At 45.3% G+C, this 121,915-nt stretch overlaps 1 protein-coding gene across 1 annotated transcript; it reads right to left on the bottom strand.

Annotated features, from left to right (window-relative positions):
- Positions 1–16,809: 16,809 nt before the first annotated feature.
- Positions 16,810–109,152, bottom strand: cntn5 (contactin 5). The gene is made up of 25 exons (XM_052078377.1): positions 108,831–109,152; positions 87,811–87,929; positions 79,525–79,737; positions 76,051–76,174; positions 75,737–75,912; positions 69,283–69,378; positions 63,776–63,979; positions 58,668–58,770; positions 53,700–53,881; positions 48,984–49,120; positions 48,727–48,856; positions 45,418–45,562; positions 38,602–38,729; positions 37,788–37,978; positions 36,249–36,369; positions 33,471–33,629; positions 32,049–32,198; positions 31,888–31,958; positions 22,309–22,543; positions 22,117–22,226; positions 21,064–21,250; positions 20,871–20,983; positions 19,051–19,219; positions 17,478–17,562; positions 16,810–17,233 (listed from the first exon to the last, which is right to left on the bottom strand). The coding sequence occupies exons 2-25, from the start codon at positions 87,863–87,865 to the stop codon at positions 17,218–17,220; spliced, it is 3,300 nt and encodes a 1,099-aa protein (XP_051934337.1). The 5' UTR covers positions 87,866–87,929; positions 108,831–109,152; the 3' UTR covers positions 16,810–17,217.
- Between the last annotated feature and the right edge of the window lie 12,763 nt (positions 109,153–121,915).

The following is a 121,915-nucleotide window of genomic DNA, read 5'->3' as shown; positions in this document are numbered from 1 at the left end:
AGATTAAGTTCATGGTCGTTGTTGCTCCATGCTAAGGTCACATCCACCAAACAGCCAGGAGCGAGGGGAAGAAAAAAAAATCTTCCTGAGGAGTTACGACGTCTTTTATTTGTTGTGTCATGCTAATATGACCGCTGTGAAGCTTCTCCCGCAGTGACCTCCTCTGATAAAACTCTTGACAGTCGTGACCGGGCGCTGGCGGAAAAATGATTCACACCAAGGTTATGTCTCCATAAATCGGTCAACATCAAATATCAAGAGAATAGTGAAGTCATCATTTTCAAACTTGGTTATTCATATATATAGATATATATATCCATCCATCCATTTTCCGAACCGCTTGATCCTCACTAGGGTCGCGGGGGGTGCTGGAGCCTTTCCCAGCCGTCTACGGGCAGTAGGCGGGGGACACCCTGAATCGGTTGCCAGCCAATCACAGGGCACACAGAGACGAACAACCATTCACGCTCACACTCACACCTAGGCACAATTTGGAGTGTTCAATCAGCCTGCCACGCATGTTTTTGGAATGTGGGAGGAAACCGGAGCACCCGAAGAAAACCCACGCAGGCCCGGGGAGAACATGCAAGCTCCACACAGGGAGGCCGGAGCTGGAATCAAACCCGGTACCTCTGCACTGTGAAGCCGACGCGCTAACCACTGGACTACCGGGCCGCCCATATATATATATATATTTAAATATATATATCTATACATATATATATAGATATATATATAGATATATATATAGATATATACGATATATAGATATATATATAAACACATATATATATATGTATGTGTTTTTATATATATAAAAACACATACATATACACAGTCCACACACATGTATACAGTATATATTGGTATCATGAACTTATTGTCTTTACAGTCCTTGAAGTCCTCTTATACTTACCATCTCATGCAAAGTGCTGCGGTTGCGCCATATCAAGAAAGTTGTACAAGGATTTGTTTCAGCAACAGGTGGATTTTTTATTTTTCAGAAACATCATCGCGATAAATTTCTAGGTACTGCGCAAGCCTTCATCGGTCAAAATTATTTTTTTTTAAATGAGTGTCAAAATCTCCATTTATGGACATCTCTGATTAAAATTTGCTGTCGGCCAGCGTCAAAGCTCCGAAAGGCTTCTTGAGGAGGACGTTCTGCTCTTGTGTACTTGAGGCAAACCGAGGCATTTGAGAGGGACAAATCGGAATCTGGTGCAATGTTTTGTTCACTTAAGTAGTCTTCAGTCAAATTAGCTCTACGCCTCCTTCCGAGAGGAGAACACGAGCTGCCACTGTGTTTCCAGCTGATGATTAACGACCCTAATTTGCACTTCCTTTTTTTTTTTTTTTTTGGTTATAAATCCAATCACGTTGTGACATTTCCTATCAAATGAGTCCTTCCTCATTTTTGCGTTGTTTACCTCTTGACAGAGCAATCTCACTTTATGACAAGCCGACGAGCTGTTCTGCATCATTACCTCCACCTCCACACACGCATATGCATCTGCCAGGCCGGACCAAACCGGACCAGACCACGGCAGCGGTTCTCAAAATGGGGTACTTGGACCCCCCCCACCAGGGGTCAGTGAGCTGTGGCTTGGGGAATCCACAATATTAATTGCGATAAATGATTATGCTGTCATATTTGGCATACAGTGCTGACTCTACTTGCACGTTGAACGTGGTCACACTCACTCCTTTGAAATAAATTCATTCATTCATTCATCTTCCTAACCGCTTGATCCTCACTAGGGTCGCGGGGGGTGCTGGAGCCTATCCCAGCCGTCTTCGGGCAGTAGGCGGGGGACACCCTGAATCGGTTGCCAGCCAATCACAGGGCACACAGAGACGAACAACCATCCACGCTCACACTCACACCTAGGGACAATTTAGAGTGTTCAATCAGCCTGCCATGCATATTTTTGGAATGTGGGAGGAAACCGGAGCACCCGGAGAAAACCCACGCAGGCCCGGGGAGAACATGCAAACTCCACACAGGGAGGCCGGAGCTGGAATCGAACCCGGTACCTCTGCACTGTGAAGCCCACGTGCTAACCACTGGACTACCAGGCCGCCTTTGAAATAAATTGAGATGTTGAATATAATATGTCAATCCAAACGTTTACATAAAGAAGACGGGTACAATTGCACAGTAAACCGCATCGTCATTTTTGTCAGAGGATAAAGAAGGTGTGCCTACGAGCATTGTATTGTGCTTAGAAAACAGTACCATTGATGCTAGTTTTGATAGCATTTTAGCACTGTGTGTTAGCTATAAGCTAACACGCCTGCCCAATAAAGCTACTATATGTGGTACTTGTTGAAGTATATATATTTTTTAAAGAGATAATTCTCTTTAGGGAAGAGATAAATAATCCAGTGAACTTCAGAGCAGCATCGAACATTTTGAAGTGAACACTTTTTTGTTGTTGTTGTTGAATCGTTGACGACATACCAAACCGCTGTTTGCTATGAAGTTGGAGTTAGACATTTTGTAAAGCTTTATTTTTATCTTTTTCCCCTACTTTGACGTTGAGGAGGCGCTCCCTCCAGGTGTTTCAGCCTGAGTGATGAATGATGGGCGGCTTTGTCAACACTTTGCCTTTAAAAATGTGAGTTTACAGCCCCGCCATACAGGGTGGGGTGGGGGGGGGGGCTCTCTGCCCCTCGAGCACGCTCGCGTCACAGTTACTGCCCCGAGGAAATCGCCCTCTTGAGGAATTCATCTTTTGGATGTGTCATTTTGACCCATTCAAGCTAAAACTTGGAAAATAATTGGAGAATAAGTAAAACATTCAGGGTATTTTGTTTTTTGTTTTTTTTCGCTTCATACGAAGTGCTGCACGTGGAATAAATAACAGACCTACTCCCCAACAATTAAAATGAGTACAGTTAAAACAACAACTTACCCACACAAAAACAGTAAACACCATCAAACAGAGAAACAATGCAGATACTCACGCCGAGTCGAAATCCATCGAAGAATATATATATTTTTTTTCAAGACGAGATTTTAAAGTGGACAGTGGCTTGCATAACGTTTAGCCGGAGTTATGTTATGTATTTGTGCTTTAATGGTTTCTTCTTCTTTTCCTTTCGGTTTTTCCCTTCAGGGGTCGCCACAGCGAATCAGTTGCCTCTATCTAACCCTGTTTTGTGCATCCTCTTCTCTCACACCAGCTACCTTCATATTCCTCTTTCACGACATCCATCAACCTCCTCTTTGGTCTTTTCTCTCGGCCTCCTGGCCTGTGCTTTAATAGGTGAACACATTAAATCGCATTTTCGAGCGGATTAAGTATGTGTCTGTTTTAATCGTACTTTTGAGTCATCAAGGAAATCAGGAAGAAATATTTAAAAACCTGTCTTATTAAAACTCTTTCAATGCCAAGGACGTCGATTCATGTCCCCCCCCCCCTAATTCATTCAATTCCAGGTAAATGTATTTTTTTTTTCATATTGTGGTGGAAAGAAATGTTTGAAAAAGATTGACACTGAATGAGTCCAATAACACGTGATTTCAGTAGCATTATGTACGGAAAGCATTATAAAGGCATTAATTTTTGGTCAATAATGTGAAAATCGATGAAGACATGACTTACAAATGTGGAAAGAAAATATTCCCGCAGAAATCCTTTCCCATAACGGAGAAAAAGTACAAATTCATAGAATTTGTTGTTTGTTTTTTCCCCACAGGCAAACAACAGCCTAGCTAGCATGTTGAGCGCAACCTTGCTAATTTGCATAAATCTTTGCGACCTGTCGCCGATGCGCGCCAAGCGGCGTTGAGGTCGGTGCGAAGCGGTCGGATCAGCCCTTTTTGTTTTGTGTGTGTTAAATGGCGCGACCTTGGATTATTGAGCTTCTGTCACCGGCTGCGCTTTGACGACAAAATGGATGGATGGCCGCGTTTGGCGCCGTCTTCGCAGGCGACCTCGCATTCGGGCCCGCCGCGGCGTAACAACTTGACATTTGCTGTAATGAGAGGGGAGGAATGTGTTACGGCTTGGCTGTTTGGAAAAAGAATGTGTTGTGAAATGTCGCCCCAGAAGAAATCAAATCAAATAAAGCGCCAATGTTAGGAGACTACGGTCATGCCATTTGTGATTCATGAATTCACCTATTTGCGTTTTAGCTGAATCTAAAATCTGAACCTGAATTACCGCCCCCCCGCCCCCCACCCAGAAAACGTTCACATTTGTGGTGGTCTTTTTGAAACGAGCCCAGTGCATTTATCAAGAAAGTTGGTTGAAGTGATACGTCTTGACTGAGAGACAAGCTAAGTTTAGCCTGGGTTGTAAGTGCGAGTGACAGAAAGTCTTTGCTGTACGTGCATATGCGGATGTACTTATGGTGCTTTATTTTCTTTTTTTTTTTTTAATCAAATCATCTGTAAGCTGCTTCGTTCTCAGAGCATTTCCCCCCCATTCACCGTTAATAATTACTGTGTACATTCACTGTGTGTGTGTGTATGCATGTGTGTGGGGATTTCTCGGGCACAACCCCTCCACCACCCCAAATGAGTTACTATATGTAGCCTTTTCGCACCAAATTTTTTTTCAGTCTACAGTATATGTAAACCCACATTCCTAAAAAAAAAAAAAAAAAAGAATACAAGCAAACGGGAATTATAACTGTGTTCCTCATTTCCATATAATGATGTCACAACCTGCCACAGTGCTTTATACGTGCATCCGATGCCGACTTGGCCTTACATTTTCCGTTTCCATGGCGATTTGTGAGAATTCATTCTCCGCTCTGGCAAATGCATTTTTCAGACAGCAGACGTTCCATAAAAAAAAAATAATAATAATAATAATAATATAGCCCGGTCGCTTCAGCGGGCTTTTGAAAGAGAAGTCATTGAAAATTGCACCGGCAAGTGGAGAAAGACTCTCCTAACTCTCCAACTCTCCTAAGGCTGAGCCACGTCTTCAATTGACGTGTCCGCCATGGCAGAGCTCAGTAGGATTTGGTCAAATTAGGATCCCTGTAAATTGCCCCAAATGGCTTCTTCAAAAACCAAAATGGCTGACTTCCTGTTCATATATATCCATGCATGCATCCTTGAGACTTTTTCCTGCATCCTGTTTTGAGAGACATGGCCACCCAGTTGTACATTAATCCATGAAACTGATTATGGGGGTGTTAGTGGGGGTCCTTAAAAAAAAAAAAGATTCCGGGGGCGCTACTGTGTCAGTTTTGGTGGGTCATTTGAGACTAAAATGTAAAGTCCTTGGCTATGTCAAGGCCTCCGAAAAAGCCATTCATTCAGCAAAAGAAAAAATAATTAAAGCTGACAGCAATGACGAATGGGCATTCGACCCCCCCCCCCCTCCCCAGCACCACCATGATGGCAAATCCCACATTAGATGGCATGGGTAAAAAAATAAAATAAAATAAACCTTCATAATTTAGCGCCGCCCATCTGTCTTGTAGACTTGCTTTTGATTGGAGTTCATTGGGGCAAATTCCCTGCTCGAAGTGCCGGAATTCACCCGAACTGTCCGACTTTCGGTACAATTACGGGCTTGAGACGTTTCGAGAGTCTTGTTATGATTGACATGTACACCCAATTTTGGATGGGTGGGGGGCACGGAGAGAGGACCTGCTGGAGCTCACTAAAATTCATGAATTTCCCCAGGGGACACACGCTTGCTAAAATTTGTTTGTAGTTTTCTGGTATGTTGATGCGATGTTGATGCATCTGTCAACAAAATGATACCAAAACATGTTGTGCCCACAGCTTTGGATGCTGCTCACCAACAGTAAGTGTCACTTCCTAAACTGAGAGCTCTTTTTTCAAGTGAATGAAACTCAAGGGCTTTTCATTTGGAGGCAAAAAGCAGGAATGCAAAAAAAAGGCATTTTCCCCAGAAAGCTTGTTGGGGGGGGAGCGGCGTACGTAATTCTTTTGGGCTGATGGAAAGCGCTTCAAGTGATTTATCTAATCAAGAGCGTCTCGGCCGCATTGCCAGGTGCGCCTCAGGAATACTAAGAAAGTACTATTTGTGTCTATGAAAAGCATCACGCACGTTTTGGCATGGCATCTCTTCATTCTTGGCTAATTATTCACGATGACGCATGGGGCAAAAAGCCTAAGCCATTTCAGATAGCTCCATGAGTTAAAAAAAATGCTTTTAAACCACCGCTAATTTCTGCCTTCTTCTTTACTCATCAAAAATGTGATGCAAGTTAAAAATTGCTTTCAAGGAAGATGGAATGCTGGCCGGCTAATTTGCATTTCAGCAGGTTAAATTAACCCAGAAATAGATGTGGCGAAAATTCGCACATGATCATTTTGAGGCGCCGGCTAATTAAGTGACTTTTCTGTTGCTCCGACACCAAACAAACATGGTCTTTTGACGCTGAAATGAATAGCTAACGTGCTGTTGAATCGGTGTTAGCTAGCTGGCTAGCCATGTTGTGACCCAACAGGCTCGCCCATATTGCGCCCGTAGTTAACCGACTAGATTTAAACTCACATTAAAGATGGAGTTTGGAGGGAACTCAATTTTTTTTTTCTTCCATGTCACCTTTGGGGCTCCTAATTAAGTGACTTTTCTGTTGCTCCGACACCAAACATACATGGTCTTTTGACGCTGAAATGAATAGCTAACGTGCTGTTGAGTCGGTGTTAGCTAGCTGGCTAGCCATGTTGTGACCCAACAGGCTCGCGCATTTTGCGCCCGTAGTTAACCGACTAGATTTAAACTCACATTAAAGGTGGAGTTTGGAGGGAACTCAATTTTTTTTTCTTCTATGTCACCTTTGGGGCTCCTAATTAAGTGACTTTTCTGTTGCGCCGACACCAAACATACATGGTCTTTTGACGCTGAATTGAATAGCTAACGTGCTGTTGAATCGGTGTTAGCTAGCTGGCTAGCCATGTTGTGACGCAACAGGCTCGCGCATATTGCGTCCGTAGTTAAGCGACTAGATTTAAACTCACATTAAAGATGGAGTTTGGAGGGAACCCAACATTTTTTTTTCTTCCATTTCACCTTTGGGGCTCTAGTTCCATTTTAAGAAAAATAGCCCAAAAGCATGATGCTACCACAATCACGTTTCAGTAGACCAAGTATTCAGACCCCCCCCCCCCCCCCCCCCCGCCCTGTACCATTTCACGTCTGGGGCTCTGCACTAATCCCCTAAACTGACTGTAGTCTTCTGAAGGATAATCTCATCGTCAGGTTCGTTTTTGAAGCATCCTGTCGAGCAACAAAAACTTGCCACGTCTCGACCTTAGCATAAAAAGCCGCTTTTTGTGCAGCAAATGCTAAACTGGGATTAACAGGAGGGAGCACGTCCGCTCAGCCGTGGGGGTGGGGGGACGAGCCGTTTTGCATTGATTTTGTGCCAGTGCACGAGCGGAAGGGAATCTCCACATCGAGCCCGATCATGTCGCATTTGTCCATTCGCGATTGAAAGGGATGTTTCATTGACACGTTATTAGGCTCATCGATCAGGACGTCAAGAGGGTCAAGGCCCATTCCGGCTACGTCGATTTTATTCTCATCGTCGCGTGACTATCGTCGGGATTGGAGCCACTTGAGTTATTTGGCTCGGTGCATTGATAACTGGTGGCTGTTAAAAAAAGATAAACAGTCATCACGTCCCGTGGGAAATATCATTGGCGCGCACAGCCGAGTTGTTGTTGGTATTCATTTATGTAAAAAATCCAATTCAAAGGAATGGGGACTTTTTTTTCCCCAGATTTAACTCTTCCCTCCATATTTTTCGACTCGTTCAATTATTCAAGTCAGACCAACTCGTGCATTTTTCATGGTCCCCAAATGACAGCATTTTTTCCCCCGTATTTCACAACAAATTTCACAAACACATTTGACATTTTGTCCCAAAAACTGAAAGGAAAAAAAAATATTTAACGAAATTATTAAATTCATTCCCTTTGTTTAGGTTACCATTGACCATACACTTAAAATATCTTACAAATTACAAATGTGGAAGAGAATGAATATACATATTCTAGAATCTGTCATGTTGAATTAATCTCAACCTGGATCCGAACCAGACTGCCCATTTGGTGCGTAAATGCAAACGGACCTGATTGTTTTCGTTTATCTCCTGTTTTCCTCCCATGCAAAATAATAAATACCGTAAATAAACTGACAAGTGTCGATATGCACGTGTGACAACCTGGCTTGACTGCGGGCTAAAGTCCAGCATTCCTCATTTGAGCTTGAAGTCAGAAAGGTCAAGCCCACAACATTAATCATTGGCGCTAAGAAAAAAACGAAAAGTCAGCATCTCCCTGCAAGCTCATTAGGGGTGAATCTTTGCGTGCAACGACACATCTGCATGCAATCTGGAGGGGTGTGCAAAGCTGATCTGGCTGTCAATTAACATATCGACATGCGTCATGCATGCATATATATATATATATAAGGATATATTTTCCGCCTCAAAATTGTATAATTGGACTTATTAGCACCAGTGAGGACTTCCTTGAAACTTGAATGGGACTTTTTTTTGGGAGGCGAGGGGGCACATCTAACCTCCGACTCATTCAGTACCAGCCAATTCTGGACCAAGTCTGAAAAGACGTTTAAAAACGTCTTTGGGAGTGAATGAGTTAATGACGTGCACACGTTTCTTCTTCCAACTTTTGCTCCCTGGGCCACAGCAGCTCAGTCTGGTGTGACAGGCGGCTCATCTCACTTTCAAGATTGCGTGACAGCGAACATGGGCGGATGGGTCAGAAGCGAGCGGATGTGGCGTCGATCGGGTCATGGATTGGACAAGTATCTGCCGTGAGATGTCGGCGGCCTGCGGGGGGGTTTGCAGTGACCTGCTTCCCGAGACTGTGGGGAGTCCTTTGAACACCAGGCGGATGTTCGTCTTGATTTTGCTTTGTGCCTCAAAAAGAAGATCTATTTTTATTATGCTCCTTTTTTTTTCAAAAATTGAAATTTTTGTCAGCCGATTCGAATCATTTCCGTGTCATTCAATTAATGGGGCACATTCTCCCAAGGAAAATTCGCCTTCCGCATTTTTCACTTACGCACCTTCACCATATTCCCTCTTTTATCAAGCGTTCCACATTTTCCAAGACAACTTTGCAAAATTGCGGGTGTTTGAAGAAGACACCCAGAAACACATTTTAAGTGCGAATTTCAGCAGGATCGATCATGGCGTCGTACACACATACCGATCATCGTTTTGCCTGTTAGCCTGATTTCCCACCTCTTCAGATTGATTTGATTATCGGGTGTCTCGGAAGATGATCCTGAGCGATTACGCAGTACCAGGCTCCTCTCGAGCCCGGGCTCCTCCTCGAGCCCGGGCTCCTCCTCGAGCCCGGGCTCCTCCTCGATCGGTTTGAAAAACAGTCCAGGCTGACGGTCATAACCGTCAAGTGTGTGCCGTCTTTCTTATCTGGAGTTGATCACACAGTAACCTGGTGATTTTTTTTCTTCTTTTTTTTTTTTTCTTCACATTTGACAAATCGGTTAAAGATGTTCAAAATGAGCATACCCTTTACACTTTAGTTTGGAGTGGACGTATCGGGAATAACCGCTTTGCTGGCTGGCACTATTGGATGTCATATCTGGTCCTGTGTGCAGCGCAGAGATGGGCAACCACCGGGCTTTCACAAAAGCCAATTTAACGGCGGGGTTTGGCTACTGCGAGGAAACCGGTAGATGAGCACAGTGCGACCCTTTTGCTGTTTAACGACTCCGTTTCTGTTTAAAGGAACCCTCGGATCGGCCTTGGCTGATCCCCGGTTTCAGCCCGGGGAACCTTTAAAGCGGGCAATATGTCACCACCGTGAAAGGTTGGCTTTGCCGTAAAGCATCCAGTGAAGCCATTAAAAAAAAAAGGGGGGTGTCGGTTAGGGGGGGGGGGGCGTGAGCTGTGAACCGGACGCTACCCTGAGGATAAACCTCCGCATTTGCCTTTCCTCGCAGATTGGACGGGGCCGGGCGACAGGTCAGGACGGTTCAATCCGCGGAGGAGCCAGTGCATTAGAGGAACAGATTAGACTTTGATCCATCCGAATCTAGACGCAATGAATAAAACATTGGGTATTACGCTCAGATCCATTTGTTATTAAGATCTTAAAAGCTGAGCAGACCAGAGGACAGAAGGCGAGAGGCTGGAAGGATTGCTTGCAATTTAGAGAGAAACAACGGAGGCGGCGGGCCTGAAATCGGCGTTTCCGAGCGTGACCTTGGGGGAACGATGGCCTTCTCTTGGAAAAACCAAGGGCGCCTCCACATTTTGTGTTTCCAACGAATCTCCAGGCCATCTTGAAAGCGCAACACATCTCTCGTCCCTTGTACTTTTTAGCATCGATTCTGCAACACGCTTTACTTTGGTGGTCCGGAAAATAACTGTATTACCGGTATCTTGACTGATTCAAAAAAAGAGAAAGCGAAGGGGGTAGGAGGAGAGAGAGAGAATAAAAAGTTGTTGATACACAAGCTATGCATGTTTAAACGTTTCAGCACCTTGGGTCTTGTTCACCGTCAACCAGTGGTGGGCCGTGCATTTCAACCTTAGGCCTTCAGTGACGTCACTTACATTAACAGCGTCAGGCAGCACTTAATTTCAGGAGCATTTAAAGCCATCAAGTATGCATTCACAATTAAGAGCAGGAAATTAAATTTACAGATATTGTCAAAAATAAAAAGATTGAAAAAATACTCAATAAAATGCCACCCACATTACGCTGTGTGATCATAAACAAGTCTGTCCAATAAATTGCGCACTGTCACAGTTTCATATGAGACACCAACCACACAATAACAAAACAAACTCATCTTCTGTACCGCTTGAATCCTCACTAGGGTCGCGGGGGGTGCTGGAGCCCATCCCAGCCGTCTCCGGGCAGTAGGCGGGGGACACCCTGAATCGGTTGCCAGCCAATCGCAGGGCACACAGAAACGAACAACCATTCACACTCACACTCACACCGAGGGACAATTTAGAGTGTTCAATCAGCCTGCCATGCATGTTTTTGGAATGTGGGAGGAAACCGGAGCACCCGAAGAAAACCCACGCAGACCCGGGGAGAACATGCAAACTCCACACAGGGAGGCCGGAGCTGGAATCGAACCCGGTACCTCCGCACTGTGAAGCCGACGTGCTAACCACTGGACTACCGGGCTAAAATTAACAGATCATTTGCATTTTGAGAATAGGCTATACAACAGCAAATAACAATAGCACTCAAAATCAAAATAGCAAAATGCCGAGCAGCTGAGATTGAACACATTTTAGTGCACGTAGCTGACTACAATGCGCCATTCTAAATTGCAGGTGAGCTGATTTATTTGATACATTTTTCTATCTTTGTAATTTTATTTCGTTACCATTAATACTAACGAAATAAAACAACAAGAAGAAATGTAAAATAATATTCATTTACTCACCAATGTAGTGCCTGTTCACTGAGCTGCAGATCTACGCAAGTGTCCCCAAACGTTTTTAAACGCACCGTAGCTTGTAAGTGCCCAGCCGTGCCCTGATGTTTTCTTGCTGCCTTGGTAAAACAACTTATATTGGTAAATCCAGTGGAAGGTCCGTCTTGAAAATTGTGTGGAAAGTAGTCCTGCAACCAGATCAACATCTTCTCCTTCGGCCATTTTGGGTCAAAATGCAGCAACAGCTCCCTCTAGCAGGCGCTAATCCAATCACAGACCGCGACACTGCGAGTTGGCCCTGGTACGCAGACTCGTGATCTGATTGGCTATTGCAAGATGACTGTATCCGTTCATTTACAGCGCACAGGGGCCTGCTCTGTTTCATCGAGCAACTCTAGTTTACCTGGCAACACAAGCTATCTGAAATATGATTGGTTAAAAACGCTACCATAATAAGTTATTTATCGAGTGGCTTTCAATGTTATTTTAAATAACATTGAAAGCCACTCGACTAAGTGAAAATAATATGACATAAAGAAGACAGAGAATACTTTTGTTTACATATTTATGAAAATAAAATAACATCAATTAAATGTATGTTATTCTCAGAAAAGTAAATTTAATAAATTTACTTTTCTGAGAATGCTTAGGCCAGCAGAAAAGGCCTTGCTGGCCCTGACGGAACGCCACTGCCATCAACAAATGGCAGATCAGAGAATAACACAATTTTACAAGAACAAAGGGCTTTTTTTTTTCCGAGAACAGGCAGCGTGATATGCCTCCGAGAACAAAAGCTAACTTCTTAGCATCCCCGCTGAGATTCGCACTTGGATCCGCCTGCCGGCACTCAACTTGCGAACACTCGACTTCTATTTTGGTTGGAGTTTGTTAAAGGTAAATCTCATCAGGTACGCCATGTAAAGCGCAGTTGAAGGTCTTCATTTTGCCAGTCGCGTCAAGGAGCAACACTTTCCCTGAACAGCCTTTGATTGTTACAAGCAGCAAGTTGTTAGCTCATCATTTTCACCAGCGTTCAGCTTTTCATGTGCGTTTATCACACAAATTGAAATATAATTTCCAAAGGCAGAACAATAAGCCAATTCCACCAGCTTCTTGATTGTGTCATATACGTAGCAACCTTACCTTCGTCCTTCTTCCGGGCATGTCGGTATGGACTCGCTTTTTTCTTTTTCTCACATTTGCTCGTAAATGTTCTCCGTAATGAGGATTCGCAGCATGATGCTTTGCGCTTTAATTTCCTTACGGGGAGGCGGGCGTGCTCGGTGCGTTTTTTAAAATTGGCTGCTATTTTAATTGCGGCGCAAGGTCTGCAATTAAAAAGAAGCGATGAGAGCGAGGCGTTCATGAAACGCAGGCAAACGAGGGCCAGCCTCAACAAATATGTTCTCGGCCATCATCCTTCATGTCCTCATTATCGGCCACTCGATCTATCACCCTGTTGATGTTTTCTTCCATCCGTTTTGTGCTGTTTGGGGTCACGGGTGAGCTGGAGTTGAACCCACGGGGTGATTTTGGCACTCTTTTATTTTGATGTTTTTTTTTAAAATGCGTTTTCTGCAGGTGATCAGTTTGTTGTAATAAAAACGATGACCACCAGATGGCAGACGTCACTCAAGATCACCTCCTGAATCAGAGAAGAAGAGAGAGCCAGGGCCAAATCAGGTCAAGAAAATCATGTCGTCAGGCAAAACGAGAAATTCTCTGCTCACCGAATTTAAAAATATGTTTAAGTTTGCACTGGGACACAATCAGACATGATCTCAAGCTAACTAGCCCCTCCAACACCAATTGTAATTTAAGGTGCTATGTGTCTGTCTGCTGTTCCGCAGTGTTGTGCCATCTTTGAATGGGAAGTTTTGTAAAAAAAAAATACATTCGGCTTTGCTTATTTTTGTTTGTAGTTGATGAGTGGATCGTTGAAAATATTTAAAATACTGTTTGCTCGAGTAGTTCAACAAAACCAGACATTTCCACACATCCCAATTTAAAACGGCATTCTGGTCAAGCAACGCAAAGTCCCGGTGGAACACAAATCACAAGTTGGAGCAAACAAATGAATGTCAAAGTCAAACAGGACACTCACTCACTGTTATTCCTCCCAGTTCGGCTCCCCTCGCTTTACGGGTCTCGAGACGACTTCAATTAAGGCGGCCATGATTAGCGTTCGGGTGCAAGGCGAGAGGAAAGAAAAAAAACAAAACCCTGCGCGTTGACTCGAGAGCCAAAGCCGCCGCCGGTGCCGGTGCATTAATCCTTTTGTTCACATTAGTCGACACATGGCACGCCTCCCTAATTCTCATTCCCGAGCAGCAAGAGGCTGAAAAAGCCAAACATGGCAAGAGGAAGAAGAAGAAGCACATTTGCATGCGCAAGCAAAGGTCCAAGCACCTCTGCTTACCTCTGGTACCACCCCACAGGACTTAGCAAACACAATCATGTGTTCTATTGTGCATTGTAATAAAACAATACACGCAAGGAGAACTCATCGGCGTAATAATGCAAATAAATCACGTCTACCAAGCTACAGATTCCACTGCACCCTCCTCACTTTTTATTGATGCCCTTACTTATGTATTTATGTTATTCACGTCGTAAGCAAGTGACAACAAGTCTCCGTTCCTTTGATTGCCCCGCAGGGATGAATTCACTTTTCGGAGTGCAAATCTTGGCAACTTTTGTGTCTTTTCGAGCTAAAGTGCATCCAAAAAGTCTTGACAGTGAGTCACTTTGCCACGTTTTGTCCAAAATCGATTTTTTTTCAATTTGTTCAAAAAACGAATCTCCTTCCAACACAACATGCTTGAAAATTTCCTTTTCAATGTAAAATATGTTTATATATATATATATATATATATATATATATATATATATATATATATATATATATTATATATATATATATATTAGGGCGGCCCGGTAGTCCAGTGGTTAGCACGTCGGCTTCACAGTGCAGAGGTACCGGGTTCGATTCCAGCTCCGGCCTCCCTGTGTGGAGCTTGCATGTTCTCCCCGGGCCTGGGTGGGTTTTCTCCGGGTGCTCCGGTTTCCTCCCACATTCCAAAAACATGCGTGGCAGGCTGATTGAACACTCTAAATTGTCCCTAGTTGTGAGTGTGAGTGTGAATGGTTGTTCGTTTCTGTGTGCCCTGCGATTGGCTGGCAACCGATTCAGGGTGTCCACCGCCTCCTGCCCGGAGACAGCTGGGATAGGCTCCAGCACCCCCCGCGACCCTAGTGAGGAGCAAGCGGCTTGGAAGATGAATGAATGAATATATATATATATATATATAAATTTAAAATTAAATTTTTCGCCTGATTTATGTGCAAAATTTGAGGAATTTTTGTTCATGTTTAGCCCCTCAAAAATGTAAACGATTGCAATCACAATAATAATATGTATTTAATGTAAACTGATGGAATTGTTAATTAGGTTGTGCAAAAATGTATGGGTCCCCCCCGCCCTCCCTCCATAATCAACCGTAGTGCTACGTTCAAACTGTGCATCATGCTACAGGGGCTGACAATATTAAGTCAATCTTTTAAAAACAAAAATCTCTGTCGTTATTTTGCTCAACACTTAGGCCTACTACGCTACTGCGAGTTAACGTTAGTCAGGTTGGTGGTGCAAGCAATTTTCTTTTTTAGGGGATACTAAATATTAACGATTTGAGAAGTAGAGTACTTCTGTTGAGCACTGCAAGGCCTCAGCCTATCTTGCCATTATTTTATTTATTTATTATTTTAACCTCACACACACACACACACACACGGGTGGACTTGTGGTATAATTGCTGACACTGTAGCTTGTGGCTCTCCCTTGCACAAAACATGATCCATTATCATAAATCACATGTGCCAACACAGACAGCAGCTGCATGAATAATTAAAGGTCGCCGCATTACCATTTGCGCGTGTGTGCATGTGTGCGTTTCCAAAAGCTGCAAAAATGATTTAAAAAAAAAAACAATGAATAAATCAATAAAAACAAATCAATATTTCTGCAGTCCATACACAAATTGGAGCAGGTCGACCTTGGCACCAGTATCATCCCATTCAACTCCCCCCCCACCCCCAAAAAAATGTTTTCAGAAAGTGCTCGGAGCAATGCGAGTCCTCAGCGCGCTTTACGTCCCAATTGGTCGACCCGCAGAGCTGTGCTTCTTGCAGGAACTCAAAATGTCTTCGCTGAAAATTGACTAACACTTATTTGGATGGTTTGGACGGGAAGGTGGAAGAGTGGGAAGCGAAGAGTGTCTCGTCGTTCTCTCAGGTTCAAAAGTGGACTATGGCCTTTCCGCTGTGAAGGCTGCATGCTGTTCTTTGACCCGTGTTTGGGCGTACGCCACCTCTCAGCCCAAAGTCAGCTCGGAGAGGGAAGGGATGCTGGCCCGCGTCTCGTTTGGCTTCCCGGTCCCACTGGATGCTGCCAAATTAAATGGCAGCGCCGCGTGACAAATGAAATGTTTGCCGTGTCTGAGTGGTGACATTTCAAGCCAGCTGCGAGAGAGGCAGAAATAAAAGGTCCCCCCCATCCATTGTCTTAAGTTTAAAACTCTTTTGTGCTTGGCTGCACTTGGGATCTTTGACTGGAAAGACGACAAACTGGCTCAGTGCTTTCGGTTTGGTACTTCGATTTTGTTTGTATGAGCTTCCCAATCCGCAGATTTCACCGACCTCGCATCTGCCGCGATGAACGGAGTTTTGGTTCCAATGAAAAGCATGGACATTGTTAAGGCCTGACTAAATGAAGCTCCTCGCCTTATTCCAACATAGTTGCTTAGCACAAAGATGCCACTAGACTGCGCCAAAGCCAGATCTTTATTTTCAATATGGCATAAGCATGAAAACGGCGAATAGGAGAAAAGGTTCAACAAAGTTGCTACAGTACATCAATGACGACAGGTCGACTCAAGTTTTGGAGTTTTGTCCTTAAAAAAAATGTTGGTTTGTACAAAATCGATTTGTTTCCAACCATTTTTTTCAGTATGAACAATATGAATATAAGTTTTGGCTTGTTTCAAACAAAGCGGGCCAATTTCCTGAGCTGGTTTGTACAAAATGACCAAAATTTTTGGTTTGTGGCAAACAAAATGACCCAATTCTTGGGTCAAATTGACCCAAGAGGTCAATTGATCCAAATTGAGTTATTTAACATTTAAAAAAAAACACTTTTGTTTCGTCTGCCATCGTGATTGTGCAATGTCAACACGAGTCCTTCGTTAAATTATCTTTTGAATTAACCATTTTTGAGACACATTTGAAAGTTTGCTTTAAGCCAATGGAGGCCTTTCTTTTGGATTCACGGATTTCATGTCTTGACCTCATCATCATATTCTCAGCGCCACGACTCACATTTGAATCCATTGTAAAAGATGACAAGAGGACACGCTTGTAAAAATATACATCACATTTATTGGTCACCAGAAGTCCCTAAATGCTGCCTACTGTACTTCCACCAACGCGGGCCACGGAGCACCAAAGCGCTGCTACCAACAGAAACAAAGCCGATACGCACCACCGTGTTTTTCTCTAAAAGGTAACACAATGTACAAAAAAAAGCAAGTCTTGGAAAGTAGTCCGAGCCATCGTGGTTTGGTCCATTAAGAAGAAGAAGAAAAAAAAGCACTTCTTTCTTCGAGTGAGTTTTCTGCCGCCTGGCTAGTCGGGCAGCCAGAGGAAGGAGGAGGTGATGCGGGAGGGCAGGGGGGGTGGGCGATGCACATGTCCCAGATAATCCTGCTCGTGCTCCCATTGCATCTTTCCGTGAAGTATTCATGTTCCGTAGTCCCCGGGGGGGTCAATGAGACGAAGCACTTTTTTAAAAAACAATAAATAAAACCTCTCCTCGCACGGCACACGACAGCACGACACTAGCGCGATGTTGGACACGAAACTAAACAGGGTGACGAGATGAGTCAACCCCCCTCCGCCCGGATCTTTCCTCCTCCGTGGGAACGCCGAACGGCGGCGTCAAAGGGAATTAAAAAATGAAGAAGGGCGAGTCCCCCCACCCCCCCTACCCCCTTTCTTATCAAAAAACATATGAAGCGGCCTCACCAGGACGCTGAAGGCACCAGCAGAACCAGGAGCAACACAGACCACGTCAGGTTCTGTTTGCACTCGCCGCTCTTTGCCCGCACACCTGACAGGACCGAGAGTGGGAGGATTAGTAGCAAGATGCACACAAAAGTCTTGGACAGTCAACATCCGCCTATGCATATTTATTTTTAAGAATAATCAGAATATGGTTCTTTACCCCAAATTAATTTGACTTTTTTTTAACTTAAGAAGTGTGACTCAAACTGATAGTCCTTCACATTAATTTAAAAAAAAAAAAAACTGCTCTGGAGATAAATGTGACTGGCAGGTTAGCACACTCCAATTCAACAGATTTATATAATTGTATACATTTTTTTTTCAAAAATAAACTTAACATTTATCAGTATCGAAGAAGAGGGACTCGGTTTCAAAAAGGTTCTGTCCATTTGCACAACAAAAGTTAGCCGGCTAACTGCTAGCTATAAAAGTGGAAGATCAGTGAGTATTAGCACCAAAAACCACACCGGTTCTACCTTTGGCCACAGTATGCTGAGAGACCTTGGTTTAAGTAAAGTATTTGAAATTAAATGGGGGGGCGGGGGGGGGGGCAGGAATTGGGACTTTCCCTGGAGAGAAAAGTGTCTGTCAAAGCAGTTTAGCAAAGCAGGTTAGCATACTCTTTGATTCAATAGATTTGTCTGTGAAGATAGCTTCAAGATAGCTTTTTTTTTGTACAAAAATGTATTTTTCAAAACTAATGTAAAAAGGCATCATAAAATTAAGAACAGAATGAGGCCACATTGTTTTGGGAATATATTTCCGAAGAGAGCCCAATTTTAAACCGTCTCAATTTGACTGGAGGCGTTCAATCAAAGCCGAATAGCTACACGACATTTCCAAACGCAGTGTGTGGTGAGAGACAACGGTGTCATTGTCCAACTAATTACGGGTGCAAACAATACAGCCAGTGAACCGGCCACGAGGATAAAACATCTGCTAGGCGCTCTCGTCTGGTCGGCGCGCCGCTAGCAGGTTAATTGGCCGAACGCGCCCGTGAAGCTTTGTCCGTGTGTGGGTGAGGTAATTAAAAGAGTATTAGCCAAAGAAAACTTTGCTCACGCAAGAGCTTTGACTGCTTAATTACAACGGATAGCAGTGAACTATCCTAAAATAAACAGCTGGGGGGGGGGGGGGGGGGGTGGAGTAAAGAAGTAAATCCAGGTAAGTCCATTTTTTTTCAGCTAGCTGCAGTTTACGACAATGCTTATCGAATAAAAACTGACTGTCAAAACACATGATAATTTAGATTTGAATGAATCAGTCGATGCTCCGGAGGAAGGTCAGTTTTGCATATAGCCCCCCACCACCCCCAAAAACATATTCATTTTAGAGTACAACAACCCTTTAGCTTCTTTTGCTACTCAGGGAACGCCTTGTCCGATTGGCTGACAAGGTTCAGCTAAAAAAAAAAATTCACCGCAAAGCTCAAGCGTCGGAAATTTCCCAAGAGGTTCTCCAAGTCGATGAGTCAAAATGACCGTGACATTTCAAACGTCACTTGCCCCCCCAAAAAAATCAACAGACATCTTACCGGAAGAGGTGACGAGTCGTATTTGCGAGCTGACCAGCCCTTCGCCGCCCTCGCTAAGGGCGCGCACCTCGATGATGTACGTGCCGCCCTCCGGAAGCGAAAGCGTGGTGGACGGGTTGATGGTGCGAGTCACCTGGTTGTGGCCGCGGCCCTCCTGCTTTAGTAACACCTGTGCAACGACGACACAAACAGCCATTTTACATTCTGGGTCGTATTTGTCATTGTGTGCGTTTTGGTGGACTTTCGTGAATTCTGGCACATGAGCCGTGCATGAATCGAGTCGTTTTTAAAACACAGGTTGATCACTCTGGGGGGATTGTCGCGCGGCTAGCTTGCGCTGCGCAATACGTGGGGACGGGCTGGCAAATGAGCTAACAAAGCTTTCCAAACTACAGAAGCGGGATTTCCACACAGTCCCAAGATGGCACTGGATCATTGAAGAGAATCAAGTTTTAAAACATTTTGACTGAACAAGCAAAGGAAAATGGCTCCCTGCTAACCCCTCCCCACCCCCCAACTATGTTCCCCCCTCGCCTGCCTTGAAACAGCTTGGAGGTCACGAGCCAGAAGGGCGTTCTTGCCGCCTCTGAGCTGGAAAGCTTTGAAAGGTAGCCAGCTTTCTTCCTCCTCCTACTTGGCTTCCTCCTCCACAGCCTCTTCTCGCCGTGTTATCGGAGCATCAATGAAACCCTTGTTGCTATTTTTAAACCCCTCGTCACTGCGTAACATACTCTGGTATTTTTATATGTATTTTCTCATCCATACAGTGATAGGGATCATGTTCAAAGCTAGCTGTAGTGTGCATGCCGGGCCAGTAGTTGGCAGAATACACATGAGACAGTGTTGTTTTCGTCAACAATGATGAAATTATTTCGTCATCTTGTTGTATGCGTTATTATTTTAGAGTGATGGACGTTGATTCCGCTGTTACCGCTTTATCCGTTATTCTTTGCTATTGGGTGGAAACTTTGCGTTTTATTTTTAATGACTCAAATGATCACAAAAAAGGAATGACTAAAATTAATAAGCGTTTTTGCCCAAAAGACTCAAGACACAAAATTGAAAATGGCTGCCAAAAACAACACTAATGTGAGTGTAATCAATCCCGGTTGCTAAGTGGAATTTTTTAAAAACATTTGGAATCACGAATGGTAATGTTGTTCACAAGCAAATGGAATAAAAGTGCGGACTAAGCCAACTTGTCCTCTATTTTTTTTTATTAATGAATTATTCTTTATAATGGGCGGCCCGGTAGTCCAGTGGTTAGCACGTCGGCTTCACAGTGCAGAGGTACCGGGTTCGATTCCAGCTCTGGCCTCCCCTGTGTGGAGTTTGCATGTTCTCCCCAGGCCTGCGTGGGTTTTCTCCGGGTGCTCCGGTTTCCTCCCACATTCCAAAAACATGCGTGGCAGGCTGATTGAACACTCTAAATTGTCCCTAGGTGTGAGTGTGAGTGCGAATGGTTGTTCGTTTCTGTGTGCCCTGCGATTGGCTGGCAACCGATTCAGGTTGTCCCCCGCCTACTGCCCGAAGACAGCTGGGATAGGCTCCAACAACCCCCGCGACCCTGGTGAGGATCAAGCGGCTCGGAAGATGAATGAATGAATGAATATTGTCAATTCAGAAATGCAATTTGGAGCCAGTCACAAGAAGGAGTCATGCCATATGACAAATCTCTCTTTACCGATACCTTTCCTTGCATCTGGGTCATCACACTCTCAAGACAAGCTGAATCAATCATTTTCACGTTGATTTTTAAATGGTCATGTTTACGTTATGATGCAAACTGCTCCAGTAGGTCGGAAAACGGGCCCGGTTACCATGTAGCCGATGACGTCAGACTCATTTTCCTTGGACTTAACTGGGTCCCAGCTTAAAGACACATTGTTGCCCTCTTGAATCCACAACAGGTTGCCCGGAGGCTGCACAGGAGCTGAAGAATTGCAAAAGAAAAAAAAAATAATAATCATCAGGTCCAGAAAGAAGCGGGGTTCATCATATTATTGAGCTTACGGGCTTTCCTGGTCTTGGCCATGACGGAGGCACTGGCGGGTCCTTGTCCGATGCTGTTGAAGCCTTTGACGGTGAGCACATACTGCCTGTTGCCTTCCAAGCCCCCCAGCACCAGGGTGGTGTCGTTTTTTGTAGTTCTCTGTTTCCAGCCGGAGTCCTCCTTCTCGGACGCTCTCCAGTAGCTCACCTGGTCACACAGACGCATAGTTGCGTTCAGAGGTGGGAGCGAGTTTTGACCGTTGACGTTCACGTTTCAAGTCCCACCGGCAAATAAAAATCCGGCAAGTCGACTGAAGTCATTCATGATTTAAACGGCTCAAAATATCAAATCATCTTGATTAGTCACAACATATTTTAGCCACTTTGCACTCATGATCTGTACTTGCGTTAAGCTGTAAGACCTTTCGCGGGGGAATAGGAACCAGGCCAAAATCTCCTGCCCATGATATTTTATCTGAAAATTCAAATGTTTGAATTTAAACTGTATAACTTTCCAAGTGGGCGGCCCGGTAGTCCAGTGGTTAGCACGTCGGCTTCAAAGTGCAGAGGTACCGGGTTAGATTCCAGCTCCGGCCTCCCTGTGTGGAGTTTGCATGTTCTCCCCGGGCCTGCGTGGGTTTTCTCCGGGTGCTCCGGTTTCCTCCCACATTCCAAAAACATGCGCGGCAGGCTGATTGAACACTCTAAATTGTCCCTAGGTGTGAGTGTGAGCATGGTTGGTTGTTCGTCTTTGTGTGCCCTGTGATTGGCTGGCAACCGATTCAGGGTGTCCCCCGCCTACTGCCCGAAGACAGCTGGGATAGGCTCCAGCACCCCCCGCGACCCTAGTGAGGATCAAGCGGCTCGGAAGATGATTGAACTTTCCAAGTCGAGCAGATCAAGTGAAAAGTCCGCCATTTCCAAAGTCCGAAAATTGCTAACTGAAGTCCGAAGTACAAGACGGGGGGGCATTGCGGTCACATGACACACTCGAGCTTCCTCCTATTGGATCGCATTTAATTGTATGTGGTGTACCTAATGAATTGTCTGCACAGTGTATGATGACGAGCACACCTCGTATCCTTTGGGTCTTCCGGGACCAGGGTTAGGCGGCCTCCATGTGACTCTGATTTGCGAAGCCGAAATTGCATAGGCTTTCACGTCCGATGGCGCCTCTCTGGGCTCTGCACACGCAAACACACAATTCTTTTTGATTGTGCTTTCCCCCCCCAAAAATGTGTCCCAACAAGCCAAATTTGACCTCACCGCCCTCGGCCGAGTAGATGACGACGACCGGGCTGAATGGCCCGTCGCCCTTGTTGTTGTACACGCCCACTTTCACCTCAAAGGGAGTCAGCGGCGGGAAGGTCTCGTCGCGGTATTTGTACGTGGTGGAGTCGGCCGACGTCACCATCTTCTCCTTCCAGCCTCGCGTGCCGTTGGCGCGGAAGGCCACGATGTAGCCGAAGCCCTCGCCGTTTTGGAACTCCTCCGACACGGGCTGGTACAGGAAGAGAAACAGTTTTTTTTAGGGGAGACCAAATGCTATCTGGGTAATTGTTGTTGTTCATCGGCTAGAATGCACCACGAGGGTCAACTTCAAGCTAAAATCATTCATTCATTCATTCATCTTCCGAGCCGCTTGATCCTCACTAGGGTCGCGGGGGGTGCTGGAGCCTATCCCAGCTGTCTTCGGGCAGTAGGCGGAGGACACCCTGAATCGGTTGCCAGCCAAACCGGAGCACCCGGAGAAAACCCACGCAGACCCGGGGAGAACATGCAAACTCCACACAGGGATGCCGGAGCTGGAATCGAACCCGATACCTCTGCACTGTGAAGCCGACGTGCTAACCACTGGGCTACTGGGCCGCCCAAGCTAAAATCACAAAATAGTAATACTGCACGTGGATATCAACGTCGTACTTGGCTTTTATTTTGAAGTGTGCCCTCAGAAGCAAATGTGGCGGCTGACTTGACTTCCAATTGAGGCTGGCCTTGTCCTTCAGTGCGCAAAAGCGTGATGACAGACTTGGATTGGATAATCCATATTCAATTTCCAGTCCTCATACGCACCGGCGCACCACTTATGAGCATCCCTGTAATTATGAGCTGGATGCATTCCTTCCAATAGCTAATGCTGACTGATCGGTTCAAATACTGAGTGCACGTTGGCTAATATGCAAATATGTGTTTTGCCTGAACAAGACCGACCAAAAAAAAAATCCCCAAAAACTAACAAGCTTAGTTTTTGATACGTTTTAGATACGTTAGCTTGTTAGCTATAAGCTAACGTATCTTTACTAAGGCTATCAACAAACAATCAAATTATCACCGAGACACACTAACTCGGTTAAATTATCAAATGAAAAATCGAAGACAGTGGTTTGATGAAAAAAAAAAACGAACATGTGCAGTTTCACTTTTTGGCACATCAACTAAAAGAAACAAACTTTTCTCATGCGGAGCAATTTCCTTTGCGGTTACAGTAATTCCCTGCCAGTGTTCATAAAGCGGCAGTCTGGCGTGACGATTGGAAGGCCAGCGCGTGGCTCAGCGGCGCTCTTACACCAAAGACGTTTGTCTCGTGGCATCGCTGACGGGAGGATTTTTTTTTTCCCCTTCCTCCTTTAGAACGGCGTCTGGTGTGGTTTCCCTCGAGTTGTCTTGTCCAGCAACTCCATCCAATCAAACAGCAATTCATTAGGACGGAATTCAATTAATTAACTGAGACGAGCGGATTAAGGACCTTGCTCAATGCAATATATGGAAACGAGCCGCTGCCTTTTGCGTTTAATGGAATGTGTTTTAATGACAGTGCGTGAAAGCCAATATAAATATTAATCAAGACTGACTTCCACCGCCAGAGATTGCACGCAACGCATTGCAAGTCCGAAAATTTCTTTAATTTGCTGTACTCGGTATTTTTAAAAATATATATTTATTGTGGGCAGCCCGGTAGTCCAGTGGTTAGCACGTCGGCTTCACAGTGCAGAGGTACCGGGTTCGATTCCAGCTCCGGCCTCCCTGTGTGGAGTTTGCATGTTCTCCCCGGGCCTGCGTGGGTTTTCTCCGGGTGCTCCGGTTTCCTCCCACATTCCAAAAATATGCATGGCAGGCTGATTGAACACTCTAAATTGTCCCTAGGTGTGAGTGTGAGCGTGGATGGTTGTTCGTCTTTGTGTGCGCTGTGATTGGCTGGCAACCAATTCAGGGTGTCCCCCGCCTACTGCCCGGAGACAGCTGGGATAGGCTCCAGCACCCCCCGCGACCCTAGTGAGGATCAAGCGGCTCGGAAGATGAATGAATGAAATGAATATTTATTGTGGTCAAGTATCGGAAGGATCCAATCAAAGTTTTTGGGGGATTTTAAGTAATGCTGATATTTTCTTTGGCGGCGTTGATTCCAAATGGAAGCGAAATCGAACTTGAAGCAGATTTCTGGAACCCGATTCCACTTGTCAGAGGTTTTGAATATGGTTACAATAAGTAGTTTGTGTGTGAAATGGAAAAAATATATGAATCCAAGAATCAGCAATACATTAAAAAAAAAAAAAGCTTCCAAGTGAATGGGCCCGGGAACGCCTGGCCCAAATGAGCCACGTCCTCCCCAGAGGTAATGGCGGCGGGATGGAAAGGCGATGACCAATCACCGTGACCGTGCTCATTACAGGGATGATCAGCGGAGCTAAATGAGCTGTCATCAAAGTGGATCATTACAGGCCGGCCGTGCCGCTCATTGAATATGAACCTTTTAGGAGCGGCGTGAACAAACGGAAGCCATTTAGGACCCTGCTGGTGGGGCGGAGGATGGGGAGGGCCGCGTGGACAGAGCGTGACAAATGAGCTCATCACCCAGCCTTTATGGGCGAGGTGACCAGAGCTGGACAAAAATACTCACATTTCGAACCTCAGAAGAAGCACCGCAGTGCTTGTGGTGCTTGCAGCCACAGATATGGAACTAACTTACTAAGAACCCAAATAGCGGTTGCCAAATGTGTGGTTCTCTCAAACAGATTGCGCACCATGGAGCGTTTACAAGAGAACTGCGCACAGAAAAATGACATTTGAAGTGATGGAACTGGAAATGTTAGTGGAAGCGCCAACATATTATTGAGATACGGACGATGATTGATTCAGCTTGTCTTGAGAGTGTGATGACCCAGATGCAAGGAAAGGTATCGGTAAAAAGAGATTTGTCATATGGCATGACTCCTTCTTGTGACTGGCTCCAAATTGCATTTCTGAATTGACAATATTCATTCATTCATTCATCTTCCGAGCCGCTTGATCCTCACCAGGGTCGTGGGGGTTGCTGGAGCCTATCCCAGCTGTCTTCGGGCAGTAGGCGGGGGACACCCTGAATCGGTTGCCAGCCAATCGCAGGGCACACAGAAACGAACAACCATTCGTACTCACACTCACACCTAGGGACAATTTAGAGTGTTCAATCAGCCTGCCTCGCATGTTTTTGGAATGTGGGAGGAAACCGGAGCACCCGGAGGAAACTCACGCAGGCCCGGGGAGAACATGCAAACTCCACACAGGGAGGCCGGAGCTGGAATCGAACCCGGTACCTCTGCACTGTGAAGCCAACGTGCTAACCACTAGACTACCGGGCCGCCCGAATTGACAATATGTCGTGATAATTTTCGTGTCTGGCTACCGCAATTCATATCAGGTTGGATAAATCCCATTCCTTGTGTTGATTCCAACTTCTTCCCCCCACACTCCTCCCACAGCGGTAATTTGGCGTGTGTTGGAAGACACAATTCAGAGTGCTTTCAAATAAAATTTGTGCAGCGAAGCTTTCGTAAATCAGGCCCACGGTGTATCATGCACCTGGGTCAGACAGGCTTTTGCTTCAAATCATAAAAGGAATAGAAGTGCTCCCTTATTTCTTTGTTTTGGTTTTGAGTCGTACAGAGCGAAGGGAAAAGTCATCACACTCACAGGCCCCGTAATAAAACCTGCATGCTACAAGATGGAAAATTTGATTTGGAGCTCAAAAATGGCCCGAAAATAATACTCAAGACACTCAAACTACTTAAGTACAGGAACGAGTATTTGTAGTTTGTTACTTCCAACCGGATACAAGCGGCTGAAATGAGTTTTCTCCGCAGGGTGTCCGGGCTCTCCCTTAGAGATAAGGTGAGAAGCTCAGTCATCCGGGAGGGGCTCAGAGTCGAGCCGCTTCTCCTCCACATCGAGAGGAGCCAGATGAGGTGGCTTGGGCATCTGATTCGGATGCCTCCTGAGCGCCTCCCCGGTGAGGTGTTCCGGTCATGTCCCACCGGGAGGAGACCCAGAGGAAGACCCAGGACACGCTGGAGAGACTATGTCACCCAGCTTGCCTGGGAACGACTCGGGATCCCCCGGGGAGAGCTGGAAGAAGTAGCTAGGGAGAGGAAAGTCTGGGCTTCCCTGCTAAAGCTGTTGCCCCCGCGACCCGGCCCCGGATAAGCGGTAGATGATGGATGGATGGATGGATGGATGGATACTTCCAACCACTGGGGCCAAGTGAGAGTGAAGGGGCCACATGTGGACAGAGCCTGGTAACTCTGCTCGTGACAAAGCGCTAATGGGCTCGGTGACTGCGAGGGCAATGCTAATGGACGCCCCCGCTGGAAAAGCAGCCGACTGTTTAGTCATTCATCCTGCTTTAACGGCGTCCGGCCCTTCCGCCGTCGACCCTCCGGCAGATGATTACAGAAGCGTTCCCGAACAAGCCAAAGCCGGCAAAAAGGCTCGCGTCTCCTTTAATAAGGGCCACCATCGATCACCTGGCGCCCGCTGCTGATTTATTCCCAAAGTGTTGAGCGGCCACCGGAGGAAATAGCGCACGGGCGGGTAACCGGTTGAGGTTGCAAGAGCGAGGAGCTTGTCAAATTTATGGATGACAGTGAGGCGTAGTGGAGAGACATCATCACATTCATATTTCTTATCACTCGCTCACATGAGTGAATACCTCCACCAAGGCCAACCGAAAGCAACGATTGCGTCCAGTGCGGTAAATTGAGTCCTGAAAGGTTCTTCCTCCAGTAAAGGGAAACAAAATATTGGAAGCGGTTGTGACGCAGTGCAGTTGTGCAACCACAATCTTCAAGATTCATCCGTCGTCTGTGCCTCTTGTGCCTTCAATCCAGACACAGCCGAACGAGCTCACGTCGCTACCAAATACCATTATTACTGTCGAATAGAACCCCCCCACCCAAAAAAAACAACAAAAAAAGCCCCCAGATAAGCCTTGATTAACAATACATTTCTGGCGTAAGATGGAGTTTTGACCGCCGTTTATCACATTTTAATCGTGTGCAAAGAGTACATTTCATCTAATAAAGTACTTTTTTTTCGGTATACACCTTGGATTGATTACCCATCAATCACAGGGCGCATTCTTCAAATTCCTACCATTTAGATCCTATTAGGTAGACAGAACTTTTTGTGGTCACCCCGAGTCCCAATCTGCCCCACTGTCATTTGGTGTTCCACAAGGCTCAATTTGGGGGCCCCTGCAGTTTTCAGTGTATTTTCTACCCCTGGGTTTCATCTCAAGAAAACATGGTATTGTCTTTCACTGCAATGTGGATGACAGTCAGATCTACAACATGTCCTGCTAATCCATAAGGACACATTCTCCTGCAGTCCGCTTTTGTCCTCTCTGGAGTAAATCAAAGCCTGGATGGCACGAAATGTAGTTATGGTGTATGGTCTTGAATTACTGTATGTGATGACTTCACACTCTCACCCATCATTTTTTATATGGCAAAATACTGTGGATGGGATGGATTCCCATTCCTTTCAACGGGGAAAGTTCATCTGAGATACGAGTGATTTGGGGTCAAGGAACTAATTAAACTAGCGAGTCAAGCGACCACTGTATTAATATGCGAAGTGGACTCTAGCCAACAATATGTTACACCGACCCAACCAATGACAGCAGCAGGCCACCATTCCATCTGGATGGCGCTCGCCCCTCCATCATTTACCCATAAGCCCACCTTTCCACTCCTTCTGCCCGTGGCAGTTGGACTCCCAGGCCCCACTTAATAACGATGACTTGATTCCACATCTGTTCAGCCCTCCCCCGTTTGCGAAAGTGTCCTTCAACCCATCTTAATTACAAATTCTTGGCCTTGCTCATAGTCATTCGGGACGCGTCGCATTAAGCCCCGCCTCCCCCCATGCCGCCAAACCACCCAACTCCCGACCTGTCTGTGGGGTGAGCCTGTGACAAGTTCACGCCAATTTCCTCTTCGCTTGCCGCGAGAGTTACTATCTTTAGCGATTGATCACAAACACAATACGCACCGACGGGTTCATCTGGAGCGGTTCTGACACGCCGTCTTCTTCCCCCTTTTTCTTCAGAGACTCAATTGCATATTCACTGCATCTTCATCACTGCGACAAGGCTCCCAGGTGGGCTGAGAGGACCGCCTCGCCAGCACATTTGTCAACCGTGACCAAGGTGAGCCTCCCCTACCTCAAACGTTTATGCCTTGAGATACATTTGTCCAGCGACCATACAATACCAAACACTCTTATCTCAAATCATGTTTGCCTGTTGAAATGAATGAATGTGCCATTAATCTAATATAGCCTCCGCACAAAAATAACATTTTTGATTTGTGTTTTTAAGGAAAAGAATATTGTACTCGGCGGCCCGGTAGTCCAGTGGTTAGCACATCGGCTTCACAGTGCAGAGGTACCGGGTTCGATTCCAGCTCCGGCCTCCCTGTGTGGAGTTTGCATGTTCTCCCCGGGCCTGGGTGGGTTTTCTCCGGGTGCTCCGGTTTCCTCCCACATTCCAAAAAAAAAACATGCGTGGCAGGCTGATTGAACACTCTAAATTGTCCCGAGGTGTGAGTGTGAGTGCGAATGGTTGTTCGTTTCTGTGTGCCCTGCGATTGGCTGGCAACCGATTCAGGGTGTCCCCCGCCTACTGCCCAAAGACAGCTGGGATAGGCTCCAGCACCCCCCGCGACCCTAGTGAGGATCAAGCGGCTCGGAAGATGAATGAATGAATGAATATTGTACTCTACATAAACCTAGAGTAATGACAATGCAACAGAATTTAACGAATTAACAGTTAATGCATCGTGATTTAATACTGCAATCCATTTTGTGATGCTGCTCCTTCTGGTGTGTCTGATCTGGCCATCGGGAGGCAGTATCATGCCGTCATAAACGAAGAAGAACAGCACTTCTTCTGTTACTTGGTAAGAGGAGTCTTTTTTTTCAAATGCCTGTGAGTATTGTTCCATTATCTGTCCACGTGCAGCGTTAGTGTTCAAATATCGGGTGCTTTGAAAACAACAATTGATGTGTGAATGGTGTTTGTCATTGTGAGCATGAAGCAGAGCAGACTTTCCTTTGGCAAAGCAACTGTAGGTGGTTGTTTTAAATGCGCAACATGTACTTCTCTTTGTTTTATGTTTAGTTTGACAGTAAACTCAACTGGGAGTGCTGTTAAACATCTCAAAGTTTCTCAGTTGTTACAATATTTGCCGATTATCTTCTGGCACAGTCAAACATCTTCAATATGAATTAAATGTATTATTATATGTATATATTTTTTGAAAAGGTTACTCAAGAAAAAATACTATCATTTAATCCTATTTTGTTTGTCATTAAAATACTTTTTTTTTAAGAAAAGAGATTTCTCCCTACCCAAGTTTATTCTATGAAATATGCAAGTGAAATCATGCACGCGTAAATGAAATAAAAATAATTTCTGATTCAGATGGTAAAAATACAAAATGACCCCCATGCTGACAATTCCGGCATTTCTATTATTTCTTTAATTCCCTGCCACAATGCCCCCCCCCCCTCCACCTCACAATTCAACGTCTGTATTACATTCTGTGTTTAGCGCTCCGGCTGAACGTCCCCCCTGGGTTCAATGAGATAATCCCCTTTATCTCGGACGGGAGCGTCTTATTACAGTAATCACTTCTACCTCTGCTCTGGCGGAAAACAATCGTGCTGTGGCTCGCTGCTCTGCTCCCAGGGTTTGTTTTGCAAAAAAGAAACATAAAAGCCTGATCAAAGCCGGTCTTGACCACCCTCTGCGCAAAGAAATGTCTTTTGTCATTCACGTTCGCTGAAAGTAACGCATGGATAAAGTCAGAGCTGTTTGCGACGGAGCGAGCATATATCGAGTGCGTGTCCATACTAATACTATTGTTTTTATTCCGAGCTAATTCGTTATTGATTTTTGCCTCGCAGGGACGCGGCAGCTCGGGCTACATCGGTAAATCAGCAAATAAGACCACGCACAACTGATAAAGTGTTTGTTTAAAATAAAATTTAAAAAAATGCTGCTTTGCAATCGATCCAAACATTCTCGCTGTTGATTATTCTGTGCCCAGGGTGATTTTGTTAAGTCTGCCGGGGTGGTTTTGCGGTCTAGTGTGGTACAGTGGAACCTCTAAAGCAGGGGAGGGGGATGTGTGAAATATGGCGCAGGTGATGATTTTTTAAAAAAAATATGCACTCAGATTGTCAAAAGTCAATTCTCAAATGGGGCGGCCTGGTAGTCCAGTGGTTAGCACGTCGGCTTCACAGTGCAGAGGTACCGGGTTCGATTCCAGCTCCGGCCTCCCTGTGTGGAGTTTGCATGTTCTCCCCGGGCCTGCGTGGGTTTTCTCCAGGTGCTCCGGTTTCCTCCCACATTCCAAAAATATGCATGGCAGGCTGATTGAACACTCTAAATTGTTCCTAGGTGTGAATGTGAGCGTGGATGGTTGTTCGTCTCTGTGTGCCCTGCGATTGGCTGGCTACCGATTCAGGGTGTGCCCGGAGACAGCTGGGATAGGCTCCAGCACCCCCCGCGACCCTAGTGAGGATCAAGCGGTTAGGAAGATGAATGAATGAATGAATGAATAAAATCAATTAAAATGCACATACACATTTAACAAAGCCGTATTTGTAGATGTAATTTAATTATACATTTTGTAATTGGCTTTATCGGTTATCTCACTGGAGTCAAAAATCCAAATGGGCCTTGGTGGAGGCCTGCGCTCCACCGAGTGTCATTCTATTTTCATTTTGGATCCATTTTCAGCCGGAACAACCCCAGACTCTTGTCAAGTTTCCATCCCACGCAGAAAAAAAACCTTCCTCCGAGTTTTAATTAGAGACCAGTGGACGGTTGCGAGACGGACGCGACGTCGCTAATCGACTCTCTGTGACAGCGAACGCAACCGAGTGTAAACGCTTGTGATTATTTTGCAAAAACGTTCAAAGTCGTTCAACCGTTTCCTGCGAGGCTTTGGAGGCAGCCGCATCCATCAACCACGTTTGATCCCCCCCAAACCCCCCCACCCTGTCCCATTCTAGCCTCCCGATATGTGACAGGTATTCCCAGGTAAGACAAAGTGACAAATGCTAATGGTTGGCCCATGCAGCAGCAGCAACAGCCTCCATTCAGTCACATTTACGGCTCTGGAATTCATGAAGAACTCCCAGTGAAGCTGACAGAGATCGGGGGGGGGGGGCCTAAAAGCTGCCCACCTCATTGGGCCCCGTCCGTCCATTGACTGATGTTTCTTAGCCAATCCCACTGCACCCAAATTATATATTTTGGGACTTTTTTGTTTGGCTTGCTTTTTAAGGGCTCCATCTTTGAAAGTTATACAACCATGTACATTTGAAACACGCTGCTGGAAAAACGGGAGCAGCAGAGTGGCACGAAAATGAAACCTTTTTTGGAAGCTGTCTGTCTTAAAGCCCAGTGGTCACGGTGACATTCCACACACACACACACACACACACACACACACACAATACACACACTGAAAAAAAGAAAAAACTAAACAAAAAAAATCAAGCTGGTGCACCGCTTACCTCCCAAGAGATGACCAGTTCGTGCCTGCGGCCATTCCCGCCACTCACATTCGCCGGCGCCACTGAGGGCACTGAAGACCATAAAAGGAAAGTTTTCACATTACACACCTTGAAGGTACACCCCCCCCCCCCCAAAAAAAAAATCTCTATTCTAAATGTACCTGCTTCTTTGCTCCGCACTCCTCTGGAAGGAGCGCTGGGATCTCCCGTACCGATGGCATTGCTGGCAACAACTCGGAACTCGTACTCCACCCAGGGGTTGAGTTCTACGGCCACGGCCGACTCCAAGTCCCCGGTGACGGGTTCTGGGTCTGCAGTGGGCAAAAATTTACCATCGGGTTGAAACTGTCTCCATCTTATTGTGATAAAGTAAAGAGTACAAACTACAAATCTATTTTCAAATGCAAGGAGTAGAAATAAAGAATTGTATGAAAACTAAATAAGTACGTTACCTAAAAAAATAAATAAAATAAAAATAATCTACTGGGCGGCCCGGTAGTCCAGTGGTTAGCACGTCAGCTTCACAGTGCAGAGGTACCGGGTTCGATCCCAGCTCCGGCCTCCCTGTGTGGGGTTTGCATGTTCTCCCCGGGCCTGCGTGGGTTTTCTCCGGGTGCTCCGGTTTCCTCCCACATTCCAAAAACATGCGTAGCAGGCTGATTGAACACTCTAAATTGTCCCTAGGTGTGAGTGTGAGTGTGAATGGTTGTTCATCTCTGTGTGCCCTGCGATTGGCTGGCAACCGATTCAGGGTGTCCCCCGCCTACTGCCCGAAGACGGCTGGGATAGGCTCCAGCACCCCCCGCGACCCTAATGAGGATCAAGCGGTACAGAAGATGAATGAATGAATGAATAATCTACTGAAGTACAATGACAGAATATTTGTACTTCATTACATCCCACCACTGATTACACCACACAGTGGAGCCGGTTTCATATTTAATCCGGTGCTCCGAGTCAGGAAAACAAGACAAAAGAGAACATGAAATATTTCGCTTTGCATATTTTTCTATACTGGGCAGTCACAGACCTGCTTTGCGTCGTTTGTCTAAAAAGGCTTCCAAAGCACAATTCAATCCATCGTCGCGAACGGTTTACACGCAGCTGATCTTTTTTGTAATCCCGAGGGCGGAGAAACGCGCTTGTGACGGTATTTTGCTAATCCTCTGGAACGCGACATGCTAACGAAGACGTCTTCCGGTGAAAGCTCTTGTGATTATCTCACCATAGTGGAGCAACCACGACAGCATCCCGACAATGCACTCGCCGTACATCCAGATTAGGGTTCTGACAACAAAGCTAATGCGCATCAATTCTTAGCACTCGACTATGCTTTAATGCTAATTGATGCCTTTGGTAACAAAATACAAAAAATAAAATAAAAAAATCAGCACAAATGGCATATAAGCATGCAGACGCGGATCTCCTAATTGAGCCCACAAAGGTGACGGCATGAAAGATAATTCAAATATTTTTTGCTGAATTTCTACGTGTTAAAATTGGTCTGATTTGTCGGTTTGGGTGCTGGAAGCTTTTCTCGTTCAGTCAAAATCATCTCGCGCGGCGAGCGCCATATCCATTACCTGTTTTGACCGTTTGCCATCCCAATGAAAAGGGACTGCGGGCCTGTAGGTGATAGGTATTGATCGGACTGTGGTTGTCCAAGCCGCGGGTCCACGACAGGGTGGCGGTGGTCTCAGTGATCTCCTCCACAATCACGACACCGGGAGGGCCGGGAGGACCTACAAGAAAGACAAGACGCGAAAAATCTGATGCTTTGTGTTGTCTCGGTTCTTCACCAAGAGTGGTAAAAGCATGTCTCCCGCCAATGAAAAAAAAAAAAAAAAGACTGAGGAAGAAATATCGGGATACCAGGACAAACGGGGGAGGGAGACCCGAAAAGCAGGAAGCTCATTGGAGAGATGCAGGAGCTTCACAGAGTAGGAAGAACCATTGTTAAAGAAGCGCTACGACGTTCATCTTGTCTACTGATACTAATTTTAAGGTTTCTTTTTTTTCTTCTTTGGTGACGAGGAAAAACTCTTACCTGGCGGACATTTTGAGCTGTCGCTTCAGCCTTCATTGGAGCTGTCACTACTTCCCGGCGATGTGTCTTAAAAACGGCTAACCGGGTTAAAATAATACGACCCGACCAGGTCAATGCTACGCTCCAGTCACCCCCACAAGAGAGTTAGAAGGAAATATCTTTTAAGAAGAGCTGCCCAGAGAAACGGGTGCTAGCTAAAAGTACAATTCCTCTTCTGAAAACGATACCAGGAGACCAGAGACGCAATATCAGGACACGGCACAGGCACGTGCTATCGCTAACCCACAACAGGAGGGTCGCAGAGAGCGAGCTGTACATGCTAGCAGAGAGCGAGCTGTACATGCTACGGTAACAAGACGTCTGGAAGGGGCAAGGAATTCACAGACACTGAGGCGGCGTTATTCCGGAACTAGCCAAACAGAAGGCATTCATAAACATTCCGCTCCAGACGGAATCAATCCGCAGCTGCTCGATAGGAGAATTGTGACGGCAATTAAGACATACGAGTTAGCATGAAGAGCAGTAATCTTGTAATCTCCCTCAACGAAGCAAACAAACGAAAAAAAAGAAAGCCGACTCGACGGCAAACACAATCAGACTGCTGATCTGAGAGAGGAAGACTCAAATGTTGCCTTTTTTTTGGGAGGGGTGGGGGTGGGGGGGCTTTTAGGTGTCAGGACTCACCATGTTCCAATAAAAGCTAACATATGTTTACCTCCGTCTTGTTTAGCGAACGCCATCATCACGGCAAACGTGAGGACTCAGGGGTGTGTATGGGGGGGGGGGGGGGCGAACAGCTGGCGCTCTCTCCAATGAAAGGCAATGTGCTGTGTCCCTAGCAAGGTGTCCTGTTTGGAAGGTTACCGTAAAAGTGGCTCACTGACGAATGGAAATGAGAACACTCAGAATGCAGCAGGCTGTAGTTTGGAAAACTAATCTGGAGCCAACATCAGTGGCGCCATCACATAGATACAAACAGTATATTTAGGGTGGGGGGCGGGGGGGATTGACTTTTTTTAATTGCTGGTTTAGTAATACGGTGGTTAAAGTGCCCAAACATTCAAGATCTAATACGAATGAGCTAAGAAAAATTTTTGCCCAACAAATATTCTGGCGAAAGCGGACATACTGTATTATTAAAGCGCCTGGCAACCGTTTGAAATAATAAAAAAAAAAAGAAAAAAAAAATCAAAAGTGTTGTTGCTTTGAAATACAATCCTTCATTCATTCATTCATTCATCTTCCGTACCGCTTGATCCTCACGAGGGTCGCGGGGGGTGCTGGAGCCCATCCCAGCCGTCTCCGGGCAGTAGGCGGGGGACACCCTGAATCGGTTGCCAGCCAATCGCAGGGCACACAGAAACGAACAACCATACACACTCACACTCACACCTAGGGACAATTTAGAGTGTTCAATCAGCCTGCCACGCATATTTTTGGAATGTGGGAGGAAACCGGAGCACCCGGAGAAAACCCACGCAGGCCCCGGGAGAACATGCAAACTCCACACAGGGAGGCCGGAGCTGGAATCGAACCCGGTACCTCTGCACTGTGAAGCCCACGTGCTAACCACTGGACTACCGGGCCGCCCTGAAATACAATCCTGTCATTTTGAAAAATTGTCGGAAAAAAGAACATTATATTCAACTGTATAAAAGTCAAGCACAGATGAAAAATGCACATCAATACGACAACAAAAATCGCTAATCCCTGCCGATGAAAACAAAGCACGTTCCTCACCAAAAGTTTGAAGACACAGAGAGCAATCCTAAACGGTCCCTTCTCTCTTTGCGGCGTCACCAATATGGGGGATATGAAATTAAGAGCGGGTCCAGTCATCCAGCAAAGAGCAAACCCAATTTACTTGGCGCTGGATGACGGACCCCCCTGTCAGCTCCGCTTAAGACCGAGTCTGTGCACAAGGCGGGCAGCCGGCCCCCTCGCGCTGCAATCTGCGCACACTCGCCTCAATTAAAAAGTAAACATCATCATTTCATACGGAAAGCCGAGATGATGTTGTGACAAGATATTAGGGGGGAGATTAAAGATTACAATATTGATGAAAAAAATAATAATTAAAGAAAAAAAATGAAAGCACAATTATTGGAAACGCACATTTGCTTGTTTTTGTATGGAATGATTATTTCCTTGTTCACCCCACCCCCCCCTTAAAAATTAATTTTCTGGTGTAAGCTTCTGACTTGGTTGTCGTAACGTGACTGCGTCATTCACGACATTCTACGGCTGCATTCTTGTCGTCGCCGTAATGCGATTTTTTATTTCGGTCTCCAACGCGACTTCAAAAAAAGCTCACCTCGAACAAGAAGTTCCGACTCCGCGCTCATGGTGTCGGCGCTGGTTTGGGCCCTGCAGCCGTACTTCCCAGCATGCTTCAGCAAAATGCTCCTAATCATCAAATCCACCGTGGACGACTGCTGCAAAGACATACAAGGCAGACATGAGAAGGATCCGGAATGCACTTGAAAGGAAACCGTGCAATTGCTTTACATCTCGAAGCTCAACTGGCTAGAAAGGGGAAAAAAAAAAATTCCTGTTAAATTCAGCGGCTCCTTCCTGGGCTTTTTTTTTTTTGCTCTGGGAAATGAGAAGCGCCGTAGGCTGCAAACCCAGGCGGGCTCCTTGCACGGCTGCTTAGCATCGATCCCGATTAAAATTGCAGAGCGTGCCTCCGCCGCCAACAGGGAGCTGCTGCTCAATGTCGTTCAGTGGCGAGACGACGGCTTGTCAGGACAGATGTGACTTGAAAAACGTGGCTCCTGCATTTCGTGCTTGGCACCGGAGGTGCGAAGAAGTTACATACTGTACGTGCAAGTTCTAAGAAAGTCTCTGGTAACTTTCACCTTTCAAGCAAGTCCCTGTAGTGCAAAAATAACGAAATAAATAAATCAAGCAAGGCCATTTGAGCTCCCACCGGGGTTGATTTGTAGAATCAGATGTATATGGATGCCCGGCAAGATAAATGTCACTATTTTGTACATTTGAATGCACATTTTCATTCGCACAATTATCAAACAAATGTTTTTTTGGGGGACAGTCCGTGACTAAACCATCACATCTGATAAATGTTTTTGAAATATTGCGCCATAGCAAAAAAAGGATTGGATTGGTTTCATAAAATATTTGAGACACATGACTTGACTGGAGCGGCCCGGCAGTCCAGTGGTTAGCACGTCGGCTTCACAGTGCAGAGGTACCGGGTTCGATTCCAGCTCCGGCCTCCCTGTGTGGAGTTTGCATGTTCTCCCCGGGCCTGCGTGGGTTTTTTCCGGGTCCTCCGGTTTCCTCCCACATTCCAAAAAACATGCGTGGCAGGCTGATTGAACACTCTAAATTGTAAATTATAAATTTATATTTATAAAAAATATTTGAGACACATGACTAGACTCGAGTCAAGACTTGAGTTGCCATTTTTATGACTTGCTTGCCAAAAAAATCGGGAAAGACTCGATGTCGGATGTTTATTCGTTCTCTCCCATCTTCAGCACATTTCAAGATTTATCACGATTAACGCTATGACACTTCAATCAACATTAATAAAATTGTTTACATTTATTTCAAGCTGCTTTGGAAAAAAAAAGATGCAAATGCTCATTTCAAGAGAAAATGAACTTGGGGGGAACATATCCCAACATTTGTTGTTTGGCAAGAGTTTAGGACTTGACTTACAACTTGCTTGAACTACAAAATAATAATAACAATAATATATAAACAATAAAAATATAATATACAATAAAAATATAGAAAATGAATACTACAGTTACAAAATAATATAAAATAAATCAAAAATATGAAAATACAAAACAAAATAAAAGGATCAAAAGTCACTGCTTACTTTGGCTCGGACTGTCTGGATGTACTCAAAGTGGCCGCCGCCTCCCTGCTGGAAGCTGATTGGCTTGTGGTCGAACATCCACTGGAAGGCGACGTCCAGCGAGGTGTCGTGCGTGGCCTTGCAGCTGAGCACCACGCTCTCGCCCACGGTCACCTCCACGCGGCTCGGACTCAGCTCCAAGCGCATGGCCTCTGCAAGCACAAAGCTGCTGCACTGTCACCTCAGACGGACCGCCCCGTTTTGGCTGTGACCTCATACAGTGGACCACAGTATTCTGTTGGCTTGTGTGTAGCACCTGGTGGGCATTGGCGGCAGCGCCCTCAAGTGGTTCAGGTCCTATTTAGCTGACGGAGCTTTTTGTGTTAGCCTTGGTTGCTCTGAGTCACAAACTGCCCCATTGTCATGTGGTGTTCCACAGGGTTCAATTCTGGGGCCTCTGCTGTTCTCACTGTGTCTGCACCATATGGGTTCCATCTGAAGGATTTTTTTCCCCCCTGCGATGTGGATGACTGTTACAGCTATGTCCCGCTGAGCAAAAAAGATGCTTTCTCTTAAAGGCCAATTTTATCCTGTCTGAAGGACAGTCTCGTGTTTTTGCTATTAATTTGTGGCCTTATTGTACAAATTATATTTGCTCCATGTAAGGCACTCTGTACGCAGCAGTGGTTGTTTTAAAGTGCTCTATATATACAGTTGAGTGTGAAGGTAAAAAATAAAATAAAATAAAAGAGCCGATTGCTGGACATGGTGGGGCACTTGCCCGACTTTGTCCTGAATGTGACAGAAAATGATAGGCGCCTGGGGCATCACTTACCTTTCACCCACAGCGTGGCCGTCATCTCAGCCCAGCCCAGTTGATTCTCGGCCCGGCACACGTAACCGCCTTCGTCCGCTCGGCTGGCGTTGACGATCCTCAGAGTGTTGTTCCTCAACAGCATCATCCTGCCACATGGCAAAAACACTCATCACAATGGCTAAGGTGGGAAGATTGTAACAACGACTACCAACAGAAGAGTTGAATTACTGTTGTCATTGGCAAAAAGTAACATTGAGTGATTATTTTTTGCTCCTTGACCATTTGTGTATATTCCTCAACATGGGATCCATAAAATTCACCTAAAATGGCTGCATCCAAACTTCTTATTTCTGAAATGGCTCCTTAGACTTTTTTTTCTATGTCCTGTTATGATAACCAACCAATTTAAGTGAACAGGTGCCAAGGGTGAAAAATTTCAAACTTTCAAGCCGGTGCTACTAAGTGAGAGACTCTGATGGCAGAACATAATATTACCCCTGGTACACGTTATGCAAAGTTAGAGCATTTAATTCCAGGGAAATAAAGACCTACTGATTCAATTAATATGTAATGCACTAGGGCTGAAACAAAAAATTATTTCAGAAAATAGATTCTTCTGTCCATTATCGGATTAAAAAAAACGCTTTTATTTCCATCTGTTCACTCAAAAAAATGGACATTGAGAGTGCATGATGATTCAGCGATTCAATTTACATTAAAGCAGGTCTCCAACAATTAATCCATTGTCGGAATAATTGATTAATTTGATCACCGAAAACTCGTTGCACCTCTCTACTTCACACACAAGTTAAATAAGAACCGGAAATATATTTTCACAGTAAAAGTTAACCTTAATTCAGTTATTCTTTCCCACACCACTAGGGGGAGCCCATATAGCACTCCTGACAATCCCTTTTGGATGAAACGCAGACATTGGTACTTTGACCTCAGCTATGCACACAATCCTAAATTAGAAGATGCCTAAAATGCTCCATTTCCACCTCGATGGAAGTCCGCTTGCAACAAACGGCGAATGGTGACGCATTTTGAGGTCTCTCATAAGGCGAAGAATGAATCAAAAATCAAAGCGGACATGGGATGATCACAGCAGCTACCCGTGTCACGGAAGATCAAGTTCTTGTCAGGACGTTGTGGCCCGTGTACTTTTGGTTGCAAACTTCAATGCAATGTTTGTGTATTTATAGCGCCACTTCCAGTGACGAAACATTGACATCAAAGTCTTTCAGTGCAGATCAATGAGCAATTTAAATATGTTAATGAGGCTGACCTCCAGGCAACGCTATCAGTCGTCGAGCATCTCTGGAGGGTTAAAAGCGCAGATGTTCCTCGAGATAGAGACGACGCTAAGAACATTTTAGTCAGGAAAACAACAAAAAAAAACAGTAAACGACACTTTGACTTCAACTGCTTTTTGCTTTTGAGGTCGAGAACAAAAGCGACGCATTCGTCGCCTGACTATCAATTCGGAAGGGGGGGGGGGGTAGGGATGAGTCTTTTTAAAGAACACAATTGCCTTATTTCACAGTAGTTTTTTTTTTTAAATCAACTTACGGAGGAGCATTACACTCATAAATTGGCCTGATAAAGGCTGTCAAAAGCGACTTAACGTTTCATCACCGCGTACTCTGGGGGGAGACGCCGAGTGTAATCGACGGGAAAAACAAACAGGTGAACATGCCGGGACTCGTAAGTAGCCGTTGAAGGATGCGGCAAATCCAACGCTTGCTGGAGAATGGAGACGGAGGAAACCCTCCTGACATGCTAACGTTTAGCATCGATAGTAGCAGTTTTACAGATAATGGATATTGAACCACAAATGGTGGAGCAACACAAGAGACTGAGAATATAACTCACAGGAGTTGTTTTTTTTTTATCTTCTCCAAAAATAAATATTTTTCAGCACCAATGTTAGTGTGCTATAATTAGCAGTTTTATCTTAATGATGTCTTGTTAAAGAAATTTGGTTCAAACCAATCAGAATCCTACAAGTGTTGAACACTGTTTTGTTATGTTGTACCATATTTTACTGTGATAAAATGAGTTGAAAATGAAGCTGACTGGCATTTAGAAAGATGCTAACGTTAATCGCGAGTGGCAAACCGCTACGCTAGCACATACACTACATGTGCTACTACAGATTGTAGGCAGCTGGTGGGATGCTAACTTCGAAGGTTGCCTTTGATGTTAATTCGTTTTGGTTATACAAAATCAAAAAAGGTATTAAAGTTCATTGAATGTGATTTATTTCAAATAGTAAAATGCGACACAATTTTGTGTACATTGACCAAATAATTTTGTGTGATTTATAAATTGTTTTACCTGCGATGGTTACACTGTACATGTTATGGCAAAACTCCAACACAAGTAAGGCAACCAACAGCCAACATACCAGCCAAGGCTAAAATCGACTTGATTAGAAGGCTAATGCTAGCTTAGCATTCGAAGCTTGCGCGCAAACTACCCTTGCTTAAGTTGAATTATGTGGTTAGTAGAGAATGGTTCGATTTGATTATTTGTTTATTATTATTATTTTTTGGCAAAATCATCCGAGGACTTGTTTCAAACTTGAAGGTTAAGACTTGTGACTTCCTTATGACTTGCACATGTGGATTACTCCCACCTTGGAGGACAACATCTCATTATGTTCAAATGAATTCACATCCCACCCTCCCCAGCCCCCCACCCATCCTCGTCATCTATTTAAGGCTTCGGAGGCATTGATGCCATTCAAATAAATTAATATTGTTCGGCATTTAAAGCGACACACCACCCCTCCTCCCCCACCTTCATCATGCGCAAAGCTGATTGAAATTGGCAAAGAGGAAGCCCGGAAGGCGTGACCGAATCTTGACAAGAACAAGTCACGAGGCAATCTGCAGCCAGGAGACATTTTTCAAACAAGGGCATTAGGAAAATTCACGCCGCGCCCCGTAAACCCTACCTCACAAGGACGTTGACACACAGAGGACAAGACGGGGACCAATGCCTACCTGGGACATGCAAATCGAGCCGAGTGCAGGGATATCTAAAGCAAAGAATCACACTATAGAACGAACTGACCTATATGAAAAGGACGACGCGATTATGGGATTGAAGTCTTCTTTCCATATGAAATAAGGCACAGGTGTCATTTCATCATGCTTGCGCTCAGAGGGCCTTATTATAACTGTGACACCGTTCACGGTTAAACATGTCGAAATCACTCAGGATATACGGCGTTAGGTGCTGAGCCCTGCCACAAATGGCAAAAATCCGTGAGTAACTTATGCCCATAAAAGGTCTTTCTAATTGCCTCGATAATGCGATTTTTCTATTAGACAGTTATTTAAAATGTTGCTCATACCCACAAGTTGCCACAAAGTAGGTATAATGTGTACGCATGAAATGCAAAACGGTTTGTCACTCCATTATACCCTATCGGGTTTGACCGCCTGTTTGAGGTGCGTATTATAAACGGGATTTTATGGTCAATGGGGGGGGGAGATGGCAAATCCAGCGCTGATTTATGATTATTATGATTATGATGATTATGATAGGGCGGCCCGGTAGTCCAGTGGTTAAGCACGTCGGCTTCACAGTGCAGAGGTACCGGGTTCGATCCCAGCTCCGGCCTCCCTGTGTGGAGTTTGCATGTTCTGCCCGGGCCTGCGTGGGTTTTCCCCGGGTGCTCCGATTTCCTCCCACATTCCAAAGACATGCGTGGCAGGCTGATTGAACGCTCTAAATTGTCCCTAGGTGTGAGTGTGATCGTGGATGGTTGTTCGTCTCTGTGTGCCCTGTGATTGGCTGGCAACCGATTCAGGGTGTCCCCCGCCTACTGCCCGGAGACGGCTGGGATGGGCTCCAGCACCCCCCGCGACCCTAGTGAGGATCAAGCGGTTCGGAAGATGAATGAATGAATGATTATGATATTTAGTGAAAAGCATGAAGCAATGGTGGCGCAGTGGAGCACGTTGTGAGATTGTCTGATTTCCAGTCAAAGGGATCCAGGTTTGATTCCCACGTTTTCTCACGTCCTGTGCCGAAGACTCAATGTCTTGGTCAATTTCAATGTGGACATTTGTTTGTCTATATGTGCCCTGTGATTGACCGGCGAACGGTCTCGGGGCGTAGAAAATGGACAATAATGCCAATAATGGTGACAGAGTAATGGCTACACTGAACCGGCCCTTGTGCTCGAAGGACAAAAAAAAAGCCCCATACTGATCATTGTCCAAAAAAACAAAACAAAACGGAATTAACACCTTGTGTTTAAGCAACAAAAGGCTTAACATTAGCGGAAATCCATGTTAATTACGCACCTTCATTAAGTCGGGACAGCTGTCAATGGCAGATAAACGCGCAGGCATTTTCGATTCACCCCGAAAAAGAACGATGGCCCCGCCGTCCATAAACCTCGCCGCTCCACAAAGGCCAATGTCACAAAATCTTTGCCGGGATCCGCCCGGGTCAACATTTGAACGCCGCTTTTGTTTCGAGATAGGAATCGCCATTATCAGACGCTGGATCAGCGCTGACCTTTCGCTGATTCATTTCGTCCCAACAGAGCCGATGGATTCGTCCTCGGTCAATCGTCAACTAAAAAAAAAAACAAAACGGTGGCCTGACAAACTTGCGTTTAGTGGCGTGAACTTGCATCATTTTGTTCTTGCCGTCGTTTTTGAGTTGGTGTACTTTGCACGTACAGTATGTGTGCGTATTTTTATTCATTCATTCATTCATCTTCCGAGCCGCTTGATCCTCACTAGGGTCACGGGGGGGGGGGGGGGGGGTGCTGGAGCCTATCCCAGCTGTCTTCGGGCAGTAGGCGGGGGACACCCTGAATAGGTTGCCAGCCAATCGCAGGGCATACAGTGATGAACGACCACACTCACGCCCGAGGACAATTTTGAGTGTTCAATCAGCCTGCCACGCATGTTTTTGGAATGTGGGAGGAAACCGGAGCACCCGGAGAAAACCCACGCAGGCCCGGGGAGAACATGCAAACTCCACACAGGGAGGCCAGAGCTGGAATCGAACCCGGTACCTCTGCACTGTGAAGCCCACGTGCTAACCACTGGACTACCGGGCCGCCCGCGTATTTTTATTTTTTATTTTGTTTGCATTTGCTCCCTATCGGATTTTTCTGCTCCCAGAGCACTCGACTTTATCTTAGGTGAGATAAGAAGCCCGATCGCAGGTACAACTTTTTCCCGCGGCTGCCACAGAAAAATAGATTTGCAGCTTTGACGAATGCCTCTGAGACTTTATCGGGTTCCGTTGAGCCCGAGTCATTAATCATCATTTTATGGGCCCGCACACTGCGCCGAGCCAAAAGCCATCCTTCAGCAGTGACGCCGAGTTCAAACAACAGCTCAATTCCCTCTTCACACTTTTTTTCCCTTTTTTTTTTTACAGATGAAATAGTTCTCTTAAAATGACCGCATCAAAGGAACTTGGACGCGGTAGCGGTGACACTCCCGAGGATTTTGATCATTAAGCCAGTCACAATCTTGGAGGCTAAACATAAAAGGTCCGGGCGCTGACGGATACAAATTCTTACAACGTCGCTCACTTTGAGTGACAGAGCCCGACGGATGCTCCTGGTGAAAGGATGACGCCTCAAAATGCGTGAGAGCTCCAAATGCAATCATAAGCTCCAAGAGGGAATTGTTGGGTGGGGGGGGGGGGGGGGGGGGGGTGGTCTAGCAAAGATGTTTTGTTTCACACTGACACTTCATTTCAGTCAGGCTAATAAAACCTGCACGTCTCCTAAGGCCCATCGCCGCGGGGAGAACGCTTGAAAAAATAAAATAAAAATAATGACGTAAAAAAAAATATACAGCGGGAGGCAAACTTTTCACGACTTTGTGGATATTTCAACCCGGGGAAATGAATATAAGCTTTGATGCTTTTTAAGCACGCGAGTGTGGAACTCTCAGATGTTGCTATTAAAACAGTCTGTAAACAATTATTGGTCGGTATAGCCGTGTAATGTGCTGCAAAGCGGCAGTGGGAAGTCACAAAGCGCAAGCTCCAGTGTCATTTACAATTCTAGAATGATACGGAAATCAATGTTGCCCTTTTGCGGGAAATCGAAATTCGATTACTCAGTTACGGCCAACTTTTAAACGACCCAAAATGAATGTTTTTTTTTAAACACCTGGAGCCACGGTCTTTAAAAACCAAAGACCAAATCTAAAACCGAACGCTGATGGATTTAGATGTGACTTTCAGCATTCATATCAAACCAATCACTCAAACCGCCTTCAACCAGATGCAAAACTAATCCAGATTGAAGATTTGCACACTCCAAACGGACCAGGAGAAGCTTATTCATGCTTTCACCTTCATTCGGCTTAATTATTCTTCTGACCGGGCTCCCTCAAAGAGAGAGTTGAACGTAAACATGGTGAAGCAGCATCTGGCTGTGATGCTGCACACAGAAATTAAGTCAGACACAAAGGTAAATGCTTTTAAATGCAGGTTAAAAACGTTCATTTTTCCTTATACAGGATCAATGATTAAGGTCTTTCAAATCCATTTTAACATAATTTTTTTCAGAAGCTACAACACAAATAAACCAAAAGAGTTTTATTTTAAAACTTTTTGTTCTGGTCTCTCTGCGTGTCCACGTACTAAATGATCGGAACGTTCACACGGGACCCCTACTGTATGTTGGTGTGCCTTGAAAAGGGGGCGTGGCTTCGTAAGGATGTCAAACGCATGGAGTCAGTCGGGTTGGCGAGTGTTCACGTCTCTTCCATGCTCCTTGAGAGTGGATTCATTTTGTATTTTGCGTGCAATCCTTGACCATGCATTTGCGGTCCTAACCTTTTACTGGGCTGTATCCTCCGGTCCGCTCGCCTCCACGTGACCCGCGGCTTGGGCGACGCCCGAGGTTTGCACTCGATGAAAGCGTCCTTGCCCAGCGTGGCGATGACTCGCACCGGATTGGGCACGAAGACGGGCGCCGACGCTGCAACGAGGAGAAAAGGGCATGAAGTAGAAACAGGCTCTCGGCCACTTTCTGGTTAGCATGACTACTACATCAACAAATAATAAAAAATTATTACAGAAAAAAATAAAATTAAAAAAAACCCTACGACTTCTGAAAACCAAGAAAAACTCAATTAAAAAAAAACAAAAAAATAGTAATACAAAGTAATGAACCTGCAATAGTAAAATCTAAATCTAAAACTAAATTTAAAAAAAAGGTTAAAATGAAATAAAAAATAACTAATGAAAAATCCCCAAATTATCATGACCTTGATATGTCGACAAGAAATGAAGTGGGGCATCATCACGATCATCATCATCATCATCTGTAATACACATCAAGGCCTTCTGCAGGCTGCGAGGCTTTGTCAGCCAGCATTATTCAGATTCTGAGTGAGTCTTTCCAAGTGACATCACGCACAATGACAATCCTATCCCAGCCGTAGCTCAAGGCTGACCCCGGCCCCGCCACACACTGCCGCCTTCCGGGCCGCAGCGGCGGGCGCTGGTGTTTATGTGTCTTCGTCAGAGTAGGAGCGCGCTCGGCTGCTGGTGGCGTCAGCCACCACTCGCCACCAATCGGCCTCACGCTTATGCGGCCCCCGCGGTGCCTCGGCTGGTCGCTCGCCCGCGGGCTGTTATTAGCCACGCAATCAGTCCTGAGGTGTGTACGAGGGCATCACCGGATTAAGAAATATCAGGCACCCTCGTCAGGTCTTGTTAAAGTTTCATTCAAGTTTTGCTCATCTTCTGAATAGTGTGACACAGTTGATATGAAAAACAAGTCATTAACCTGGAGTCATTCCCACCCACTTTTGGATCCAGAGACTTCTTACAGGGAAGAAAATGTTTCCATGGATGCCATCATAGTCTGACACTGAAAAGCATGTTTAAAAAAAAAGGGGGCAAAGATATGGCTTAATTTAAAGCAAATTATCTGACCATAGAAGAGGTGAGTCTGGTTTGGCAATATTTCTTAAATTGAGTAAACAGAGCCTAAAAAAAAACGATTAATGTGTAAAAAATGCTACACAGCCATAGAATGTGGCCTCAAATAAATGTTTCTTATTTCAGGCCAACTACCATAATACAAAATCAAGACCAAGTTATTATACCTTATTGAGATTTTTAATTTGTTTTTTAATGAAAAGTGTTTGAAGTAAAATATGGTTAGCCCAGTCCTTCTTAAATTGGGGAGTGGGAACATTGGGGGGTGCGAGGCCAGAGGGTTGTGACCCCAGGGAACATGTTTTTTTTTGTAATTGTAATTTGTACAATTACAAAACTTGTAATTGCATATCCACTGCAGTAGGTGGCAGTGTTGGTCTCACGTCAGAGTCTACAAGGAGTATTCACTCCACTGTAAAGGTCTACTTATAACAATTTTATAGACACATGATACTATCTATAGTCACAGCGGTGACTTGAGGGGGCTGGAGCACCAAAATAATTTCATGCCTTAAACATCTCATAATGCTCGCGGCCTCTCCTAAAACGGACTAAATCGTTATTTAAACAGATCATTAAATTCTATTCATGAAATTATGATATAGATTACTAATAAATACATGTATACCGGTAATCAGTCTTTGGCTCGCTTTTTGATTCAGGACTTAGACCATTCTTTTAGGAAGATGATGATATGCACATTAAATGATACGACAATCAATTACAGCCAATTATTTAGTGGCCGGGGACCCTGGTTTGAGAAGCACTACACTAGAGACATTCGCAGACTTTCCTTGTCATGTGTGGAGTTTCTCACATTTCAGAATTCAGTTAAGATGTTAAAATTTGGGAGTGCGTGCCCTGTTTAGAGTGAAGATTTTGGTGGAAAGAAAAAAAAACAACCCAAAAAGGGACTTTTGATCTTCCCAAAAGTCACAGATTCCCCTTCTAAAAAGGGCATGCCACGCCGACAGTAAATCAACGCATCCCTCGGGGCAACGTAAAAGGGGAACGGGTGTCACCAGCTGCGTTCCACGATAGAAGATGACAAGGAGAAAATGGCGCCTCAACACGCGGCGCAAGAGGACAGCCCAAGCGAAGCCTCGTGGCCGCCGAGTGCCAGTCGGCCTTCAAGTTGCAAGTGAACGGGTCTTGCGCTCATGTGGATGCTGAATAAAAGTCACATGGGGCATCTGGGGTCACTGTGATGTCGTCCTTTGCTTTTATGAGAAAAAAAAATAATTGAATCAAAAATGCTTAACCCATGCTAAGGGGCTCATTACACTCCTTCACACGGAACCCTCACAGCTTTCTTTTAGTTTTCCGCACTGCCAAACTACATCTACAAGTCGTTTTTTTTTCTATGATAAAAGTAGAATTACTGACTCAACTTCTGTATTTAATGAAATGTTTTATTTATAGACACGGAAATATACAGAGATGGGCAGAATAGCCAGAAAGTGAAGTCAGGTAAGGCTACCGTTACTTCATATTCAAGAAAAAAGTCAAAAGAAATGCTCCACGAACTTGTAATTACTTGAACAAAGAGAGTAGTAGTCAGTCTGATTCATAATTAATATTATTATTATTTTTTTTAAATCAGATGGCACCTTTTTTTAAAATCAGTCAAAAGGTAATGGTGGAAGAAAGTAATTCTATAGTAACAGGTTAATTATAATTTAAATATACATACTAGCTGTCTAGCTAGCTAGTTAGAGTTAGCTAGATAGCTCGATAGCAAGCTAGCTAACAACCAATCTAGCCATTTGGCTAGCTAGACAGGTAGATTGATAGGTAGGTACACTGTAGCAATTCAATATTGTCCTTTACTTATGGAAAATTAGTTTTAGTCTCTAGGAAATTAGACTATATTTTCAGAAAAAAATGCAGTTTTTGGCCTAAAAAGAAAATGACTTTATTTTTCCAATAACTAGTGCTGTCAAGAGATTAACATTTTTAACTAATTAATTGTATCATTTTCCGTAATTAATCGCAACTAATCAAATTTGTTGAAAAAGTGAAGATAGAGCGTCAAAAATACATTTACGGATACATAAAGCCATCTCTGATTACAATTTGCTGTTTACTCGGCTTTGCCAAATGGCATGGAAGAGTTTGTTTACATTCCTGGAAGTACATGATGATGTCATGGTCCAAAGTTTTAAAAAGAGTGTCATAAAGCAAAGAAGTGTTTACCTAAAATCTTGAGTTCTGCGTTGGAGTAAATGGCGCCGTACTTATTTTCCGCCACGCACTGGTACATTCCAGAGTCCACGAGCTGCAGCTTGTTAATCGAGAGCTCGCCGTTCACGATCTCCATTCGACCCTGGAACCAGAAGAAAAAGTGAGCGCTTGATGATGATTCATGATGACATTTGGCACTCTGAGGTGTTTTTTTTTTTTTTCCCTTGCGCTTCTTTAAGCAAAAAGCAGAAGAAGTAAGGTGCTTGTACCTGGGACGTCAAGGGCAAACCGTTACGCAGCCAGCGATAGGTAGGCCGGGGCCTCCCCGTGGCCTTGCACTCCCACTGGAGCTTCTCTCCACTATCCAGCTGAGTGTCATTAATCATTCGCACCCACTGCGGCAGCACTGAAAGAAAGCGCGAGAGTGAGAATGAGGAGGAGGAGAAATTATAAATACAAGCAGTGAAACGTCCCTTGTGTGGTCTACGTCAGGTGCGGTGTTGACTTCCTGCGCTAACATTTTGCTTATGTTCAACACATTTGACAATAAAGTTGTATCCAATCAAAAAAAAAAAAACAGATTGAATTGCTTTAAGAATTTTTTTTTAAGCGGGTTAGTTTTTGTTTATTTTTCGAAAAAGCTTTGTTTTGTTTATTTGTTGTTTTAGTGTTCGTTTTAGTTTGGGTTTTTTTGCCATCACAGCATTAACTTGACAAATGTACACTAAAACTAATTTTTTTACAATTACATCATTCATATAATTCAAACTTCAGCGCTTATGTTTTAAAATCCAGAAATGTTCAGTCCGTGATCTTTCCTGCAACTCTTGCTTTCACACCCACAACGTCCTTCTCGAAAGCTGTCAGAAATGTACGCTTGATGCGCTCTCCTTTTCATCTGGAAGTCTCCGTCTATCCGCCGACTGCATTTTTCAATACGTGAACGTATATTCATGAGATTCTAAAATTTACAAGGACCTTTCGCAGGAGTCGGATCGCTCGTCTTGCGTGGGAGCGAGAATATTAATCAGCCACCAAGAAGCGAGCAAGCACCGCCAGCCCGCCCGTTCCATCTTTCCGTTTAATCTTACAAGGCCTTTTTTTTTTGTATTAAACATTTTCCTCAGTTATGTTAATAATGCACAAAGCACGAAGGCTAATATACAGAAATGAAAGGGATGTAAATGAATTCAAAGAAAATTAAAGATGCACGCATCCAACATGAATCCTCTGTGCCGTCGCTAAAACAGCTCGGGAAATTTCACATTGCACATCGGGCTTGGACATTTAAGTTAACTCCTGAGTAGGAGTTCATCAAAGGACGAGCCCTGGTACTCGCCCAAAATGGCCGACTTCCACTTTTTTTTCCCCATTTCAAATCTTTATTGAACAAGTCAGAATACAATTATCAGCAAATAGAAAACAAAACGAACGTGCAGTTTTGTTTCTGCTTCAAAAATTAAGAAAAGAGGTTTTGAATTATTCCATCTGCATTTGTGGATATGGAACTTATAATGATTATTAAATTTATAATGAAGGTTTGTTTAGTGTTTTTTCCCTTATTTTTGTAGAACCCAAATAGTACATTTTTTCCAGTATAGCATAAAGTCAGAGTCAATATGTTCAATGATAAATCTGGATACAACTTTCCAACTTTGCTGCTGTGAATTGGGAATTTCTCCATTGTGAGACTAATAAAGGTTTTTCTTATCTTATCAAAATGTGTTGGCATACTGGCATTGCCAGAACAAGTGAACCATTGTTTCAGGGTACATTCCACAAAATGAACAATCAACAGAGATGTCTTTCTTGAACCTAAGAAGATAATGCTTGGTGGGATAGTATTCGTGTATCATCTTAAAAGAGATTTCCCGTACTTTATTAGCCAGGGGGTATTTGTATGGGAGAGACCAGATTTTTCCCCACTGTAGATTATCAACAAAGCCAGACCAGTAGGTAATAATGTGTGGGATTGTTGAAATATCTTTTTGGAACATGGATCGTATATTACGCTTGTTATTTGTGATTGATGTTGACGTAAAACAGGATTTGCCCATAGCGGTCATTTTAGGGTCCAGGGTTGGTGTGGAGGTTGTTCTGTCCACCCCTTTCAAGAGGGTCACGATTCCAGAAGGAATAGCATCCATGACTGTCGCAAATTCTTTTGGGGTGACCGGTAGAGTAAATTTCTTTAAAAATTCAGAGTAATTCAAAAGAAAACCTTGATTATTGAGTAGTTGACTGACCAGGACTATTTTATTGTTGAACCAATTATGGAGAAATAATGATCAATTCTTGTATTGTAACGATTATTCCAGATAAAGCATTTATGAGGGGAAAAATTATGTGACCAGGCCAAAAGTATTTGTTTGTGGAAATTGGATAAAGCCAAGGGAATTTTTTCTATTCACATAAAAGGGCTCGTCAACTTCCCCAATATTCTTTGTGTCCTGACAAAAATTGCTCAGTTGCCCGGTAAGTCCTGTGGTTAGCACGTCGGATTCACAGTGCAGAGGTACCAGGTTCGATTCCAGCTCCGGCCTCCTTGTGTGGAGTTTGCATGTTCTCCCTGGGCCTGCGTGGGTTTTCTCCGGGTGCTCCGGTTTCCTCCCACATTCCAAAAACATGCGTGGCAGGCTGATTGAACACTCTAAATTGTCCCTAGGTGTGAGTGTGAGCGCGAATGGTTCGTCTCTGTGTGCCCTGCGATTGGCTGGCAACCGATTCAGGGTGTCCCCCGCCTACTGCCCGGAGACAGCTGGGATAGGCTCCAGCACCCCCCGCGACTCTAGTGAGGATCAAGCGGTTAGGAAGATGAATGAATGAATGAATGAATGAATGAATGAATGAATTGCCAAAAAGGCAATTCATTTGCTGAGAATAACTTTGAGGGGGGGGGGGGGGGATTTCAATTTCCTGGTGATCTGACCCTCTCTATAGTTTCTCCGTGTTCTTATGAGGCCCCTGTGATTACTCCATTAGATTTGTAGCTTTTCATGGCCACTAATGCAATTCCAGGTTGCCACTGTTACCATTGTTGTCTGTTCCGTGCATACACCGCAATTTCGGCAACACACAATGTTGTGGCTTGATTGCTTCTCGATGGCCAGGAATGTCCAATTCACAATGAAAGCCCAAAGTATCGGATGACCTCAAGGAAATTACTTTTAGCCTCAACAAGCTGGGGCTGCTTTTCTCCTTGTGTTGTCAACCGAATCATGGCGGCATTGCGGGGACCTTGGTAGCGCGCCGCGCCAAGGCTGCGGCACACACGTTATCTTGGTCTTGTGTCTGCGGCACGCTTGGAATTGTGGTGGGTGCTCCTTTCATGATCGCAGGCAAAACAACGAATGCGACGTGCTGATAGGTGGCGTTTTCCGAAAGAAAGGTAGTAAAGCAGACATGCTTTTCAGAATTGAAAACAGTTGCAAGTTGAAGCGGATTATTTTGGATGTCGCGCAAATTGCATTTGTCGATTTGCGCGTCACCAAAAACACCGACACTTTCTACCAGCTCAAAAATTGTCTCCATGATTTCAACTCCAAATTGAAAATGCCAGATCTTCACCCAGCCGAACTGCCAAATCACGGCTAAAAAAAAAAAAAAAAGCAAATCAAAAACAGCGTCGAGGCTCAGAGTCTTCCCGGAATCACAAGGACATCCAACGTTTAATTTTTCTAAATCACTGACACTTTCAGAAATATGCAGATGAGAAAATCTTGACTTGGTTGTGTAATTTCACACTTGATGGGAGGTCAGGCAAGCCACACATCAAGACGATTTGGATACAAGCATCAAAGTAGTGAAAAATAATCAAATACATTTACATAAGATGCGCAATTTCCATATACATTCATTCATTCATTCATTCATCTTCCGAGCCGCTTGATCCTCACTAGGGTCGCGGGGGGTGCTGGAGCCTATCCCAGCTGTCTCCGGGCAGTAGGCGGTGGACACCCTGAACCGGTTGCCAGCCAATCGCAGGGCACACAGAAACGAACAACCATTCGCACTCACGCTCACACTCACACCTAGGGACAATTTAGAGTGTTCAATCAACCTGCCACGCATGTTTTTGGAATGTGGGAGGAAACCGGAGCACCCGGAGAAAACCCACGCAGGCCCGGGGAGAACATGCAAACTCCACACAGGGAGGCCAGAGCTGGAATCGAACCCGGCACCTCTGCACTGTGAAGCCGAAGTACTAACCACTAGACTACCGGGCCGCCTTTTCCATATACACCTGACCGTAAATAATGAAAATCAAAACTTTTTTGGGGATAGAAACTATTTTATAAACTAAAAAAAAATACAAAAAACATTTTCTACATCCACAACTGAGTTCCCCCCCACCCCCAACTTGATCTAAAAATAAAACCGAACCCATCTGTTCATTTTAAAAATACGACATCACCCTTGAGCGCGAAAGTTTGCCCACCCACGTTCAAAAATAGAAGCGCCAGCTAATATGCTACGGTCATTAGCGATGTTTTCTTATCTATAATTACAGTTTTCTCGACACCGCTCTCTTCTAGACTTGTAGCTAAAAATAAATCCTACCATCAGTCGAGAAAATATTGTTGGCAACTGCCCAGGCGATTCCTCGAAGAGTTCACGAGAAACATTAATCGGGCTTTACAGGAGCGCTCGGTTCAATTTTGTTGCGGGAATACACCGCGACCTTTTGGCACGATGGCGATAACCGGGGCTTGAGTCATGTGTGGATTTCCGGAAAATAAGCAGCCGATTAACTGATGTGTTCCAGGTGATGATTATTTACAGAGCTCACCCCATCGCGAAACTCAAAAATGATGACTGACAAATGTCAGTCATGTGTTTCGGTCGAGGAATGACGACACTGCAAAAACTGGACACGAAAAAAACTGAAGAACCCCTCGAACCTCCAGTGATAAAACAAAAACAAGTTGGATTACAACATCACCCCCCCCAAAAACAAACAAACAAAGACCACGCTCAAGACTTACTGTAGACCTGCAGATGTCCCTTGAAAGCGGTCCCTCCCCTCTGGTTCTCGGCTTTGCATTCGTACGTTCCCGAGTCCTCCAGCTGGATGTTGGGGATCTCCAAGACGGCCTGAGACTTGCGTAGTCGAGCCTTTTTCGGTATATTGCCGTTGATCTTCCTCCAGGTGATTGTGGGCACTGGACTATGAGAAGTGACAACATACAGTTTCGAAATGATGTTGATAGTATTTATTTAGGGGGGGGGGGGAATAATCACCAAAAAGCAATTTCCTTCGAAGCTAAATAAATAAATACATACAAAAAGGAGTCGTGCCACCCTTGGCCTAAATAATTGAGCTTTTTTGCTCCCCGGGCCTGCGTGGGTTTTCTCCGGGTACTACTGCCCGGAGACAGCTGGGATAGGCTCCAGCACCCCCCGCGACCCTAGTGAGGATCAAGCGGCTCGGAAGATGAATGAATGAATGAATGCTTCATGGTGAAGGAATTTTGTTTCAACTGGGTTTTTAAAGCATGAATTGTCTGCGTAAAGTCCTACTACGACATCTCAAATGGATTGAAATCCAGAGTCAAGAGCGTTGGAGCTTGAGGGCTGGTTATTTGCAGACAACAAAATTCATCCTTTCATTAATCACAACACGTTGTCCAGGTTTTGAATGAGCAAAGCAAGGCCAGCACTGCCTCCACTACCTCTGACAATTGGAATCATCAACCACACACCCTCCAAAATGTAGGACTTTTGATGAGGGACTGGGGGGGGGGCATTTTTGGTCTAGAGGTTCGGATTAGAGTATGGTTTCGGGAGTTGAGGTTCGGAGGATAATGTACAAATGAACCATATTCAGTCGTGGTGAAGGCTGATTATGGAATTAAATTCGGAATTAGGATTGGGTAAACCCTAAATCTTTGTTGGGGGCCCTTCAGGGTTCGGGATTAGGATTACGGTGTTAGTTTGAGGTTTTGTCAAGAGGGGAGGATTTTATTAAGGTTGACAGTTGGGGGTTCGGACCAAGGTTGGGATTGAAGATTCGCTGGAATCGAGGGCGATGTTTGGGTGTTGTAACCCAAGGGATGAGGTTGTTTGCAATTTGTACTCTTGTTGAAGTCAATTAAACTAATAAGCGTCTGCTAAAGACCGGAGGAAAGTGTCCAAGACCCTTAAGGTGGTCCACTTTATTTATTTATTCATTCATTCATTCATTCATCTTCCGAGCCGCTTGATCCTGACTAGGGTCGCGGGGGGTGCTGGAGCCTATCCCAGCTGTCTTCGGGCAGTAAGCGGGGGACACCCTGAATCGGTTGCCAACCAATCGCAGGGCACACAGAGACGAACAACCATCCACGCTCATACTCACACCTAGGGACAATTTAGAGTGTTCAATCAGCCTGCCACGCATGTTTTTGGAATGTGGGAGGAAACCGGAGCACCCGGAGAAAACCCACGCAGGCCCGGGGAGAACATGCAAACTCCACAAAGGGAGGCCGGAGCTGGAATCGAACCCGGGACCTCTGCACTGTGAAGCCGACGTGCTAACCACTGGACTACCGGGCTGCCCCACTTTATTTATTCACTTCATTTTTTTTTCCTGCGCAGATGACATCCCAATTAGCAATCGGCACAATCGCTGCGCCTACCTACCTTCGGAATCGCTCCACGATTAAGGCTCGCCATCGACTCCATGCAAGGCTGCCAGTGAACGATGACTTTTGATTCACTTGATTAAGATCCTCATATTGTCTACCCGGCACTCATTTTTTTTTCCTTCTTTCAAAAACATCCGTCTCTCAGACACATTAAACGGCCGCCCCAAGAGCGCAACCCGCTGTTATAATAAGCTAGTCCAACTCCCGCCCGCTGCTGAATGCAAAGGCCCCCCCACGAGGCTGAACGAGCAGCTGCCAGGATTTGTCGAGTTTGATCCCCCTTGGGATCAGTTAAACGAAAAAATGAGTGAGCTGCTATACGGCAATTTGGGTGAAGGTATCCAAAGCATTTTGGGGCACAAGTGCAAGAAAGTATGGAGTGTTTGAACCAACGGCAATTTTTTTTTCTTGGCGTTAAAACTTTGCATTCATTTGCTACTCCGTTTCTTGCTCAGAAGCTGGCTTGAAATGTGCGGGACAGTGTCAGAAAACTTGAAAAACGGAGAAGGCGGGGTTGTGTTCTGGGGCTGCTTTGCTACATCCGGCATCATGGTGTCTTGAACCTGCGCAGGGGTTTAATGAAATCTCAGGATCAGGAACACCGCCTAGGTGTGAAACGTAGCGGAGGCTCGTTTAGATTCCGTGGCCAACAGTTTTGCTCTTGAACAACACCAACAACAAAGACTAATAACGCCAATCAAGGTCACCGTCTTTGCACTCTGATTGCCTGCGCCCGTTGGGATCAGAAGGAAAACAGAAAGGCGTCCCTGACTTAATTCCTGTTCTCGGGACCGTCGCCTCCTACAGAGTCCGCATTGAAAAGTCATCCGTCTCAACCGACTGAGAAAGGCTTCCGGATGGACAGTTCACAAGCGGAATTGAGTTTATCGAGGAGAGAGCCACGCACAGCTGCTGTTGGTCGTCTTTCCGGTCGAATTTGCAGTCCCCAGCGCTGGGACGTTTGGGAAGTAACTCGGCATAATGAGCGACGCTGATTGGAATCTAGGTAGACGGCGACGAGGTTTTCAGTGATTTATTTTAGATTAGAGACACTGGATGACAGACAGCCATGAATAATTCATGCTGACTAATTATAAACATAATGGAGTGTGTGATGCAAGATCATTTTTGCACAAAAGCAAAATCACTTTGCTCGGATGTCTGCCGAGTCTTAAATTTGTCGCCGGTGGAATAAGTCAACTTCTGGAGACATGGGGACCAAATTTTAAAAGATGTAGACCAAAAAAAAAAAAAGAAAAAGAAAAATAGGATTCGAGTTTGAACTAGGTACATGTTTAATTGGATTGTCTGTATTAAATGGTAAGGTAACAAATACTGACTGTGAATACATATAAGGAGTATTTATATTAGGTTCCATGTCCCAAGAGCTAGCTTCTGCAGCCGAGGATCGGACCGCCAGGGTGTCCGGGCTCTCCCTTAGAGATAAGGTGAGAAGCTCAGTCATCCGGGAGGGGCTCAGAGTCGAGCCGCTTCTCCTCCACATCGAGAGGAGCCAGGTGAGGTGGCTTGGGCATCTGATTCGGATGCCTCCTGAGCGCCTCCCCGGTGAGGTGTTCCGGTCATGTCCCACCGGGAGGAGACCCCGAGGAAGACCCAGGACACGCTGGAGAGACTATGTCACCCAGCTTGCCTGGGAACGACTCGGGATCCCCCGGGGAGAGCTGGAAGAAGTAGCTAGGGAGAGGGAAGTCTGGGCTTCCCTGCTAAAGCTGTTGCCCCCGCGACCCGGCCCCGGATAAGCGGTAGATGATGGATGGATGGATGGATATATTAGGTTTTAATTATATATTTTTTCATCGATATTCTAAAATGACATCATATTCACCTGTAATATTATAGACACAGGTGGTCTCCAGAGTCATTTGCCAGGAGGATGTCATTAGAAACGCGTAACAGGGCCGACTCCGTGATATGCGTAGTCTTGAAACCTGACTAGAAGACCTCCAAGATATTATGTTCATCTAAGAAAAATTTCAACTGCATGTGCACCACTTTTTTCCAGAATTTTGGAAATGAAAGGCAGTTTGGAAATGGCCCTGAAACTTGACAGCACATCTGGATCAAGACCAGGTTTCTTGATCAAGGGTTGGACCACAGCATGTTGAAAATGTTGGGGAACTACACCATGTTGCTATAATACAAAACCAACAATCCTTGGCCCGCACAAACGTGGCCTCCCGGGAGGAGGTAGAAAGAACTTTTTCAGCATTTGCGACAGCTATTGCGCCGCTAACTTTAGTAAGTGTGCTGAGTGTTTTTAGAATGCACTCTCTATGGACTCTCCCCTCCTGGCAGACGACTATTACAATGTCATTTATTTTCTGTGCCGATATAACCTTGTCCCGCTCCGTTCATTCATTCAACACAGAGCAAGGAAACACACGCGCATATATTAGGCCTGATCCCTTAGGGTGGATCCACTAACCGTCAAACACACACACACTCTCATAACATCCTGCCTGAAGAAGTCATGTAATGGAATAAAGACGTTTCAAGAGGACAGTAGAACACTGGGAATATTAAATGAGCTGTAACGAGCCGCCCTGCTGTTTTTTTCCCGATTTTTTTTTCAAATATGATTAGCGGGCGGCCCGGTAGTCCAGTGGTTAGCACGTGGGCTTCACAGTGCAGAGGTACCGGGTTCGATTCCAGCTCCGGCCTCCCTGTGTGGAGTTTGCATGTTCTCCCCGGGCCTGCGTGGGTTTTCTCCGGGTGCTCCGGTTTCCTCCCACATTCCAAAAATATGCATGGCAGGCTGATTGGACGCTACATGGCTAACTTGATGAAAACATTGGCAGCAGGTGTGCAAGCTGGAGGGAAAGCCCCCTGCCCGCCTCTGCCACCTGCTGGAGACACACAAGAAGAGGATCATGACATTTCCATTGCCCGGTAGTCCAGTGGTTAGCACGTCGGCTTCACAGTGCAGAGGTACCGGGTTCGATTCCAGCTCCGGCCTCCCTGTTTGGAGTTTGCATGTTCTCCCCGGGCCTGCGTGGGTTTTCTCCGGGTGCTCCGGTTTCCTCCCACATTCCAAAAATATGCATGGCAGGCTGATTGAACACTCTAAATTGTCCCTAGGTGTGAGTGTGAGTGGGGATGGGTGTTCGTCTCTGTGTGCCCTGCGATTGGCTGGCAACCGATTCAGGGTGTCCCCCGCCTACTGCCCGGAGACGGCTGGGATAGGCTCCAGCACCCCCCGCGACCCTAGTGAGGATCAAGCGGTTAGGAAGATGAATGAATGAATGAATGAAATATGATTAGCTGACACAGCAAATATCCGAGGCAATATGTCCTTTTTTGACTTACTTGCCCAACGCGAAGCACTCCAGTCTGACTGTGACGCCCCTGGCAGCCAGCACAGAGGTGGGGAAGTGCACCTCAATTTTGGGCTCGTATTCACCCATGACACCTGGAAAAGGTTAAGGAAGAGAAAGCGTGGTTAATAAGATTTGGGGTGTGTTTGGATATCCATGATATCAGTCCTATATTGTGAGCTTGCCCTTTCAGAATGTCGTTTGTACTGAGTGTACATTTCATAATATATGTCAACAGTGGGCATCTGAGTAATTCTTCTAAAAGTGCAAACGGGGAGCTAAAAATTCTCACAGGCGTGTTCAAAAGGTTTAGTCGTGTTGGTGTTGAGTAAAAAAATACGGGCTAGCTTGCTAGCTAACATCACGGCATGCTAATGCTATCACATGCATGCCAATTATCTCAGCATCAACAAAGCCACAATGACCGTGTTAAAATTTCCACCATGTCTTTTTTTTTAAATTAGAATTGAAGATTACACCCTTTGCTTTGTCAAAACTGAAATACAGATAAAGATTTCGAAATAGTTGTCCGGTACATGAGGCGAATGAATCATGCTGCCCATGTAGCAGTCGTGGCTAATGCTAGCTTGGCATTGTTAACGCTGCTATTTTGTTGAAGCGAGAAATGCATTCGCTGAAACTATTTATCATTTGGTGAAGTGAAGCGAGGCTCGCTAGCACTTTTTACACCGCAAACCGAGTGTTTAAGACACCTGGGAACTGTTTTAAATTGGAAAGAAAAACAAGCACTTTACTGCTCCTTGAAATTGAAGCCGCTCTTCTTTTTCTCCATCGTGTTTACAATGATTGCGTCAAGCAGATTCATGGTTACGTGACATCACAAACTCGTCCACATTGAGCGCACCATCTGCCAGATCTTTCAAGCATCCATTTCTACCTGTTTTACACTTTATTAAACATGGGCGGCGACACCCTTGTAAAGTAAAAGAGAATACTTCTTGATCTCCACTCCATCCTTTTGTTTTAAGGTTAATGACTCTCGGCACATGTTCTTTTTTAATTTTTTATTTTTTCTCGCAGGGTTAGCACATTAACGCTGAGCTGAGTTAGCCACGTTAAATGATAGCCAAACAACACACCATTACGATGATGTACTAACACAATGTGCGAATGTAGGCCGGGATCACCAATCTGCTCGACAATCCGCATGGCCAGACGATAAGGTGCTATCAGTCCAGCTAAGTGGCGACATGACTAATGGCGTGCGCCTCCTCCACTCTCACAAGAGGACCCAGCTTCCTTTTGTTTATTTGTTTCGCTCTTGAGGCGGCCATTAATACCCATTTCACGATCACGTCGTGGCATACGGCTAGTGGCTAATTTGGATCACAACAACAACAAACAGTTGTTTGTATTTACGATTACCTCGTGACAAGTTCGTTTATCCACATTTTTTTCCCCTTCTGGCCCTCCTACTTGCGCTTTTGTGATGATGGTGACTAAAGTGGAGCGGCACGCATAAAATTACACCAGATGAAACACAACACACCCACTGATGAACTGCAACAGAGAAACCGGGCTCCTCTACCAGGTTTTAAGGCTCTACACACACTATACTGCAATGTATTATTGTTGGTTGAACCAGAAAAACATGGCGAGATTGTCAAGAAGTGGATTCCACAAAGACAAACAGGACAAAGTTTGAAATTTTGAGGGGCTGTTGGCAATGATGGATTGCCGCTTTCCCGGAACGCACATTCTGACTTCAGATTTTAAATCATAAAATCAGTGGCCAACTGTCAGGGACGTTCGGAGCAAAAATATTTGAAACCAATGAACTTAACGTGTCAGACATCGAACGACGTTTTCTCTTTCTTTTTCAAATTTCGAGGTCTCACAATTCAGGAGATTTCTATCACAGCAGCAAATGTTGTGCTTTGTCTTGAACTTTACTGGGGTCGGTTGATGACGTTACACAATTCAGGATTCACAAGATGTTGCGGCACCATACGCCTCAATTGCTTTCGTGCGCATTCTGCTTTTTCTTTTCAAGTTATAAAATAAAGGACTGAACGGAACTCCTTTTATTCTACCGCAGATGATGATTCGCCGATGCCTGAAATTGCGGCAGTATAGCTTCAACTACTTTATTTTCTCGAGTATCGCTGGCTGGTATCGGCAGTCTCCACAAGAGTCCGATACTTTTGTATAACCGGGGAAATGCCCAATACCTAAACCTGGTTTGCTACTCGCCCATCCCTACTTTGAGTGTGCACCGAATGATACCCCGTGTTTCTTTACACACAACGATAAAATTACTCATTTCGTTCTGCATATTCATGGCCCCAAAGTAATAAGTATTGAATTTGCAATGTTTCATTTATTGCCTGTCATATTTAAAAAAAAACAAACAAACAAACTCAATCTCCAAGCCTCAGCCTTCGTCGAATATAAAAGAAATAATGCGAGAAGCATGTCTGAGGCCAGAACATTACCAGCCGTCATTGTGGGCGGCGCTTTAACATCTGCGGTGAGATTGAACAAGGTCGAAATGCTTTCTTCTCCTCTGCTGCTTTGTTCTACTTTGAAATGAAGCAAATTATGAAATAGCATGACTCGAATATTGCCCTATAGTTTCTGTACTGATGACATTGTTCGAGTAATTGGGCTTCCAATTGTACGGGCTTTCACTTGATTTGCATTCAGGTGGAATGACAATCGCTGTCTAGCTATCCATACATCCATGACATGACAATTTTAAAAACTACCGTGAATGAAGTAAGCTGCAGTAATCGATTTACAGCGAGGATAAAGAATATACGCCCACGCGTATTGTGTAACTGTTGAGCCAAGGCGTCGCTTTTATTCCTCTCTGTGCCATGTTATCAAAATGGATACTGAAAATATTGATTTTTACTTTTATACTGGAATAAATTCCAGAATCTGTACTTTACTTTTTTTTTTTACGTTTCGTATGTGCAGGTATCGGACGTGTTGCAAAGATAAGGTCTGTTGACACACCCTGTTGGATGTGAGCTGACGATCAATGGTGTCCAGCGGGGCGGAATGGAGCCCAGATACTTCTTTTGATTAAGAGCCTCAGTTACGGCTGGCAACCGTGAGGTGCACACGCACAAACACACACACACACACGGATTTGCGCGCACACACACAGGTAGCTTTGGAGCGTATACTGTGTAATCACTTTTAGCGAGACACAGATTGTGGCATGCGATTGGTCGCCACCCGTGACCGGCGCGCCAACATTTGGGCCCCGTCTGTCGTGAGGTGTGCCAATGTAATTTTCACCATTTTAAAAGTGGGACGCGCATTGTGGCAGCAGGCGGCCACCAAAGGGATTGGGGGACGGGTGATATGGAGTGGGGGGGGGGGGGGTGTTGGGGGGAGGGTTTCTTTGGCTTCATGGATTTTCATTTGGAAACCTTGCCCGTGTCATGTTTGCTGCAGAAAGTAGATGGCGCATTCGCAAAAAAAAATAAAATAAGATGGCAGTAATTCTCAAACCAGGGATCGGCAAACAGACAAAACAATTTGTAATCAATTATGATGTCTCATTTTGAAAAAGTACATATAGAGATCAGGGCGGAACATTGCCTACAAATAAACTCCCCCCCTCCCACACCCACCCTCTCAGTAAATACTCTTAACAGGTCGGACATATACAGGAGCTCTGCATCTTCATGTTTAACACCGAAGCCAAGCCACGGCGGATCGTTTTGTCAAAGGTTAAAGAATTCCACTTTTTTGCTGGAGGCCATCCAATAATGTCATCATTTAATAATGTCATCAAGGAACAAAAATGCGAGCTGACGTCGCGGTTCTGCTCCCGAGGCATGAAGGCCCTATTGTTCCATCGCAGGGGATCGCGTCGGAACCTTGGCGGGCTCCCGGGCGGCGGCGGTGTGATGGACGCCGACGCTCCCACGTGAGGCTTCGGGAGCCTGCAGGTGAAATGTAACACACGTGCAACTGCTTGGCCCCTGGAGGGGGCACTGTTAAAGAGTCACTAGAAGCCCACTCGGAAGTCACAATGGCCAATACGACAAGCCAAGAACAAACAGCTTATTGCTTATTAGCAATACTATTTTCATGTGCGATATACATGATAGCTAGCTAGAGCTACTTCCGTAAATGCAATTTTTAAAAATATATATTTGCATTTGTTTGATATATTTATATGTACAGTTGAATATTTCCTATATTATTTCTATTATTATATATTATATTCATTCATTCATTCATTCATTCATTCATCTTCCTAACCGCTTGATCCTCACTAGGGTCGCGGGGGGTGCTGGAGCCTATCCCAGCCGTCTCCGGGCAGTAGGCGGGGGACACCCTGAATCGGTTGCCAGCCAATCACAGGGCACACAGAAACGAGCAACCATCCACACCCACACACACACCTAGGGACAATTTAGAGCGTCCAATCAGCCTGCCACGCATGTTTTTGTAATGTGGGAGGAAACCGGAGCACCCGGACAAAACCCACGCAGGCCCGGGGAGAACATGCAAACTCCACACAGGGAGGCCGGAGCTGGAATCGAACCCGGTACCTCTGCACTGTGAAGCCGACGTGCTAACCACTGGACTACCGGGCCGCCCATTATATTATATTATTATATTATTTTCTTTTTATATTGCATTTATTTCAGTTAGAATATCCATCCATCGATCCATCCCTTCAGTCAGTCACCGGGCAGTAGGCGGGGTGCACCCTGAACTGGCTGCCAGCCAATCGCAGGGCACACAGACGAACAATCATCAGCGCTCACAATCACATCTGGACAATTTAGCGCGATCGATCAACCTACCGTGCCGGTTTTTGGAATGTGGGAGGAAACCGGAGTACCCAGAGAAAACCCACGGAGGGACGGGGAAAACATGCACAATCCACACAGGAAGGCCGGAACCGGAATCAAACCCCGCACTTCTCTACTGTGAGGCGGATGTGCTAACCCGTTGCCCACTGTGCTGCTCGTTAAAATACCCTTCAACATTCTTTCCATTCAAAAAAACGCAGTTGTCCTCGAGTCGAAATTGGAAATGGACGAGAATCAACATGCATGTGCCAGTCGGAGCTGTAGGAGGACGATAAAAGCCGATGAAAAGTCTCACCATCTGTCCTGAGTGTGAGCGGCGTGGGCGGGCTGAGCACGCGGGTGTTGGTGGCCGTGTTCTTGAGCAGGCAGATGTAGCTGCCCACGTCCGACGGCTGCACCTTGGACACGTAGAGATTGCCCGTCATCTGCGAGATGAAGCGGCGGCTGTCCTCGGCCACGAAGGACGGGAACTCGTTGAACACCCAGCTGTAGATGATTTCTGCCAGAAGGCCGACAAAATATTAGGAACGACGCTCAAGTCAACGTGCAGTATATTCCATATCCTGCTTCCCCCAATAAAAAAAATAAATCAATTGATCCCGGCCCTGCTACGATTTATATCAGGGATGGGGAGGGGGGCCACAATTTTTCATCAGTGTAACTGGTGGACAATTTTACTTTTTGTTCTAAAGTTCAACAAAAACTAGAAAAAGTATTTTAAAAAGGGTTAAATGTTCTGCCTGCAATTCCCATTTTAACTGTTGGAAGAATTAACAGGGCAAAAAAGTAAATTTATACACACACACACACACGTATGTCATAAGTTGGTGACAACTTTCTTTTCAAATTCAGAACAAATGAATTAGAACATCATGAAGCAATTTCTGAAAAAAAAGAAGCTAAATTGTGTTATCGTGGCTCCTTCGCACGGGTTTGTTTAGTTTTCTGCTGCGAACCAGAAACACCACCAATGATGCTACATGCGCTATCTTCAGGAGTTGCCGAGTTCAAATATGCCCAAAATCTAAAAAGCAAGTGACTTGGGAATCACGCCGTGTGACAAGACGGGCATACACCCGTCTTCTTGCTCTCAAACGGTTTTGAGATCGCCCATGCAGAACCCTTTGAGAGCTTTAGCAAGCTACCTTGGTGCTAGCTAGCTACTAGCAGTTGTTTTAGACGCACTATAAGAACTCATGCGTTAGCTGGACGAGTATCCCAAACAACATTTATTGTAGTCTGGCCCAGCGAGAATTTGCTGGAACGTCCAGATTACTCACTCTGGGCCAGGTTGGGCCTTAATTACTCCCAATGAACCACTGCTAGCATCAATATTGGTAGCGCGTACAGGGACATTGCACCCACGGGAGAATGTGGATGCTCGGACACTCACTGAAAACCAACAATGGTCTCTAACTCGCTATATGAGACAAGACGGCCTTGTAATACATCACTGAGCAGTCCAGGGGACGGTCATATCAAAACTCATCTCATAACGTTTAATCGAGTTATGTATTATCACTTTGGGGGGGGAAATGTCAACATCAAAACACATATACCGAGGTGTACTGAATGTGTTGTTGTGTTGTTGTGATGTTTTACAGTGGTTATTTTTTGCATCTGAAGTGTTACTTAAAAAAAAGCTGCCTGTATCGGGTATTAATTGAAAGTATTAATTAAGCCTGCAATGGAACGCTCGTAAATAGACTTAAATGAGCGAGAGAACAGAAGGCAGCTGAGCAACTAATACTTACAGAATTAGCCTCGTTCATTATCCTCGTTAGGTGGCAAAGGACGACTTGACTCCATATTTTACAGTCTGGATCAGCATTAGGCTGTTAAGTAAATGGCTAAAAGTAAATGTCCCGTCGCAGATAAAAGCCACACGCACGTACGCAACGCAAGCACTACTGTTAAAGCTGCTCGGAAAAGAAAAAAAAAATTGCGAAGGAGCTGAAGCTCTCAATGTTTTAAAATGTTATAACGCATATTTTAACTCATGAATCTCTGTGGGACCAAATAGTGTCAACACATTTAGAAAATGTGCAATGAGTACTCCATAGTGTGAATTAAAAATACCATCAGGTGATAGTATATAGTGAAAAAATAGATAAAATATTACGCTTCTATTAAAAATGAATTAAAAGCGTTGAATTTATACATATTTATACAATTACTACAATTAAGAGTAGAATTTCACGCTAATTGCATATTTCACACATACAGTATGGGCAATCAAAAATAGAACAACAACTAAATAAAGGTTGCACACGAAATAAAGAAATGCATCTAAATAAACAAGTAAAATAATAAATAAGTAAGGTAAAAGAGTTAACTTTTTAATTCATTCATTCATTCATCTTCCGAGCCGCTTGATCCTCACTAGGGCCGCGGGGGGTGCTGGAGCCTATCCCAGCTGTCTCCGGGCAGTAGGCGGGGGACACCCTGAATCGGTCGCCAGCCAATCGCAGGGCACACAGAGACGAACAACCATTCGCACTCACACTCACACCTAGGGACAATTTAGAGTGTTCAATCAGCCTGCCACGCATGTTTTTGAAATGTGGGAGGAAACCGGAGCACCCGGAGAAAACCCACGCAAGCCCGGGGAGAACATGCAAACTCCACACAGGGAGGCCGGAGCTGGAATCGAACCCGGTACCTCTGCACTGTGAAGCCCACGTGCTAACCACTGGACTACCGGGCCGCCTTTAACTTTTTAATATAATCTAAAATACAATCCAAATAACATTGAAATATTGAAGACTGGAATTTCGCGCCAATATTAATTCCCCAATATCGTGAATGTCAATCTCTTGAGCCAAAAAAAAAAAAAAAAGGAAAAACATTTTTGTCCAGGATGCTGATTGATAGCCCTGCGTATTGATGCAAACTCCACATTTAGTAACGCCGATTAAAGCTCGAGGTACTGAATACAAAGAGACACAAACGTGAAAAAATGTAAATGGTGACTAATAAAAAGGATGGATGACACGCAAGCCGGATGCTTTGTGTCTACGCTGCGCTCTTCTATATTAACACATCCGTCAACCATTGCACTGAGGCGGGGGGCGGGGGGTGGGGGGGATGAACTCGGCGACAAATTAATCTACTCAACGCGGCCTGACAGTATTTGCATGCGTTATCTGTCAGCAACTAGAGAGCGAGAGCCGGGCGGCGTCGGGCGGCTTCAAAGTGAAAAGAAAAAAATATTTGAAAATGAATAAAGTGCCGTGTCAGCGTCGATCACATCTGGAAACACTTGAACTCAATTTGGTGCTCGAAGCTTAACTAGGCGTGCGTTCTGCCTTTAATCTACTAAAAGGACTACTTGATAAAAGGATGGATGGGATTAGGCCATCGTGTACACACTCGCGTGCTTTACTTTTGCTTGGTTAGTAAATCTTCCTGCTGAAAGTGCAATAAAAGTCTTGTCGGCGCCATAATGCAAGGTCATTTGCCGCCTCCTCTGATCGATATCGATGTTAATCTGCCAGGCTGACCGAAGCGTGCTAATTGAAGGCTTTTTGGCCACAATTTTTCTAGGGATCACGCTGGCTTGATCCCTAAAGGGGTTCTTGCACGGTAGCCTCAGTGGACCGATGCCGCCAAAGGCCTGGTGAAATTGAAAAGTAGGTTTCAAGAAAGCATGTTGATGCGTGGCAGCCCGGTGGTCCAGTGGTTAGCGCGTGGGCTTCACAGTGCAGAGGTACCGGGTTCGATTCCAGCTCCGGCCTCCCTGTGTGGAGTTTGCATGTTCTCCCCCGGGCCTGCGTGGGTTTTCTCCGGGTGCTCCGGTTTCCTCCCAAATTCCAAAAACATGCGCGGCAGGCTGATTGGACGCTCTAAATTGTCCCTAGGTGTGAGTGTGTGCCCTGCGATTGGCTGGCAACCGATTCAGGGTGTCCCCCGCCTACTGCCCGGAGACGGCTGGGATGGGCTCCAGCACCCCCCGCGACCCTAGTGAGGATCAAGCGGTACGGAAGATGAATGAATGAATGAATGAATGAATGAATGAATGTTGATGCGCTACTTTCCGATCGAGAGGCAAAATCATGCATTTACAAATATCACCACGGTAACAATTTTACATCGACCAAACTTTACATACCATTTCCACGCCATTTAGTAGTAGTAGTATTTAGTAGCGTGCGTGCGTGCATCATGCCAAACGTTTGTGTGTGTGTGGATTCTGGCATCGCTTCTACTTCTAAAATAAAATAATCTGTTATCTTTTCTCTCTTGTGACCCACTGTCATCGATTGAATGTGACAAATGCTTTGACCAATCACAAGCTTCCTGTACCAGTTGCATTTGCAGAAATCCGTCAAGTTCACAAGCTTCCACATTGTTTTGATGCAATGTGAACTCATCCAAAAGAGACCCGATGCTCCCATCTGATAGCCGTAGTTTGTGTGTGTGTTTTTTTTTCTGACTTTCCGAGCTGAATAATTCAACTAGACTTGGCTAAGACTTACCCTATTGTTGAGCTTCATCACGGAAAGGTGACGACACTCGACTTAGTCGTAAAGGTAAAACTACTTATAAACAATCCTATAGCAAAATGAGAATCCAAAATAAAATCAGGATTGATAAGAGCCACACATCTTGGATGTTGCGTGAAGCTTGACTGTTACCATGTCGGTCCAACAAAAAAAAAACAGAGTGCGTTCTGCCTTTGCGCACCCACACAGTGCGTTCTTCCATTGCACCAGATCTTATTTTTACGATCAGATTGCACTCCACACGGAGGAACAGCACAGTTCAAATACAATGCTTCGAATGGTGCATCGACTGAGCATCGGTCGGTGGGCTGTTTGGTAGCAGGCCTTGCAGAGGCACTGAACAAAAATATTTTATTGATCAGAGTCTGAAATATGTTTTACCTTGGGAAAACAGGGCCCTTTGACCCTTTGACCTCTGTGTACATGTCAAGAATGCTGTCACAAGAAACCTTGGTAAAAATAAAAAAAAAACTGCACAAGACAGAAAAATGAAGAATATAACAGCTTCTTCTGAAAGAGCAAAGAAAAGTCAAAAACTTAAAAAAAAAATATTTGGCTCTCTGAGGGCTTTCTTGCAGTCACACTCAAATTGTTTTGTGCTTGTTTATGTAGTGTGTCTGTTACCTAAGGCACGAGATGTCCAAAAGACATTGTGGGGCAATGTCATTATACTGCATGCTTTTATTGTGAAGGTCGGAGCTTTGACAGGATGTCCAAAAAAAACCAACCCAAAACTGCTTCTCGAAGTGGGAACCGATGCCGAAGAGTACTCGGCAAACGCCCCCAACAGGCGCAGTGCAGCGGCGCATTGCGGCCGACGTATCCGAGTGAGTGCCTCACATGAGCGTGCGTACATTGGAGGCCGGCCCGGGCCAGGTATGCTTTTATACAGCGAGCGACGTTGCCTTTCGTTGCTAATGACCCTGCAAATTGCCACTCGAGGACGCCGTGTTCTGCCGCATGCTCGGATAGACGGCTGCCAGGGTGTCTGAGCCGCGGGAAAAAGGGGAGCTCGTCCGCTCAAAAAAAAAAACTCGACTGAAATAATGCTGCTCTTTTTGCAAGCATTGTGCTAACCACGTGGAGTAAAAATATTACAACTGATTTTAAATCCGTTCAAAAGTATATATAAGTGGCGTATGATTCTACTTACTCTTTTTCATTTGGTTGTTGACATATTTATTGCCTTGATGCGTTTCGTCCAATATAACACGACCAAATTCGTGTTTCGTACAATATAACACGACCGACTTCGATAGCCTAGCTAAATCACGGCCGAGGCCACGTTTCGCCTCACCTGGAGAATGCGGCGGCGGCGTGCACATGAGCACGACGCCTTGGCCTTCACGCACAGACACGCCACCCCTGGTCTTTGCGTTGAACTCTCCGATGTCTGCAACACAATGCAAAAAGAACGTCATGAACAATAAAACTTATGAATATGTTTTGGGAATGTGGGAGGAAGCCCAATCTCAAAGGCCCGAGCCGAGATTCAAACACAGAAACACGGAACTGTGATCGTCTCGCGCTGAGCCACTTGGAAAAAACGGGAACACGGAATTCCGATGTTTTTATTTTTGGTTGCTGATTGTGAACGGGATGGCTATCAGTATGGCCTTTCACGATGACTGGAAATTTTGGCCTTGGCGAATTTGGTCACATCAATTATTGAAATTAGCTAATTTCATTGCTAAAGGACTTCAATCAATACGCCAGTGAGTTTTATTATTTTCACTTTTTTTTTTTTTCTCGACAACAGTTGGCTTTGCACACTCGCACATCAAGCCTAGGGTGGCCCGGTAGTCCAGTGGTTAGCACGTCGGCTACACAGTGCAGAGGTACCGGGTTCGATTCCAGCTCCGGCCTCCCTGTGTGGAGTTTGCATGTTCTCCCCGGGCCTGCGTGGGTTTTCTCCGGGTACTCCGGTTTCCTCCCACATTCCAAAAATATGCATGGCAGGCTGATTGAACACTCTGAATTGTCCCTAGGTGTGAGTGTGAGCGTGGATGGTTGTTCGTCTCTGTGTGCCCTGCGATTGGTTGGCGACCGATTCAGGGTGTCCCCCGCCTACTGCCCGGAGACAGCTGGGATAGGCTCCAGCACCCCCCGCGACCCTAGTGAGGATCAAGCGGTTAGGAAGAAGACATCAAGCCTAATTCGGTGAAATTTTGCGGGGCCCTCAACATGCCTGAAAATTCACCAATTTTACCAAGCCCGTGTGTTCAAGTGAACGAGTTTCAATGTTATGGATTCTGCGCACAACACTCCCAAAACTCGGTAGCGCCCCCTGGAAAAATCTGGTTCACCGGTTTAACCCATCAACATGAAATTAGGTGGGCTTTGTGGTCAGGCCAACGCGCATAAAAAGGAAGAACAACGAAATGCTTTTCCGTTAGCTGGCATAGGGGACAAAAATAGCTGCGTAGTCAGTTTTTGTGACACGTTTGTTCGACACTGTGTTGCGAGACTTTGAATGCGTAAAAGTGTGGAAAACATCGTCCTGGGCAGATGCGCGGCGTTAAACTGTCACATTTTTTTTTTTTCCCGCTGACGCGTTCCAATTCAGTCGGAGCATGGCGTCAAGGTTCAATGATCCTTCCCAGGATCACCTTGAAAAATATCGACTCCATATTTAAATACCCCTGCCGGTCTCGATGCTTTCCAAGAAATGCGGCAGAAACCGTACGATGTAATCTGTGATCTTGTCCTTCTGATCAGGCCTTTTGCTCTCTCAACCCGCTGACACAAACCAATTGACCTCCCAATGATTTCTCCACATCGACCTAAATTCCATCATCGGCGTCTTGCCGCTTGTCAGGCTGCTCGCCGTCTCCATCCGAGAGACGCTTGACGCCCCGTAATCATCCCTCATTTGTTCCATGCGGCGACTATCGATCGGAGGCGCTCACCGCCATCGTCACGCTTGATTGACAAGCAGCTGTCAACCCTGCCCCCGTCTCGTAATGCATAAATCCCCACTTATTACTCGTCGGGGGCTTTAATGGACTAACTAGGTGGCGATAAGACCGCAATGGGGTCGTCTTCTAATCATAAATGGTTAGCGTGCGTGATGCTCGTAAATAGAAAGAAGCGACAACGGCGTGATCAACAGTATGTTGTATTGTACAAGCAGAGTAATTACAAGGCTACAAAACAACTGCAGCACTGGCAAGACCAGATGGGATGCACGCTGCTATAAATAGCCCACATGCTGGGGGAGTCGGTCCGGTCTTAATTTAATGAATATTGAATGGGCCAGAATGGGACCGAGTCCCCCCACTGGTGAAGCATGATAACAAGTCCTTCCAAAGCGGAAGCATTGTCGCTCGGAATATCCAATCAGCGCGACGGGATTTGCTGGAAAACATCTGCCGGTGATGCTTTTTTTCAGGGGGGGGGGGGGGGGGATTCAGACCTCGGGCAAAGCTGGTTTGTGTTAGCCTGCATAAATATGTATTGTCAGGAGCATGAATGACCAGTGTGAAATTAAACGCAGCGTCAGGAAAGCGTAAGACGCATGCCGTTTTCCGCCAGCCGGCTTTTTTTAGCCGTTCGTTTCAAAAATGATACTTATGTTAGATACATTAAACACAAAATGGGAAAACGCTTTTCATTCTGACAGTGGTTTTTAAACCTGTTTTTGTCATGCGGAGTCCAAAATCAGGTCTCTAGTTTTTCTCTTGCACGCTATATTTTGGAGGAATATTAAAGGTGTATTAAATTTTGTTAAATAAAACATTGAGATGGAAGAGATAGAAGCTTTGAAAACTAAAATAGCAGAAAATGAAACAAAGCAATTAGCCGTCGATGAGTCCAATCGGAATCTTACCACAGCTAATTTGTGGAATATCGTTTATCATGGCAAACCATGGAGAGAAAAAAAATTAGACGTTCTGTAAAACAATTTTGTAATCGGCATTCTAATTTTAGTTGTAATCAGCATAAAAATGTAACTTATAGGTTTTTTTTTCCTCCGAATTATTCCCCAGTGCTATGTGTTAGCATTAAGCTAGCAATTATAAGGCAAAATGTTTTATGGTTGTTTTAAATACGCAAGTTGTCGTTCACCGTTTTAAGTTGGATGTTTAGTTTGACGGTAAACTTCCACTTGGAGTGGTATTAAAGCCTCGTCTTGGAAAAATTATTCACCGTCTGCCAAGTTAAGTTGATTTCTACTCCTGATTTGAAGGCTTTCTGTGTATTGGCCTTGAAAACAAACAAACAAACAAACTGCTGGATACCTACACCCCACAGACGGAGGGGAGGTGGTGGCAAGCACCTTCAAAGCAGCAGCTCGAGTGCAGAGCTCTGACCTAAAAGAAGGCTGTGAGTGGAACATCTTTTTGCAGGCGGCGTGACCGAAGCGTTCCCAGTGGCCTCTGGCTGCTCCGCTCCGCCGCCGCTTGGCCGGTGAGCAGCCTTTACCTCAGGGGTCTCCAAATTTTTTTTCCTGTGAGGGCCACATAACTTTTCCCTTCTCTGGGGGGGGGGCGGTGTCAGTTTGTAACATCAACGATCGTAGAGGAGCTTAAAAAATGTTTTGTTTCCCAGAAAACCACACATAACCAAATAACCCTTTCCAGGTTCTTTACAGGAAAAAAAAGTAAGAAAACAAATAATAACACTATTAATCAAATAAATAATAACTAAATAACCCTCTTTGAGTTCTTCACAGAAAAAACAGGTCTTGGTCTTGTTTATGTCTTGGATTTAGCTAAAATATTGTAAGCATCGGGGCGGCCCGGTAGTCCAGTGTGGTTGGCACGTCGGCTTCGCAGTGCAGAGGTACCGGGTTCGATTCCAGCTCCGACCTCCCTGTGTGGAGTTTGCATGTTCTCCCCGGGCCTGCGTGGGTTTTCTCCGGGTGCTCCGGTTTCCTCCCACATTCCAAAAACATGCGTGGCAGGCTGATTGAACACTCTGAATTGTCCCTGGGTGTGAGTGTGAGCGTGGATGGTTGTTTGTCTCTGTGTGCCCTGCGATTGGCTGGCAACCAATTCAGGGTGTCCCCCGCCTACTGCCCGAAGACAGCTGGGATAGGCTCCAGCACCCCCCGCGACCCTAGTGAGGATCAAGCGGCTTGGAAGATGAATGAATGAATTAATTAATTGTAAGCATCAAAACCTAAAATGACCGATGTCAATTCAATCAGACCTTTTCAATCCGGGTCATGGCACCAATGATCTGATCATCCTTTCACCGGACGTTTTGCCTGGAATGCCGTCAAAATAATAGTAAAAATAAGCACTAAACTGTATATCAGGGTTGCCCCAAGTCGGACTTCGAGAGCCCCTATCTTGGATGATTTACATGTCCCCTGCTGCATAGCCTCAGTTGAACTATTTAATGGATGCCAGAAAGACGGGCACGCGGCCATTGAGCCTTTTTCTGTTAGATGTGGAGGAAAGTCTGATGTGCACAAAATGGTTCCGACTCTTATTCTGTCTTGGCCGCCCTGACAGAGAAATGAAATAAAATGACACATGAGCCCATTAATTTTTTTTCAAGGCAACGTCGAAAGTTGAGTTTGAAATCAAACTGGCCAGCGAACGTTCTGATGAGAGCGAAGCAGTAGACCTCAACAGATTTAAACTCTTGGTCCAATGGCAAACGTTTGTTCAAAATTCAACTCGACAGCCCCATACTAGGGTTTGTTTGAGACCGTTTCTGCAACTCGGCAGCGTGATGAAAACAAGGCAATGCGTTGGGGCCTTTACTGTGAAAGCGCAACTTGAAAACAAGTAATTGGACAAATAGTCTGTCACCACATACGGGAGGGAAAAAGAGTCAATAAAGCGCTTCGCACGCGTGCGGTCCACAATGTGACTCAAAACGTTGATGGCTTCAGTCGAACCCAGCAGCATTTCTGCTCTGTGCACTTAAAAGAATTTTGGCCAATGAAAACCCTGAAAGCTCTAGTGGCCTTAAGAAGAAATGGCTTTTTAAGAAAAGACCCCAGTTCCTTTTTTTTTTTTGTTCTCTGTGCACATAGTTCCAAGCTAATGGAGTCATTTGTTTCCCTCGCTCTCTCCTCCCGCAAGCACAACACACAAGACTGTGAACTTTCTTCCTCCCTATAGGATCACCACTGAGGCCGTTATGGTCTTTGCTCGTAAAAAAAACAACAGTGTACTTCTCTTTTTTGCTGGCCTGTGATACTGTTCGGGAGCCCTGCAAATTACTGGTGGAGGGTTGAAGGTGGTTGTGGTTGGGGGGTGGGGGGGCACCGATCACCACAATGTAGCAATGAAGGGAACATCCTGTCAATGCTGCTCGTCAGCTTCATCCGAGGAAACACAACGACATAGACATCAGAGCTAATGATCCGGCAAGCCCCGAGTATCCTAACCCAGTTGCTTTCGCTCTTTTTTGGTTCCACGTGGCACCATTTTACTCCATTTGAAATCAATGAATTTTTTTTGGTGGGGGACACATTTTGGAGTCCAAACCCCAATTTACACTATATCAGTGCTCAAGAAGTGAAGTCCACGTGTTTAATGTGCCATTTTTTCGAGAACAATCGGAGAGTCATATTGAGCCTTGGGGAAGGCAACGATGTTCTTTTTTCAAATCATTCAGCCCTACCCTAGACTGCACGTCCATCAATCAAAAGACAAAACAAATACTGATTTAGCCGACTGATGAATGAATGATTACGATTAACTGACATTGTAGAGTGCCCAGACGAGAGATTAAATGAGTTTGAGAATAACAAATAAATATTGATGATTATAACAATCTCAACCATAGGCTCTCTTTTTTTTAAGTTAAAAAATAAAATCTATAACAAGTGGATGTCTTGACATTGAAACATAACCTAAATAATAATCTGCTGTTGCAGAAAAAGCGCTTTCGCATCCAAATTGCTAACTGGCATTCCAATAAACACGCAGTCTTTTCGTAAAAGGTCTCCTGAGATTTGCATCAATGGTCATAATATATTTATACAGGTCATTCCGGCAACGGAAAAAGGCTCAAGCCACTTTGATCCTCCACTTGGTTCTCGGTACCTCTAACAGTGTCTGGTCCGCAGAACTGATGCGTAGGGGGGCTCAGAGAGGCAAGGTGGGGCGAAAATATTTATTCATTCATTCATTCATTCATCTTCCGAGCCGCTTGATCCTCACTAGGGTCACGGGGGGTGCTGGAGCCTATCCCAGCCGTCTCCGGGCAGTAGGCGGGGGACACCCTGAATCGGTTGCCAGCCAATCGCAGGGCACACAGAAACGAACGACCATCCACGCTCACACTCACACCTAGGGACAATTTAGAGTGTTCAATCAGCCTGCCACGCATGTTTTTGGAACGTGGGAGGAAACCGGAGCACCCGGAGAAAACCCACGCAGGCCCGGGGAGAACATGCAAACTCCACACAGGCAGGCCGGAGCTGGAATCGAACCCGGTACCTCTGCACTGTGAAGCCGACGTGCTAACCACTGGACTACCGGGCCGCCCCGAAAATATTTAAAGCTTTGAAAACAAATAAAATCTTAAAAAGAACGAAAATGTATCGGGAGCCACCGAAGGGATGCCGAAGTGGGTGTTTTATGCTCCCTCTTACGAGCAGCGGCATGTTGGACCAACTGGAGTCGCTTAATGGAGGATTGGCTGACTCCAAAATAACGTGCATGAGAGCAATCCAGCCGAGATGCGACGAAGGCATGAATGACTGTTGCTCTCGGGAGAGGAGAAGCTTGACCCAATTCACACTATTTAATAGCGTAAAAGGTAAACGAAATATCTTGACTTACATGCAAACTGTAGATGAGCATCCCGGCTCAGAACGGTGCCAAACGTGTTCTCGGCGCGGCACTGGTACGTCCCAAAGTCAGCGTTCTCGCTCGCGTTGCCGATGATCAAATTGCCCTCGGCGAGCCTGTAGCGGAAGTTCGCTTCGGTGTCCACCTGGGTGCCGTTGATGTACCAGCTGTGCAGAAAAGCACACGGGAAGTAGTTTGGCTGAGGCCTACGCTTGCGCTCCATTGTTTGAGGCCGAGTCTGCAAAATCAGCAGCACGCGTTCCGACGAGCGCAGCAGCAAACGTTACGGGCACAGGCGCAATTACCTGTACGTGGGCGGCGGGTTCCCTCGTGCCTCACAGTGCATCACCACTTTGTTGTCGCGGCCGTCCAACGGGAAAATCACGTCGTCCGGCTCCTGGAGGAAAATAGGTCCAAACTCGTCGCTTTCTAAACAAAAGAGACGGGAGGGAAAGGGTGAGAGAGAGGCGAAAAAAAAAAAAAAGGGAGGATAATGGCCACGATCGCTGCGGGAGGTCCACTCGCAATCTGCAAATTTGTTTACTCGAGATTGTTCCCGTGGCTTTGAGTGCGTCTCCAAATCAAGATGATAAAAGCAAACAGCCAACCTGCGAAGGAATCACAATGGACGGCCGCTTTTCATAACGCAGAGGAGCAATTTGGTGTTCTACAAATACAAATGCTGCTAGAAGAATAAATGTGTTTTCCCATTCCGAGCGCAATCCACATTCGGCATTAAAGCACAATAAGAGCATCCGGTAACGAAGCAGTCACTTGAGACGGGCGAAGGAGCGTGTTTGCATTTAAAAAAGGTCTGATTTCTTTCGGTTTGATTGTTTTTTTTTTCCTTCCCCGTCTACTGATCTGTTTGCAGAATCAACAGAAAAAAAAAAAGACAAGGTTTTTTTTTTTTTTTTATTCGTCCGCCTGGAAAATCGACGCTCGTCCCCGCAAATAGTCAGTGGCACAATGACAGGTTTTACTGCTGATAAGAAACCCTCGAAGCATACAAACATACAACATTCCCATCATCTATAATCTCTGCCTTTTCTTTGCTTCGTAGATTTACATCTAAAATTAAAACCAACACGACACGCCATTAGGTATACTTGCACAATCCGGTAAGATCCAATATGTACTTTTGCACATTGCGTGTGTGATATACACACACACACATATATATGCGCGCTTGTGTTTGTTAAAAAAATAATGGAAACATGAGGACCTTTCATTCATTCATTCATCTTCCAAGCCGCTTGTTCCTCACTAGGGTCGCGGGGGGTGCTGGAGCCTATCCCAGCTGTCTTCGGGCAGTAGGCGGGGGACACCCTGAATCGGTTGCCAGCCAATCGCAGGGCACACAGAGACGAACAACCATCCACGCTCACACTCACACCTAGGGACAATTTAGAGTGTTCAATCAGCCTGCCACGCATGTTTTTGGAATGTGGGAGGAAACCGGAGCACCCGGAGAAAACCCACTCAGGCCCGGGGAGAACATGCAAACTCCACACAGGGAGGCCGGAGCTGGAATCGAACCCGGTACCTCCGCACTGTGAAACCAACGTGCTAACCACTGGACTACCGGGCCGCCACAGCATGAAAAAAGAATTCCGTATCAAAGTGCAATCGCAATCTTGAAAATGTTTTACATTTTATCCAAAATTATTTTGTGGACCCCAAAACGACCTTTTACAGATCCCAGCTTCAGACCCCCGTGCTCTACTTTACCTTCCAATTTTGTCAGTGGGCTCACTGGACACTCAAAAGACAGGCGGCTCATTTTAAATTGAAACGCACGGCCGTCTGTCAGCCACGCGATGAGAAATCAGCAGACGTCGGGGAAGAGGTACGTGACGGCAGGTCGAAAAAGAAGCACGGTCGTGAAACAAGCATGGGGGAAAAAAAAAAACATTGGCTACCCGAGTCTTGCTTTTATACAGACACTTGACATTTCCGTTTCTTAAGCACTCCAGATGCAATGAGTATGATGCTATTAATTCGACATTAACGGATCGATTTGTCATTATAGCCGCGCTAAATGAATTACTATGCCAAACGGGAGATTTATGACCGACTGCTTCCGGGCCTCTGCTTGGACTGATCCTGACAAAAATATCCATCATCCGGGCGGTTACCGTGATGACAAGCGGGTGGCACCGAGAAAGCTGTAGCCCAGGCGGCGTGCGTGATGGATGAGTGGGATTCAAAATCCAGATCGTGGCGGCTAGCCCCGTTCAAATTGGGGAAAAGATGGCGGCAACTGTGCCAACTCAAAGGGATTTGGACGCAACAAAAATGCTCACTTTTGCGACGAATGTCTCATACACAATGTATAAAGTTGGGGGATAATTTCGCACTCAATTAAAGAAGCCAAACAATGTGCCTTTAAGTACAACTAGCTTAAGTGACACAAAGTAAAAATCGTTCGCCAAGTCAAAACAGCTGAGGGTCGCTCGTTTCAGCGAATCTCAGGCGGTTAATAGCTTGGCTAAACAAACGAAAACAAAATCCCGTAAACACAAGCGTAATGTTAGCCAAGCAGCGGATGGCCTCAATGACACACACTTGCGGCTAATGTTAAAGCGTGACCATTGTAGCTGCGCCGTCTCAAATTTTAGGAGCAAAGTGCCACAGTATAGGGGCAGTATTTAAGATTACACGACTGTCCGTGTTTTACGTTATGTCTTGCGTTTTATTATGTGAACTGTTTATGTTAAGAAACCTGATTTGGGACTGCGGCTGAAGACTAGCATTTATGCTAGGTACGGCGCATTTACACTGTTGTGTCGTAATTTCATATGAAACTCAATGTGCTTCGCATCATGAAAAGTACAACGTTTTGAAAGTAGTCACGTACAAAAACATGAAAGACATTTCGAAGCAAAGTAAAGGAAATTTACTTTCTGAAATTAGCAAAAGAGCATCCAGCACAAGAATGCGATTTTTGGAAAACATGATTTGAAAAAAGGCTTTGAACAATCTCAATCATAGTTTTTAACCTGGATTCAAGCGCATTGAAATTTTAGGTGCAAAGTGCCACAGTATAGAGGCATTATTTAAGATTACACGACTGTCCGTGTTTTATGTTATGTCTTGTGTTTTATTATGTGAACTGTTTATGTTAAGAAACCTGCCTTGGGACTACGGCTGAAGACTAGCATTTATGCTAGGTACGGCACATTTACACTGTTGTGTCGTAATTTCATATGAAACTCAATGTGCTTCGCATCATGAAAAGTACAACGTTTTGAAAGTAGTCGGGTACAAAAATATGAAAGACATTATGAGGCAAGGTAAAGGAATAGCTTTCTGAAATTAGCAAAAGAGCATCAAGCACAAGAATGCGATTTTTGGAAAACATGATTTGAAAAAAGGCTTTGAACAATCTCAATCATAGTTTTTAACCTGGATTCAAGCGCATTGAAATTTTATGTTTTTACATTTTTATTCATTCATGCCATGCACTCTGATAATAAGAAATAGCAGAAAATTGGTGGGCCGTATTATACACAAGCATAGAGAAAAAAAAATCGCTATCTTCTTAAAGGTGATATGGAAGGGGGCTGCGATAAAAAGTCATATTATTATACGCTCATTTCCACATCACACAATAGATCAGTACACGCGTACCGTCGGAGATACTACAGTGTAGAAATTCTCAGGACGGCGACCCCAAGTGGCAAAAAAAATACCTGCACCTACCTCACATCCATCCTGTTGATATTCGCGTACTGTACATACACGAAGCTTTGAAATAAAACCCACAGGTTTCATACCTTTACTTCTGTAGTCCTCCTGAGAGCCCAGGAGGCTGAGGGCCGGATGCGGGTGACGGGCGAAGACGGGCCATTCGGGCGACGCCTCCAGCCCGCCGCCATGCTGCTGCCGGTTTCGTCCACGGGGGTTGAGCAGCGACGACGAGCCGTCGGCTTTCATCCGTAGCACGGCGGCGTACGAGATGGGCCGCGCCGCCACAGCTCCTCCGAAATCTGCGACGAGATGTAATTCACAAATAAATATACAGTATATTCGCTTCGAATAAAAATACGAGAAAGCAAAACCATTATTGTGTCACAATAATGGTACGTATAAAACAAGAAAACATTTGAATGAAACGACGCTAAACACTACAGTGGAATAAATGAATGAAAGGATGGCAACAAATTTTTCCAACAGTTTTCCCCAATTTACTGTAGTTTGTTCCGTTTTTAATGTACTGTTTTTCCAATTAAAAGCGAGGCGGCATTGACGCTCCCCTCCCCCGGCTTCGATGTGCTTCCTTAATTGGAGCTTTATCATCAAATGGAACATAAAGGCTGAGTAACACAATTTACACCTTTTAAGGAGAGTTTCGCGACTACGGTAAAATACATTTCCCCGAGTGGCCGCGTGCCAAATGTGTTGTTTTAAAAACGACCCAAGCCGGCATTTCATGTGGCTCAAAGACAAACTGAGAAGTCACAGATGGTGACGACAGAACATCGAGCGCTGCGAGACAAACACAAAAGGCTCAGAGTCCGGGTGCAGCGAGAGTTGAGCGGAATGTGATTAGAACGTAATGCAACCCAAGAAGTAATCTGAGGACCCTCGGGGAGGCGTCGGCTCAGAACAAAACAGAGCATGCGATTACTGCCTTACATGTGTTATGTGGAAGAGACGAAACGTGGACACGATACAATTTTTTTTCTGCGCGCCATTAAATGTGACACAGGTGTAAGGACGGCGGTCTTCTAACCGGATTCCCTCAAAGGAGCATCAAACAGCTGCAGCTCATTCAGAACAATGTAGCCTGAGTTCGGACCAAAACAAAGCGATCAAAACGCAGTCCAGTTCTAAATGCTTGACAAGTGGATACAATAACGCCTCTGGTCTTTCAACCGCTCGGTTTAACTAAACAGTTTCAGTCCTGAACACATGAAAGAAAAGGTCCTGGAATGTAAACACAGTCGGGTTCTGAGGTCAGCAAATTTGGGCTCATTCGTGGAGCCCAGAGTTGCGAGGAAACATGGTGAAGCAGCATTTCGATGTTGTGCTGCACTCACATGGAATATATAAGCTTCAAACATCAGCGAAGTCAGCCCCAAGTGTAATTTTTTTTTAACGCATCAAATCTATGATTCAGGTCTTTTAAAGCATTTCAAATCATCCCCCCCCCCCCCTCATCGTCTTGTTCTCGTGCTGTATGTTGTGTTAGCAATTTTTGTAACCTATTTTAATGAGTTTAGTTTTCTTTTTAACTAAATTCATTCATTCATTCATCTTCCGAGCCGCTTGATCCTCACTAGGGTCGCGGGGGGTGCTGGAGCCTATCCCAGCTGTCTTCGGGCAGTAGGCGGGGGACACCCTGAACCGGTTGCCAGCCAATCGCAGGGCACACAGAAACGAACAACCATTCGCACTCACACTGAGGCACAATTTAGAGTGTTCAATCAGCCTGCTACGCATGTTTTTGGAATGTGGGAGGAAACCGGAGCACCCGGAGAAAACCCACGCAGGCCCGGGGAGAACATGCAAACTCCACACAGGGAGGCCGGAGCTGGAATCGAACCCGGTACCTCTGCACTGTGAAGCCGACGCGCTAACCACTGGACTACCGGGCCGCCCTTATATTTGTAAATGCCTTTAAATGCTCTATTTATAATTACGTGAAGCACACCGAGTCACTTTATTGCCCTTACTTTGGTTAAACAAACACATGCAAAAAGACAGCCGTCAATGATCCTTGTGTTGTTATTTTTCCCTTTTTGAATAAGCCCAGGCGCAAAACTTTGTAATTCCGTCAAAACAGTTGTCGATCGCCCTCACTTGGTTCAAAACAACAGGTGAAGACAGCCAAATACAAAATAAGCAAACGTTTGAGAGCTCAAGGCAATCAGGATAAAAGCAGGTTGCCCATTTATTTGAGTCGACAAAGACTCAACCCCCCCCCACACCCCCCCACACACAAATGCAAGTCAATCGACTCCCCTTTGTTTTCAGTAAACCAAAGACTCACAATCCAGCACAGATGTTGATTGCTCTGACTCATCCTTGCTTCTTTAATATGATGTACCCTAGATAGGCGACATTAGAGATGTGTTGTCATTGAATAAAATCTGCCGGAATGATGGCATCTTTCGCGCTGGGCGGGGGGCGGTGGGCAATATTCCACCCTCGTTTTCCAATACCAACTCCAAGGTGCTTTTTGCTCAATGGCATCGCTTTTGTATTCGTTGATGATTTTCTCTTACATTTACACTTTGGCGTCGAGCATGGATTAGCTTGTCGCGTATTGTCCCAAAAAGAGCGCTCGCATTGTGTACAGCTAAAGAGCACGTTGGAAAAAGGTCATTTGCTTTATTTGTGGCATGAATCGAAATCCTGACGAATATATCGCCCTGGCAAAAAGAAAAAAAAAAAACACCTTTTGTTGAGCTTTTAAAGCCCACCTCCTCGTCCTCTTGTGAAGGCTGTTCACCTCATCTGATCAAAACGATGACCCTCGTCGCGCCGTACTTTTCAGAAGCGGCAGCAAAGCGGTGAAATGCTGATTGCCGGACAAAAGGACGCGGCAAATTCAATTTGTGGCCATTGTTGAGGAGCGGTCAACACTGCCATTACGATAACATCATTTTGAACAATATAAGCCTGATTATCGTATAACCCATAGTTCGAGGTGATGAAGTACTTTTTCTTCCCCGGCAGTCATTTTTCAGGTACATATACTTTCCATGAGTATCTACTTTTCTGAAAACTTTTTACTTCCTAGGACTGCCGCCCCTATTAAGCTTCGAGGAAAACGATACAAGGTAAAAATGGCAAAAATATAGCGAGGTAAAGTCAACCATATAAAGTATTTGTCCATTGGGTCTGAAGCCAAACCACGAGTTCTTAGTATTCAACAATTTTCAGGCTAAAAAGAAACATCCTGGGTAAGGTGCAATTTTCCAGCTATTTAGCATTAGCAGTGAACTTTCTTTTGGGTGAGTCAACTGACAAGGTTAGCTTGCAAGTCTAAAGGAACAAATGCTAAAAGCGCATACGGGGTTCTTTTTTTTAAACTTAATAATCTATAATTCTAATTCGGTGCACACATGAGCACTTTTTTTTTTAAACCTCTGGATGTAACGCGCATTAACATATAAGCTATAAGGTCAGCATTAGCCAAATCGTACCAAAGTGTCTTTAGGCACTGCGCCTGGCATGTAAATTAGCCGTGATGGCGAGAGGTGACGCCCAGGCATGTTGGGGAGACCCGACTTGTGGCGGCTCCAGACTTGGGAGCAAAGAATTAATGAGACTAATGTACAGTAAGTCCACGAGACACTGGCTGGGGGCAGATGAGAATGATTAGTCGACAGAGCGTGAGATTAATGAAGACCTTCACGGGGGAGATTCTATTGACTGAGGCTGATTAGGCTGGAGTACATTGACGAAGCGAAATATCCTCCACAGAGTCGGCGGGTCGGAATCATTTTCGTCTGCATCCACGGGTACTAAAATCTTTTGACTTGATCCTCGCGCTTGCGAAAAGGTTGCCCCAGTAACAACGAGGTCGAGCAAAACACACACGTGGGGACACGATACGGCAAATAATCTTTGGACAGAGAAGATGAGGGCAGATCATGTTCTCTTTGCTGTAATCGTCCTCATGAGCAAAGACTACCAACTGTGAAAGTCGTGCTCCCTACTTTATTTGAATAAATTGACCAGAAAAGAGTGACACGAGCGCAAAGGCATAATGTTTAATCGTGGAAGTAGACTGCTCCTACTTTGTTGTAAGATCACCATTATCAGGATTTACTAAAAACAGGTGAATACTATAAGACAGGGAAATAATTACAAATAAACTAAATCGACTTTGTTTGAATAAGCCCGAAAGTAAAGATCACATGAAGTATGCCAATGTGGATCACGGACCGGTAAATCCAAGATTTAAAAAAATAATAATAATTCTCGGTGATTTAGGACTGACAGAACAGTGAACAGAAAATTCAATCACTTCATTTTTAAACCAATGCGCAAAGACAAAAGTCAATCACCCTTCATTTGTTTCATCCATCCATCCATCCATCATCTACTGCTTATCCGGGGCCGGGTCGCGGGGGCAACAGCTTTAGCAGGGAAGCCCAGACTTCCCTCTCCCTAGCTACTTCTTCCAGCTCTCCCCGGGGGATCCCGAGTCGTTCCCAGGCAAGCTGGGTGACATAGTCTCTCCAGCGTGTCCTGGGTCTTCCTTGGGGTCTCCTCCCGGTGGGACATGACCGGAACACCTCACCGGGGAGGCGCTCAGGAGGCATCCGAATCAGATGCCCCAGCCACCTCATCTGGCTCCTCTCGATGTGGAGGAGAAGCGGCTCGACTCTGAGCCCCTCCCGGATGACTGAGCTTCTCACCTTATCTCTAAGGGAGAGCCCGGACACCCCGCGGAGAAAACTCAATTCAGCCGCTTGTATCCGGGATCTCGTTCTTTCGGTCACGACCCATAGCTCGTGACCATAGGTGAGGGTTGGGACGTAGATCGACCGGTAAATTGAGAGCTTCATTTGTTTCAATAATCGCATAAACAAAGGCCCGCAAAACACCACAGGAAAAAGTTGACCGGCCTTACTTTGGTGTAATAAACTGACTGGCAAAGACAGAAGTCCATCGCGACAATTTTGCTGGAATCCATCGACACGCAGAACGTACAGCCCTGCCTCCCAGTTCTCTCCCAGGTCCCGCGTTTAGCTAACTAGCATGTGCTGGCTAATTAGCATGCGCTGGCTGTCAGCCGACAGGGCTTAAATATCCAACAATGTTCTCGTTGGTGATATTACAGGCATTTCCATCCTCATATACGGCGTTCTGAATATTAGAAGAGATAGCATAGGTTTTAAAGGTTTTAATGTATAATGCGTTATCCGCACGTTAGACAAGCATGGCAGCACCTGCTGTCATATTTGCTTCATGTCTGAAGTATTCGCTAATTGGTTGCAGACTGGCTGGCTCATGAAAACATTCTTTTAACCGGCACTGGCATCGCCACACAGACTCCCGAAAAAAAAAAGTGAAATTCTGAATGCAAAGCTGATTTTATTTCCTGGGCACAAGTTGTGAGTACAAGGGCGCTCCTGCCAGTTGGAGGAAAGCCACCACTCCCTGATGGTGCTACCCAAAATAGACCCCCCATCCGGTCAGTAATGGCGACAGAATCGTCAAGTCTTCGCCTCGGTGAAAGCTTCTTGTGCCCAGAGTAATCTAACAAGAGCCATTTAAAACGCTAAAGAAAATAAAAGCAATAAATGGACTGACACGATGCCAACAGACAAAAGCCAATTGCCCTGACTTGGTTTTAATAAACCGACACACAACGTCTCACTGAAGAGCCACGACAAATGTCAAACGCACTTAGTTTCGAGAGTTTAGTGCAGGGGTGTCCAAACTTTTTGCCAAGGGGGCCAGATTTTATGTGGTAAAATGTCGGGGGGCCGACCTTGGCTGACATTCTTTACATTGAACAACAATATTGTTCAACAAATTTTAGTAAGCCAGTCTGTTTCACATTTCCATTTTTATTTTAATTTCAACAATCTTAAGAATGTCTTTTGGTTCATTTGAAACAGGAATTTGAAATATGACATATCAGTCAATGTCAACACGGAGTGATGTCTTGTTAACTCGTGAGTGATGCCCTCTAGTGTCTAAATGCTATTACTCATTTAGTGAATGCTATTACTCATTTAGCCACTAGAGGGAAGCAGTACTCTATGAAACATCACTCACCAGTCTACGAGACCTCAGTCAATGCAACACGTGTTCCATTGCGCCCAACCTGCGGGCCAGACGGCACTGATTTTATGACAGGGGCCGAGGGCCGGATGAAAGTCGACCGCGGGCCGGATTTGGCCCGCGGGCCGGACTTTGGACATGCCTGGTTTAGAGGCTCCAAAAACAGAGGCGACGGAGGTCAACCGCACTTACCGTATTTTCCGCACTGCAAGGCGCACCTAAAAGGATTCACCTTATAATCCGATGCGCCTTATATTGGTCCAAATATATAGAAATATAAACTGCTGCTACATCCAATCACATCTGATTGATAAACATGTGTTTGTTTTTTTTTATCCGGGTTTCCTATTGCGCTGGTGCATCTTGCAGCTAATAGTCTATCACGGCAATATACTCATTTCATGTGCAGTGCATCAAAATCCGTCCATTTTCCCCAAAGCGTATTTGTTGCGAATGACACCTTCGCCTTTGGGCAAAGTGGCCTCATGCATCACCGATGTAGTCAACGCATGGATATTCCCTGGAACCCACGTCTTTGAAACAGAGACACCTCAGAGGGACGGCTGAATTACACGTCCGCACTCGACGCTGCGGTTCAATCAGCATCGGGGTGAGAGACGAAAATGGCTCCGACGTCGCCGCCGTGCCGGCCCCACTATTTATTTATTTTTTTAACCATGAGCGAGCCGCGCTAAAGCCGCCGCCCCCCCCCCCCCCCCCTCCTGCCTGCCTCCCCCGATGTCGGACGCTTATCTGCAGAAATGGAAAAAGGAGCAGATAGCCGAGAGAGGGAGTCAAATCATAATTCGGAGCGGGGAGAGAGAGAGAGCAGTGGCGCAGCTGTTCTCAAAAGTGGGCATCTCTTTGAATGTTCCGCGAGAACAATGGAGCAGTAATCCATTACGCAAGCCATCGTGTCAAAAGTATCGTGGCGCATAAAAGGCAAAAATCGCACCCTCGGGGGGGCGTCTGAAGTGGCACGCCGAAGCCCGTCGAGCCTTTGTGACATCTGTCGGCGCTAAACTCAGCACAAAAGGATTTGCCATTTCAAAATGCGGGGGGTTCTCAAGTTTTGCGGGTCCAGGAACCCCTTTAAGTGGGTTTTCCCGAATGCCGATGAAATATGTGTAACTAACGTGTACCCGTACGGTCAAGGCCACGGGAATGGAGTCGTCAAACGACGACAATTTTTTTCTCACTCAAAGGTTATTTTCCATTAATTAGACTGAATGTTTCCAAGACAATGTCATCTTATTTTGAATTTTTGATATGAAAGCCAAAGTTAAAAATGAAAAGAAAGGTAGGATTTTGGATAAAAGACTGTTAGATGAGGCCTCTTTGCCACCTAAGTATTTGTAGATGGGTGGACTTAAACTAGGCCGGGTGATCCGGGTCATGGCACCAATGACCTCACAATATTATTCTAACAGTAGCTATTGGAAGACGGTACATTCTCAGTTGAAGTATTTAAAACGTGCCAGGAAGATGGAGACACGGGTGGGTAGCAGCCCAAGTGACAATATGTGACTTGATGTCTTAACCGGATTGAACTGGAAAGTGTGGTAAGGGTGCCGATATATATGAAGACTAGCTGGTTCGCCGCCTTCCGGGCGGCTCATCAGCTAGTTCCTGCGGAAGGCTGGTAAGGTGGGCCTTTGGCCCACAAAAGTGTTGTTGCTTGGTTCAACTTTTTGTTCATCTTCATTGCTTATCGCGAAAATAAAGAGATGTTTAGCTCTACTAAATAACTAACAATTTTATTGCAATGCTTGTGGGTAGACAAAATTTTTTCGCTAAGATGCCCGCGCGATCGTAGTGAGCCACTGCCTGAGCGGCGCAGTGGCGGCGCGCAGCGGCGCGGTGAAGTAGGTACGTTTTGAAAAGGGACAGACAGAAGGACAGACCAAAAACCAACCAAGATATTTTCAATACCATCTGGAAAATGGAGTTTACATTAATTGAACGACAGAAAATAAATCAACTTTCCGTCCCCGTTTATTGACACACTCGCATATATGCTCCGGATACGGATGCTAGCCAATACTTCAATCATGAGGGAAAAAAACCGCACCACTCTGTGACCACCGCGGCTTCCATTTTCGGCGGCAATTCTCTTTTTCCTTCATATACATGTAAATGTGTAATATGCAATTTTCTCCCCAGCCCTCAAATATGCACACACCAAGACCCCCGACAACACCCTCATTTGCATTACGACATGTCGTCCCCCTGTGATTGCCCCAGCCCAAAAAGGCGGCGCTTTTCCTTCTCAGATGAGATTATTCGGCGGGACGGCGGCGAGGCTCGCTTACCTGAAAGGCCGCTGATGACAGAGAGGAGGAGAATTGGTTTCCATGGTGACCCCATACTTTTCCAGGAGGGTCCCTTCGGCGAGAAGGTCAACAGCTCTGCTTCTTCATTCAAGCTGCGCCTGCACGCAATGGCAACACGGTTAGCGAGATGCAATGCAACTTTGCCGCATTATTTACGATGTCGATGGTCAGAGTCGGAATAATGCGTCGTCGATCTTTCTCATACTTGACGTCACATTTGTCTTGTTCGTATGGCTGGACGATACGGCCTAAAATTTCATTTGAAATTGAACCCATTCACGGGAAAGTATCATTTTAGATTGGCCTTTTTTTTTAATTTTCAAAAATAGCATATGGCGGCCCGGTAGTCCAGTGGTTAGCACGTCGGCTTCACAGTGCAGAGGTACCGGGTTCGATTCCAGCTCCGGCTTCCCTGTGTGGAGTTTGCATGTTCTCCCCGGGCCTGCGTGGGTTTTCTCCGGGTGCTCCGGTTTCCTCCCACATTCCAAAAACATGCATGGCAGGCTGATTGGACGCTCTAAATTGTCCCTAGGTGTGAGTGTGGCGTGGATGGTTGTTAGTCTCTGTGTGCCCTGCGATTGGCTGGCAACCAATTCAGGGTGTCCCCCGCCTACTGCCCGAAGACAGCTGGGATAGGCTCCAGCACCCCCCGCGACCCAAGTGAGGATTAAGCGGTTTGGAAAATGGATGGATGGATGGATATTAGCATATGGCGGCCCGGTAGTCCAGTGGTTAGCACGTGGGGTTCACAGTGCAGAGGTACCGGGTTCGATTCCAGCTCCGGCCTCCCTGTGTGGAGTTTGCATGTTCTCCCCGGGCCTGCATGGGTTTTCTCCGGGTGCTCCGGTTTCCTCCCACATTCCAAAAACATGCGTGGCAGGCTGATTGAACACTCTAAATTGTCCCTAGATGTCTCTGTGTGCCCCGCGATTGGCTGGCAACCGATTCAGGGTGTCCCCCAGCCTACTGCCCGAAGACAGCTGGGATAGGCTCCAGCACCCCCGCAACCCTAGTGAGGACCAAGCGGCTAAGAAGATGAATGAATGAATGAATATTAGCATATGAACATAAGAGGGGGGGGGGCAGCCTCCACTTCAGGTGGGTCACTGCTCCAACTTACCCCCGGATGCATGTGGACTGCGACCCAAAATGTCACGCCATGCAAATTAGACCTGTCACAAACCACCAAACGGCAATCAAAAAAAAAATACCTCGAGATCTCTCGAACAAAATAAATCAATCGAAAGATGAAAAGAAATGCACAGCATCCTTGGAAGAATTCGAAAAGAGCAAATGGTAATCATGTGGTGGACAATGGATACAAATCAGGCATTGTTTCCCGAACGCCGCTGACCTTTGTCGTCAATCATCTCTGTCACAGCCTGTGTTTATCTCTGATTAGGTGTAACATGCGTACTCTCCGTGGCGCTCCCTCCACCTGATTGGGAAAGTCTGAGAACGCCCAGGCTTGAGGGAAGCATGTCCACATCTAGCAGGAGCTGTCGCGCATTTATCATTTATGGAAGCAGAGAGCTCGCCTCGCCTCTTCTACCCAACTTCCCCCTTTCTTTCCCCGGTGGAACACTGCTCTACTTCTGCCTCGGATGTTTCGGTCGCCATGACACCCATCGAGATCGTAGCCCTTCAATTACTGGGGTAGATATCTTGGTTGTGTCAACAAATTGGGTACGAAGGGGACAAAATGCAAAACATTTTGATGGAAATAAGAACACAAGGGGGCAGTATTTTTGTGCCGAGAGCATGTCTGGCGCAAACTGTGCACACACGGGTGGAGATTTCTGTCTTTCAGTATTTTCGTAGAGAGGCGCAGTTCGAAATTGGCGTTTGCGCCGTTGTGGGCGTGGACACAGACGACGACAGCGGACTTCTGTAAAATGTAAAGATACTCGCCGCAGTTCTACAATCTAAAATTTAACTACTAAACGATTTCCCCCGGTGCCAAAAAAATCTGCACGAAGCCTGAATATCCGTTTTTCAGCGTCGACCTGACGTCACCCGAAACCCAATGACGTGACCCACATCTTCAGGCGTCAGCTCGTGCCTTTCTTTCCAGTCGGGAAAAAAAAAAAAAAAAGGTTCTCTGTTCCATCCAATTGTGTCGCAAATAAATCGGAAGGAAAAAGGGGCGAAGGTTGAGGTGATGCTCGCAACTGTTATACTCGTTAGTGTGCCCGCCAGCTTCCTTGACATTGGCGGAAGATCAGTGTCCAGTGCACTTGAATAAAAGACGGTTAAAAAAAGATTTTAAACTCTGCTCAAAAGCAGTTTAACCGTCTCAAATCTTTTTTTTTTTTCCCATGCCGATTGTCTGCCTCCGGGTGTTCATGGTGTTAGCAGCGTTGAAACCACTGACCCGTTTGCACAACAGGAAGGGGGGGGGGGGGAGGAAGTGAGTGATGTGGGGGGGGGGGGAGAAAAAAAATAATAAAAAGGATTGGTCTAATGGGTCTCCCAGTGAATACGATGAAATGCTCTGGCGCCTGCTCGGCTTTCGAGGCGACCTCGGGAATTGCGAGAAATGACGTCCCCCGCGCTGACAAACAATGTTTGTTCTTCATCCCGATGGACGGATCATGCGGCTATTAATGTCGACAGCTCTATCTTGCTTCGTCAAGAAAGGCTTTCGGTCCCTCGGTTGGACGGACCTGCGCGGATTGACAAAATGAACGCCGGATGCGGCAAATGCAGCACAGAACATAACTGTCAGATACTCTCATTTTGCGCCATCTGTGGTCGTTTCGGGGATGTGCAATACGTATGCTAACGCTAACCTACGCGACTTCTGACATACCCATATAGACGCGCGCCCACGCCGCATCAACGTGCACGTAGATTGCAACACAAGGCGTTCGGTGACAAGCATACAAAGTCTCTCCCGCAAAATAATTTTACACCTCTGGTGTCGTCTGTCTCGCCGATTATGCAAAGCTACGTCATGTGACATTGAATTCCGCGAGCAGATTTTGTTCCTGCTGCGAACGGCATCGCGCCAAAGCTATCAGACGGCGGAGTGCGGCTTTAAAAAAAAATAAAATAAAAAAATAGTCCATATGAACATTCAGCTGACTTTTGAGGCCCGCTCCCACGCACAATTATCCCCGGCGCTCATCCCTGTCGCTAACGTCGGCCGTCTGGGCTCTCTCGCCGCCACTTTTTTCACCCATCAATGCTTTTAATTGTCCCGCTGACCTCAATCAAAAGACAATTACCAAAGGGGGAGCGCGGCGCAGGCAATTACCGTCCTCGCCATGACACCCGCAGATTACGCGTGCGGCACGCGTGGCGCCCAATCATATGCCTCGAAAGGTCCTACCATAGGTGAAGACGCTTCAAATGGACACTTGTGTTTGAAGAATCTTCAAAACGACTCTTGATTTCTGCCCACATTAGCCCGGCATAATAGCGTCACCGTTTTTGCATCGTCCATTCATCTCCGGATGCTCGCTTCCGACCGGGGGCTCATTAATTTAAATTCCCTCGGAGCAGTTGGTCAGTGCACAAGCCGTGGATTTGGCGCACAATGGCTGAGTTGATGTTTGATAACGAGGGTGTTGAAATGATCGTGAGTCGTGGTCGACACGTCCACCCGATTTCACGTCGATTGAAGGAACTGACTTAACCCTCGTAGTGCACCGCTTGCGATAAATGTAAAATGATGTCTTTGAATCAAAGGCATTCAGAAAAACACGAGAGAGCTGAAACTTATGAAGGGGTTCTAAAATGGCCTAAATTTCATGACGTCACCGGCTGATAATTCTCAGGCATTGCAGCAATAATAAAAAAACGTTTTGATACCTTAATCTTCACAATTTACATATTTTGCACCGTAGAGACCCATTATAATTCATATTTTTGAATGCATCGTAAACCTAATGTGTATATATGCATTTCACGCGATTTTTACGTCAATCGCTTTGTTTTCGCTTGGACAGACGTAAACATGCCACATTGTTTGGTTGAGGTCATTCCAATTTTGCAACTTTAGGTGGCGTCAGAGGATCGCTAATGAGTTTGCCTTTTTGCAGGAGGCTTCAAACCGATGCATTTTACATGAACACGTCCGGTCGGGATTGTTAGTAGGGCTTGGTTGGGACCTCCAGACGCAATTTTTTTTTCCCTTTTGCAAAAAGTAAAGAATAAAAAATCCCAAAGAACTAATAAAAACTATATATGTATGGATAGCACAGATGCCTCTGAACATTTTGAGTGTTTGGAAAAAAAAAGAATGTTTTTATAACACAAAATACATCATTACAATAATTGTAAAATGCGTAACTTAAGGCCTTTTTAATTTGGAGCACACAAGGGTTAAGGGGCTGAGGCCCCGCTGATCGAACGCTCGAAAGGGTCCAACTCGGAAGCCTTCCTGCACCCATATTAGGCCACGCTGTGATTTTCGACTCGTCTGGGAGGCCCGTTTCTGATCGGGGCTCTTTTATTTGAAGTTTCTATTCGCAGGTTGTAACGACCATCTGGCGAGTCAAAAACATCATCCAAATATAATGTTTTACAACAATACCTAACCAGATTTCCGATTTCATCTGAACCAATGGATGGAATTGAGAAGCTTGGGACACACAAAGCTCGACAACAGCTCTCATTCGTAAGGCCCGTCACTGGCGAGTCAAGTCGGCCACCATCTTCCGGCGGCCACCCCAAGCTGCCCCAGCCTAAGGCAGGGGCCACGACTATCATGGCTGGGGAGCGCCAATGTTCCAGGCTATTGAATGAGACCCGGCTAGCGGTGCGTAATTTTTACCCCAAGTTTCACAATTTCATCCATTAGTACGTACAGTCTGAAAATGTAAATATGGTTGAGTATTGTTGTAAAACATTGTTTATTTATTTATTTTTTAAAAATTTGGCAGGCGCGGAAGCCGGTGGGCTGCCCCCGCGCCTCCCCCCGATGGACATTTCCACTTCACGCTGCCTCAGCAGTGCAAACAACCTTTTTTTCAAGGGCAGCTCTCACCCTGGCGCTGATCCGCTTGACCCCAAGCCATTAGGGAGGCGCTACAAGTGCAGCAAGAACAGTGTGTTTGTTTTTCCCAAACCCATCACCACCGTCCATTCCCGACGACTCCACGGCCTAAACCTTGACCCCCCCACACGTCCCACTGTGCAAGATTCCTCCGCATTTGGAACTATAGAGTCCACTGCGCCATTACCAATACTTCAATTTGGACTGCAATTTTATTCTTCTTCGATTGTAAAAAAAAGTAAACGATATTTTATAAACATACTTATATACACATGTCAAATTAACTTTTTTTTTTAATTTGCAGGCAACAATTTTCGTTAATTTGCATGCAAATGAGTTTTTGGACCCACAACTTAACAAGAGGGTTAACGTTGTTGTGGTTGTCGTACTTTTCCACCGAATTGCTTTAAATTTCTCCCCCTGGAGCTGTTTTTTGGAATACCTCCATCGAATAAAAATCACCCTACTTCTCGGGAAGAGCAACGCTGCACCTGATTTGGTTGCAAGCATGTGTAATTACTCCAAAGCCCCTGAAAAAAAAAGACCAATTAAACATCGTCGAGATGTTGTGATTACTACCATTAATACCCATTTATATCAATATTTAGCACATTGCCTCCCATAGATCACGGTCCAAGGAAAAAATTAAAACAATGTTGAATCAACCTTTGTGTATGTTTTGGAAAAAAAAAAGAGCTTTCCTTACAAAATTGGCTGTTTTGACTCACGACACACCGGGGGGCTTAAACTGTTTCAGAGATGTTGTTTTTACCCATTTTACTGCTTTGTATTTCTCGCTTGGAATTTTTTAACGTGTTCAGAAAGCAGTGGAAAGTGGCTAATTATTCAATTTGGCTAATGCAAGTTTTTTATTTTTAATGACTAAATAAAGCACCTCCTCTTCAGATACTGTGCGCAATTCAAGATCTCTTGGCGAAGACCACATCGCAGCAACAGGAGGTGCCTTTTTCCTCATTTCTTGTTGCTGTAAATAAACCGACACTTTCTCCTCCCGGGGGAGCGCAGCGCAGACACACAAGATGCCGAAAAACTCTCTCTCCGGGAAAGCCGATTCAAATGGCGAGAGCTGCAAACAAAGAAACGCTCTTGCATTGCGTCCATTTCGCCTTAAAACGAAATCATCAATACGAGCCAGCTGTTCATGGCTTCGGGGATGGTGGTCGAAACATTTTTTTTAGCATGTTTAGCTTCGTCGTGACTCAGCATATGAATAACAAGGAAGCGGTCACGTAGGAAGTGCCGTATTAGACCACAAGGTGTACACCAAATACAATTCAGGCATGAATACACAGACAGGTCATCGGTCGGAGAGCCTATCCAAAAGTGGAGGGTGAAAATAAAAAGCGCATATCCCAAAAAAGATGGCAAAGCTAAAGTTTGTTTTCACTCGCAGAGCCAGGATTTCATCAACAAGCCGCGTAAGGACATTTCCAAATAAAGCCGCAGATCATTGCATGTGGTACATGAAGCGGAGATTAAACACAGACAGATCCAGACATTTTGTGTCTGCGTCGCATATCAAAAAATTTGTCTCGGCAGATCCTGTCATATGAATACAATACAATACAGTGCATGCTGATTTATATAGCGCTTTCACAACAGCTGCAGCTGTAATGAAGGAGGGACGATGACACAGGTCGCCGACGGAGGGACGGACTGGCAAAATCGGCGACTGTGCCCAAATGACGAAAAAGCATGTTTGGACAGTTCATTTTTCCAAGTACAAATATTGCTAATAAAATATGGAGCGGCTTCCCTGTTCTGCTGTTTACCTCACTTAGCCTTTCTCTGAAACTCATTAAAAAATAAAAAAAAAAAAAAATCTCCCTGTGCGACCAACCACTGAGTACTACAAGCACAACAATAAAACCTGCGGGTGACGTCACACTAATGCAGAGGACAGGAAGCTTTTAGCCGGCCCCATGCTGCATATGAACACATTTGCTTTCTTCTGAAGCCACGTTGCTGGCGCTGTAATCAGCCTTTTCCACAATCCATTAACAATCCAATAGCGGCGGTTTAATGACTCTCGAAAGGCAGCGGGAAAAGAAGAAGAAAAGGAAGAGGAGACTTTCTTTTATTTGATGGTGCAATCTTTTTGATCCAAAAAACCACTCGGGCCACATTAAAATTCATGTCTGATTTCATGCAGATATTGGACGCAAAAGAGAAGCGACCGCTCAATTGGATTTCCAAATTATTATTAAGCTCGGTGATTGACGTCAATGTGATTGCACTCTTCACTCAAAGAAACATCCGCGTTATCGGATTAACGAGACGTTTCTAATTCAGGCGTCATGTGCGTATAACTGCCCCAAAAAGTTTCCCCGCCCATGATTTGGGAGCGAGGCTGGGTCAAGCTCTGCTCATTTTTAAGTGATGGTCAGATGATAATCAACACATCGTATTTTCCACACTATAAGGTGCACCTAAAAGCATTCCATTTTCTCAAAAGCTGACACTGCACCTTATAATCCGATGCACCTTGTATACGGATCAATATTCTGATTTCTTGGATGTAGTATTTTAAATGTAAAGTGCTTTTGTACAGCTACAGCGGTTGTGAAAGCTCTATATAAATAAAGCTGCATTGTATTCCCTTTGGTGTAGCTCCGTCTAGTGGATGCATCATGCCACTGCAGCCAGTATTGTATCTGAAAGTGCCGTGTGCCCTGTATATGGTAATAGTTCTAAAATAGGACATTCATCGAAGGTGCGCCTTATAGTCCGACGGGCCTTATAGTGCGGAAAATACGGTACACAAAATGGTTGGGAAAAAATATTTAATAATATTTAAATATATAATAATAAAAAAATTACCCTCACACTGCGAGCTTATCTAAGGGTAAAATATATTGTATATATATATATATATATATATATATATTTAATAATATTTAAATATATAATAATAAAAAATTTTACCCTCACACTGCGAGCTTGTCTAAGTCACACAAAAAAGTAATGCTTGGAAATGTCTAGGCAGTAGAGGGGGCGGGGCGAGCATGGGTTAATTTGCATGAGGCAAGACCACCCCATCAAAAAGAACTGAATTCAGTGAGGCTAAAGAATTTGGTGTGAAGTGGGCTTCAATTTTTCAGGTACATTTTTAAAGTAGACGAGACAACCACTTGATGAAATAAACTAGAGTAAATTCAACGCACCGATTTTTTTTTTTTTTTTTTGCGGTGAATTTGCTACTAGTTTTGCTAATGTTCTATACTGCGGTACCAAAAAAAAAAAATAGTTAACTGCAAAAAATAAATAAATAAATAAACCAACAACACCATGGATTTTTCTCGCCATGTATCACGTACGACGTGACGTTGGACGGGCAGCACGACATCAAGTGTTCGGCCGCATCCCTAATGGCGAACGGGCAGACTCTCAAAGGGTCCGGCTGAAAATTGAGATTTAATGAGCTACGTGCGATGCGGCCATGTCTCAAGGCTCCTTTTTCCGGATGTCTCCACCTCGGGTCAGCCTAGTTAACGTGCCCACTTATGCATGAAAGCGACATCGTTCTCGGCGAGAATGACTCGCGACTGAACCCGAGAGCGAAGGCGACGCGACAGCCGCCGCTGATCTTTGCGGCTCAGAATCGACGCAAACGATGGCAAGCGGATGACATAATGATGCTTGGATGGGAAAAGTTCTTGTGCCATTTGTTCAACAATAACTTTTTTCCCCCGCATCTGTCATAATGCTTTCCTGAGAAAGACGTCACATCTGCCTTTGAACTCCAGAAAACTCGAGCTCGACTTGAATAATCGGAAAAATGACATTTACAGATAAATTTGGTCAAAGTTGGTGACATACCTAACGCTTGACCTTAATGTTATTTTATTCATCTTTGGAGTAATTTGGGTTCATTCTTTTAATGTACCTGATGGAGTCAATCTAGACTTGATTGTGGTAATGGTCTTCTCCTGAATGGACTCCTTGAGAAGAGCATCAAACAGCTGCAGCGCAATCAGAATGCCACAGCTGGATGGTCGGACCGTGCCGGAGAGATCGGAATATTTAACTCCGGTCCTAAAAGGCTCCACGCTGGCTCCCGGTTACTTGTAGAATCGATTCGAAAACGATGCTACTGGTCTATAAATCGCTGAATGGCTCCTGGTTACATTCAAGAAATGGTACTTGAATATACACCCAACTTAGTAAATATGGATAACATCCTTTCACCTAAATAGCTGAACTCTACGTGTATTTTGATTTTTTTTGGTGGCGGTGATACAAGCAAAACAAGAATATAATAGTGATGAGAAGAAGTTTGACGATATCCATTGAACCGGACACGGAACGGAGTAGCATCACAAGCTAACTGATTTTTTTCCCATTTAGAGTTTTTTTTTAATTAAAAACTACAAGAGAATGGAAACATGCAATATTTGTCAGTCCGAGAGTCAAAAACACAACAACTTCAACTAAAAAAGTCACACATAGAGGTCAGCTAGCATAGCTTAGCAATTTAGCGCACGCACCTCTGCTCAAAAATGAGCTGCGCTTCCTGTCGCCGACGCGTTTAATTTAGGAGGAAATAAACTTCATTTCCATGTTGTCAAAGACATATTGATCGAATCAACCATCATTTTATTTGGAGGCCATCGCCGGCGCCTCCCTCGGGGTGGGGGCGGGGGACTTCACACATCTCTCCCTGTGTGTGTGTGTGGGGACGTGAGAGCAATTTGACACTCGAGTCTGATCTGCGGCTTGTCACAAATTGATTTTTAGTGCGTGTATAAAAATGAAAATGACTGCAATGGAGAAGTGGGGGAATGACCCCCCCCCCCCCCCCCGCCCCATTTATGATTTGGGAGAGAAATTATTTTTACTATTTATTTATGTTTTGAGGGGGTTTTTTTTGCCCTGGCTCTTAAATTAGAAAGATAATAACGGCGACAGTGGGCCCGGCCCCAAAAGTAAAACACTGGAACACAGAGAGGATCTGATTACGTTGATGACTGCCTGGTGTACACTTCATAAAACCGAGATTCACTTCAATGCTTTCACCACAAATAGGAGAATGAATGCAAACAAAGCTTCAAAGAACTCAAGTCAGGATGCATCAAACAACGATGACAATTAGAAAAAAAAATAAAATCAATCCGACTCAACATTTTTTCCCACAATTTTAAACAAATATCGCAATTATAATGGCAAGGTCAAGTTTTGGTCAAAATAGGCCAAGGTTAAGAAAGTGGAGCATACGTAAGCCCACCACTTTTTTAACCAGCTGAAATCAGTTTGTTTTGAGAGAGCGGGCCCGTCTCATGCAAGTGAACACCCGGGCTCGCTCTTCCGCCCCTCGACTGCTGGGGGGAAAAAAAAGGGGCAGACAGGGAGAAATAAATAAAAAAGAACAACATTTGCAATGCTGATGTGAGCCATGCCAAAAGGTAATATGGATCCTATTTTCCCTCAGGGAGGCAGCACATCTCAACCAAATTACACTTGTTAATTACTCTGCAGATCTGTGTACGTAGCGCAGGCAGGGGAAAAATTGGCAAAAAGAAATTCAGAGGGCCCCTCCCCCCCCGCCTTCTTGCCATTCGCCATATTTTTTTCAAAATTGTTTTCAATAACTTTAAATATTCTTTCGTTTGTTTTTCTGCCCCTAATTTAGCCCTGTTTTTATGGAAAATGCAAAATTAATATTTATCAGTATTTTGGTGGGGATTTCTGTTTTTTTTGTTGTTGTTTTGTTTTGTTTAGTTTGGGGGGGGGTTCCGGGAAAAATCAATTATGCATGGATTTTTGCTATCGGTGGGCTGGCCTGGTGAATAGCAGGAGTTCACTGTACCTGTCAGTCCCCACCATGTCAACACCTTCACCAGACTTCAAGTACGTGCCGCTTATCAGAAGTGAAACAGACAAAAACATCTCATGCATCGCAGTAAATTAGAACACATCGGGAAATGGAATTTTAGTCGAGACAATCTATACAATGTGTGTTAAACATTTCTCATTGTCAGAGTGGTAACCAAAAAATAAAAAAAAACAAAATCATCCATCTCAATACGTAAATGAAATGGACCAGCGGAAAAAAATTAATTAGTTGATGCATAACCGGTGGAGGCGGCCCGGTAGTCTAGTGGTTAGCACGTCGGCTTCACAGTGCAGAGGTACCGGGTTCGATTCCAGCTCCGGCCTCCCTGTGTGGAGTTTGCATGTTCTCCCCGGGCCTGCGTGGGTTTTCTCCGGGTGCTCCGGTTTCCTCCCACATTCCAAAAACATGCGTGGCAGGCTGATTGGACGCTCTAAATTGTCCCTAGGGTGTGAATGTGAGCGTGGATGGTTGTTCGTCTCTGTGTGCCCTGCGATTGGCTGGCAACTGATCCAGGGTGTCCCCCGCCTAATGCCCAAAGACGGCTGGGATAGGCTCCAGCACCCCCCGCGACCCTAGTGAGGATCAAGCGGTTCGGAAGATGAATGAATGAATGAATAACCCGTGGATCAAGGAGACAATTTAAAATCGACTACTAATTTCATCCGGCACACTCATCTGTTGCTGAAGGCGACTCTGCCTCCTCCTCAAGTCCAAAACATAATGAGCGACGAGTCGATGCCACGCTCTAAATAGTCAACTTGACTAGTCGACTACTTTATCCAACTTGGAGGCAAGGAAGCCGACTACTCGAAAACAACCCATTCAAAAGCACATTTTCCATACCGTCTCCTTTCAGGTGATTATTTAAGCTTTTTATAGAACCAAATTCCATCCTTACGCACTTCCAATGCCCCCTGCCCCTCACACCCCCAAACTCTCCCTCAATCACACAGTGGAAGCATTGACTAAAAGCATCATATCAAGCGGCTTTCTTTTCTCGCATTTTCAGCCCGTCGCCTCACTGCTCGCGTCTCATCTCGATGCTTAATGGAGCCTTCGCCTCGGTCGACTATCCGGAGGACACGTTGCTTACCAGAACGCCTTAGCATTGGGCTAAATAAATGTACGTTTATGGAGCACGGGGTTCATTGTCACCGGAATGACACTGAGGGGTTATTAAATCACCCATCCCGACACCGGGGGGGTCTGCCATTGCATATAAGAAATATATTCAAAGGAATTATGCCCCCCTCCCCCCCCCCAGCCGGCTTGGGTGGAATAAATCCAACGGCTGTCAGAGGGTGAGACGCCACAGGAAGCGAATGGAGGACATGGAGTTGCAGATCCCAGGGATGCCATAAATTTAGATGGCAATTTGAAAGAAAACACCAAAAAAAAAAAGATATTATTCGCAACAGCATGGAAGGACTTTCAGTGCTGCTCAAGCCTTCGTGTCCATCTCGCTGGAAGACGGCTATGATGTTGCCATCAGCATTGAGAGCGAGTGAGAAAAAGGAGGGAGTGAGTGACACGTTGGTACTTGAACGTATTTATTTCAAAATGTAAATAGCGTCTTGGGCTTTGGAAGCTAGCTTGTACTTAGCATAGCTGGATGACAATTGACACACGCAGGGGGGAAACCCTCACATTAGCAAGCAGTCGGGTATTTGGTGTTTGTTTGTTTGTTTACTGAACATAAAACATATACAGTAATAATTTGACAGAAAATAAGGTAGATAAAAAAGTAAAAAGAAAGAAATCAGTCTTCATTCAACACAGTTATGTTCAAGGGAGTAGGATGAAGTAAAAAAACGTATCTAGTCCTACCCCGTTATGTGTTTATATCTACTAAATCATTTTTATATCAATCAGAAAAGAAAAAGTATGAAGAAGTCTCCATTAAGGCTCATACTTTACCCTTAACCGTGATATTTTCACAACTTTTGGTTTGTATCGGGATTATATACATCCTCACCCTGGCACTCTGGTGTCAATTTTCTCTTGTATTCAAAATGGATATTTCAATACCTTTATTTATCAACTTAGTTCTGATTTATCATTATATTTAATGTTTAGAATTTATCATTTTAACTCTGATTGGTGTAGGTTGTTTGTACTATTTTTTTGAATTTGTTTTTGAAATCAGCAAGCGATTTACTCATTTTTAGGTCCGTTTCGAGATTATTCCACAGATTAACACCTTTGCTAGATACACTTCTTTGCTTGATGTTTGTTCTTGTTTTGAGTTTTTTGAATAAGTTGGTACCTCTTAATTCATAGTTGCTTTCTCGAATTTCAAAAAACTTCTGAATGTTTTGGCAGAGCAGGTTATTGTGTGCTTTGTACATTAATTGGGCGATTTTAAAGTCAACCAGGTCATAAAATGTCATCGTATTTAATTTGATAAATAGTGCATTTGTGGGTTCCGTATATTTTGATCTATTAATAATTCAAATTGCTTTTTTTTGTAGTTTGTATTGATGTGTGACAGTAAATTTCAAACGGTTTGGGGGCAATTATGCTATATGAGGTTAATGATATGGATGAGCATGAGGGTCATGTGAGAAGCGATCATCAACATGTGGTAATTGGCTCCTTCATTTATGATACCAATACCGCAGTAAAGGGTTGATGCAGAAAAAAATAAATAAAAGCTAGCAAATCTGGAAGATCAACTTGCCAACAGCGGCAGGGATGCCAACATCACACCTGTGAACTGCAAAAAGTGCACAAACACACACACACACGCAAGTGCGACCCACCTGTCCCCCGAAGCGGTCGAGCCAAAGCCGAAAGATGTCACCAACAAGTTCAGATGAACTTGATGCATGAACTTTGCAAGTCATCCTTCAACCGACAGTCATGGTTTCTTATCTCATTTCCACACGCGCCATTGTTTACGACGTCAAGGAATCGCATTCGAGCCACGTTCAAATGTCAAAAGGTGGCCGACTCATTCCCGCCAAACTTTGCGTTTCGAGAACTATCAGCGAGGCTGCAGATTTCGCCTTTGGACACCGATTCCCAGAAACCATCTTTATGGCTCTAATCTGTCATCTGCATGATAAAAAAAATAATTAATGCTGTAATAATAAATATGAATGACTACTGTTGGCAGTCACAAAATTCAGCCAGCCGGAGCAGCTTCATTAAAAGGGAATAAAGCCGCCGGCCTTTCCGGACGGCGGGTGATCAACACTCGGACTCGAGCGTTGACCACACGCAAATTAGATGCGGTGTTGGAGTCGCTTCGCAAAATGGAAAAGAACGGCCCGGAATGAATTGCGTGATTGATCGAGGATTCGGCAAACTGACGCCATTGAGAAATCGCAAAGCTTAACGACCTGTCTGAAAATGTGGACGGCCTGTTCCCAAAACAACTGTTATCTGGACTTTCCCTCGGATGGGAAAAAAAAACATGCTCGGATGCTAGCATTGCTATCGGGCCTTATACCGCTCCTTCCCGAGCCCAAGACCGATAAGAAGGTTTGTCCTTCAGCAGAAGGTTTGCTCATCACGGATTGATTGGCTGAGCGCTACCATGCTGAGCTGCTTGCCGGTCTGATTGTGACAAGCACCCCCCCCCCCCCCCCTCCCGCCGCCACTACGCTTTCCATCCTCCCCATTCACTACATTTTGAGATGTGTTGGACTTGTCTTTTAAATGTACGCTACATGCGCAAAGGTCCCCCCCCACCCTCAGGCTCAAACTGTCACATCCCGTGTTTGCCAACAGGGGGCGGGCTTTCTGCCCGCCGCTTGCACACCTGTCACTCATTTGTGAGTGATTGCTCAGCCTTTATTTGGACGCTCTGGCAGTCTACTCACTGCCGGAGTATTCCACGCCGTGCCAAAATTCTCTCGTCCAATTCCTATTAGTTATTTTGTTGTGCACAAAGCAATAATTCCATCGCTTCGGGCACAACGTGACAGACTGAAAGGTGGATCCCCGAAATAGCAGACACAGAAAGAGGTTTTGTCAGAGAACAAAAAGAGTCTTTAATACGAACACAAAATACCCGACAGGGAGAATAACAAAAAGCGCTGGTCAAAATAAAGGACCAGGGATAAAATAAAGAGAACAACCGAAAACGCTTGCAGAAAAAATAGCAAGGAGGGTCTGATTAGACAATGATATAAATTTCACTCGCAAGAGGAACAATGACGCGCAATAACAGCCACAAGTCTAAGAGGCAATGAATAATACAAATAGGATTTGGACGAGAGAATTTTGGCACGGCGTGGAATACTCCGGCAGTGAGTAGACTGCCAGAGCGTCCAAATAAAGGCTGAGCAATCACTCACAAATGGGTGACAGGTGTGCAAGCGGCGGGCAGAAAGCCCGCCCTCTGCTGGCAACCACGGGATGTGACACAAACCATGCTCTCCTATAAGGAGAATGGTTGGCACGGCGCAAGTGACAGCCCATTGACCATATTCCTTTTGTGTTTGACATACTTGGCCAATAAATTTGATTCTGATGATACAAAAAAAACACAAAGTGTCAACACGCCATCCCTCATAGGACATTTTACCCTCATATGCAATCAGCCCGGAGCTGCCTTCCGCGTGAAAACACGATCTTCAGGCTATTTTTCTTCACCACCGCCAAGTTAATCACTGATGAACTCTCGCACTGATATGGAGCCGTTAAACAAGGCTCGCACATACGGATAATCGGGTCTCATTTGAGCCTAATACCCTCCTGCCATTAAAAGTCTGAAAAAGCCCAAATTAACATGTACACCACACTTTACGGGCAATAATCTTTTAATCTTTAAGTCTTTTCCTACAAGTCAGCAATGGCCCGACTACTAACAAAAACGTGCATAAGTGTGTAAACACCAAAAAGGCGCAATCTTATACACAAAAAAAAAATCATACACACCAACTTTTGAAAATTAAAATGAATAAAAAGTCAACTGAAATGATGTAGTTTAAAAAAAAATGAATCAAAGCTATAAAGCCCGTAAACATATAATTAACTATATTTCAAATTAAAAATGACATTTTATGAAAAATGGCTGTCATCAAAATTCCACAACTACGATAACCCTGTTTTTTTTTTGTTTTTTTTTTTGTGGGGCATGAATCTATCTCAGGATGGTCGTTTGGAATTTGTGAACTTAAAAAAACTTGACATTCATCAATCAATCTCTTGGGATTGCTCAGTACGACAAACAAGCTTCAACTGCATGGCGCGGCAACAAAGGAATCATGCGAGCATTTGTTGCAGACGACTCGACGGGAGAGTTCACCGAGTGAGGACAGCACAAAGAGACGCTGATGAAAGAACGGCTTAATCGACGGTAATGAGGCTGCCTGACGCATGGGCACACCCAAAGACTCTTGTTGCAGATTAACAGGAGGAGGCCGATTTCTGACTTCTTCGCGTTGTCGTGTCGCTCGTGTTAATTACATTAGCCCTCAACATCCGCAGACATTTGACACGGGTACGAAATTTCATTTACACTTTGGGAAAAGCCGACACATTACAACGGGGTCATGACGCCAAAATAGATCCGACTGTGACTCAACTTTGAATACTTGACCACTAGAACAAACTATCCCTGTTGAAACAAAATGTTACAAAAAATAAAAATCGAACATAAAAGTACCCGCCTCGAAATTTGCCCCAAATAGCCACTTCAAAACAAAATGGCCGACTTCCTGTCTAATTTTATGCACGGATCTTTTCGTGTGTCCTGTCATGACACTAAATAATTGGTTTAACTGCTATATGGGGTTGTTTTGTTCTTGTGGGGGGGTCATCTTCTGGATCCCTAAAACACGATACATACATCCATATAAAAACATGGCGCGTTTGCGGGCATATTGAGGACCACAAAAAGGCCTTTCATAATTGATAGATTTTTCCGAGATTCTCACCGCTTGATGCTCGCACAAGCGCCAACTCATTGGAGAGCAGAGCTTTGAGTAAGTAGCGCGTCTGCTGCGATTTGTTCTTTGGCGAGTCAGTGAACAGTCTGCCATGCTAACAAAAACTGATGGAATGCGCGGCTTGATTAGTTTGGTAGTTTTCTCTTGTTACTGCCGTTAATTTGATTCTGTTCTGGATCCTCGCTCTTTCAGACAAGCCACTGTATCTTTCAAAAAAAAAAAAAACCATCAATAAAATAGTAATAATAGTTGCCATCGGCGTTTGAGCGCTCATTTCTCAGGAATATGAAACAATGAAACAGAGGGAGGGAGATTCCGGTTACAGGATATGGAGTTGAAGTCGCCAGTTTTAGGACTTGGGACTTGTTTGGCCGAAACTTGCAAAAGGCTGGACACATTTTATGAGATTGTGTGCCACAAAAAAATATATATAAAGTATATAAAATCAATCAAACCAAAGATTGTCTCTGTTCACAAACACGTTTTACGCGTCTACCGAATGTGTACTAAAATCCTCAATCTTAGCTGCTAATTTATCGCTCTTCTGTCTACCTATGGCCACCCATTTGTCCGATGAAAGGTTCCAGTGGCCGAAATGTATCCCACCAGGCTGGTTGCGGAGCCTTTCTATGGCGCGATGAGGGCCACTCACCACCAGCTAGCTCATGAGCTAACACGGAATGCAAAATAATAGGCAACTCGCCATTGCGTTAGCTAGCCACTGACGCCAACAAAAGGTGGCTCTGGGTGCCGTTTTAACCATAACACCCCCTACTCATCTCTTCCCCACACAAAGGGAAACTGAAATGGTAAAGAAAATAAAAATAAAATAAAAAACACGTTAATGTTAAAACACATTTCACTCCCTCCACTCCTCGGTCAATGCGTTAGTACAGTGCCGCTAGCTAACGGGTCAAATACGGAATGCAAAATGGTGACTTTCTTCACGAGTCAAAATCTTGCTTGAAATCTAGAGGGGACTGGAGATATGACAATTATCAAACGCTGTTTTTGTTCTCGCGGGCCGCAGCATGTCAACAGCAGCTCTGCCTTCGGGGTTGTCTGTTCGAATCGGAGTCACTGCTGAGAGTGACGTGCGTGCGCGTTTGCCGAACGGCAGGCGTCTCGGCAGTCGGACCAATTACGATGTCAGATTAATCCTGGAGGGGATGTGTGTCGCTCACTCGCTGAAGGGGAACACTCAGACAATCAAAAAAGAGGCCGACAGACGTGTCGCCGCTAATGTTTATTCAAAGTAGTCTTTCATCCCAACAAATGTCAGTCGTGTCAAATCGTGGCGGAGGATATTCTCAATCGTTCTGTTTATAGATGCAAATTTTACAACCTCATCCCGTGAGCTACACCGTGCTATTTATACGCTAGGCCAAGGGGCTCTCAAACCTTTTGGGGTCCAGGGACCCCTTAAAAGAGACCCCCCCCCCGACCCGAGGACGCCCACCTCATAACCTAAATAACACGTTAACCCAAAACTGCCATTGGAATTGAAACATTTGCATTGGTTTACATTTGAGTTTCAAAAAAACAAAAAAAAAACAAATTCTTTTTGTGGATTAAAAAAAAACTACAGAAATGAAGTTGTATTTTTTTTCACAACAAAAATTGTTCTAATAATACATCCATTATGATACGAGTCCAATTTTAAAAAATATTTCAATGATTTTTGATGAACAGTTTGGCCCACGGCGGCCCGGTATTCCAGTGGTTAGCACGTCGGCTTCACAGTGCAGAGGTACCGGGTTTGATTCCGGCTCCGGCCTCCCTGTGTGGAGTTTGCATGTTCTCCCCGGGCCTGCGTGGGTTTTCTCCGGGTGCTTCGGTTTCCTCCCACATTCCAAAAACATGCGTGGCAGGCTGATTGAACACTCTAAATTGTAAATGAATGAATGAGTTTGGCCCACGTTACGTTACGGTACGAATTTGAAAGCCAAACATTTGGTCAAAGTGAGACTTGGCGTAAAGTAAGTTTGAGACCCGCTGGCCGCCTGAGAGGTTCAGTGTGACGACTTATCGCAAGAGTCGCCATCATCGAAGCAGACGGCGCGCTTCGGGGACGTGTCGGCTTGTTGGGTCGGAGACTTTTATGTCGGTTTCCACTCAGATTTGTCAGTGACAAGCAGACACCCTTGGGTGCCATTGTCTTGGCGAGACAGTCCCCCCCCCCAACCCCCCTCCCCGACCCTTTCGTCGAATCGCTCGCTCGCTGTCTTCACTGCGATACATTTTCCATTCGGGAGACCCTGGGGTTAGTCTTCATCGCCGCTTTGTCATATTCAATTAGCCAAAGGACCCGCGTCGGTATTTGTCTCAGTTAAGCAGCGGCGAGCGTCACGAACCACGCTGAGATGCCGCACCTGCAGCCCGGGGGGGGGGGGGGGGGGGCTGCCGGGGATCGCAGAGGTGAGGGGTGTCCAAATTGCCGGGACGTGATGCAAGGGCCACTTTGACAAGCAGCACCTTTAATTGAATAACTCTTTTGATGCTACAGCTACGAAAAAAATTGCGGTAAGCTAACAATTTATCAGCGTGACTCAAAATCATTAAGTGTGATCATGTCATGAATTAATGTGTAATTGCAAATCCCCCCCATTGTGGGACTAATCAAGTTTATCTTATCTTAATGTGATTTGTTCACAAATAGAGCAGAGCAAATCATTTTTTTTTTGCTCCTCCTCTAACTAAATTATCTGCATTCAACAGAGTTATGGAGGCAAATGTCAATGTTTGTCGGCGTTTTACATATTTTCATGTCTACAATGTTGTCTAGTACCACTATTGATCAAACAAGGAGAGTCAGACTGACCCATAAACATTTACACATTTGCATATCTTCTGACGAAAAAAAAATGTTTGCTAGGATAGTTGGACTTTTTCAAAGAAAAAAAAAGTTCGTTTCAAGATCATAATAATAATAATACATTTTATTTATAAGCGCCTTTCAAGACACTTTACCGGTATGTTGTATTTTTTCCAAGATAAGGTCGAAAGTTTAAAAAAAATCATCTCTCATTATGCCTTTTATTCTCAAAATAAATACAACTTCATGCCTGTAAAAATGCACCTTTTGTCATTTCCACCTTGTGTCTACCCATCAGCTCCCTCTAGCTAGCGGCGTCTTGTCCAGGTGTGCCTCGTTGTCTCATCAGTTTGTTGAATTCAGTTCCCCATTCCCTCAAAATCAGATTGCTCAAAAGCAACATTCAAAAACTCAAAATGTTCATGCTACAAACACCGCTGAGTTTGTCTTCATGAAAAGCCTTTGAATGTTCCATTCCAATCCCAGAAAAATGAACTAATTCACATTCACGGGCCATTTCATCAAGCGTACCAGGAGCATCTCACGACAAATTAAAAAACAGCTCTCGGAAAGATGCAGTTCTGCAAACTGCAAATACAATAATAAACACGCTGTTGAGTTGATTAGCCCTTTTCGTTCTGCGTCTCATTGCATGGAATGGATTGGGCCGGCAATTCAGGCTCCTTGGTTTCACATTCAAGAGTCTTCAATCTTTTATTCCGGAAATTTGGTGGGGGCCGGCGCTTGCACTTGTAAAACGTCTCTCCATTATACATGAAGAAAAGCAGGAGGAGGATTTCTTGGTAGCATGCGCGCGCGTATACACTTTCTCTTTTGACTTGTTGGCCTTGGCCAAGTTCTGTCAAGCTACCACCGCTTTGACTGATTAATGCCTGGCACGGGCTAACACCTCATATCGAAAAAAAAAATCAATGCCAAGTGACAATAAATAAATAAATAAAAGACTCTGTGCACGACCCTTAAAAAACACCCCACAAGGCACCTAACATGGAACCCAAGCAGCAGCACTTACAATCGACACTGCAAAGTCAAACCTCAAAAAGCCATGAAATTGAATTCTGGGATGGACTTCAAGAGCACCTGCAAAAAGACAACCTGAGCGCTCTTATGGAGACTCATCTGCATTAATTGCACATCCAAGCCACTTTCATTGTGCGTGCAAGTGTTTGGAGGTGTGGATTTAAGTAGACAATAATTGGCTGCGTGTGCGTGGCTTTTCGATCCACATTTCCACTCGTTCGTTCTACACAACGAGCAAGTTCATTAACTCCAGACAGAAGCAGCAGGTCAAAAAACACACTCCTTCCTAAGATTAATATGACGGCGAAAGCCGTCATTTTTTTTCTTTTTGCTCGATTTGGATGGAAAACAAGCATAAACACGAGAGTCCACGGCGCTTCCACTCACCGGGAAAGCAGCGGTAAGGTCCGCCTCCGTTCGCCGGGCTACTCGGCTCTTGTGCGAACCTCCTCCGCCGCCGCCGCCGTCGCGTCCTGCTTCCGGCCAAGAAAATGTCCAGAGAAGTCCGACAAGCTGCTCAGCGGGTGCCGATATCCATTCCCGAAGTAGGAGAAGAGCTCTCATCCACTTTGGGTTCCGGTTGTGGCGGTCTTAGTTCAAGTCTGCTTGTTCGTCAGCTTCTCTCGCTGGAGCCCGCTGGAGCCCCACTGCAGGGTTGCATCCCAGCGGCGGATTGACTGCCTGATTGAGGGAGGGAGGGAGAGAGGGATGAGAGGACGCTGGTCCTTCCCCCTTTCTGCGAGTGAGGATGAGGAGTGGCATCCCGCACAACGCCTCTGGCCACTCCTTGTTGGCACCGCTAGATTTTCACGCCGACGATTGTGTAGGCTCAAACTAACATGGCCCCACTAGTCGAAACATGGTGTTGTGATGATGTGGAATATGTTTCGACTCGGCGGCCTCGCGGTGCAGAGGTGCGGGGTTCGACTTGCACTTCATTATCCAAGGTGGAAACGGATATTATTCTGAAAAGTTATTCTTATTTCTGACTGACTCTTGTCAAGATGCCAGACCCGTCAACCTCGGCTAATAGCTGCCAGTATAAATGATTACGATTCCCCTTACAAAGCAACAAAAACCCGTACAACGGTTTACCGCGCATGCGCACATCATGCTTTATCAATCCGACCGTACGGAGCGATGAAAAAAAATATAAGATAAGATATCCTTTATTCGTCCCACACTGGGGAAATTTACAGCCTCCAGCAGCAAGAATATATGTAGAAAGAAAAAAGGAGAAAGAGAAAACGATTGAGGAGTACTTTTGCTGGTTTGCCGTGACAATAGTAGCGATCGACAAAATTAAAATAGCTGTGGCTAGCAATACTAGCTAATATTAGCACCGTAAACGAGCCAACATTAGCCCCGGCTGGTCGCATGACGTTTTCATAACGAAGGCCTATTAGAGTGCTATATTGATCGATTATTTTTTTTATGGAATGTACACCCAATTAAAAAACAAAAAGAGGTGATAAACATAGCCGCTGGGCAGCAATGTTGCTTCAAGCATTGCTCGTGAAATCCTTCCGCAGTCCCAAAACATGATTTTTTAGCTTTTTTGAAAATTAAGTTGTCCAGAGGCCTAAAAGGGAGTACGCCGCAGGGGTGCCCAAACTTTTTGGATCGAAGATCTACTTTTTGATAAACTAACCTCACGGGATCTACCCTTACCGGCACGCGCACGCACACACACAAATTTAAGATTTACCTGCTTTATTTTATTTTTTAAATATTTTTTGTGTGAAAATGAGACTGATTAGTGTGCAGTGTATATTAACACAAAAAATATATTGCTAACATGTACAAAGACACACAAATGGTTGTTTGTTTTTTTTCTTCTCGACACTCCTCGGATCTACTTGGGCCCTGTCTTAGATCTACCGGTAGATCAGGATCTACCTATTGGGCACCCCTGGAGTACGGCATGTGCAGCGCCTCCTACCCAAAGTCAGCTGGGAGAAAACAGTCCAAGCGTGGAGAGTCTCTGTCAATGAAATGCAAGGCCAGTCAATTACACCTCTCTGACAGTGTTGTTGTCTTTGTACAAGATTTTTAAAAAATGATGTTGTACAGGCTACAATAAATCCATTATTTTATGCAAAATCCAGACTGCGTGTGTAGTATTTATTTTCCTTTTGATTAAGGTCAAACGCGTCACATTATTCCTTTCTAAATGAAACATTGTGGCTGCGCACATGCTGACCTTCAAATTATACGCCGCAGGCGGAACGCATCATGTTTCCTTGCTGTAGTACACCTCAAAGAAAAAAAACTAAACATATTTTATTCCTAAATGAGTCGCAACAGGATGAACATTTTTCTCCATGTAATCCAGGCCCTTAAACGTGCCAGCATGTCTGTTTTTATACTCTTTTCTTTCGGGATTAGAGGGGATTCGTTAGCATTTGCTAAGTGACGGACCCATATGGGATTTAATGTCTTTGCTGGATACTTTGCCAAAACTCATCCTGAGAAATTACCAGTGACGATGCTTTTACCTATTAATTTATTAATAAACGATAGAAGTCGAGATTTGCGCAGGGGGTTGGGGATAAAAATAAGACAAAATTTCCCACGTGAATTTAAATGCAACAGTCATGCACTGCCACCCTCAAGAGACAGCTAACATAATTGAAAATTTAAAGAAAAAAGTTTTTAACAAGCTCCCGAATCCATCCATGCTCGTAATAGTCTCGCAAAAATAGGACTTTTTTTTTTCATCAAGGTAGTGTTATTTCATTTTCTTTTCAGCGTGACCTTAATATTCTTTTGTAGACTCTGCAAGCTGCCGTGTCAAACTCATTTTCATCACAGGCCCCCGTTGTCGTTATGGGTTCCCTCGGAGGGATATTAAGACTGGGAGACTCATATGAAAGTAAAACCTCATCAGATACTTACGCATACACAATTACCCCTGCATTTCATTGTTACTGCTTGGATGGATGGACCTAATATATTTAAATATATATTAAAAAAATAATAATCCTCGTCTCACCCCCCCTCGGGTGGTGTCCGTCCCTCATTCAGCTCGGGTCTACAGCACCCCCCGCGACCCTAGCGGTTCGGCGAATGGATGGATACACACACACACACATATATATATTCATCATCTTCCAAACCGCTTGATCCTCACTAGGGTCGCGGGTGTGCTGGAGCCTATCCCAGCTGTCTTCGGGCAGTAGGCGGGGGACACCCTGAATCGGTTGCCAGCCAATCGCAGGGCACACGGAAACGAACAACCATTCACGCTCACACATATATATATCTATATCTATATATATGTATATAATATATATATATATCTATATATATATATATAGATATATATATATATATTAGGAGGAGGCGGCCCGGTAGTCCAGTGGTTAGCACGTCGGCTTCACAGTGCAGAGGTTCGATTCCAGCTCCGGCCTCCCTGTGTGGAGTTTGCATGTTCTCCCCGGGCCTGCGTGGGTTTTCTCCGGGTGCTCCGGTTTCCTCCCACATTCCAAAAACATGCGTGGCAGGCTGATTGAACACTCTAAATTGTCCCTAGGTGTGAGTGTGAGTGTGAATGGTTGTTCGTTTCTGTGTGCCCTGCGATTGGCTGGCAACCGATTCAGGGTGTACCCCGCCTACTGCCTGAAGACAGCTGGGATAGGCTCCAGCACCCCCCGCGACCCTCGTGAGGATCAAGCGACTCGGAAGATGAATGAATGAATGAATATATATTAGGAGGAGTTGTATGAGGTGGCTCGGGCATCTGGTTCAAATGCCTCCCCGGTGAGGTGATCCGAGAGGAGACCCTGGGGATGACATGCTGGAGGAACCGGATGATGAATCCCGGCCGGCCTCTGGATCCCCACGGAAGAGTTGGATGACGTGCAGGAAAGTCCGGGCTTCCCTGTTCAAGCTGCTGCACCCCCCCCCCCACCCCCGAGACCCGGCCCTGGATAAGTAGGAGAAAATGCATGGATGTATGGAGTCATAGAAAACAGTTCAGAACCAAATACTGAAGGATACATCTGGATCAATTCACATCATAAATGGATTTTGGTGGGGGCGAGATATTGGCCATCTGTAAAAAGTGAAGCAAAAACTGCCATTTCGTTTTTTCGGCTGACGTCAGCACACTCTGTTTTAGGGGGCCACAAAAAAATATGGCGGAGCAGATCTGGCCCTTGGGTTGATGTTTCATAGCTGTACTCTACAAGCCTGCCAGTCCACATTTTACGCTACCTTTGCGTCTCTTTCAAACACATCGGAAGAGGCGGCAAAGTGGCACGCGAGCCGCCCGTCATTAGCGCTAACTGGCGCATCCAGTCGAGATCCGTTACCTCCCTTTCTGGTCTCGCTTAACAAGCTCCCGTTGCTTCCTCTCGTCTCTAAAGTGTTTGACTGACATCATGGAGCTAACAGCCTATCTTTGTCCGCCTTCATTAATTAAACAGTGCCCGTGACGGAGTGCACTTCCTATTGCACAAATAATCAATTCCGGCGCTTTCCCCTCTTATCAGCAAGCAGATGCCATCTTTTGAGAAGCGATAATTGGGGGTGCTTTTTTTTTGGGTGGGGCGGGGGGGGGGTTAACGGCGCTGGTTGTCAGCACTGATATCCTTTGAGAGTTTTGCACATAACACCACAGTCCGCATTGTTCCCCGTGTCTTTGCTCAGTAGTGAGTGAGGAGGCCACTTTAATAGTCTTGCAGATGAAAACGGTGTTGCGTTGGTGCCGCGCGCCAAAGCCAGACTCTTTATTGCATCGTCGCCCTTTGAAAGGATATTCTCGGCGGGGGCAAACGCCACAGACAAGTTAAAAAAAAAACAAAAAAAAAACGGATGAATCGTTTTAAACTGGACGACCTTGGGGAATTCATTCATTCATTCATCTTCCGAGCCGCTTGATCCTCACTAGGGTCGCGGGGGGTGCTGGAGCCTATCCCAGCTGTCTTCGGGCAGTAGGCGGGGGACACCCTGAATTGGTTGCCAGCCAATCGCAGGGCACACAGAAACGAACAACCATTCGCACTCACACTCACACCTAGGGACAATTTAGAGTGTTCAATCAGCCTGCCACGCATGTTTTTTTTTTGGAATGTGGGAGGAAACCGGAGCACCCGGAGAAAACCCACGCAGGCCCGGGGAGAACATGCAAACTCCACACAGGGAGGCCGGAGCTGGAATCGAACCCGGTACCTCTGCACTGTGAAGCCGACGTGCTAACCACTGGACTACCGGGCCGCCCCCTTGGAGAATTTGAAACTCAAAATCTCAAGTCCACGAATTTCTGTTTAGAGCCTTTTAATTGGCAACTGGAACTCTGAGTCAAGCGGAGGAGTTCAGATTCTTCAGGTCTTCTTCATGAGCTTGGAAAACGGTCAGACTCTCGAGATAACCCTCGCCGGGTCGCAGTTCAGGACTCATTCCCTGGCCTGGTTTTCCAAGCAACCGAAGAGGACGCTGAGGTCTGAAGTTCCACACCGAGACTGCTGTTTGCCAGAAAAAGATCTAAAAGTCAAGTAGTGGAAACAAACATCCCCCCCGCCCCCCCTGACAAACTGAGCATGGCTTGAATCAACCAGATGATCTCTGACCTCCATTTTACAGTACATCTCCTCGACAGTATTTTGTAGCTACTTGATATTTGTGTGACGGTGTCTCTGTCCAGCCAAGGTAAAGATGAGATGAGGGGGACGTTTCCCTTCCCCAAAGCGAGATGAACACCAAAAACCAAGGCGCCACATTCATTTAGCATACCTGCACACTCGAGCACACACAAAGTTCCTGGCGGTGTTTGCTCATTGCTGCTGACTCAAACAATCCCTTGCAGGTTTTGGAGTGTTACTGTGTCATCAGTGTGACACATCACACACATAACCGCAGAAACGACAACAACAGCAATTATCTTTGCATGGGGAGTCACGGTTGTATCCGCTTTCTCCGCCGCCATCCCGGCAAATTGGCACATGAGAGGCCCCCCCGCATCAATGTTGCGATGCTGACATTTATCCGCCATTAAGAACGGACCGGCCGGAGCGGGCGTTTGCTGAGCTGTTGCAGCTCTTCACGAGGTGGCAACGTTGGCGGTTTTCAACACAGAGGGCCCCAGGCCAGCCAAGACCGAATTCCCGAAATGGATTGCGCGGCTTTTGGAGAGCGCTAAGCGCTAATAAATGAAGCAAACGGATGGCGTGTAATTCACCAAGCACGCTCGGTGGTGACATGCGGCAATAAGTTCAAGGCGCCATCAGCGGCCGCGGTTCATTCTTTGTGGATTTAGCCCTGAGTATCCGGTGATAAATGTCAGAAGCTGGCAAATTTGCTGAAACAGGTACCTGACGTTCAAGCGAGTTAGCTTGGACATTCTGGAATCGCCACCTTAGCTGGCCAATGCGAACGGCGCTTCAGTTGGGCTTTCCCAAATGTTCGGCGATTGGCAACTGATTGAAAATGCATTCATTCATTCATTCATTCATTCATTCATTCATTCATCTTGCGAGCCGCTTGATCCTCACTAGGGTCGCGGGGGGTGCTGGAGCCTATCCCAGCTGTCTTCGGGCAGTAGGCGGGGGACACCCTGAATCGGTTGCCAGCCAATCGCAGCGCACACAGAGACGAACAACCATTCGCACTCACAATCACACCTAGGGACAATTTAGAGCAGGGGTCACCAAACTTTTTGAGAGTGAGAGCTACTTCATGTGTCCTGATTGTGTGAAGGGCTACCAAATTGATACGCGTCTGAAATAACATTTGTACAAATTAAATTTAATAATATTAGAACATTAGCTAGCTAGACGTATACTGTAGCTAGCTAGTTAGATAGCTAAATAGGTAGCTATAGAATCTATAATACTGCCCATGTTTGCATTTTTAAATCATAATTTCTACGAGCAAATCACAATCCTAGCACTGGCGGGCTACTGGTGTGGTCCTCACGGGCTACCTGGTGCTCGCGGGCACCACGTTGGAGACCCCTGATTTAGAGTGTTCAATTAGCCTGCCACGCATGTTTTTGGAATGTGGGAGGAAACCGGAGCACCCGGAGAAAACCCACGCAGGCCCGGGGAGAACATGCAAACCCCACACAGGGAGGCCGGAGCTGGAATCGAACCCGGTACCTGTGCACTGTGAAGCCGACGTGCTAACCACTGGACTACCGGGCCGCCCTGATTGAAAATGCATAATTCCACAATATACGGGAAAAATCAAAACGGTTCTCGAATCACGTTCTCTTCAATAAAGTAGGTTTCATTAAACAGCCAACTAATTACAGTGCTCGATGCGAGCTGGTAGTCTGACCTAGAAGCGCTTGTTTAAGAGGCATGAAAAATTCAGTAAAGGTCACAAATTGAGCGTTGTTGTTTGGCTTTGGTGTAGTTCACCTGCTAAGTGTCACATGAAATATGAAAAGCTAAGCAGGGTACGCTAACTTCAGGCTCAGCATCCATTATTCGGGCCATGCTTCTCCTTGCAACATGATGAGCCTGTCACGCGGTTTATAGCGGGGTGTTAGCTACAAGATGACAGCAGCCACCCGTAATTAAAGCGCCGTGCGTTTTGTCGGCAGGTTATAAATTAGATCCTGACAGAAGGGTTGGCTTGCGGGAAGCAACTTTCTCCCAACTTGATCTTCAAAGTTCTGAACATCGCAAGACAGCGACAGTAAATCATCAAACGCGATTAATTTTTTTTTTTTTAAACGTTCAATCGTAAAACATAAAAACTAAACACCTTCTCCAGGGGGATAGGCAATAAGCCTTACAGGGAATAGTGAAGAAAAAGCAAATTACCGTATTTTCCGCACGCTTCGGAGTATAAGGCGCAACTTCAATGAATGGCCTATTTTAGAACTGTTTTCTAATATAGGGCGCATCACATTATAAGGCGCACAAGATTAAATAGTGGATGCGGTTGCATTATGCATCCACAAGATGGAGCTACGCTAAAGGGAATACAATACAATACAATGCAGCTTTATTTATATCGCGCTTTCATAACCGCTGCAGCTGTCATAAAGCGCTTTACAGAACATTTAAAATACTACGTCCAACAAATCAGAATATTGCTCCATATATAAGGCGCATCGGATTATAACTGCACACCATCGGTTTTTCAGAAAGTAGAATGCTTTTGGGTGTGCCTTATAGTGCGGAAAACTGTGCGGACACCCACCACGGTACACTCATACCATCTCTGGCTAAACTTAGCTTCGCTAGCTGTCAATAGCCTTCCTATTAGCAGCGCGGAGCGTTCCACAAGTAGACAATGCAAATCGGTGAATTTGTGATTAGCTAACCACAAATTGCTGGGGGTTCCCCGGAATTGAATATAAGTCTGCGTACTTTATGTAACTTTGTGTGTCGCGTTCTTGTTGAGGCGGCTTCTCGGTTTAGAAGGAGCATCTCCGAATAAATGTCACTCATTTGAGATTTGCGGAACTGAGATCAGTTGAGGTTCATTCATTCATTCATTCATTCATTCATTCATTCATCTTCCGAGCCGCTTGATCCTCACTAGGGTCACGGGGGGTGCTGGAGCCTATCCCAGCCGTCTTCGGGCAGTAGGCGGGGGACACCCTGAATCGGTTGCCAGCCAATCGCAGGGCACACAGAAACGAACAACCATTTGCACTCACACTCACACCTAGGGACAATTTAGAGTGTTCAATCAGCCTGCCATGCATATTTTTGGAATGTGGGAGGAAACCGGAGCACCCGGAAAAAACCCACGCAGGCCCGGGGAGAACATGCAAACTCCACACAGGGAGGCCGCAGCTGGAATTGAACCCGGCACCTCTGCACTGTGAAGACGACGTGCTAATCAGTTGAGGTTCAGCAGCAAAATTGTCTTTCCTGTCTTCAAGCGCCGATGAAAGAGTATGTCAAATTTTTAGTCAAATGGCCATACGGCATTTGGCAGATTCCACACTATTTAAACGCCGACAGTGTTCCAGTGCATACTTAAGATAAAAAAAAAAACAACAAAACACGTACGGTATGAGCAGCGCAAAATGTCCCTTACATAATCCTTCCACACGGACGCGTTCACACTTCCAGCCAACAGAAATATCTTGACATCTGTGACGGGTGACGCGTTGACAGAAAATTCTATGGGGAAGGCAAACGTCAACCTTTCAGACGTGTGAAGCTTCTTCACCAGCGCCAGTCAGAGATGGGGAAAACAATTTGCGGGGTGCTATCCCAGCTGTCTTCGGGCAGCAGGTGGGGGACAACCTGAACCGCTTGCCAGCCAATCGCAGGGCACACAGAGACGAACAACCATTCGCACTCACACTCACACCTAGGGACAATTTAGAGTGTTCAATCAGCCTACCATGCATGTTTTTGGAATGTGGGTGGAAACCGGAGCACCCGGATAAAACCCACGCAGGCCCAGGGAGAACATGAAAACTCCACACTGAGAAGCCGGAGCCGGAATCGAATCCTGCACCTCTGCACCGAGAGATCGACGCGCTAACCACTGGACCACCATACGGCAAAGTGCAATGCAAATATATATACATTTTTTTATTTAGTACATATATAATGTACTAAGGGTATCAATTTAGCTTAAAATAAAAAGTACTGTTATGAAAGAGCTGTAGCTAGCATTACTGTTTGTTCAAATTACTATATTATTACGCTTGCTGTTACTTTATTTGAAGTTTTTTTTTTTTCCTGGTTCACTCAGCAGCTAATTTTGCTTGAATTAAGTACCGCATTTCATTTGTTCAGCCAAATGTCCGGAATATGGCGACGATGCACTGCGGCATGTTGAAGCAAAGTGGACCGTAAGAGTGTCCGTTGAGATGTGTGAACGTCAGAGTGTTATTATTTGTCAAGCGTGTCTGTCTGTCTTTGGGCGTTTTAAGTGCGGGCTAAGAATTGACGTTTACACTGGTGCAGATGGCGCGTGGCATTAACATGCGGAGCGAATGCGAGCGATTCATATTTATTGCTCAACAGATGCTGACTATATAGGCGGCGGTAAATTACAATTTGTTTGCTAGACGGATGCTTTTCATTATTGGGCGCGTCAACATCTGCCGGGTTCCACTTACGCAGCTGCATCGAGTCACTTTGAGGGATATTCCTAATTGGGGCATGGGGGGAAATAACAATTGAGCCAAAAAGTTGGGACTGTAAGAGTCTCCATTAAAATGAACCAAAGGCTTAAACGTATAAAAGCCCAATAAGTGGAGCTTTTAAAAAAAATCACATTATGGAGGTTGATCAGGAGTGATGGCCATAAAAGCACCGAGGCCAATGTTTTATTCATCCATGACCGTTGCTGTTTACTTCAGCAAATTTGGGGAAACCACCGGGCCTATGAAACACATCAAACGATGCGCCTTCCGGGGGGGCGGCCATCTGCCTAATTATTAACCAGCATTTGCATCAACACAATGTCAACCAAACAATGCAAACACAGTCGGCGCAACAACGCCATCGATGCACATTACAGTCAAGTGTCCCCCCATACCCCCCCCCCCCCACACCCTATCGGCTATAAAAGGTTGCATTAATAATTCAAGCGTTGCGATGATAGCGCGAATGAAAAAAATAAAACTCGAGTTCAGTCATGTACAGTAAATACGTCTGAAAAGTATGGGGCAATCAAATGGAAAAAAAAAAACATAAGTGCGGTGCTCACCGAGCATGCCTTCATATGTCGCATTTGTCAAGACCAACCTTTTCTTTTCTTTTTTTTAAAACACCACTGCACAAATATTGCAATGCGTCATCTCAAAAACGTCATATATCCGTATTTGGGATGGGCGAGTACCGATACCAGGGATCAATACTTTAAGGTATTGGGTAATGTGGAGAACGCCAACACTAGCCGCCGATACTTAAGGCAACCCCCCCCCCCAAAAAAACAGAGTAAGCCCTTCAGTTCTGATTTCAAGCCAAAATACAAAATATCTCCTCTGTCTTTTTAGGGGGGGGTTTCTCTCGCGCTTTGCTTAACCGACTCGTAAAGTTGGCCATCTGCCCGAGCGACCACACAGAGCTGTCCGCCTGAAAAATTGCGCGCGGCGTCCCCGCTGAAACACGCGTCGCATTTATCAGCGCTTGTGCCAGCAGAAGGCTTGCGCCACCAATCATGGACCCTCCCCGTCACAATCACCCCCCCCCCCCCCGCCGCAGACAGTCGGTGCGCCGCTGTCACCAATAATACAGTACGACTTCATTCAGCCGGCAATGGCAAATCGGCATCATAATTACCGAGGCGTAATCGTATCCCGCAGCAATGAGTGTCGCCGGAGAAGTGCCATTAGCTGGACGGCGTGACCGATTGGCTCGATCGCAGATTTTCAAGGCCGAAGCATGTGATTTGAAAAAAGGTTGTGCTAGGAGCTAGGCTAACTGTCAGCTTGCCTGATGAGTAGCAAGAAATGCTAGGAGCTAGGCTAACTGTCAGCTTGCCTGATGAGTAGCAAGAAATGCTAGGAGCCAGGCTAACTGTCAGCTTGCCTGATGAGTAGCAAGAAATGCTAGGAGCTAGGCTAACTGTCAGCTTGCCTGATGAGTAGCAAGAAATGCCAGGAGCTAGGCTAACTGTCAGCTTGCCTGATGAGTAGCAAGAAATGCCAGGAGCTAGGCTAACTGTCAGCTTGCCTGATGAGTAGCAAGAAATGCTAGGAGCTAGGCTAACTGTCAGCTTGCCTGATGAGTAGCAAGAAATGCTAGGAGCTAGGCTAACTGTCAGCTTGCCTGATGAGTAGCAAGAAATGCTAGGAGCTAGGCTAACTGTCAGCTTGCCTGATGAGTTAGCAAGAAATGCTAGGAGCTAGGCTAACTGTCAGCTTGCCTGATGAGTAGCAAGAAATGCTAGGAGCTAGGCTAACTGTCAGCTTGCCGGATGAGTAGCAAGAAATGCTAGGAGCTAGGCTAACTGTCAGCTTGCCTGATGAGTAGCAAGAAATGCTAGGAGCTAGGCTAACCGTCAGCTTGCCTGATGAGTAGCAAGAAATGCTAGGAGCTAGGCTAACTGTCAGCTTGCCTGATGAGTAGCAAGAAATGCTAGGAGCTAGGCTAACTGTCAGCTTGCCTGATGAGTAGCAAGCAATGCTAGGAGCTAGGCTAACTGTCAGCTTGCCTGATGAGTAGCAAGAAATGCTAGGAGCGAGGCTAACTGTCAGCTTGCCTGATGAGTAGCAAGAAATGCTAGGAGCTAGGCTAACTGTCAGCTTGTCTGATAACTGTGGCATATTATGCTAACTCTTGGTCATTGTAACTGAAGAAAGTTGTTCCTCAGTCGGGACCTCGGCATCAACGTCCGGAACTAAGAGGAGCTCAGTCGACGAGGTTTTCGTAAAACAGGTCATTCATTGTCTTCCTCTTTGCGCCTCGTTTCCATCTTAGCGTTTACGAACCCTGACGAAAGCAACAGTTGGCTACGTTGGCAAGCATTCGGCGCTCACTTGACTTGACTTGACCCGACTGTCTGTTTTTATTTGCAAAATATTCTGTCGGAGAATCCCCACTGTTCCGAAGGTGGGTGTATTTTTAGTCGCCGAAGGACAAAAAAAAATATAGAAAAGAAGGCTTTGCGGATACTGTCATTCACGTTCCTTCCGGGAAGATTCCTCATCTCCCGTGAGGCGTCCCATTTGTCCCCGAGTAATTCATTACTCGTTCACCCGGTAGTGACAACAACTCAATTCCATCTGGCTCACGGGGGGGTTGGGGGGGGGTCTGCCGAACCCGGAATAATAAGGACCGCCGGCAGAAAACATATTTGCTCACCTATTACCCCGGTAACAATGCCATGATTGATTTGTGTTTGGATTATTCTTGTGTCAGCGGGCCGCCAAGAGCCTCCTTAATGGAAGACTCGGCCCCCCTTTCTACCTCGTGTCGATGTTCCGAATCACCGGAGATAAAAGGAGGCACGGAACGGAGGCGGCAAACGTCGTCAGAGCCAGCGGTGACAATCTCGGAGAGCCAAGAGTGTCCCGCTGAGTCGTTGGCCGACACGTGAAAGTCGACATGGGTCGACAAAGAGGAGCTCCGTCGTCAAGGTTACGAAGACGACACAATTGTCTGCGTGGGTATCGGCAAAGCCGAGACATCGAATTGGGCTCACGGCTGTTGTTTTATTTTCTTCAACAGTTTGCAAGAGTCAGGATCTTTTGCAAAACAGCCCCCGGGGGGGGAGCTCGGGTCACGGGTTGCTTTTCATCTATTGACCTGTTTAAAGGCGAATGTGAACAGTTTGTTGAAGTTGAGGGATTGGAAGGGAAACAAAAGCGCTCGCAAAGGCGACAAATAACGAGAATATAAACGAAATGTCAAGAGTCCAATTTCACAAAGCAAAACGAGATCAAGACCAAAAGATAAAATAATATCAGTACTTACAAGCGAGAGACTCGGGAGCGACAGAGACCTGGAGATGAAGCAGTCCTTAAATACATGGCTAACGTGATGAAAACATTGGCAGCAGGTGTGCAAGCTGGAGGGAAAGCCCCCTGCCCGCCTCTGCCA

Source organism: Hippocampus zosterae, chromosome 10, assembly GCF_025434085.1.
Source record: "Hippocampus zosterae strain Florida chromosome 10, ASM2543408v3, whole genome shotgun sequence".
NCBI classification, from domain to species: Eukaryota; Metazoa; Chordata; class Actinopteri; order Syngnathiformes; family Syngnathidae; genus Hippocampus; species Hippocampus zosterae.
The sequence above is the reverse complement of the archived record's forward strand: the minus strand, read 5'-3'. Positions and strand labels throughout refer to the sequence as shown.

What these genes read in the sequence shown, in the direction of transcription:
- cntn5 (XM_052078377.1), bottom strand. Translation starts at nt 87,865, where the DNA reads ATGGGGTCACCATGGAAACCAATTCTCCTCCTCTCTGTCATCAGCGGC. An exon ending in CGCAGAACTCAAGATTTTAG is followed by an intron (nt 45,563 to 48,726) that starts GTAAACACTTCT and finishes TCCTCGTTGCAG; the next exon opens with CGTCGGCGCCCGTCTTCGTG. An exon ending in CTGACGTCATCGGCTACATG is followed by an intron (nt 19,220 to 20,870) that starts GTAACCGGGCCC and finishes GTCGTTGCACAG; the next exon opens with GTGTTACTAAAGCAGGAGGG.